The sequence below is a fragment of the Coptis chinensis genome, chromosome 6 (genome assembly GCF_015680905.1).
Source record: "Coptis chinensis isolate HL-2020 chromosome 6, ASM1568090v1, whole genome shotgun sequence".
NCBI classification, from domain to species: Eukaryota; Viridiplantae; Streptophyta; class Magnoliopsida; order Ranunculales; family Ranunculaceae; genus Coptis; species Coptis chinensis.
In genome coordinates, this window is record NC_141461.1 from 84775253 (window position 1) to 84919431 (window position 144179).

Sequence of the window (144179 nt, forward strand, 5' to 3'; positions counted from 1 at the left end):
CACCCGTTCGTAAGACGGGTTCGAAAACTAGTAATATATTTATATTGATAGAACGGGGTGATGTGGCTTCTTGGGAGCATTCTCAACTACTCAGTATTAACCCGGACTTGCTACATAGATAGATAGTTAATGACTCGTAAGCCTAAAGTCCACTTGAATAAATAATATATGTATATTGATAACTAATAATTCACATTGCATACTTTTTGTTTGAAGGGTTTATGTTTTTCTAATTTTTTTAAGGGTTTTATTTATATTTTTGGGTTATTATTGTCCTAAATAACAATTCTTATCACTTACCTATATAAACTATATCAAAATATAACGCAACAATCAAGGAATATAACACATACTCAAAACATACCATATGTTTAAGCGATAACCGAATTATATTTATTGTGCACAATGGTCTCTTCATCTACGTAACACACAACCTCTATTATCTAGCTAATTCATTGCGTCGAATCACAATAAGATCATTAAATAATGAGAGTTCATACGCCAAGATATTAATAGTTGTAGATGGACATGAACTTTCAAATGCTAATACAATGCAAGAAGGAACTTATTCTTGCTACCTTTTGAAAGTAGTCTTACTTTTACAATTGGTTTTAATTTTTTTAGACTAATTAATTCCTATGATTTATTATTGTGTTGAATCACCAAAGAAATATATTCAGATGCACAAATGGAATCTCCGATAAACAGAAAGACATATCATTCATTAACTAAATTGAGTAAATAGGTGAAGGAGGTTGTCGTCTTGGTAATGGTGTCAACCGCGACTTAAGAGAAAATATTTTAAGATTAGTGACCCCAAACCTGTTTTAACGAAAAAAAATTCGTGTTCCTTAATATTCTTAAGAAGAATATAATTTGTTGAGTTAATGAAAAAAAATATGCATAATTCATAAACATGTATATAAATGCGTATCTAGATTAAATCGATTGGTTACTCAGCTAGACATAGATTGTAAGTCCTAAAGCAATGCATTAAAAACACTTAAGCAACCGACACGCATAAGGTTTTCGTGTTATGTATTAGACATTTTTCACCAGCAGTGTTACACAAGTATGGTATTCTAACTCAAAACTCCTTACTAATTACAACAAAAGTAATGATTAGAAGTTGATATTTACAAAATTACAATGGGTTTGAGACTTGAGAAGCTAGAGTATTTTTATAGAATTACGATTGGTTTGAGACTTGAGAAGTTGAGAGAGGGTACGTGAAACTTCTAAATGAGAAACAAACATCCACGTGGGCTTCACTCTCTCCTAAGATAGTGCCACCTAGGAGAGGACTATCCACTTCAGATGTACTCTATTTTAATATAGAGAGAGGTGATGGTAGATTAATTTATATCATTTAGAGCAAATGATTTTTTTTTTAAACATGAAGACCGAATTATTTATAATGATTAAAAGAGTCACACAAAAAAAAAAATTAACTTGGGTTAACCGTTTTTTTTTTTGTGTATTTTGGGGAGGAGACCCTAATTTCCCATCTAGTGTGTGTGTGTGTGTGTGTGTGTGGGGGGGATCCTAATTGGCTCATCTAGTGGGGGGTAATATTCGTTAACCCTATATACTAACAACACAGGCAAAGCGAATAAGCAAAGTAGAAGATTAACACATCTAAATCTGACATGTTTGTCAATCTTTATGTATATATATCGATAAACCCAATCATACATGACCCAAAACCATGAGTACTTAAAAAAGAATAATTACAATGGGGTATCTCCTTACAATGTAATATATTGAAAGATAAAGCATAATTACAAAAAGTAAGCCCTGACAGAGACAAACGTTAAAGCTCCTAACAAATTGGTGGGTATCTTATATGTGAAGTATGATATTCTTTTATCATTGACATGAGTGCTTGGCATTGGCTATGAAGTAGTCAATCGACCTCTTTAGTTACAGCTCTAACACTTGAGCTTCCAAACAATGGGTTCTTGCATGTTGTGCATTCCTGTGATTCTTTCAACATCCTCGTGGAATCTATTACTCACCTAAACAAAATACAAAAGAAATAGAAAATTTAATTATGCAACAATAAGAACCAAAATGTATTTATATTTCTAACACTTATAAGCATAAGCAATTTGCATTCGGTAACATGTTTATATGCTTGCATGCAAAAAAGGATCAAACTCACCCCTGCACCCTTATTAAGGAGAGTGGTCGATTTCTTGTTTTCCTATAGAGCAATGGTGTAGATAATGGTATTTATAATGATCGATTTCCTAGTTTTTCATGACAAAAGAAAGAAGAGGAAAGAGAAAAAATTCGATCTGATTACAATAGGAAATTTGCTATTGTTATTATTGTTACAATTAGTAAGTACACAATATATATATGGGAGGGGTTCTAGGGACATATTTTATCTTGATACGTAAACAAACTCAAAATCGTTAGGGCATTTATGAGTTTCGGATTAGGCTAATATTTTGTAGATATGATCTCCTAACTATTCTAAATATTGTCACAAATAATAAAAAAAATCAAAATTTTGTAAACTTGCCAAATATAATATCAAAAATGGTGAAAATGAACGGTCTACAATTAGCCAAATTTTGTAAATTGTTAACTACATTTGACAAGTTTGGAGTATTTTGATTTTTTTGATTATTTGTGACAATGTTTAGAATAGTTAGGAGGTCATATCTACAAAATATTAGCCTAATCCGAAACTTATAAATGCCCTAATGATTTTGAGTTTGTTTACGTGTCAAGATAAAATATGTCCCTAGAACCCCTCCCTATATATATATATATATAGTGGGTCGGCGAGACCGTGTGTTTGCAATTTGGTAAAATTCTCATGAACGGTTTTCACGCCTAAGCGTGTTTATGTATAACTGGTAAACCTGATCAATTTGCTTGAGAAGTATGTTCGTCCTCGCCTTTTTTGTCCCTCTTCTGCTTTTACGATTTTCCTTCATTGAATCTTGGATATCTACTTGTTCATTTGATTAGGTTCTCCAGTTAACTCTTAATAGTATTAAATTGCAAAAATGCACGGGTGGGATGGAGTTTCAGGCTTTCTCAGCTACTGATTTTTGTTATGAACAGTTTGAGAATATATATTGCGCTTTGAATGCAGCAACCAAGTTCCAACAGTTCCATGGTGCTTCCTCCTTCATAAGGATTTGAATTACTCTTTTAGAGTCTAAAATTGTTCCCTGCTGCAACATTTCACAACCCAAAAGACCTTCATATATAACTTTCAGTTCTTGAAACAACACCGACCTGATACCTCCGCTACTTGTGAAAGGAAGCAATACATTACCATGACAGTCTCTAATGGTTCCACCAAATAACAATAGTTAGAATCAATACTCGATTGATACCCAAGACACTAATCATCACTTTGCTTCTTGGTGGACCATTTAAAAGGTAACTGAGAGTTTTTATTTTATTTTTTCGCTCGGTAACAGAGAAAAATGTTCACTCTTGCTTAGTTGCTAATGTTATATTCTTAAACTTCTAGGGTACTCTTAAAGTGTAAGTAGCAAAGAATACATCAAATAAATTTGGTCGCGTAAAATTTTTATTAATCGTTCATCATAACCAAAAATCAATTACTACAAAATAAATTTGATTAGGTAAAGATCATACCAAAGAAACAATGAGTTGATTTGTTACCTCAACCAAGAGCATGCACTTAGTTTTTCACTGCTAATTATGTGCTCTATATTGAGAAACATAAAATGTACATAGAAATTGATCAGAAAAGTTATTTACGCAGGTGAGACTGGTTTTCTAGCAGCTTTCCCGTTCCAAGATCGCTCTTAATCATAATATTGCATGCACATCAACTCCAGTCCAGATTAGTAATTTGGTATACACACTTCATGCCAAACTGATTTGTCGACTAAATTTCCAGATCAATATGTATATCATTGCAATAACAGGAAATGACCATAGCAGTGGTAACGACAAAAAAAAGGATATAACACAAACACAGAATGAAAGTATAAACTTGAGTGCATTTGTATTATCTCTGAAAACGACAATGTAGTAACATTCAGTAAAATATAGAGCATAGTATGGATAGGGAATTACCTCTAAATTAAGCCCACACCAGATACTTTCAAAGCATGCCTTAGTGTCTTAAAATAATAACATACTAAATAGAGTATATATCGTATTTCAACACTCCCCCCCCCCCCCGATCCGAAGCGGTGATGCAACCATAGTTGATAATAAAAAAAGGGTCCTGTTACTGCCAGACTCCAATTTGTGTTGGGCAGACTCCGAGTTGGGCCGGGGTCTGCCCATTGTGTTGGGCACAATTTGGACTCGTACACCCCCCAACCAAATATCCAAGAAACCGGAAAACCGGCTACCACCTTTATCCTTCAAACCCTCTTCGCGATTTCTCTCACCAAAATCAAACCCACGATCTCGATAAAGCTCGATCTCGATCAACTAGATTTTTTTTTTTTTTTATCGGTAAGTTTCAACTAGATTCCTTTGAGCTCAAACATTTTAGATTTATTTGGGCTACCGATTCCTTCGAGTTCTTACACCATCCACCGTGTATATGGGGTTCGGACCATAGTCTTGATCATAATTATACCATTTTATATGTCACACAACACATTTAAAACATTTTAGCACTAACCATCCTCGATTTCATCCCAATAGGAAAGTATCTCAGATTAGATTATGTAAACGCGTTATCTTGGTAAAACCATGTCGAATTCGGCCGAGATATTAGCAACAACTAAACAAATTGATTGTGGTAAGTGTGAGTTCATACCTTCCTCTGTTTCCTAGTAGAATGCATATTCTAGATATAATTCGAAGGATGCATCCTACATGTGCATGTCCTTGCACAAGTATGGTGAATATGTGCATGTTGTGTGTAGATGCTTTAGAATTAGTCAGTGGTTGGCCATTTATGTGTCTGCTTTGTTATAGAGGTGTGTGTGTTTGTGTTGTTTTTGGGGGCACTTGGGTTGTATCTGCAGAGGTTCTTGGATATGAGTACGCATGTATGTGGTTGTAGATGTGCCTATCCGCACTGCGGCATGCATGTGTTTGTGACTTTGTGGGTATGCTAGCATGCTTTTTCATGCGAGTGAGTGTAAGGTACTTGGGTTCATGGGTGTATAATAGTTTTAAAATCTGTATGCTTATAAAACGTTATAAGCCATACCATTGTATTTGGCAAAATAATAATGATAAAATAAATTGTTAGTTCTTTCAATCTTCAGTCAATCATTGGTCAGGTCTATGCCTTCAAGTATGTTATCTCTTGCCATCTTTTATTATTTCTAACGGAAGGTGTTTGAATTAGAAAATTGAATGTTATTTTGTCAAGAATTATGTCCTGGGCAGGGTAGCTCATTGTAGTGGAGTTTATCCCCCCCAGTGGTTGCTCGTGAACAGTCATTTACTAACTAAGGTATCTGATTGTGTTTTTCTTGTAGTCCTGTGCAACAAGTTGATGATTTTCTTTGCATAATCTGTAGGTCAGATAGAACTCTTTTCGCATGTTCCTGTTCTTCGTAACTTTGTGGATCATTTGAAGCGCAAGAACTTCAATGTCTGTGTTGTTTACTTGCTCGACTCACAGGTACATCTCATTCTTGAGAAAAGTTTAATTACCTCTATTTCCAAATATGCCTTTACAATTCCGTCATTTTAACCTTTTGATTTTCATATGCGTTAGTAAAAGGGCGATAACCAACTGTTTTAGCTACCTCCATCTCGCGTAACTTCTGGTTGGAATGATCTTTCGTAGGTTGATGATTATAACATGGTGAGCTTTGTGCCACTCGACTTGAGGAAGGAAAGTAGGTAATCTGTCTCTGTCCGTCTCTCTACACAGCTTTCTTGTCTGGATAACTTGCATCTAAATATCTCTGTGCATTAGTGCATTTGAATCTCTTTGACCTATGCCTTTATTTTGGGAAGCAAACTAAACGATGACATTGTTGTTTTCCTTTACAGCATACAATATGTTTTGTCCCAAATCGACTATTGCATTGATTCAAGACGGAGAAGATGCGGATGTGAAGGTCAAGGATTTCGATCTAGGAGATGATTCTGACGACGATGAAATGATTAGTATTTAACCGTAATATGCTTGTTACTTGAAACGGATAACATATATCTACTATAGAGTCTAGACTCATATCTTGAGGTTTTAGTTGGGGATGTTTGCTATGTGGTTTTATGTTAAAGGCCCACTTGTTTGGAGTTTGAACCTTGAAAGTTCAATTAATCACCCAAGATTAAGTATTACGAAATTGTAGAAAGACGAAAAGAAGCTTTGTTTCTCTACTTTTGGCGATGCACATAATTTGCTGCTTAATATTCTGCATGTTTTTTCTTTTCTTTTCCCTATCACGTTAATGCACGCATTGTATATCGGATTTTGTAAACTTTCAGTACATTCCTTTGGCTACTGCCCTTTTGTTTCCTGCCTTGTCTTTTCAGTGTTTGAGGCATATCATTCTGCTTGTCTGTCAATCATTCTTCCAATTTGAGAAGCGGAGTAGGTAGCTCCATGCATCAGGGTCAGGACAATCTAGTGTGTTAGCGTGTACATCACTAAGATTTAGCAAAAAAAACAACATATTAGCAGGTCTTTTAATCTATATAAAACGAGTTCCAATCATATTATCACTGTCTTTCAATTAAAAAAACAAGTTCCAATATTTGCTCCCGATTTTAATCCTTGAGCCTAACGCTCAATGTGCAAGTCTATGAGAAAATAAAATAAAATCTTAATCAATTCAAACAAGACACATCTTGAGAGGTCCTTGGATGCTAAGCATTTATCTTTTTCCCTGTTTTCGTGGATAATGGGTGAAGCATTTCACTGGAGAAACCGAACTCATTCCACTAAAATTCTGAATGTGCGAGAAGGCTATAAGTCGTGAAGTTGTCTTTTAGCTGGTTCCATTGCACCAAGAACCGCAAGGCTTTCCCACTCAAAGTTTTGACTTTTGGATTGTTTTAGAGCCATCTGCAAAAGGTTTAGAGCACTCATTAGCGAAAGCCCGAAAATCAAGTTTCATCTACATCCAAAATTAGAAAGCGAAGGTTGAGCATCATCATCCTTTGGTTCATTCTGACGCCTCTCATAGAGGTTAAATCATGTAGTCAAGGAGAAGATATTGGTGCTCCCATTGTGGGATTTGTGGCACAAACATGCTATTTGAGATATCACTTTGGACTATACACTTATACAGTGAGTCAGTGGAAGCTTATGAAATAAATAAAACAATGGTTCTGTGGTCTCAAAGGAAGGAAATGGGACTTTCTTTGTGATCAAACCTCTCTCAACAACATGACCCCAAAAAAGACGAGTATGTCACCATCATTGGCAAAATAAGCATTCAAGGACACGTAAATCTTAATCAGAATCATCAAGTACCTCTTGGTCATGTCATCAAGCATCTCTCAAGCCAAGGTTAGCTTCCCAAACTTTGAAGTAGGCATATGCTAAATTAGTGTACACAAATGTAATCACCCAATATACCTTTTCCTTGCATAAGAGTGAATACTTTTTGAGCATAAACAATGTTTTCGCCTTTGCAAAACCTTCATTATCGGTACCAAAATGGAAATATCGACAAGAAGGAGCTCATCGTGGAGTCTTAGAATTGCATCTTCATTGCCTTGATTGGTAACCATCCGAATCCACGGTAGACACTATAATTTGGAGAAAATCCTGTACATAAGTGACTAGTTTCGAAAGCAATATCGATGAACAAGTGGTTAAATATTTCATTCTATAGCATTGTGTATTGACTAAATGTAAACTATAATGAAAATATTTGGCATTTCTGTAATATTAAAATTTCGACTTTCCAAAATCAAAGTAGCAATAAATGAGTTATTTCTTGAGATAATGTAGAAACACTTTCATCAATTACAAATGATATGTCGATAAAACATTCGAGGTACTTTATATCCTTACCATTCAAAAGATATATCTTCAGATTATCAATTCACTAAATAAATTTCTAATGCTTAAATTTAAAAGAGTTAAGATATGGTTACCGCATCAAGCATATCGAATGAGCTCTTTAGCTTTGTCCATTTCCCTCGTTTTACAAAACCCATGAATGAGAGCCTTGTAAGTAAACTGGTCTTGGACCAATCCACCTTCCAACATCTTATTTCTAAATTTCCAAGCAGATTCCATATCTCCTATCTTACAATACGCATTTATCAAGGTATTGCAGGTGACATTATCCGGCTCAATCTTCTTATCACTCATTTCATTCAACAGATTGTTTGCATCCTTCATTTGGCCTGCTTCACATAATTTACGAAGAAGGGAATTATAAGTAACAATGCTCGGAAGCAAGCCCTTCATTTCCATTTCTTGACGCAATCTCAAAGCTTGGTCGAGGTCATTCACTCTGCAGTATCCATCATTCACTTGTCTGTTTTTTTGCCACTTGAACGGTGTGGCCACACCGTTCGGACTTAGTCTTGAACGGTGTGGCCATGTCGTTTGAGACTAAGTCCAAACGGTGTGGCCACACCGTTCAAGTGCAAAAAACGGACAAAGTCTTTTTTTCAAAGTTCAAATCTCAAACCGCGGGAAAAACGTGTGGCCATGTCGCGTTTTAGACTAACTTCAAACGGTGTGGCCACACCGTTCAAGTCGCAAAAAAATAGACAAATCGTTTTTTCCAAATTCAAATCCCAAAACGACATGGCCACATCGTTTTGGACACAGTCCAGACGGTGTGACGAGACCGTTTGGTGTGAAATACAAACGACCTAGCCGCGTCGTTTAATTACTACATGCATAATTATTACATGTATAATCACTATACACATCAATAATTCCTACATGCATAATTATTACATGTATAATCACTGTACACATCAATAATTCCTACATGCATAATTACTACATGCATAATTATTACATGTATAATCACTGTACACATCAATAATTCCTACATGCATAATTACTACATTCATAATTACATTTAATTTAGATTTACCTTATTCTTATTAAATGCATCATCATCCATTCCTCTATTTTCTTCACTTTGAACTTGTTCTACATTTTCTTCTTGAATGGGGTCACTTGGAACTTGTTCTATATTTTCTTCTTGAATGGGGTCATGATGCATTACATTTTCTTCATCATCTTCATGTTCTAAAATGGGGTTGGGCTCTTCCATTAGTGTTTAGTGTTAGGGTTTAAGGGTTTAAGGGTTTATGGTTTTTTATGGTGGAAGAGAAGAGAATAGAAGAGAAGGGCTGAAAAGGTTGCAACAAGTCAAATTTACTTTGGTTTGGGGTCTGCCTAACACAAAACAACTTTTAGGACCAATGACACATTTGTAATAAGTGTTTTAGTTTTTGGGGTCTGCCCAACACAATATGGGGTCCGGCAATAACAAGTACCTAAAAAAAATGACATAATTTCATGCAATTTACATTTTATGAAGTCAAACAAAACCATGGTAAGAATAATGAAAAAAAAAAGACCTATATAAATGTTTTCTCAAACACTTCAGACGCAATGGACAACTCATAAGAGTCTCAAATTTTGGCAAAAAAGTCACAAAATTGTGTATGATATTAAAAAAAGAATTTGAAGATTGCCAAATCATATTGTCTAATTTGGTTAATTGAACGGTATCAAGTATCCCATCAAAAGAAACAGTTGCTTTAGTCTTAAAACAATACCTGAAACCATTAAAGGAAAGATTTCCCGCTAACACAAAAAACAAAGGGGTAGGGAAGGAGTGCACAATTCAAGAGGAGTTGAAAATAAATAGAATTGAATTCATAAATTGTAAAGCTATGAAAAAATACCCGTTCGAGAGTGGTTTCCCTTATTTGTAGAATAACTATTTTTTGTATTAACTTTCTACTTTCTATCACTGCTCCTTTTCTATACGATTTCATAGAATTAACTACTTTGGTGACTTGGAGCCCTGAGAATAGTTTTCTACTTTTCTATACTAATCTTTATTTGTCGATTGAATTGTTTTCAAAAGGTGGGATACGTAGAGATTAATCCTTAGGCCACATGATCAATATTAGAGCTATATAAAATCCTTATATGACCTACTTGGCGACTCAATAAAAAAATAAAAATAAAAATACTGACCTTGGATTCTGTTGATATCATAAGGATTGATAGGTGCAGCTAACATTTTGACACACACTTGGTTTTCTTTAATTTCCACACCTGGAAGATTTACTATTCTATTTCAAATGAACGAACTCTTATTAGTAACACAACACACTTCAAACAAAGAAAGAAAGAAAGAAAGAAGAGAGATATTCGAAGCTACCTAGAGACGTGATCAGGCGGTCCGTGTTGCTCGTAAACCACCGCTTACGATGGTGGAGACATCATGTTTGTTGAAAATAAGTTCGAACACTCACCAACATCTTTCTCAATCCTCCCTGGAGTGGTAGACTCGCTTTCATCATTGTCTCTACTATTTTCTTTGGTCACTCATTTGTTTTTGAGTTACTACCCTTATGTTGCTAGATACTAATGTCATACTAAAACATTACAATACTCAATAGTGGTTCCATAATCCAATTTGAGAATGCAACGTATAAGTTGCCAAATACTAATGTCATGCTAAAACATTTACCTAAATCAAGTCAATCGCTCCTCAGATATTGTGCGATACTTTTTAATCAGAAAACAGATTTGTGCTTCAAGTGATGACTATAGTTTCTTCCTGAGACCACCTTCAGATTTACTTAATGGGCGGTATAACATAACAACAAAGCTCGACCCTTTTATTTGCAAACTGGACCTAGGTAAGTCGATTATATTAGATGATTGGTTCATTGATATAGTTTATGCAGAATCCTCTATGTTGGAGCCAGAGTTTGTAGTATCCGAAAAGTTGTAAATAAAAACAAAAAGAATAGGTGTGCACTGCCCTGGAAACAATGATGAATGGAATCCGAACCCGACATCAGTGAAATAGCTGAAGAATGGCGACTTGTGACACCATTACCACTAAGTCTACCAGGAGACGAATTCTTAAAGGAGGTTAGTACAATAGATGGTTGTGTCAAGGATGAAGAAGACGACGACTTGGAGATCTGTGATGGTTTAATTTGGGCTTGGACAAATGGAACCATAGCATTCTTTGCATCCTGTAGTAATCGAAACTTTTTTAATACTTGCGTGTCAAAGTGACTCCCCCCCTGAAGAAATATGATTACATGGCAAACCTGCAATGCAACTATGTATTTTTAGATTAAATATAAGCATTGTGTCACGGGAAAAAAAACACCTACAAGTCTCAAAAGACGTAAATTATCCAAACTAAGAATCCATAAATGTACCTATTTCTTAGTGCACATGATGACCTTAGCTATTAATCCTTCCTTTTAGAATGCCAATACTGACACCACTAATGAATCTCATCTTAGAAAATATTTACTCCAAAATTTTGAAGTAATTAGCAAGGGCTCATTATCTACTTTATAGAATATAAATAATCACGTATGAATCGTCTAGACTCCAAAGTGCCTATAAACCCTCATACTTCAACTATAAACTTTGCATAACTTCGTCTAGGCATCTATCAATCTCATCATACACCACAAAAAATCATATATAAGCAGTAACAAACAACGACCTCTAACTGCGAAGGATTCAACTGTTTTACTCATACTCTCACTCTCTCGATCCTAGGCGTACTCCCACTCTCTCAATCATCATATTAATTGTACAATATATTTTTCCAAGCCTACTTATTTCAATGTATTGCATCAAAACCAAATTGACAAACATTTCCAATTATATTCCATGTATAAAAAACTAAAGAACATAATTAATTAATTAAATAAATAAATAAATAACTTAAAGAGAACATAAAAAACATGCCTTGTAAATCCCCACACTCATATTCATCCACAACTAAATCCAACTTCTCCTCCTCCTCATCCATACACAAATTCCACGTAGGCACAAATAGTAAAAAGACTAATCCTTTTTCTTCTTCATAAAAATAACTAAATTTCCTAAACTTAAACCAATCCTTCACCCCATCTCCTTCCTCAATACTAAACCATTTATCTAATTCCCATGACCCAAATACATTATCATCAAGGACTCTGTTCGTTAATTGAGTTACTTCTTCTTCGTTTTTTCCTATAAAGCCTATAACTACTACACCTTCTGAAAAATGAGGTGGTGTAGATGAAGAAGGAAGTGTTGTTATTGATGGAGAAGGAGGGCGTGTTAGAACTCGAAGAGAAAGCGGAGGAGTGTTTAGGGAGTCCATTGAAGAAGATGATAAAGATTAAAAGAGAGTATGGAAAGAGGGGTTTTGTTTTTTTATCTATTTTGGGTTACGAACAATTGAAATCGGAAAAAAGGGCGTAGAATTCCTTTTTTTTTTTTTTTATGCCGAATTATTGTAAAATATAATGTGTCAATCTCAGAGAAAAAAGGGGGACTGACGTGGGTCACTGGGAGCATTCTCAACTACTCCGTATTCATGGTCTTTGACTAGCCATTTGGCTCGGCCTATGGCCGGACTTGCTATATAGATAGCTAATGACTCAAAAACCTAAAATCCACTTGAATAAATAATATATGTATATTGATAGCTAATGATTCACTACTTATAAATATATATATACTTTGTTTGATGGGTTTATGTTTTTCTAATTTTTTTTGAAGTATTATTGTCCTAAATAACACAATGAAATGAAGAAAATAAGGGCCACATTTTGACATATACTTTATAGGGAATTGAAGAGATGAAGAAAACCTAGGAATTTGATTCCATAATAAGAACAAATTAAACCAAATAACAGGAGCTATACTAATTGGAAATTGACCTCGTGAGTCATGACAGAGACATAAACCTTTGGCAACAAATCTTTAACAATTCTGATATACTTGGAAAATGTTATATAACCACCCAACAAAGTGATTATCTTTAAAGCACAGATCTTAAGAGTTGTAAAAACGTATAATAATATATCTCTGAAGCAAAGTGATTATCTTACCTTGAGGAAGAACTTACCATGGGGAAGAACTTTATTTGGTGGGTGGTGAGGTTGAAGATCGAATGACACTGATCGAATAGGCATTGAGAGAGTGGGTAAGGCTAAGTTCAAATTAAACAGGTGGAACGTCAACGTGACATGAAACAATAATCGTACTGTTGGAATAGTTGTATTTTTCAGAAATTATAAGCTGCTCAAAATTTTCATGGAAATTCATTTGGAAATAGAAGATTACATTTTGTCGGATAGGAGTTGCATACATCACTAAATGAAATGAAAAACACAATCTAAGGAGGAACCTTGAATCCTGTCTGACATGAAAATATCCAAGTTCAAACTTAGTCGGGGTGCCATCCACAAGACCTGAAACAGTAATTTATGTTAGAATAGCTATATTTGCCTTGGAAATGAGAAGTCGTCTGAAAATTTTACTTCAAATTCACTTGAAAATAGAAAATTAAATAATGTTGGACAGGGGTTCCATACATTTCTAAATGAGATGAAAAGCGCAATCTAAGGAGGAACCTTGAACCCCTTTATATCCTGAAATTATTTTTAAAAAAATGGGCATCATAATTTTGGTCATTGACCACTCCAAATCATCTATTTAGGCATTTAGCCACTTGGTAGGAAGATGACATTGTCTACTGAAGTGCGCTAGGACTCTTTTCAATATGTTGTTTTCTATATATAAGCTTCATCTTATATATATCACTGTACATTAACATAGAATTATGTCTCTTTTGTTCTACCAATCCACAATTCAAAAAAAAAAAAAATTATATATATATATATATATATATATATATATATATTCTCCAAATTTATCTTCATCTTCAAAACTATCAATATATATTATCAATATAGATAAATCTCTCCACTGATATATTTATAGCTATCATATTTTATGATCTCAAGCAATACCGTGTACTATTGATATAGGGAGTTGTAGTCTATCCTTTTAAGATGCTAATAAATCAGTTTCACTTAAAGGATAAAAATGTCATTCTTACATCAATATGTTCATACCTTATGAGGCTTGAGAATCATATGGTAATGGGAATACTAATTAGTAACATCCAGTAGATGGCGCTCTAATTTATAATTACAAAGAACCTGATTATCAGCAATGTTCAATACTCCCTCAATCCAATTAAACTAACCATCAGCTGAGTATATCTCATCGTGGTTCCAGCTACATGGCTGCCATAGTTGTTTCCAGCTCTCTTTCTAAGGATTTAGGCATGGTTGAGAAGAGTAGCACTTGGTAGCGATCCATTATAAAAAAAACTGAATAAAACAATCAATCTAAATGCACCGTTATATACCCCATTTGAAGCCTCATAATATATTACAACACTAATTGCTTATTATGTAATTTTTTTACTTTTTGAAAGCCATGCTAATAATGTGGCCTATGAGTGTCAAAGAAATTAAACAATCTACTAAAACTTGAGTCCAAATACCAAAGTTTAACTATAAAAAAAAAAAACAATTAAAACCAAAAAGCAAAGACCCAACTTTTTAAATTGCATAGAAATAAAATTCTAAAAAGCTTCTAAGCAATAAGAACAATATGCTAAAACGCATAAATACCTTCTATCTAATCAACTAATCCAACTAGAAGATTAACAATTATCTTTATCTAACACCCACATAGATGAAGAACCAAATGAATTGTGGCGTCTTCCTTAATATTGTAGTAGTCCAAATCACTTGGCCCAAGTCGCATCACAATCCGTAGATGAGCCTTTGCGACCTTATATGTATTCCCTCATGCTCTTCAATCATTTCTTGCACATTTTGAACAGTATAAGATCCATCCACTCTACAATTAATCAATTTACTTGAAGGCACCCTAATGAATATTTGCATGCTGTCACTCCTCAAATTTAATGTAAAGTCATATCATTCTCCAGTTCCACCTTGTCAAGCCAGAGTTTCTGTTTGCCAATTGGGATCCCCACCATGCTTTCAATCAGGAACTTGACATTCAGAACCGTAAACCATCTTTTCACTTTAAGACTAAAAGTTCTATTTTTTTCCAAGAGTAACCGATATTAGCATTGTATCTCCCAAACGAAAGACTGCATAAATTATTGACCCTCCCTTAATGTTATAACTTGCAATCGTTCGACCATCATCCAATTCTTCTCCTAAGTAGAAAAGCTCTTGTTGGCCAACAAAGATACCCTCCTTGTTCTGTATCCTGCGCTTGATAGTAAGGACTGTGTCCCTCATATCCACATCAAGTGTTATTGGCTTCCCAGTCTGCAACATCTTTACATATATTTTTGTTCTGAATCCTGAATCCATAAAGACACTGATGATTGAGCCATTCTTTATGTCATAATCAACAACCTTTTGCTCATTCTGAAGTCAATCTCCCGCAAAAGACAGACTCTTCAGATTTACCATAGATATACCTTCTAGTTTTGAAAATTTAGTTCTCACATTTTGGATTGTGTCAAACTTCTTCACCTCTCTCTATACAATTTTAACCACAATACCTTTAATAACCATGCCAAAAATCAAAATACAATAAAATCAGTACTTTGCCTAAAAAGTCGTCCACACAAAATTTATAGAGTTGATCAAAGTTGAGGCTTGCGAAGATGGGGCCGAAAAGAAGAGTAGTTACTAAGCTACTCCTGTGCGGTATCTTAAAGATGTCTGGTGTATCTTGTGATTCCCACTCTCAGCCTCATTAACGCCCTCTTTTATTTAATTTTACCCTGATCAACAACATTGTTATGTTTTGCTAATAAATTCAGGAAGGACAACCCATAAACCAAAGAGAGATCCTCCATTCAAAAAACGGAAAGTTGAGCCAACTCAAGGTATGGGCATATGTCAGATTTTAATCTCTTGTAGAAAGTTGATATTATTGTCATGAAAGTAGATCTTCGATATATAGCTTAAATAGTTGATAATGATGTTGTTACTTACTTGATGTCTTTGCTTTCTCCCTTCTCCACCCATTGCTACCCCCATCATTTTGGCTTAACTCCTATCGCGAGTCTACCTAAGTCCGTGTTTAAGTCGTCATGATGTCTTCAACACATACCTTGGCAAGGGTAGATTCTCGCCTCACCGGTACCATCTCCACCAGAGAAGTCAAGGCCTTCAGAATCTCCCTTTCGCAATTCTTCAAACGGTTAGATAAGCATGGAAGATGGTAATACTCCTCAAGTAAAAATACATGAATAGGAATAGGAATAGGGTTTACATGAAAGGTTATTGCTGGTTCTTGAGTTTCTCCTCTTCTTGCGTTGAATATATACTTACGAATTTGAATGCTTTTATAGGACCTGGATAAAGCTATTGGGAATGCAGTTCCTAACTCGGCAAGGAAGATTGAGCCAATAGTCAAAAAGGTATTTAGTGGAAATATTTTGGTTCATTTTCAAATACAGGTGAATTGGAAGAAGATAAGAATAAGAGAGAGGGTTTGAAGAGATGAGTTTTTGTTTTGGAGAGTTGGGAGTGTTTTGTAGAATTGAAAAAAGAGTATAGAAAAAGGTTTTTCTCTATTTTAGGTTATGAACAATTGAAATCGGCAAAAAAAGGCGTAGAATTCCCTTTTTTATGAAAAATCTGATGTGTCAGTCTTAGAGAAAAAAGGGGATTGACGTGGGTCACTGGGAACATTGTCCACTACTCAGTATTAATGGTCTTTGATGAGTACTCGTTATATACGTTATTAAGTATTTATACGTATTTGATGATTTGGCTAACAGAATGCTGATTAGGCATATATACATAGTCAACAGAACGCATACACGTTATAGTAAGTCAGTGTGAGAAAACACATGCACAAAGCACATGAGTCTCAACCTAAATAATGCACACATGCATGCTCTCACGTGTGAGAAAACAAACGCTCCACTCACATGAGAAGTCACGTGGCCAAAATCTCCAATTTAGATCTCTCTCTAAATTCCCTAATTTCACAAATCCTCATCTAACAAAATTCACGTGTTCTTGAAGAAATTCATGTTGAAAGAAACTTATTTTAACTATCTAAACAAGTAAATTATATTATTGTTACTTTACATTGTGTTTCATTTAGATATTTGTTCTCTCTCAATTTTGATACGAGCTCGGTTAAGGTTTCAAGTTACAGTTTGTATAGAATATTGTTGTTGTTGGATCTTGTTATATAGCGTTTTAATATAGCATATTGTTTCATTTAGATATTTGTAAAGAATATTGTAATGCTATAATATTGTTGGTTCTTATTTATTTGTATAGAATATTGTAATGATATAATAATGTTTGTTATTTATTTCATTTGAAATTATGTTTATTTCGTTTTCAGTGGAAACTGATCATGACAGTGTAGAGGTACAACAGCTTTGACCTTACAATCTCGGAGAATAGGATTCGTATAAGATGTTTGACTGAACTTAGGTCGGTGTTCTGAGTTGCCTACGTATCCAATTCTCTGATGAACTGGAATTAAGTAAGATGTAATTCATTTTGAGTGATTGAGTTGGAGATGGAGAGAATGTTAGCCTCTCTTGAGAATGGAGAAGATGCCTCATTTTATAGGCGTAGATCCCCCTTTTGTGCTGTCTTGATGATTGTATTACTCCTTCCGTTACGAAGTAATGATTTGTCATTAATGATGTTGTTGGCTAGCTTACAGCAGTTACGTTTCCTAGGTCGTTTGGACGACCTGACCTTAGGTCGTATGCACGACCTGCTTGTAGTCTAGACACGTGGTCTGCCACGAGTGGTTGAGAGTGGAGGGTATTGACAGACAGTATGATGATAGAATTCCACTATTCTAGGAGATTTAAAACTTCACCAATGCTAAATTATAGTGGCATAATAGAGTATGTAAAAGAGCCGAACTTTGATAGGATTTCTTATTTTGAACTTTTGGGGATGGTGAATGATGATTTGAATATACATAATATGTCTAACATGTATTGGACACCTCAAGGTAGAGTTTTGCAGAATAATATTTGTCAAATTCTTAGTGACAAAGAGACAATTGAGATGGTTGAATGTGCTAGAAAAACAGGTGTAGTTGAGGTGTATATTGAACACAATGAAGATGTGTTCCAATGCACTGTTGTAGAAGAGGAATTGAGTAGTGATGAATCTGATAGTGTAGTAGAAATGGATAATGGATCTGATCATTCTGATGATGCTAGTTTAGATCATTTAAATGATGTGGATGAAGAATTGATTGAAGTAAGAACACAAAAGTTGGTTAGTATGAAGAAAAAGAAGAAGTCAAAAGTTATTGAGGATGTCAATGACAATTTGGACGACAATGTGAATGTTGATGATGTTCCAACTGATGGAGGTGGTCCAAGCATTGAGAAATTTGCACCAGTTGGAGGTGGTCCAAGTATTGAAGGATTTGCACCAATTTAATGGTGGATGGAAATGAAATTGATTATGCTAGTAGTGATGATCATGATAGTCCTAAGGATAATAGTGAAGGGGATGAGATCAGGCCTAGGATGACAGTTATAAATAGGAACAAGTTCCCTATATTTAATACCAAGACTAAGATAATGAATGTTCACTTTGAAGTTGGGATGAGGTTTGGTCATAGAAATGAACTAAAAGGTGTTTTGAAAGATTATGTTGTTGTGCTAGTGGGTGCCCAGTTAAGTGGTATATCAACAAAGCAAGTAGGATGCAAGCAAGATGCTACCCTGAAGGTGGTGAATGTCTTTGGAGATTGTGGGCTAGCCCTATGCAAAATGAATAAAGTTTCCATATCAAGATAGACATTTGTTAATGTGCATAAATGTTCAAGAAACTTGAACAGTAGGCTTGCAAACTCTCAGTGGTTGGCTAAAACGCATCATTATAAGGTCATTAGTAGTCCAGGTTGAAAGTTAAGTGATTTCAAGTTTGAAGTGTTGCAAACTTATAAGTTTAATATATTATAAACAATGTGCTTCAGGGCTAAAAGAAAGTTTATGGGAGACATTGAAAATAATTTGGTTGAGATATATTCCAAAATTAGAAACTATGGTTTTGAAATATTAAAGAGGAATCTAGGGAGTACATTAAGAATAGATGTAGATGAAGTTGTAGGATTAGGTCAACCTGTGTTTTAAGAGAATGCATGTACATTTGTTTTGATGCATGTGAGAAGGGTTGGGTGGACGGTTGCAGACCTATCATAAGTCTAGATGGTTGCTTTTTAAAGGGGTATTACAAAGGGCAACTTCTTACTGCAGTTGGGAGGGATGACAATGATCAAATGTTTCTCATTGGTTGGGTTGTTGTTGAAGCTGAGAATGCAAGCAGTTGGAGATGGTTTCTTGATTTGTTGATGGATGACCTTGGAATTGCCGATAGTGTTGGTTTGACTCTAATCACTGACCAACAAAAAGGTTTGCTTCAAGTCATTAATGAGATGTTACCATTTGCAGACCATAAATGCATGTTGTGCAAGGCATATCTATGCAAACCTGAGGAAGAGACAAGCAGATAAATATGTGTTAGATGTTGTATAATTACTGTTTTAATGTGCAATTTTAAATTTTAAATGTTTCCAATTACAAGGTGCAATTTACAAGAGTTTGTTTTGGCAAGTTGCCAAGACAAGCATTCCCGAGGAGTTTAATCTTACCATGGAAGAGATAGCAAAGATGTCTGATGAAGCAAACAAATATTTGACTGAGCAACAAGATCTAAGATGGTGGTATAGAGCTTTCTTCTCTTTTGTGCTCTGTTGTAATGCAGTTGAGAATAACATGTGTGAGACATATAATGGTGTAATCTGAGAAGCAAGAGGTAAGAATATAATTGCAATGCTAGAGGATTTAAGATTGAAATGTATGGAAATGATGCAGAAAAAGAGAATTAAATACAACAAATGGCATGATGTTTTGTGTTCAAGAGCTAGGAAAAAACTGGAAAAGAACAAGGATGATGCTAGAAATTGGGTAACCATTTACAGTGGGGCCACAACTTTTGAGATTAGAAAACCTCAAAGCTATTCCCAATCACAATCTCTTGATATGGAAGATAGAACTTCCACTTGTAGGATGTGGGGATTAAATGGCATTCCCTGTCAGCATGCCATTTCAGCCATATATTACATGAAGTTAAATCCATAAGATTTTATGGCTCATTGGTACAAAGTGGAGTATTATATGAAGGCATACCAACACTATATGCAACCTTTAACTGGTGAAATGCAATGGCCAAAGAGCACTTGTTCTATTTGTTTGCCACTTATTGATAGAAGGATGCCAGGAAAGCCTAAAAAGAATAGGAGGAAGGAAGAAAGTGAGCTAGGTGGAAATGGAACAAAGGTTATTATAAAGGGGAGGCAAATTGTATGCCAAAGGTGTTTTCAAGCTGGCCATAATATGAGAAATTGTTGCAACTTAGTGCCACCAGCTAAACATGTAAGTAAATATTTTTTCACTTACTGCCTGTGAGCTTAAGTTTTCCCTTTTGGTTAACTTGTGTCTCTAATTTACATCTCAGATAACCATGCCGCCAATTGTGTAACCATCTCAGGTTAGTAGTTTAGTTTATTAGTTTATAATATTGGTATCTTGTTAGTTTATTAGTTTAAATTTGGGCATTGTAGGAAATTGTTAGTACAAGTGTTAGAAGGGGAAAAAGAAAGAGTAATAAGAATATTACATCAGAGCCAGAGTCCACTCCTCAGCCAACCATGTCACCACCCAGTGTGCAACCATCTTAGGCTAGTTTATTAGTTTGAATTTTGTATTTGTAGGAAACTGTTAGTAAAAGTGTTACAAGGGGGAAGAGAAAGAGTAAAAACATAACATCAGAGCCAGAGTCCACTCTTCAGCCAACCAATGTCACCACCCAGTGTGCAACTATCTTAGGTTACCAATTATCCAACTTGTATTTATACTACTCATGTTTAAATGTATTAGTTTATATTAATGATTGTTCTTACATTGTTTATATTTTTCAATATATATTGTAGGACCAAAACAAGAAGAGAAAGAATTTTGGGAGAAAAAAAGTGTCACCACAAGGTTATGGCCTATATATATCATGACACATTGACAATCATTTCATTTGTTCGTCAGGAAACAATGCACCACCAATCAAAGCTTATAATGGTTTAGGTTCAAGACATAGTGCACAATTTTGTCATCTAATGGGTTCAAGGAAATCAGTTTCAAAGACTGGAACTACTTCATCTTATGCAACTAAAAATATTAGTGTTCATATACCAAAAACATCTGGAACTAAGACTACAAGTGTAACAGCTGGAACTCAAGAAAGTCAAGCTGGAGCTCAAGGAACTCAAGCAAGGCCAATTCAAGCTGGAGCTCAAGATGGAAATAAGACTAAGGCAGTTAGTAAATCAACAACAACTGAATGTAAGTCCAAGACAGCCAGTAAACTAACAACAACTAAAAAGGTATAGTAAGTTCCATTATATTTAACATATGTTTAATTTTTATTAAAATTTGTTGATTATTAATTTTGAATGTTCCACTATACATATGGGACCAAATGTATAGTGGGCTTGAGTTGGAGCATGAGTTGTTGTTGGAAATGTGAATGAATTTGTGTCCTCATGGGTTTGAACCCATGACCTTTTAATCTACTACACTTTAATGTGGGGGCTTTAGTCCCACATTGGTTACTAAACTTAAGACTCTTAAGTTTATATTGGTTGTTCCTTATGGAGGGATAGTGTAGAGATATAAGGAGGTGCTCGTCATTCCTTGGTTTGGGGGCTCTCGGAGGTGGGGAGCTCCAGAAAAAACCTTAGTCTTGGCGTGTGCCCACACACGTTGAGAGGTGCAAATCCACCCAACTTCAGCGTGGAGTGCGAAGAACTTTTTTGCGTTTTTGGTCTTCTTTCCAAAACCGTAACAGTTACAAAATCTTTCCTTGATTCAAGTCAAACCAAAAGGCAATGAGGAGTCTAGCACGTTTCGCGTTTTTCAGATCTATAAAACAAGTCTCTCCCCGTTTTGAAAATAAAGACGAAAAACACAACATTATTTTTTTCCCTCTGTTTAAAAACCTTGTCCGAGTATGCCGGTGGGTTCTTGCAGAGTGGTCATTGGTCGGTGACACGCTTGTTGGCCAGATCCCGGGAGGCGTGCGGCAAATTTAACCATACGTTTTTAAGAAAGGTAGTCAAACTTATCAAATCTTAAAGGCGAAAAAACGATTGTGAATGATCATTCTAGTATTGTGCTTTCGTTGTTGTTATATTAAGATGGAAAAACCTAGTGGTAAGTCATCAAACTGAAATTTTTGATGGCAAAATTTTAAAGCAATGAAAATGAGATTTTATCGACTACTCGAAATTGGTTGAATGGATTTCGATTGAGAAACCCATGTACAATGAAAATGAAGATGAACACAACGGATGGGAAAAGAAAGACTATTTATGTAGAAATTATATACTTGATTGTCTTTCCCTTGATTTGTATGATGTTTATCTTTGTGTGTCACGATCTTTTGAATTGTGGAGTTTACTTGATAAGAAGTATGCTCTTGACTAAGAAGTTTCTTGTAGGAAAGTTTAAAATTCAAGATGGAAGATGGGAAATCTGTTGTTTCTCAAGTGGAGGAGCTGCAAATAATTATTCATGAGATTTTGCGGGAAGGTTATAAAATCTGCAAAGGCTTCGGGTTGCTTCCATCATTGAGAAACTCCCTTCCTCGTGGAAGGAGTACAAAAAAACCATCTCAAACATAAGAAGAAAGAGATGACACTAGAAGATCGATCGTCAACCTTCTCGATCGAGGAGGATAACAGGAAGGCTGAAATCAATGTGGAGACTTCCGAAATGAAGGCTAAGGCTAACAAGGCACTGCTAGTTCTTCTAAGTCTAAATCAACTAAATTCCCGTCAAAAAAAGAAACCATATCATTCCAACCTCAAAAAAAGAAACCTTACAATCCTGAAATTCATTGCTATGTGTGCGGATCTCGAGGTCATATAGCCCCGGATCAAATTCAAAAAGGTCCGAATGATGGGAAGAAAGACAAGGCACAAGCAAATGTAGTTCGGATGGTAACTTTTCTGCTGTGGTTACCGAGGTTAACTTGGTGAGTAACATGATTTTTTGGTGGGTAGACAGGGGCTACCAAACACATCCTGTGGCACTAAAAGTGCATTTCGCGTCCTTCACTCCTCTGGGAGAAGGAGAAAGTCTTCATGGGTAACTCATCCGCTTCTAGAGTTGAAGGAAAAGGGACATTAATTTGAAGTTCACTTCGAAATGTTCTTAATTTGAAGGATGTTCTTTATGTTCATATTAGGAAAAATCTGGTTTCGGTTCCCTTTTAAGTTTCAAACTTGTCTTTGAGTCGGACAAATTTGTTCCGACTAAAGTGGGTAAAGGTTATTTAGATGAAGGCTTGTTTAAGCTCAATGTAACTGATTTTGAATTTAATAAAGCATCTACTTCTTCTTATATGGTTGAGTCATTTGATCTGTGGCATAGTAGACTTGGACACGTTAATAATGTTTCAATTAAAAAACTGATGCATCTAGGTAACATATCCAAGAATACTATTTCTGAAAATAAGAGATGTGAAGTATGTGTAGAATCTAAATATGCTAGGAAACCTTTCAAAAAGGTAGAAAGAAACACTGAGTTGTTGGCATTGATTCACACTGACTTATGTGATCTTAAAGGTTACATGACTAGAGGAGGTAATAAATATTTTGTTACATTCATTGATGATGCTTCACGTTTCTGTCATATTTATCTTCTTAAGAGTAAGGATGATAGCTTAGCTAAATTTATTTCCTTTAAAACTGAAGTTGAGAACCAGTTAGACAAGAAAATAAAAATAGTTAGGTCTGATAGAGGAGGTGAATATTCTGGTCCTTTCAATAAATTTTGTGAAAATAATGGTATTGTACATGAGACCATTGCCCCTTATGCTCCCCAATCCAATGGGATAGCAGAGAGGAAAAATAGGACTCTCAAAGATATGATCAATTCAATGATCAATAGCTCTGGGGCTTCTATGAACCTATGGGGGGAGGCTTTGCTAACGGCCTGTTATATTCTGAATAAGATACCTTTTAAAGATACTAGATTCATACAGTTGTATCAATGTTTCCCATTGGCTTTAGGAAAGCTTTGTAGGGAGTTAGCAGCCATGAACTACATTCAAAGATTTTGGGGAACATGTATTTTTTTTTTAAAACACAATACATTTCATTAGCTTATTGAGAAAAGTAAAAATAAAATTTGAATTTTAGACTTTAGTGAGTTTTAGCTTATTGAGAAAATTAAAAATTAAATTCAAACACAATACACAATGTGAAAATCATTATGTTTTTAGAGTTTTAGCTTAAAAGTGTGTTTTTTTCAACATTAAGTATGTTCTTGAGCTAAAGCATGACAAATCATATTAAGTATGTTCTTGAGCTATTGATGTTCCTTGTTGGCAAATTATTGCGATACACGATACAATGCAATGAGAACTTCTCTTGCCTTGGTTTTTTTGATTGGTGTAGTTCCATACCTGGATAAAAGTTTGAAAGTACTTGAAAATATTTATTTTTGGATATGGAGAGGCATTGAGATACATAGATGGTAATAATGTGTATTATCGTTGATTATTTGTAGGAAAACCATTTACTGTTTTTGGGGCCCCAAGCAACATGAAAATATGATAATTCAATTTAGCAATCTGATGGCTATAGCTGATTCAAGATGCAATGTTTTTTATTTATAAATGATGACTGTTTTTGGAAAAATCGATAACAAAAATCTAAGTTATAGGATTTTTTATCATGTGCCGCCGAATAACATTGTGGATGAAGTGTTGAAGAACAAAAACAAATAGGGCAACCTTCTTAACCATCATGATGGTAAATCTCTCTCCGTCTACCGGCTTATGAAGAACACGTATTCACATGGTCGGATTGATAAAAATGTAAGTTCCATTATATTTAATATATGTGTTAATTTTTTTGTTTCATTTTTATTAAAATTTGTTGATTATTAATTTTGAATGTTCCACTATACATTTGGGACCAAATGTATAGTAGGCTTGAGTTAGAGCATGAGCTGTATGAATGTTTCCCATTAGCTTTAGGAAAGCTTTGTAGGGAGTTAGCTGCCTTGATCGAACTACATTCAAAGGTTTTGGGGAGCATGTATTTATTTTTTTAAAAACACAAACATTTCATTAGCTTATTGAGAAAAATAAAAATACAATTTGAGTTTTAGACTTTGGTGAGTTTTAGCTTATTGAGAAAAATAAAAATAAAATCAAAACACAATACACAATATGGAAATTATTATGTTATTAGAGTTTTAGCTTAAAAGTGTGTCTTTTTCAACATTAAGTATGTTATTGAGTTAAATGACAAATCATATTACAAAAAACATAACAAAACAAAACAAGGTAATTTTTTACTTTCAATGTTAATATTTTATAGTTTTCTCCACATTATAGTAGGGTTATACAGAAAAATAAGAATATTCCTAATGTTTAGCAAAATTGGTATCCAACTCCAATATGATAAATCACTAGGGTGGTTCAGAGCTTCCAACTCTATATTGTTATTGTTTGTTGGTGGTTGTTAATTCCATAGTTTAGATTTGTGATTGTTGATTAAATAGCTTAGATTTGTGGTTGTTGGTTATGCAAAATTTTAACCTATGGACATGACGGGCTTGTCGACAAGCTCGCACCATAAGAAAATAACTTATGCAGCTAATCTAGTGACAATTAAACAAAAAAAAACATTGATAAAAGTGAAAAAAAAATTAAGATATGGTGCACAATAAGGTTGCGTGACCTCGTCTACAATTCAAACAAGTTATTATGTTTTTTTTCGAGAATAAAAAAATTTGGACCATTTTTCGATTCAAACAAGTTATTGAATCACAACAAAACCTCACTAGTGGTTTTTTCTCGAAAGCAAAAAAATATCCTGTATCTAAAGTCTAACATCTAGTTCATTATCTACAAGGTAAATGTAGGGGAGTGATATTCTCTATCCAGCACGCGCATAACATGGTGGAAATGACACATCGACTCTGTGGATCCAGGTCGCATCCATGAGCTAATAGAACGATATAGACAGGTCGCAGTATCATGCGAACTACGCTAGGAAAGTGACTCAGATACCCCTTCCAGAAGCAATCATGACTAAAGGTGTACTTGCACATATCTTGGCGTCGACTCATCGGTCACGGGCCGCAAGCTACTTATCTGGTGACACTCCACATCATTACAGCAGACCTATGAGGACAGTTCTCACATGTTACCCTGATCTCCACCCCTCATTTGGGATACCCTTTACACGTGGTGGGAAAGGATACACTCTCAATATCTATAAATACCTCTCCTATAAACTACGCCAGACCTGATTCTGCTCTCCCCCACAAAAAACCAAGAGCAAGATACGTAGGCAGTTCTCTCTCAAGACGAACTCGGTCCATCCAATAACCTATTCCAGTCCCCCATCGACTGTTTGTAAGGGAAAGCTAAATCACACCTTTACATTGGCATCGTCTGTGGTCTCGATTACTTGAGAAACCAAACCACTTCCAAACAAATCAGTAACCAAAACTCTCAAGCCCACGAAGCATGGCAAGCTTTGAAGCTCAACTCCACATGCTAGCAGGACAATTAGGCACAGTAAATGAGCAAATAGCTCAGCTCAGGCAGGAAAATGTCACACTACGTGCACAAGTGGATACACAGAACCCACTAGGTGCCACGGAGGACGGCCATCAACGTCGGTCCAACCGGATCACGACGAGTGAGCCAAAGGCTCGACAAAAATGCGGTAAAGAAAGACTCCACCCAGATAGTGCAAAAGATGCTGAAAACCTACCGCGGATCTCCATTTGCTGCTGAGCTACTCCGCAAGATTTCTCCTCCAGATTTCGTCCAACCATGGTTCCCAATGTACGATGGCCGTACATGCCCAGGCCAGCATATAGCTCGATATGTTCAAAGTCTAGCACTCTACAGTGCACCAGAGTTCGACCACCTTCATTGCAGACTATTTCCCGCTAGTCTAAAAGATGGCCCACTCAACTGGTTCTTCTCCCTCGAGGCCGACTCGATAAAGAACTTCGAACAGCTCATCGACCTGTTCGCAAGCCAATACATCCATAACAGATGTAAGAAGGGCGATCTCAATTCACTCTTTCAGCTTGCACTCGGCAAGGAGGAAATCTTCCGCTCCTTCTTAAGTCGGTTCAAAACTGAACTATTAGACATGGAGAGTGGCCTTAAAGAGTCATTCGCCGCGGTGGCTTTCACAAACGCGCCGCACCGCAAACATCTAAGCACGCGGATCGCTCTGAAAGAAACGGCCGAAATGTTGGCGAAGCATGCGCTTTCGAGTTGATAGGTACATCAAGTTACAAGAAGGTTTGAAAAATCAGAACCAAGATGATGAAGAAGTAGAAGAAGGAGAAGTTTACGAGGTAACATCATCCTCTAAAAAACGACCCTGACAACAAGGGCGCCCTTCAAGTTCAAAGCGAGCAATGACCGAGAATTCGCCGTACTCACCAGATCTCATAGTTACATACTAGAGAAGATCAAACGAGCTGCCTACTACCGACTTGAGATCAAACAACCAGCAGATCGCCCCGACCAGCCCTACTGCACTTTCCACCAAGCTAAGTGCCATGAAACCAATGTATGCTGGGGGCTCAAGAATTACTTGCAGGATCTCATAGAAGCCGGACACATCAAGCAATACACCAACATACCCGACGGCGACTTGCACCACAAGCTCATGGCCCACAGAGTACGAAGTAGATCCCCACCTCGACGTAACGATCAGAGGTCCCAAGGTCGCTCTCACAGCAGATGACGTCCTCGAGACCGCTCTAGTCAAGATCGTCGCCAACCATCAACAGGTCGGGAACACGACAGAACCATTCACATGATCACACTTCAGGATGATTCCATTTCCACATCTAGAGAAAAGAGAAGGCGCGTTGGCGCCTTCATGAAGTTTACAATTTTTCTTCACAGGCCGCACCCGCACCACGCAGTTTAGGACGCAGATCAGGAGATATCACCTTCTCGGAGGCCGACCTCAACAAGGTTTGCCTCCCGCACAACGACGCACTCGTGGTCCACGTCAAAATCAGCGACTGGACCGTCAAGCGAGTTTTGATAGATCCTGGCAGCTCGTGCGATATTTTGTTCTACCATACCATCCAAGAGATGAACCTGCCAAAATTGGTCTTCATAGACCCGATCGCGCCTCTCTTTGGATTCAATGGCTCCAGGGCCGACCCAATGGGAGACATCATACTACCAGTCTCAGTGGGCTCCCGGGAAGACAAGGTAAGCTTCAACACGCGTTTTAGCGTCCTCGATACCAAGTCATCCTACAACGCTATTTTAGGACGACAATTGATCCATCAAATGCGGTGATTACCTTCCACATTGCATCGGTGATCCGTTTTTCGGCCCGAGGAAATGATGCGGCTTGAACCAACCATTTCGAGGCCTATCATTGTAACGAGATCATCGCGAGAACAAGACCACGAATCTCCCATCAAATAATAAAAGCGAACCCGCCACCACTATCTGATGGCCAAAGACTTAGTGGCGAGGTCGAACCAACGCCCCAAAGCGAGCGGCGGGGGCTCCAACAAGAACTTCCTCTTACCAGCCCGGAACCCGAAGCTACACTAAAGCGCAGGTGTCCCCGCATTCTGGATCCTAGAGGTAAGCCCCATGAGAGCATCCCGCACAAAACAGAGCCAAGAGATCTCCCCGCCACTCTCATCTGACCCCTTTCTTTGCTGCGGCAAACCATTCCAGCTTTCAATTGTCACGGCCCCGTCAGTCACCGACTCTGTTGTTGTCATAACCACGAGGAAGGCGCTCCAGCTCCTACAAATACTACAGACCACTCACCGCACCCGCCCTGACATCTACAAAGTGCAATCCTCCAGAGAGCACTCAAACAGCACAAGTCTCAGCACCGACCAAAGAAAGGCAGCAAGTGAATCTGGGAACAGAAGATGACCCTAAACTCGTCTATGTCGGGGCTAATCTCGACCCCACACTTAAAGCTCATCTTGTAAACTTTTTGTCCATGAATAAAGATGTGTTTGCTTGGTCGTATATCGATGTACCTGGTATATATCCTAGCGTTGCATGCCATAGGTTAAACATCAACCCTGGTGCCAAACCAGTTCGACAGCGACCTAGAAGATTGTCATTACATTTTCAAAAAGCAGTGAACGATGAGGTCGATAAACTCAAGCAAGTCGGTTTCATCCGGAAGGTCGATTACCCGTTGGGTAGCAAACATCGTGGCGCCCGAAAGAAGAGCGATGCTGATCCGCTTTCGCGTCGACTTCACCAACGTCAACCAAGAAACACCTAAAGACAGCTTCCCATTACCTAGAATCGACCGACTAGTCGACCAGACTTGTGGGCACGAGCTATTATCATTCATGGATGCATACAGTGGGTACAACCAAATACCACTCGCTGAGGAAGATCAGGAGAAGACCTCATTCATCACTGAGCAAGGAATTTATTGCTACAACGTTCTCTTGTTCGGACTCAAGAACGCCGGGGCGACTTATCAACGACTGGTAACTGACATGTTCCAGGACATGTTAGGCGACACCATGGAAGTCTACATAGACGACATGGTTAAAAGTAAAAAAGCAGGCGACCACCTTACCCACTTTGAGCAAGCGTTCTCCAGATTACGCCAAACTGGAATGAAGCTGAACCCAGAGAAATGCCTCTTTGGAGCGTCATCCGGAAAATTCTTAGGATATCAGGTCTCACAGCGAGGTATCGAAGCAAATCCAGACCAAATTCGGGTGTTCTTAGACATGCCCGACCCACAAACAAAGAAACAGATACAAAAACTGTCAGGCATGGTCGCTGCACTCAACCGATTCATATCGAGAGCGTCAGACAAGTGCCGACCGTTCCTACGATCCCCGAAAAAGGCGAAAGCGGTTCTTATGGAATGATCAATGTCACCAAGCATTCTCCACTCTCAAGGAATACCTCCTGGCGCCTCTCGCCTCTGTCCAATAGAACCAATAGAAACAACAGGCTCTATCCGGCGATGTCGGACTTAGCCATCGGTTCGGTTCTCTTCAAAGAGGAAAACAATTCAGAAAAGCCGATCTACTTCACAAGTAAGACGCTTACTCCAAATCGAAAGAATTATTCCCACGTTGAAAGAGCGATTAGCGCTTTATTATACTTTCGGCAAGAAAATTCAGACCTTACTTCCAAGCTCATCCAATCGAGTACTTAGCGACCTTCCATTGAAGCGGATCCTTCACAAAGAGAATAAGACTACTAGGATGGCGATATGGGCGAAAAGAGTCGGCGAAGCACCATATGGACTTCGTCCCCGCGACGTCATGAAGGGCCGTGTCGTCGCAGATTTCCTAGCAGATTTTCGGTCGGCGACCCCAATTGGGAGTCGGCGAGGGTCGCACCCACAAAAGCAAACATAAAAATAGTTTGGTCCCTCCACGTTGATGGTTCCAGTAACCCAGGAGGCAGTGGTATCGAAATCGTTTTAGTATCCCCCGAGGGAGCTATGATAGAAAAGGTAGTTCGCATGGACTTCGCAACCTCCAATAACAAAGTGGAGTACGAGGCATTAATAATGGGGTTGCGTGTGGCAATCCAACTCGATGTAAAGGAGCTCCAAATCTTTAGTGACTTGCAACTGGTTGTTCGCCATATCGTAAAAAAGTACACTACCAACGAAGGTAACCTTTCCAAATACCTTCAAGTTGTTAATGATTTACTCCCTTCTTTCAGTAGAGTTACGGTACACCATTTTTTGCGTGACGAGAACCGTCACATAGATAACTTAGCGTGCATTCGCCACTCGGACAATCGAATCGCCCCCCCTAGACAACCGACCATTGAAGTGGTCGACCGACCCGGCTTTACAAAGCGGACCATGTCTTAGAAATCAGCGACCTGTGCCCACTCTCTGGAGATCAGATGAGTCAAACATGGATGCAGCCTATTATACAGTACATCCAGCACGGTACACTCCCAGATGAGCGTACCAAGGCCAGGAAGGTTCCGCACCAGGCATGTAGCTATTGTTTGGTAAATGACAGGTTATTTCGCAAATCCGCTGGGGGACCTCATCTGAGATGCATTAGTCCAGAACAAGGTCAGTTAATTTTTGCTGAGATTCGTGAAGGAGAGTGTGGAAACCATACTGGAGGTCACTTATTGGCCCATAAAGCGATCTCCCAAGGATACTTCTGGCCCCGTATGCAGATCGATGCCAAAACATATGTCCTCAAGTGTATCAAATGTCAAACATTTGGGCACAACATCATTCAGCTAGCCCGCGAACTGATCAACATCGCGAGCCCTTGGCCGTTCCACATGTGGGGCATGGACATTATGGGACCATTCATCCCTCAGAAGAGCACCGGCTTCCGCTTTGTCTTGGCTGCCACAGATTATTTCACTAAGTGGGTCGAAGCAGTTCCGTTGGCACACGTCAAAGAGTCACATGTCAGGAATTTCATTTGGACTCATATCATCACCAGATTTGGCTTACCACACACACTGGTGATGGACAATGGTTCCCAGTTCAAGGGCAAAACAGTCAGAGAGTTCCTAGCCAAGTGGAAGATCGTTCATGCATTCTCCACTCCCCAGTACGCTCAAAGCAATGGACAGGCGGAGGCCAGCAATAAAGCCATTTTAGAGAATTTGAAGAAAAAGATTGAAAAGAACAAAAGCCAATGGCCAAACCAGCTCGAGAACATCCTATGGGCTCACCGCATCACAGCTCGCTCCAACACAGGTGAATTACCATTCTCCTTATGTTATGGCACAGAAGCTGTCATCCCCACCGAGCTGACAATCACGACAACTCGATCTGAACTTGTCGAATCAGGGCATAATGACTCAATACTAGCTCGGGAGGTCGATCTGCTGGAAGAACGGCGTGACCTAGCAGCTATCAGAGTAGCATCTTACCAACAGATCCTAAAGCGGTCCTACAACAAACGAGTACATCCTCGATCTTTTCAACCTGGGGATCTAGTCTTGAAAAAAACTCAAGATGACTCTAAACTAGCACCAACGTGGGAAGACCCTTACATAGTGGAACGCGTCGTTGGCAATGGAGCGTACTGGATTAAAACACACGAGGGGAAGTTATTGCCACGACCTTGGAACACATACTTGTTAAAGAAGTTTTATCGTTAGTATCATTATGTTGTGTAAGTCATGTTTCCATTTGCTAAAAATTCAAGTATAGGTTACTTAAGTTTGTTATTATAAGATACGACATTTACTCTCATCTCCAAGCCAAGCCACTCGCACCGCAAGCACCATCAGTACACATGCACTGACAACATCTCTAGTAGCCTCTCCGACTCCCGCTAGTTAAGGACCTATACTCCTAGGATCAACTACGCGAGAACGCTCTCAGGAGCATAACGCCCTCAGGGGCTACATACGCTCTCAAGAGCTTACAGGCTCATCGCCTCTCCGAGTCCCGCTAGTTGAGGACCTATACTCCTAGGATCAACTACGCGAGAACGCTCTCAGGAGCATAACGCCCTCAGGGGCTACATCGCTCGCTCTCGAGAGCTTACGGGCTCATAGCCTCCGAAGTCTCGCTAGTTGAGGACCTATACTCCTAGGATCAACTACGGCGAGAACGCCTCGTGAGCATAACGCCTCGGGGGTACATACACTCTCGGTGCGTAACGCTCGGGGAGCTTACAGGCTCATCGCCTTTCCGAGTCTCACTAAGTTGAGGACCTATACCCCTAGGATCAACTCCGCGAGAACGCTCTCAACGAGCAACACGCCCTCAGAAGTTTGTAAGGTCATGAACCCCCTAAGTCTAAACTAATCGGACACTTACATCTCCCAGATCGCTCTCCCGAGCAATACTACACAAACATAACGCTTTACGAGAGTACATCTCATAAACAAGCCCAATAAATAGAGTAATAGCTACAAGCAGTCAAGCAAAAGATAACATTAATTAAGCATACATTTACCACGAAGCTACACGACCTGTTTCAGATAATCAGTTCTAACCCACCGATCTGCTGGGTTTACCTAGAAAATCCAGATCGGACCGGTGAACAAAAGGAGAAAAATTAACGAACTGCCACTTTCGTGGACACCAGTTCTCTATATCAACAAAGGTGAACTGCTCAGGCAAGCCTGAAAACACAGCTCTAATGTTTAACCCTCATAGGGGCAAAGAACAGACATAATAACTACCAGATGAACCCAGTTTCTTACCAAGACAAAGAAGAGAAATCACCATCACGGAGCCGCGACCACATGTTTGTCCTGAGGAGCAGTGCTGGTCGAAGGAACGTGCCTCGCAGCCCGCAGAACAATGCGCATACCCGTCCCTTGATCCCCATCTGCCTTTTTTAGCTGACAATACTTCGTCCGCAGCATACTCTCGCACTGCCGTGGTATACGCACTTTGAGCTTTGCGAGCAACCCCCTGACATCGCTTAGCATACTCAGTGACTTCCGCTACCTCCATTTGCAGCTCAGCCATTGCAGTGACCAGTTTACCATTCTCATCAGCAGCAGCACGGTACTTCTCCGTCATCGCATCCAGCTTCCTCTTGTCAGCCCCCCATGCAGCTCGCAAACATCCCAAAATTTCGACTTCGGGAGTTGACGTCGATATCGACCGTTACCGCGCGTTCTTTTCAACTTATCATACCCAGCCAGAAACTACGAGTACAAAATCATAATCAGAATCACTTAAGAAACAAAGCGGCAACGCTGACGGATAAACACTCACCAAACAACTAGCTATGTCCATGGTCCCCAACAAATAATATCCCATATCTTCATCCTCGACTTCACTTTGTCCCCGTCTAACACAATCCCCTTCAGAAGACTAGTCACTATGGGTGCCGAGTGGAAGCTGCAATCAGAACGCTTTACAGCACGCTTCTTCCCCGTTTTCCCCACGTAGTAGAATTCGCTCCCCACGTCCCCGACACGAGGGAGCGAACTCTCACCAAGAATGTGGCGACCTTTGCTCCGTGTCGTTAAGCTTCCATCGGCCACCCGATGAGTACCTTCTGCCCGCTGAGGCAACCTGAATACAATGCCGCCAGTCGAGCGACCTGATCTCCGAGATCGCTTGCTCTTCTTGACCCCCGACGCCACAGCTTTTCTTTTGCCACGGTCCCCATGCACATGAGGACGAAACTTCATCTCCTCCATAAGCAGAGGGGAACTCTCTCTTAAACTTCCTTCTCCCCTAACGTACGGAAAGCACCGAGCCATAAGAGAAGCTGAACACAGAAAACAAAAGAAAGCTGGTTAGAGCGGCCAGTAACCGTCTTCATGATCTAAAAGAAGAAAAGAGAAACGTACCTGAGTAAACGGGAAAGGAAGGCGAAACAAAAGCAAGAGGGAAGAGAAGCAGCCGCAGCAGGAAGAACAAGAAGAGCAAATATCGTTGCTCTCCCAGGACCAGTCATATTTATACCCACGAAACGTCTCTTCCCAAGGCACACCATTATGGCATCGAGACACCAAACGCCAGCCAACCTGGCAGCCATCATTTCATATCTCCCGACCGCCCACATTCGACACCGCGTACCGCGACGACTATAGCTCGGCCGCTTCTAGAGTACGAGAATGCCACCAAGGTCCTCATAGAGACGAGCGACCTGCACCGTTTAGATCGCGACAACATGCATATGCTTACAAATGCAAACATCCATATCATACACAAGACTAAGTATATAAAGCAAAGGCAACAAGATTCACATTCATAAAAGAAGCGACCTGACGACATCAGGGACGCCCCAGTTCACAGACTAACCATGCTGCTGAGAATACTCAGGAAATCCAGCACAGTTAGTCACTAGTTATCATAGTTGATGGAAAAGCAGAAAAACGAGCGGCCCAGGTCAACCCAGGAAACCAACTCTATTGTTTACGGCCAGAGGCCCATTACAAACATAAACAACAAAACTTCCTAGACAATATCATCAAGATCTTCTCCAAGAGCGACATTCAACATGGAGGCAAAGTTCGAATCACCAGAAGACGCCACAACTGCCTCAACAGCAACCACGTTGAGCTCGCCGGACCCCTGAAGCTACTCACTCACCACACCAGTGAGGGGGGAAGGCACAACTGTAGGAACAGTGCCAGCATCTTCGGGTAGTTCGCCTTCGAGTTCTCCCAAAGTTCGACGTTCCCGCTCCTCCTGCAGGTCGTCCAGCTTCTTCTCCAGTTTCTCCACCTCAGCACGGATGGTGAGATAAGCCTCTTTCGCTTGCAGGGTGGAAGTCTTACATCGTTCAGCATAGGTGTTCGCCGCGACTAGCTGGCCCCTCAACGCCTCCACCTCATGCTTCAGCCCGATCGACTCATTCACTGCAGAGGTCTTCTCCAGAGTCAGGGTAGTGAGCTGGGGCCTCAACAAGATCCATTCGGCTTTCGGGCTTTTGCCAGCGGCCAGCGAGATTTCGACACGTCCCTCAGCGACTCAACCTCCGCCTTCTCCAGGTCAGCGATCTGCGCGGCCGTCTTCAGCTTCTGGTACCCAGCGATTAACTGCGACAACTCGCACAACATATCACAATATTATCAAACAATAGCATGTAATGCGATAACACAGTCAAGTTAAGCGCAAAGGTGACTTACCAGACACATCGCCTTATCCATCCCCCTCAGATTCGACTCCAGTTCCTTGGCATCTAAGTCCTTCCTATCACCGTCCAGGGTCATACCCTCCAGCAAACAAGCAGCTATGGGTGCGGACTTGTAGGTGCAGTCCGACCTCCTTACATAGCGCTTCTTCCCAGTCACCTCATCTATGTACATCAGGTTGCGCCGGCTTCGTCTTTTCCATCTTGGAGTGCCCCTTACCAGTCTCTCTCGCACCAACCTTTCCCTTCATCTTGCCAGAGGGATCTCCAACAACCCTGGGTTGAGCGACCTCCAGGGCAACCTCCGGGGCGTCCTCACCTAGGACGCTGAAGTCGGGCATCGGTCTCGCCCTCGAGTTGCGAGCCGCCCTTCCCCCAGTTCGCACTTCACCACCCAGTGCGCTCTCAGCCACCCTCGCAACCTTCGCAGGTCGAGACTCTGGGACTTCGAAGAGAACGTCATCCACATCGAATGGAGCGTCCTCTCGGCCCTTCCCCCCTCCGGACCCAGAGGCCCCATCACCTCCAGCAGGTCGCTTCACCACGGCACGGCCTCGATGCCTGTCTTCCCTCGTAACCAGATCACTCCTACGCTTCTCCATCATAGGTTTCTTCGACGTCTTCCCGCTCACCTTATCCTGCGCTCTGGCCTTTTGCACTTGCCTTTTCTCCCTAATTGCGGGTCCTCCACGCTCTTCAAAGAAATGAGCAACTTCCGGTAGCTTTGCTTGTTTCTCAGCTTGCGTCAGCCTAGCGAACTTCTCGATCACCTGTCGGCTCGACCCCCTTTCCAAGTGGATATCTGCATAGACAACAAGACAACAGTTTCAGTATAAGTTCAACCAAAGCAAATTTCATATCATCAGACAACGCACTGGTACCCACCAGTAAAGTTGCATATTTTATTGTCCACACTGAACCCGCTAGCACAGTAGCTTCCTACAAGGAGCAGCGGTCGTTTGTCCCACGACTCGTTACTCTTTACCATCCGCGGCACGCCGACAACAGAGCTTCGAGTTTACAAGCTAAAGTTCAAATAACCTAGATCGCTTTTACGAGGTAGTGCTTTCGATAACATCAGTGACCTCAATTCGATACTCACCGCTGGCGTTCAATAGGTCAAAAACCTTGAACAATCGCCACGTGTTACCCACAAACTGAACATGCGCCTTGCCACAGCAGTTCAGGAACTCACAAACCAGCTTGGAGAACGGTATCGTCATGAACGCCCTCAGCTGGCCCCTCACAGATGATCACCCCATAATTTGGTGGGGTGTACCTATCGCTATAAACCAGATCGTTCTGGTCAGGCTCATGGATCTCCAGGCCGCTTACAGTTATCCCATATTTCTCTCTCAGATATGGGAATGCCCTCAAAGCATGTCTGTCCACGTTCCCAAACGGCGGCCATTTCGAAGACCTCTCCCGCGACACGAAATGACTAAGCTGCGGCTTCAAAGCAGCCTTTCTGACGCGAGATCGAGCCGCATCTTCCTCACTACTAGCCCCCTCAACCGCCTCATCTTCATCATCACCCTCAACCACCCCACACATAGACTCATCTTTCTCATCATCTTCGTTATCCCAGCCAAGAGAAACTTCACGGACCTCATTAGATCGAGTGTCATCGGAGTCAGACATTTTTCTTCTAACCCTAACAGGTCTAGCTACTAGTAACTAACAGGGTATCCTAACAACTCTAGAATAGAGGCTAAGCACGAAACAAGAAGCAGAGGTTCAACAATGGCAGAGAACTAACCTGAAGGATGATGCGGTAATGAAGTAGTGTCTACCAGACGAAGCAGCCAAATGAAGTTTCAAAAGAGCCAGCGAAATTTTTGAGCAACCACCCCTCCAGTTTCCAAGGCATCATGGTTACACCCCAGCCCTAGCTGCCCACGACTTCCAACCAACTGTCCTGTCTTTTCACATCCCGAAAAAATGGGGCGACACATTTTTTCTATGCAACAATTCGCCAGATCCGTCCGCGTCTTTAACACGCGTCAAACGTTTGCACCCACCAGCTCACATGGTTAACACGAGCCGCTCCTCACATATCGTTGGAAATTTCCACCTCTAGCATGCTCCACGCGCGCGACCGATCTCTCTCCAGGTCGCTTTTCACAACCTACCGGTAGGGGCCGTATAGGAGTGATATTCTCTATCCAAAGACGCCGCGATAACATGGTGGAAATGACACATCGACCTATGGATCCAGGTCGCATCCATGAGCTAATAGAACGATACTGATTGTGTCGCAGATCCGCCAACTACGCTAGGAAAGTGACTCAGATACCCCTTCCAGAAGCAATCATGACTAAAGGTGTACTTGCACATATCTTGGCCGTCGGCCATCGGTCACGGCCGCAAGCTACTTATCTGATGACACCCACATCATTACAGCCGGACTGAGGAGAAGTTCTCACATGTTATCCCGATCTCCACCCCTCGTTTGGGATACCTTTTACACGTGGGCAAGGATACACTCTCAATATCTATAAATACCTCTCCTGAACTTACTGATTCCCTCTCTCCCACAAAACCAAGAGCAAGATCGTGGGTAGTTAAGCTCTCAAGACGAACTCGGTCCATCCAATAACCTATTCCAGTCCCCCATCGAATGTTTGTAAGGGAAAGCTAAATCACACCTTTACAGTAAATCCAAAACGGTATAAAATAGAGATATAGAGATATAGTTAAATCTTGGTTACCCACGTATGTACATGCTCAACAATGTGTTTGGAGTGGGCGGCAGTAAAAATACGGGCAGCCAAAAAACAAACATCTCCCATCTATTTGGCTATTCCTAGCTCATTTTCAATTTTCATTAACTAATAGCAAAATAAAATATATATTCTAACCCGAGTCCAACCCCATGGCCCACAAAAATACAAGTCCAGACTCGCAACCATGATATATTTGATAAGTGATTGAAAGTTGAACATCAATCAAAGAGAGTTACTGATCTCAAAAATGGACGAAGAAGAAAAGAGTAGAAGATTCTTTGTAGCAGTTCATGTCGGTGCCGGTTTTCACTCTCCTTCAAATGAGAAAGCTCTTAAATCTGTGATGAATCGTGCGTGCCTGGCTGCTGCTTCTCTTCTTGAAAAGGTATATTATATATTTTTATGTATCTGTTATAAAGAGTTATAATAAGCAAATATTATTATATGACAGGGACAGGGATCATCATGTCTTGATGCTGTTTCAGCTGCCATTCAAGTTTTAGAGGTACACTATAACAAGTTAACTTGAGTATGAGTATGTCAAAGTTTTCCTACTAAATTGATCGCCCATTTAGGATGACCCATGCACAAACGCTGGTCGTGGTTCAAATCTGACTGAAGAGGGACGTGTAGAATGTGATGCAAGTATTATGGATGCCGATTCTGGAGCATTTGGAGCTGTTGGAGCTGTTCCAGGTTTTTTCTCCTTCACCTTTTTATTTCTGTATGCACTCAGTCAGTATTCATTCATTTCATTTCATTATTTGTAGACCAGATGTGCGAAATGCTATCCAGATTGCTACTTGCTTGGCTAAGGAACAAATGATGGCTTCTTCTTTGCTGGGTCGAATACCTCCTATGTAATCACAATGCCAATTTTCCTCTATTTAACTTAATAGATAACCTAGTGCCGTGTTAACTTCTATAGCCTGTGCATAATTGCTTGTACAAGGATTCTAGAGATATTTCCATACTGGTACCTAAAAGGGGCCATTTGAATTGTAGTTAGTAGGGAGTTTGTAATTAAAGGAGTTCTTTAGAACGGGCATTACACCTTGGGGAGGGTTTGGTCCTCCAGTGTATTACTGGTTGCACCCTGTAACTGAGATTCTCTCTCACATTTGCATCCCACTTACATCCTAATCAATAGATTTTACTTATAAAAAAAGTATGATCTTTCCATACTGATACCTACATTTTATTTTTGCTTCAAGTTATTGGCATCCTATTTTGGCATTGATTAGCTTCAATACTCTTCTTATACTTTATCCTTTCCTCTGTCACACACTAGTAAATATTTTCTTCTAGATGTATTTTTTCCAGTCACTGTTCTGCTGTGTTTGTTTATTATTTGTAATGATCGTTTTTCTTTTATTTCTTTTCCAGTTTCCTTGTTGGTGAAAGTGCGCGTGAGTGGGCAAAATCTAAATGCATCGGTATACCTGAATCAGAGGAGGAAAATAGTGATGTAATTCTTCTCATCCTTATCTATACTTCTTTTGAATTAATATTGATTAATTCGATAAACTAAAACCGTTGGTACACTATACTATGTATTTTGATAACTTAGCTAGTTTTTGTTTTATTGTGTTTTGGGTGAGATTTGTTTACTTCTTATGTTTTTTTCTTTTCACGCGTATATCAAGAAGTGGCTGGTAACAGAGAAAGCAAAAATACAATGGCTTAAGTACAAGAAAATGCTTGACGATGCAAAAGCAAGTAGCAACTCTTCTATGGAACTCCCTTCAAGTCCTGAAAATACCACTTTGTTGGAAGCAGTAACAGGTATTATTTATTATTTTAATCGTCTTTGGTCCTTTTTTAGCCTTTTGGCTATCTGGTCCTTTATTTTAACCGATTTATTAGATGAAAAGGTGCTTATAGAAATTGTAATGACTTGGTTAAAGAGGTGATTATAGATTTTCATGAACAGTGAGCTTATAGATTTCACATTTACTCCGATCGGTAATTTTAAGATAGATTTCACATTATGTATCAAAGGTTCATGAATTAATAAAGGTTGGGGCATCCTTAATCCCTAGTTTTTTCAAAAAAGAAGAAGATAGATTTCACATTCTAAAATTTCTTTCTGACTTTGTCAAATTGTCGTCAGTTTTTTTTTTTTTTTTTCTAGCCAAAACTAATGATTTAAAGGTAGGCAGGTCGCTGAGTGAGCATTAAGAAAGATTGGCAAAAAAAAGAGGCCATTCTTACACAGTTACACCTATCTCCTTATCAGGGTTGATTTATAACTTCATGAAATAACATGGCTAATTCCTTTTCCAGTCATTCACCTGTTTTTGCTAGAGAAACCTCTTCTAATATCTTGCCTCATTCAAGCCGCATAATTCGAAATAAAGGGAAATCAAGGTATGAATAGCCTGGGAGAAAATTCTTTAGGGATAATCCCACTCATTTACTTTCCCTTAGTATTGAATTACTGATTCTGGGATTGGCGCCCTTATAATGATTACCTATGCTTTAGTACAATTTTATCATCAGGAATCTCTTGATAGTAGATAAACCACCTGCACTACAAAGAGTCATAGATTTAGTCAAAATAGTGGACCACTTTTGGTATCATAGTTCCTTTCATATCATATTTTGATAGAAGAGACACATTCATGGGTTTGATATTTTTGTCTAGACAGAACATAACAGAAGATTGTTTTTTTCTTCGAAGCTATAAGTTCATGGATAAACGATTATTGAAAGTGCTCTTAATGCTTATCTCATCCATTAAAGTTCAGCAGTACATAGTATCTTATCTGCTGTTGACCATGCGCATAGAACCAGCAGTATCTTCTGTTGACCATGTGCATAGAACCTTCTGTCTTCTTTCATAGAATTTTCATAAAAATAGAATATAGTATAATCTATTCTAAATTACATTTGCGTATATTTTCCAGGAGTAGAATCTCAACAACGTAATTCTGCCAAGAAAACTTGCCCCAGTTCACAATTTCTGTTTGATGCTGCTGAAGAGGATTACATAATGGACACCGTCGGAGTCATTTGTGTAGACTCGAAAGGACATATTGCATCAGGGTCTTCAAGTGGTGGTATTGCATTGAAGGTGATAAAATGGTTCTCTTTACATACATCCTCATAAAATGTACAGTGAATAAAAGATCTTCTTCCACTTTCTTTGGATATCTCATGCTGCTTGTGTGCCCAACCTATGTTCTTTCCCGGGCCTTCTCTTGGTATTCATTTGTGGAGCATTTACGCCCCATCTGCCAACTTAATCCTTTAGAGTAATCAGGCGATTTGGTATCCGAGCTTTATAAGAGGTTGCCAGTTCGAGTCTCTCCCTATGTAGTCAAAGGCTTGCCTAAGCCCATTGCCTAGGCTCTATTTTCACCCCAAGCGCTTTGCTCGTAAGGCCTCTTAGGCTTGCGTCTAGTGTCCCTTAGGCCCATATCCCAGCCCCTAGGCTCCTGCTCCTAGTTAGTGCCTGCGCCATTAACTGCATAGGTCTCCCCAGTGCATTTTTCTGAGGAGTATGGGTTTTGTTATGACACTCAGGCAACTTGACTACTAACTATAAGAGCTGCTGATATTTCCTTATTTTACTACAGTTTATTGCCACTTCATCTCTTTTTTGTCTTTTGGTTTCTCAGATGTGTCAAATTATTATTGTGAAGTTGCAAGGTTGATTCTGGTGCTCAACATATATCTTGACCATCATATCAGCTTTAACATTTTTTTTGTTATAAATCTGCTTGGAGGATTTAACATATTTGTGCAGTTTCATAGTCTTTTTTGGGGCGTGTTTTTCCTGCTCAATAACTCCTGCTATCTGTTTAGTTGTTTCTTCTTTCATGCCTTTATCTACATTCTGTTGAATGAAAAAATTTAGGTATAACATTAATGAGCTTGGGAATCAAAATACATAGTTATACCAGTATTTGCGCATGCCTACTACACTCCCCACCATATTCACCCATGAAAACATATTTTCGCACATGCTAACCAGCCGTCGTTATGTTCCATGTTCCTGATAAGTATTTGCTAGTACTGTTTGTATGCCTTTGATACGTGTTTATGCGGAACGTGTTGGTGTGCCTTTGGCATATGTTTACGGAGCAAGTTAATACGACTCCATGCTTTATGCTTCTTTCTGTGTGCCCCCAACATGCCTCTGTCATGTAGCTTTACAAATGAAAATATATTATATTCTCTTGTCACTTTAGACAATAGTAGTTCTTCTAAAAAGACTCAATATACTTTTTCTCTTGCCGGTTAGAGAGCTTATATGTTTTGATTTGTGGCGCCTCTGATTGAGGCCCGTTCTTCTCAGATGCCCAGATCAACTGGAACCGGCTAGTCTGGTGTCAATTAATAAGAATAGCGTCTTTTCATGAGTGGCTAGGCCGCTAGGGAGAGATTCTTTTTATTGGCTCACTGGGCCCATGGTTGAATTATCGATAAAATTTGTAGTTTATTTGTATATTTCTACATCTTAAATTGGTATTGATATCTAGTTTCATTTGAGAGATTTTGTTAAGGGATTTTATATTTACTGTTCTTATCAATAACTGAATTGTGGATCACAATTTAGTGTGTTTAAATATTTTGAAAGCTATAAAATGAAATATGTTTTCCAATAAGAAAGCCCAAGATTCATTCTTCAAATGGAGAATTATGTTATTTGGAATCTCTAAATGGGAAAATATAATTTCCGATTGAAATTAGAGAGTATGAAATTGTCAGCCTCAAAAAGTAAAATATTGAAAACCCTTCTGTTTATTAATTATGTTTATTTCAGGTTAGTGGTCGTGTTGGATTAGCAGCGACATATGGTTCAGGATCTTGGGCTTCCTCCAAAGGTCCTTTTGGGGCTCCATTTATAGTTGGCTGCTGTGTTAGCGGTGCAGGAGAATACCTGATGAAAGGATTTGCAGCTCGTGAGTGCTGCATCTCATCATCTATGTATGTGATCCTTTAAAAATACTTCTTCCTTCTTTTAAAGCATCTTTCTGTTGGTAAAATAGGTTGGGGCATATGTTTAGGTTGGGGCATATGTTAAAGAGCATGCACTCATGCACCCAGTAATTCATGGATTCTTGTACCGTTCTTTTTTTTTTGCTCCTCTTCTTGTAATAAACTTTCATATTGTGCAGTGAAGGGGTATTTTCCTTCCCCCCCTCTTTTTTTGCAAGAATGCAAGCTAGTGAAATTATTATTGATAGAACAAGTGCAATATGATTGTGGACGTCAACCTTGACCTCCTATAGCTAATAACATGGTTTACATATAACATCATTGGACACATCATCATGTCACATCTGACACACGTTATTGTGGACCTTTCATGGTCAACAAGTTGCATAGGTTGATAGGATAGAGGATGAATGAAGTAATTACGCCTCTCAGGAGTCAGGACCCTTCAAGCTTTGAAGGAGGCCAAGTGATCAGCAACCCTGCTGGTTTCCTTGTAAACATAGCAGGTATTTACCCCAGTCATTCCCTGTTAACACGGTAGGCATCACTCTTTAGAGGGGTATCATTAGTGGGTAGGGCAGTTTTTTGCTAAAGGGATAGCTTTTCTTCCGGTATTGGAGAGTCCGTATCTTTTTGGAATGACATATGGGGGGAAACCACACTTAGAGAACAATTTGGTGGAATCTACATCCTTGCTACTAACAGAACGGCACACGATTCAGATTACATGGAGAGGGGTGCACATGGTGTGGATGGAATGTGATACTTAGTCGGGACCTCAATGATTTGGAGTTTGGAAGATATGAAGATCTATTGAATGCAATTTACCAAGTGGGTAGAAATTTTGGAGAAGTGGATTCAAGACCATGTATATGGGATATGATAAGGATGTCTTCACAGTGAAATATTTTTATATTTTACCAAGTTTTGGCTAAGGAGTACGCATCGGTAGTGCTTGAGGAGAATGAAAGGATCTCTAATTTTTTTTTGTCTCTCATATAACTGGAATTGGAAGAACTCTATCCTATTTAGAGTTTCTTTCTTTTGTCGGGGTGCTTATATGGGTTGGATTCAAAGTTTCAAACTATTGATAATTTGACAAGGGGTATGGATATTGATTATGTGTGCTCACTTTGCAAGGTTGCGGCTGAAGATTTGGATCACCTTCTCCTTAATTGCCCCTTCTCATTTTCTGGACCATTGCTTGTAAATTGGCTTTGTTTTTTGACTGTAGTCCCATTATCACTTGACTAGCAGAGCTCACCTTTCTTTTAGTTTCTAGCTATACCTCACCCACCAGATCAAATACAGTGTTGCAGCAAACACAGCCCTGTGCTTTTTTACTTGAGGACATTATGGGCTGTTTCCTACTCCTCAGTAGCTGGTAGTGCATTCTTATTAATCACCGTCAAAGTATTTCTGACCTCACCTTTTTAGAGAATGAGCAGTCAATTAAGTGGGATATCTTTTATTATGTAAAAGTTGGCAATGTTAGATGTACTGTTAGAATTAATATGACAGGACAGAACAGAACTGGAAGTAAAATGGTTCTTAAGGGAGCATTTTCTTTACTACATTGGAAAGTTGTATAATGTGTCAATTGCAACTTCTGAGTTTAAACTAACATTTTTCCTGTAATGAGTTTAAACTAACCCTTTTCTCAGCTAGATGTTGGTTTCTTGCCTTACCTTTATGGCCCTATAAACTGCTAGTCGCTTAATGCCTTCAATGACTATACTTCTTTTGGATGACTTTACATTTTACAGATTTGTGTGCTCAAGCTGCAAGACACAGCTTTTGGATGTAAATTTTAACACTTGTCTTTTGTTTCTGCAGATCACAAGCAGGTCCAGCTTCTGCTTGCTTGAAAGTCCTACGCTCTGTTCAGGCCAGTAGTCAAGGATGTGGAGATAGAAGTGCTGGAATTTTGCTAGTTCAGGCAGATGCTTCTGATATGGTTGGCTTTCTGCACAATGTGTTTTATGTTGTTCTTTAGTTAGAGGCTTTGCATGCTAAAATTAATTGTTGCAGGTTTTAGAGAATTCATCACAGCTAAAAGCAGTAGAGATTGTTGCTGTGTACTCTTCCTTGTCCTTTGGAATAGGCTATTTTGGAAGCTCAATGGATCGACCTAAGGTATAAGACACAATTGAGTTTATTCTGTTCACTGCTTACTTTAGTCCATGAGAATGTCTTTCCATGATAGAGGTACCAACGTTTCTTTAATAAATGAACCTGAGCAGACCTAAAATCTGGGCTCACTACTATTTTTTTCAGTGGTTTCAGTTACATTGCTGTACTGATTAAACGTTTTCTTTGTTTAACCTGTCTACCTGATAGAATGTTAGATAGTGATGCAAATATATTGATGAGACCATCGAGTTTTCAGAAAACTTTCTCTGATGGAATATGTTCAGGATAATTTTCCAATATGGAAATTGATGACAGAAGCTAGTTCTGTAGCCTACAGTATACACGTATCTTACATCCATAAAAACGTGCAACATTTTACTACTGTTTGGTATACAAAAACCAAGTAAAACTGTTAGTGTGGATAGGCAAGCAGTCTAGTGTGAAAGAATATGCTCTTGGCTAAAATAAAAAGGACATATATAGTCTTGTAAGCTAGAAAAACATTTAGTGCATACTTTTCTTCAATGTTACTTGTCAATCCTCAAGGGCTCTTTTACTGTAAAATTAGGCTCAAAGAACCCTCTCACGACAATTTTACTTGTTCTAGCATGAGCAGTACATCTAAATCAAGAGTGACAATTTTGCTTAGATAGCCATCTGGTATAAGTTCTCACTTAATTGAGACGAGCCTTTTGTTTTACCGAAAGCTCATTTAGTGATATAGATACCAAATATACGTATCTTGAAATTGATTTTGGTTTGGAGTCACAGTAGTAATGTTTTCATTTGCTAATTTGGTGTTTGGGGGCCTATTAGTATGTGGTGTCACAATAGATTACCTTCAAATTCATATTGCTTATTGAGTGATGGCATAGCATTTAGGAAATGTCAGAACCTAAATAGTTTACCCAGTTCTTTTATATCTTGCAGGTTTCAGTTCTAAGAACCAGGAAACAACAAAGTTCCACCAGTATTGATCAATTTGGAGCACGAATCGATCTTACTGCTGGCAAACTATGAGAAGTTGATATATGTCAGTCTTGTCCACTTAAAGCCCCAGGAGACTTCTGTTGACAAGATAAACTGCACGTCATTTTATTTAATCGGGAGATCCCATCTTTGTATTTTATTTATCTTGCACTGAATGATGTACCATTCTTTTGACCTGTCACCAAGGAAATTGTCATGAACTAAAAGGGAAAGAGAAGTATATAACATTCTTAGCTCATATGATGCGAGTATTACTCATATTTAAATGCATACATAATGGATCTTGAGTTCTTGATTTGATCCAGCATAGTGTCTTACTCAATACTCATATCGGATGGGGCTACACTTTATTCTAATGTGCATGCTTATTGTGCGAGTATACTCTCGGTCTTCAGTGTCACGATGTTGCTCAGTCCTCTCATGAAGGTGAGGAGTGAGGACTCCGGGGTTGTACGGTTGTACATATGAGGGGATGCATGACTTGGCAGCTTGTTCAAACAGGAAAGATTGATGTTTAACTCGTAGTAGCAAGCATAGTTCAATGTATCAGTGCTGACTTAAATGTTGTTTAATCAAAATTTTGGCTAGATATGCCGAGTGACACTAGCAAGTACCATTCTGTGCTATGGTAGTAGCAAGTTCTTATTGAGCATACTCTGAAGGTTGTTCTCGGCTTGGGCAAGATCCCTGGACTGTGTTTTGTCTTCTAATTTACCCTCTACATTGCTCTCAGGATCATTCTCTTTGGGGTCACGACCTATTTATCTTTTGTTTTTGTTGGAGAAACCATTGCTTTGACAGCAATTGATCTCCCTCAAATATCTTAAGGGAATTTCGTGCAAAACTCTAGGTCTCGGGAGATTTTTTTTTTGGTAGATAAAAAAAATGTGTGGGCAAGCCTGTTTTTAAAGAGATCAGTAACTCAATTGTGTGTAGCGAGGCCTAGATTGGTTCCTCAGAACTCGAAAATGTATAATGCCAAGATGAGGCTTGCAAGGTACAGTGTTTCGGTTCGGCTGTCACGATTCACGAGACCCTAGTTGCCTAACTAACATTAAATGAGGTCGGGCATGTTGTGTTACTTGTGTATCAACTTTCAACAAAACAGTAGGTCGGGGCTGCGTCAGATTCACCTAACAGTGGTTATGCATCCGTGGCAAGTATGTAGCGGTTCTTGTAGTATTGGCCAAACACCCAACAGTCTTGAAATCTGAATCAATCTAGTATCAAAATGCCGATGTTGCTGGTTTACTTGAACCGTTTTGTCATTGTGATTCGAATTGTTAGGATGGCATTGCATTTGGTACAGCGCAAACAGAGTTCTGCTGTTCTGATGATTAATGGAAAATGTCCAGCTAGGAGGGTAGCTCTGAACCTAAAAATTAGTAGCACCTTAGCAAGTGCTATGTAACTGTGAGACCTGTGTTTTTCAGAACCATCAGGTCACCTGCAATTGTGGGAGGCGTAGGTGATAGATAGGTAAAGAAAAGTGAGGGAGAAAAGAATAAAAAAATGTATGTAGTGCGCAACAAGGCATTAGTAACTAGTTCACATACACTATCCATGCTATATAACAACAAGGTTAATAACTTCTACAACTGTAATCCATTGTACTCTGGATAAATAATGAAAACAACGATAAAGCCTTCAGTTAAAGCTCATATTTTCAAAGAATGCAATTGGTTTTACTTCTTCTGAAAGACTTTCAGATTGAGAACATCATTTCACCTTCTTGGCGTCTCTCTCATTTCCACTTCTTGCAGTGTCTACTAGTCTCGTGGATGAACTCCAATTTTCCAACAAAGTATAGTCTTCTCAGACAGTGAAGTCACCTCCGAACTTTGGATGAATGATCTCTAGTAGCATTCTTCCGCGCACAGCATCCCACAAAGTAGATAAATGACTGAAATAGACGAGTTCACGTTAGTGAAAGTAAAAATAACATAATTCAACAATAAATGAGAAACAGTTTCATATTCGCTTTCCAAATACAAGTCACATGCCAACTGATCTACATGCATGAGATGCCATTATCTACGTGAGTTGTGGATTGTTTCACTATATCTAAAAATTGGTCCTTTAGCTCAGAGTTTAATCACTGTGATTAGCGTTCAAATTGGTCACTCAAATATGTGTATGATGCAAAAGCACAGGCCTTCAACAGATGCAGCTATAAGTTGGTTTCTTAGAGTTATGGGGTTGTTCGACTCCATACATAAAAGTTGGATCTCTAGATTAGAACCTAGTCTCTATAACAAGTCCAGGGATACTATAGTAGTCAATTTTACTGATGATGCAAAAGGGAGGCTTCATCAGATGCACTTTCTTGTGGATGCAGGACAGGATAATTTAAAATAATCATACCGATAGTTTGGTATTTGGTTAGTCTCAGCAATGAGTCAGTGACAAATAGGTGTTAGAGAAAAGTTGTCTGCAGTCTTGGTCTATATGCCTGTTGTTTTCTTCCTGTCCTAGTACTCTTTATCCTTTTCTTCTTGGTGGATTTCTAAATAGTTTTATGGTTTACTGCTTGGAAAAAAAAATTGCTTTAGTCTTCTGAAAAATTTTAAACTAGAAAACAAGATCACAGTTATGACAAAAGGAAGCCTATTCTAGTCTGTTAAAGTATTAAACGACATCTATCAATAAGTCATTTGGTTTGAGATCAAAGTATTGAATTCCTAAAACAAGATATTAGTGGAGATGGTCATCTTACCAAAACAACAAACAGAGCCACATTAAAGATCGCTACCACTCTCCATTCAGTTTTCATATACTGTGCAACCCCAGCCCTGAAAAGAAGATAAGATAAATGTTAGAACGAAATATATTTTCAAGGAAGAGAACATGGGCAAAGGACATCCTTACTTGCAAGAATCGCAGTTGTAGCACTTGATGGCTCGGGAGTTACGGTAAAGCTTGCAGTCATTGTTAGTACTGACTGGTCGAAAGCTCAAGTCATAGTATGAAGCATTAATGGCAGGATAGCCACACCTGAGATAATAGAAAGTAAAGCTTTAATGGATGAAATTCCTGTTGCTTGTATTTTTCATAAAGTTACCATTCTTGAACTGGTATACTTAGGCTAATGCAACCTACTAAATCAATGATATAAAATGGATATATGTTCAAGTACCACTCCAGATACACAAGTAGATGTTAATAATATTACCTCCGGTTTGTATAAAGAAGCAAGAAAGAATTGAATTTGATATTGGAATATAAATTTGAGAGAGACATACTCAGATGGAGGTCGACAACAACCAGCCTCCACAGGTGTCAGGTTTCCCTTTTTGTACTGCTTAAGTGTCTGCAGAAACCTTTGAACTGTCAAAGGAAACTCAAAAAACAACTTAAAAAAATAAGAATATGAAGAAAATTTGACCTTATATTTCTTGGGCAGGTTATTGCAGTCTTCCGATTTCACCAGACAACTTTTCAAGTGCTTCCAGTTTTCTGTGTTGTTCAGCTAGGAGAACACAAAAAGGAGATTAAAAAACTTGGTAATCCGGTTTAACAACTTGCATTCTTAATTTGAAAATAGAATGCCTTACTTGTTTCCGGAACCAAGAACTGTAATCTCGAAGCTGATACTCTTTGTACCTGCAAAGGTGGTGAGCAACAGGGGAAGACATCATATCTAAAATAATAAATTTACACTATCCTGGTTCTACATTTTTACTGCAGGTAAATGTGGAAGGCTTGAAAAGTTTCCTCACGCCCTTTTCTATTACTATAACTTCATGGAACACACTAATTTTCATATATTTTACACGGAAGAAATAAATCATAAACAAAAGTTTGGCAACTAAGTTGCAAGCTAGGTTACATGGACACGCTATATTTTGAAAAAAATCTGTGTCGGATACGTATCCACGTGTCCGTGTCGGACACATATTGCATGTAATTTATCTCGAATTTTGATATTTTGCCATGTCTGACAATTCTTATCCGTGTCCGATACGGAGTGTCAATGTAACCTAGGTTGCAAGCGTCATACCTAAGTCCAGCTACACTATGACCAGATCCATTATTTGTTATGATGAACCTGCAAGCATGAGAAAGAATTTCAAGTTATAATTTATGACGAGGAAAAGAAGCATACTAATAATATACCATGCTCCTAAACTAGAGTACGTGTAACTCATCATATGTGAGTTGTGACACACTGCTGGAACGTAGCTGTTGGTTTAGTATCACATCGGTAAGGAAGCTGCTCTGGATATATAGTGATCTACACGCTTACTCTGTGTCAACGATATTTGGAACACCGTTTACCCTTGATGGCCTATGGGCCTTGGGTGGCCAAGAGGGGACAATCTCAGTATATCACCTAATACAGGGCCGGGTGTTTACAATTTTGCTATCTGAGCAGAGGATGCTTCGTCCCTAAGGGGGTGGAAAGTTTGCTCCTACAGATGATTGCATGTTACTTTCAGAAGATAGGCCTTGTTTGAGGTTCATGGGAGGTCCTGACAATAAAATGTCAGACCTGATACAAACCATGCAATTCTCTACTCCAGTGAACTTCCCTCGACCTCTTGAAAGAGAATTTGGGAGTTACAAGCCAAGAATGAGCACATCCATAGATATCAAGTCAATAACCCAAACTTAATCTTTTGCACCAGAGACATACATCATGAATACTAATTCTAATGAGTCTGGTTTCAGATTGTTACCACATTGTTATCCAACCAGAATGATGGATAGAGTGATAGACATTAACACGTAACACGCAAAAGTACAACAGACCCGAGGCCAGTATTCTATGGCTGCATATACCTTGTTATCATATATTCTTTCTTTCTTCTTCGTTTTAGTATGGTTTATTTTGTTCATTATTATTGATATTCTTATTCTTACTATTACTATATTATATATTTTATTGCGTATTCTTTAGTTGTTACTCTCGCATCCTCAGAATTAATGGAAAGAGCTACTGTGTATGACAATGATAAAAATGATGCCAAAGTAATGCATTGGTGTCAAATGAACAATGTAATTAGACAAACATTGGCTTTCACACAAGAAATACTTACGCCAACACTGTGAAGACCAGAATCGCAATCAAGATCAGGCATAACAGCACGAGATACTTCAATTCTGTGTTAAGGTCATCATGTATTTTTATCATAGCGGTACATTGCAACAGAGAATAGCAGTAACAGAAAACCCAGAAACTTGAGAATCATTGGAAAAGGATACAATCCACAACAGTATAGAGATGTTCTTATACGCGCCCATAAACCCAATTAGAGAGCTGTAAGTAAACGATATCCAAAATCAATGTTCTTTGCTTGTCATGCATAGAAGAAGTTAAGAATGAGTATTAAAAATGAGATGAATGCATATTTGGAGAATTAACGAAATAAAAAACGCTTACACTAGAAGAATGAAGCCGCCGAGGCCTAGAACAGGGAGGGTGAGGGTCTTTCGACAGCTGTCATGGTGGGTGTTCAACCAAACACCAAAGCCTATCACTGCTAATGCCAATAGCTGAAGCATGGAAAACGCACACCAGAATGTGTATTTATATTAAGTAATGGACAGGCAAATGAAGCATGGATAAACTAGTAGATGCATGGAAGTAATAGATAAAGCTAGTAGAGAAGAAAGAGAAAAGGAAGAGTTGGTCACCATTGTGAGAACGTTTATCCATCTGATCACAAAGTTACTGGTTCCAGCACTAGTCATCTTCTACTTCTCTCTTAAAGCTTGTGCACAAAGAAAGAAGGAGAGTGTATTAAGAAAGAAAGAGAAAGAGAGATGTAGATCTAATAATGCAGGAGTGTTGGATATTCTGACACACTACGTAAATTTTCTTGGTTTTTCAACTTTAAAAAGTAGTAAACATTTGTACCTACCAAAAACACTTAACGAAATTCCATATTTAAAATTTTAAATTCTCAACTGGCACTAGAACAGTAGAACTAGCACTGCATGAAAAAGTAAAATCTCACTATAGTTGTATGCGTGTGTTGGGACACAAATTCACGATATTTTGCACTTTGGGTGGGGACTTATCCTGAATTAAAGGTGCTGAAATAATAAGCACATGGGCGTTGTTCTTTCAAGCTTTGAAGCAAGCCAACCCATACTCTATCCATAGACCATCAGTCAACCTAGCTTAAACACTAAACTTTTTTTTAATAGATTCCTTTGCTTGTCTCAAAGGTTCACTGTTAGAGAAATAGAGAATAGACAACAGGATTCGTACATGCTGTTGTTAGTGAACAACAAATCCATAACGTTGAATATTAAAGTTTGATTAGTTAATGAAATGTTAGGAATCAATGACTATCAAGAGTATACTAGATTGCAAACTCATCTAGTCTTGTACTTGCGTTTTGTTTACTCTTTCTTCCTGCTATCCATACGGGGCCTTCCAGTTGAGCATACTTATATGTATGTGTTATCTACGCAGCACATATTCCCTCCAAACAGTTTCAGTAAGCTAAGTTGTATATTGTACTGCATGGTGAGAGCCTGGGGTAAACGTATATTTCTACAATTATACTAAACATAGAAAGGGGACTGCGGGTCTCTTCTACTAGAATTTCATAGCTCTGCTGGGCGTTCACTGTTCACTGAAAGAATTTGTACTACCTTTTATTTTTTATGTTTCAATAATCAATACAAATTCATATTCCTGTAAACGAAACATGGCAATGCATAGTGATGCGGGTACTACAGTTTTCTCCTATCACGATCACTGTTAAGATCATCTGTACTGCCTCTTGTCACCTATGCTTTTGAGACGATTATACAAAATTGACTCATACATAAGAACAACAAAAAGTATGCATATGCCCAAAAAATAAAAAATATCAACATTGGTATCAAACTCGGTAGTAAAACATTTATTCGACCCTATTTGTACATGCTAGAATGGCAGCTTTCATCTCTTCTTTATCGAGTGACGCTTGCACTATGACCTGCAAAAGATGAAGGTACTTTTTTCAAAAGCAGAAATGGAACACCAAATTAATTGTGTAATAATAATATAAATGCCCAAAACCAGGATCACTAGAATGCGTTTCTATAGTTGACTATCATATCTCTTTTCTGATCTCGTATTCTTCTGAAAGTATAGCTACACATACTGAACATATAGCCAGCAACCCCTTTTTTGCTAGTTAGCTTATACTAAAGCTAATCTCTTTAAACCACAAAAAATTCTGTGAATTGCATTTGATGTTCATATTAGTAAAAGTATTATGTACAACCCTAGGACTTGTTCCTACACAAGAATCACATCGATGAACCAATAATAGTGGCTCATCTTTAGCATATTCAGTGGACTTGCAGAATCAAGGGAATGACATTATCGTTACAATCCCCTCAGTCCCACTGCTTATGACGAAGTCAAGGGGTGATATGAGTTCCATGAAGTGAACAGCACAAGGGCAGAAAATCCAGATAGACTGATATATCGGAGCCCTGATTTTCGGATACATAGAGCCAATATGTCAAAATATATGGAGGCCAAGGCAAGAAATGAAAAGAAATAAAAGTTGGAAAATCAGAAATATTGGCGAATAAATATCAGAAATACCAACATCACAGCACTACCAGACCACTGATATTGTAATATATATCTCCAATATATTCAAAATTTTCGGCCTTGACTAGCACCAATAAGATGAACATCACATCCTTGAGCTTTATTTATCCCAAGAGGGGAGGGCATATTTTTGTTCATAAGCACTTAAAACTTAAATGTACGTAAGCAAATCTAAGCTAGGTTCTGCTGCAAATCGTACGTAAGCAAATCTAAGCTAGGTTCTGCTGCAAATCTGTTTCTGCTGGGACCGTGTCAGGAAGCAAGGAGCCTTGTCAACCTAAACCAAAGCTTACACACCATAGCGGTCTAAAGGGAACTAATAATCTAATAGGTGAGATGGTACTGCCTTCTGCTTGTAAAATTACTTATCTGGCACTATGCACACAAGTGTGTATATACTCAAACTGTGTTAGTATAAAATTACGGGTTAATTTACTTAAACATCAAATTGGTTAAGTGTACACGACTTTATAAGGTGCTAGGATCTCACCTACAGCTACAGTAAGTTACGTCTTACACATGGTAAGGTACTTGTTAGTCTGTCATCCAGATCCCCACACTTGTCATCCCGAAAGGTACGCCAAAAGTGTAACGTACCATCAATCTAATATAGGACTCCCAAGATCAATGTTAAATATATGAAAAGGTTCTGCAAAGCAACTTACACCTGTAGAGGTGATGTAACCTACTCTTTCACTAGAGTCGAATGGGTATTTTCGGAACACTGAATTTTGAGCAGAGATCTTTGCATCACTGGAATTTGATTGTATATTGGATAACAATATTATTTGACTACTTGGCCTTGGAAGAAGAATAAAAGTAATGTGGAGTTGAAACACAGTAGCCGCATTATAGAGTAGCATATATTTGTCTGTTACTAATAAATTACACATTTGGCCCTAACTCCTACTGGATCTGCTTTCCTACTGGATTTTGAATCTGGTTTGACGATTGCAATAAAGTCAGTTTCAGTTAATAAGTATTTTTAACAGCTTTTGATATTCATACCTCCTGGACTTTGTTTCCCGATCGAGCAAGAAGCTTGTACTGGTTTTGAAACATGGAAGCCATATAAACCTGTTACAAAAAATTCCAAATTTTGGTTTGACGATGATGAATAGAAACATAAATAAAGCTTTATAGATGGTTACAGGGGTGAAGGAAACCTTTATAATCTTCATTTCAATAATTCACACATGGTATTACTGTACTGAACCACATCATACTACCATGTGGGTGCGCGTGTTGGATACACCTTGTAGGGATACTACCATGTGTTAATCTACTCACTGTCCACATGGAAATTGTGTGAGTGAAGGATTGAGCGTGATCTCTCTCCTCACATGCTTTGCCGGGGACTAGACATGGGGAGTTTCTATTACCCAGTAATTCTACATCCATACTTTAATTAAGATCCAGGGCACAAAACTTAGGCCAAGGAAATTATAATATATTTGAGCTAGCACTTTAGAGTCAAGTCGGTGGTGCTACCAAAGAAGCAGCCTAGGCTCGTTCGTAAGGAGAGGGAACTATGATACCTCGTGGGAGGTCATTTCTTAGGCTCATTCGTAAGGAGGTCATGACCCAATCCTCTTTAGTCTTTTTCAATAAATCTTTTTTAACAAATTTGCCACTGAATTCCACACACCTGAAAAGTAGGAGCTAGACCAGGGCTCAAGAAAAAGCGGCCTTTTGATACAGATTGCACACCTTCAATATCCTCCAGTTCCTTAATAAGTGATTCCACGTCAGCCCACTGCCCAATTTCATGTTATGACAGTGATATATGCCAAGTTAGCCAAAACACAAAGAAAACTGGAAGTTCATATCCATTGCATATACACTAGGGGTCAACGAGAATCTCGGTTGGAAGAGAATGGCATTGAATATCATGAACTAGTCTTTCAAAGTTACTATAACACCTTCAGATGCACATTTCCCTCAAATCAAATCAAAGTACGATAAAGTTTGACAAGATAAAACTGTATAGGAGCAAGGACCAATCATGTGTTGTGTCAACAGGAGATTTAAATTTATAAAATTTCTAAGAACGTGCGGAATATTGGCAACAATTAGATGTTTGCAACTAACTTCAGCATGCACAATTGGCTAGCTTGGGTAGTTTCCTGGATCAGCTCTAGCTTTAGTCTGCAAATTAAATAAAATTTATGCAGTTAAAGGTGCAGGGGCACTGGAGGTGAGTCAAGGGGCTAGGTGACACAAGGCGTGAGATGCTTGGGGTGAGCCTAGGTGGGTCATTGACTGCATATAACTTCATACCTGAGCAACCTAATTTGTCAATATAGGTCAAGGACCACGCACTAAATCCGCAGTTTAGCGCTTCCCAGGCAAAAACGTGGGCAATCCTTTTTCTGTAACGTGGGTAATTCACACACTGCTTAGGATCAGTTCTACGCTTTGGCTACTTAGCTTCATACTGGTTTAATCTTTTCAACTTCTTCTAGTAATCTCTCTAAACAAGGATTACCATGATAAATACACTGTTCCTATTAAAAGCACAGAGTCAAGAACCTCAATATCTGCCTGTGCTGCTTCAAGTCTCCTATCCAACGAATTACTGTCGCCAACAACAGATTCCAAGGCTTCAATCAATGGATCTGGCTGCCAAGAAAATACTCTTATCATTAACAACAACAGGTGAACAGAACACACTCTTGATGTGGGATGAAAATCAGGAAATAAGGAAAACGAGAATCCAACTTTATATATACCCTACCATTATCTCCTTCAATGACAGCATAATGCGGTCGAGTGCAAAATCCAATTGGTGAACTTTTGCCTCAACTATCTGAAACCAAAGTGATTTTCTCAAGATTAGAAATGCTTGGGAAGAGAATAATGAGATGTGAGATAATCCTATCAAGAAAGACACAAAAATAAAACCAAAAGGCACAACCAGCAGCAACATGCATGCGCTACAGTGTATAGTTAATTATCAACAAACCTAGTTCAATAGAATTCTAAATACATACAGATGTTAAAGCACCGCACAGTTAAGCAGACAAAAAAAAAAATCAAATAAAATTACCTCTGGTTATCAAACATTCACCAAATAGGTAAGAAAGTTTTTATACCTGACCAATTTTGAAAAATGATGAAGGATCCAAAGTAGCATCCCATGAGACTTCTGACTGATGAATCAGAGCAGGAACACCTTCGACCTTCATATATTATTTGGGTTAAAATTTGATTAAGGGATATGGTTTGAACAAAAGAAAAAAACGACAAAACAGTATTATGAGACATATAAACAGAATTGAAGTACCTCAACAAATATACCAAAGTATGTGATTTTCTTGATGCAACATTTCATTACATCCCCAACATTAAGCTTAGCCTGCACCATTAGTTAGGAGCTCATGAACAATAGTACATAAGAAGCTGATGACAACCAATGTGGCATTGAGAGTTGTTGTTTATGACGTAACATTACTGGTGGAAGCACACAAAAACAATTTCGAAATGAGACTTCTGACTAATGATTTTTCTATTATTAGGAATTGGGGATCAATTACAGGCGATTTGCCAGCACATTCAGAAACTCAGAAGCCTTTGTAAGGGACTGACCTTAGTAATCACAAATGCCCAGCAAAGTCTGGGGCAAAGGGTACCGCTACCCAACTGTCCTCCCACAGTTCGGGAGCATATCATCCTTAGACCTACACTTCATGATTTTGTACTCACTCCTCAATTATCATCCCCACAATCTGTTATGCCGCATGATGTTTGTATCAGTTCACATTATTTTAGTTTCTAGCAAATTTAATGTTATACGATGTTCATCTGGAAACCCACAATTCTATCAAGAACTATAAAAAGCCTAGTTGGAGTTTCCTTCCAATAGACATTAAGGCTTTCCCTATCTTACCAATCTGCCGTGAGATGTTGTCCAGCTCAAGATATCTACATACTACATCAACCGGTATCAATACCAAAAAGAAAATAGAAAAATCTAAAACACAAGGTCCCATTATGAAACCAAGATGGTTACCGCTGCAATAGGATCCAACTTTTTCGTGAGCCCACCCCTTTCTTTGTCTACAAATTTTCCTTGGATAGCCAGACTCAAATAGGAAAATTTCCTTGGATAGCCAGACTCAATAGGAAAATTACAAACCAACTAAAATTTCCGGTTCATCTCAATGTAATCTAATTTATTTGATCCAAAATATGGTAATTAGGGAAATTATAGATCCAGTAGGTGTTACCGCATAAACGAAAATGTGCATATAGCCACTAGGTGTTACTGTGGTCTGAGGATTCAGTAGGCATATGATTTCTGCCTTTTACTAGTAAAATTACAAATAGTTCCAAAACTATGTTTGTATTTTGTAAATTGATAATCACATATGTTCCCTAGCATCCTACTGAAATCATCAATCATATAGCACCCACTTACATCGATTTACTTTACTGTAGAGTTGAATCATAACTTAACCATATTCTTGTTAAATCACATACTTGCGGCCGTAGATATCCTGGAATCATCAATCATATCGTACCCACTTACATAGTTACATCAACTTGCTTTATTATAAAGTTGAATAATAGTTTAACTACATTCATGTACTCATCCAACACATTATTTCCAAATGACAGAGTCCAATCAACTGAACAATACAATTGTCAATTGACAACCTTAAAAGAAAATATGTCCTGCTAAAACAATGTTATCCCATTTTTCTGTATTTATTTATTACTTCAAAATTTTCCTTGGAAACAATGACACTGGCACGTGTCATTGCTTAAAACAACGGTGAGAAGTTTCCAACACACAGACCTAACAAAACTGATACACAACAGACCAAATAAAACTGATACGCAAAGTCTCTTGAAGGGTGTAGAAATCAGACTAAAACATGGGGCACAAAACTCTCTAAAAGCAAAATTCCTAGACGAATGGAGTGTTCATGTTATATAGTAAATCCTAGTCCACCCAAGAAAAGTGATAGTAATGCTATTCACTATCAGTGTCATCCCAAAGACCAATTTTATACTGAACTGCAATGAACCCAAAAAAAAAAAACTGATAACATTGTAGACACCATTAATTCTATCCTTGTCAACTGGAAGGCTCAATTCTCACGTTAATTTATCCTATTCACTAAAATCATCTTGTAGTGATCGTAGGCTAAAAATAATCCCTCAAACAATGAGGGACGGTCACCTTCTCTAATCTTAAATCCACAAGGCATTCACATATACAAGCACATAAATACTCGACAATAACGGGACATTAGAAAAATCAAAAATTCAATATGGCCGATGTGTCTTTAAGGTAGCTTCTACTCTAATATCATACATTCAATAATGCATAGTAAGAAGCCTATCTTACAATGTACAGCAAAGCTGCAACCCCAAATGCCTTCCAAAACAAAAGTTAATGTTAAAAAAAAACATTTAGCTTTCAAGTGGAGTTGCAGCTTTGGATTACTAGAACAACATTTTTTTACTCTGCCAAAAAAAAATTTACAGCTGCACAGCAGATTGGTAAAAAAAAAATTTACTCGTTTTACTTTTTAAGTATTTATTTTCTTGTACACATGCAAACAACTTTAAACAGTAGCTGCTTATTTACTCTGCCAAAACTTATTAAGAAAACAAATCGCTATTTTATGGATAAGACAGTGCAGACACAACAGGAGCCAGCAGGCGTTCACTCACCATTAGACTTCTTTTCTTTTGAACCAATTCTTCTTTTTCTTTTGGCTTTCCAGAGAACATCAGCTTCCTAGATTTTCTATCAGCTAATACAATATTCACTTTGATTCTCTGCAAGATGGAAAAATATCAGACTAAGACAGTGATTCTAACAAAATTGAAGAGATTCTGAAATAAGATCATGTCTGTGTACCAGACCAACAAAGGATGACAAGAACTTTATCTTCTCTTGGTCGTATATCTCAAGAAGATCCTCTAAGTTCATGTTTGGAGACAGCTTTCCCTCAACTTTTTCTGCTGTAAGATTTGCATCCAGAGGACGATTTTTGTCTAGAGATTCATAAGCTCCAACAATGCCTAAATTTTGCCGGTACATCGATGGGTCTAAGCCTTTCTTTCTCAGCCATGACTCAAAAGCTAAGAATTTCCACTTAGCTCCAAGATTTCGGTAAGGTAAAAACCCAATCAAAGAGCCAAAAGATGCCTAGAACACACAAAATGAAAACTCTCATAAATGACATGCATGACAGTTTTTGAATGACTGACATTTGACCAAATCGACCAAATCAAAAGAAGGATACATACAACAAAACCTCTGGTGCTACAGCTGATCAACTCCACTTCTTCCCTTCCTCCAGTATTAGAGATATATTCTGCCCTTGACCAATCAGCATCTTCACGTTCCTACAGAATTCCCAATGTACTTAGACTCTAACTGTACAAATGCAACCTGATGAGAGTAAGCTAATTATCCTACACAGTGAAGTCTTAATCACAATGCATCAAGAATACTGTAGAATACATGGTTTTTAAAATCCTGCACAGAGATTAAATATAGTGCATCTCACTTGGGTAATATAAAAGTCAATAAGAGATGCAGAAGCTGGGACGCACCTGGAGAGGTACTGCTGAGATAAAATCCTCTATCTCAGCATGAACATTGCCCAAGTTAGTTGCTTCTTCTTTGACAGGACTAGATGTATCTTTTAAGGACTGGTCCAATCTGAGAAAACATAAACATCAGCAACGGATCACAAACAAGAATGAAGAAAGCAATTAAAAAATATGAAAAAAAAGAGACTATAATACCGTGGCGGTTTTCCTTGCAGTTCAACTTCTGGTTGAGTGACAGAAGCTTCTTTTTCATCAAGTTCGAATTCACTAATCAAGTTAGTTGCTTCTTCTTTGACAGGACTGGAATTGTCTTTTAAAGACAGGTCCAATCTGTAACAAGAAAACATCATCAAATGGTCACAAACAAAAATGAAGAAAGCAATTAAAAAGCATAAAACAGAACTATAATACCTTGGCGGTTTGCCCAGAAGTTCCACTTCTGATTGAGTTATGGAAGCTTCCTTTCCATCAAGTTCGAAGTCACTCTGCTCAAGTGGCTGCAATTCTTGAAAAATTAGTCTCCATATCACTGAGTACAGAATGAACTAATCAAATTGGATTCATTACCTACAGTGGATTTGACTTCTATTTTAGACCCTTCCGAAAACGATTTGTTGCTAGTTCCCAGAGGTTCAAGAGAATCATTTCTAGCCATGTTGCTCAAATCAAAACTTGAAACTTCAGAATCGTCAAGATTCACCTTATCTTGATCAGCATCAATCACTAGTCTCGATGGTTCAGGTTTTTTTAACAATGTGATGTCACTGAAATTGTCCTTGGTTTCTCCCTTGCTCATTCTCAATGACAAATTCGGTTTAATTGTCAGCCTTGAAGATTTCTTCACCTTAATGTCATCTTCTGGAAATGCAGCAGAAGGTTTCCGCAGAATAACATTTGGAATGCTGCTTCCTTTTGTAATACCGTCCATTGCATGTCCTGCTGAGGATGGTCTGGCCTTGTTCTTCTGAGACTCATATGGCTTGTTATCATTATCATCCACTTCAAACTTGACTCCTTTCTTTGGAACTGGCCGCACCAAATTCAAGCCACTTTTAGAAGACGGTCTTCCTTGAAATTCTTCTACGAATTCACCAATTTGAAAGTTTTTCTTGTTAAACGCCTTCTCGATTTCTAGATAGGAGACATCAGGGTTTGCTTTTCTACCCGCTATCTAGTGATAAGTCCACAAACAAAAATGATGTGAGGACACATGATGATTAGCATGTGCAACACACATGCTTACATATTTCTATTATTTAGATTAGTTGTTTCTTTTTAGCTTGGTTTCTATTTCAATTATTAGTAGCTTCTAATTAGGATTTAGGAATAGAGTTTGGTTTCTATTTAGGTTTCATTGATTGTTTATAAATACCATTGTAAACAAGAGATGATCAGACTTGATTTATTATTAGATTAAATTTATGAAATTCGTTTTTATTCATTAAACCCTAGTTTTGGGTACATTGTATCTATTGTTTTTGCTTCCGTGACAAAGATACATCAAATTGGTATCAGAGTTCAGCAACTTTCTTGGTTATTTTGCTATGGCAAATCAAGAACGAGGTCGTGGGAGTTAATACAAGGTTGAATCGAGTAGAAGACGCAATCTTGGATATGCAACAGATGATGCAGAATCAGAAAGGAAAAGGAACAGCAATTGACGTTAAGCAGGCTGCCCAAGAATCCAATCCTGATGCTGACTCAGAAAATTTGTCAAGTTCCTAACTTCCTCAACTCTCACGTCGTCGCCATCATGCACCCACGCGCAATAACTCTTAAGCTTCCACTTCGTAGTCTAACAACACAGAGTTGGGTGCTACTCAAAACCCCAAACAGCAGCAAGTGGACACTCATAGTAGAGAGGAATCAAATTCGATCCCATCATCTCCTATTCGGAAAGATCGGCGTCATCTTCCTCCCATTAATCCTTTTCAAGGCAAGGCCTTGGAAACTCAGATCTACTATCAACAAAGAGGTGGTGATAAACTTCCTCATTCACCACTTCGAGTTCGTCAACAACAACAAAGAGACGAGGAAGACAGCAAGCAGAAGAGAAACTAGGAAGAGATGTTCGACGGGAAAAAGATGAACTCCTTCCTGGTCGCATTGTCACCAAGTTCGGCATTTTATTAAAAAAAAATGCGTTTAAAACCCGTTAAATTGGTAAGACGTCTTGCATCAGTTTAAAACCCGAGTTTTTCAAAATATCGCATTTTAAACTTAAAAAACGTATTTATTGCAAGATTTTGAAAATCTCCCATTTAAAACTTTATTTATTTTATTTTTTTATATATATTTTTTTTCTAAAAGAAAACGCGAGTATAAAAAGGGGTTTTGGAGTTTACCTTTTTGAAGAGTGGGTGTTAGACTGGCTTATTGAGACAATTCTATTTTGTTTTGGACTATTAATACTTCTATTTGTCGTACTTGATTATGCCATTATGGTTGGTAATTAGTAGTATCTTATTTAGGGTCGTGTTTTAGTACTGAATCTAAAACTTCTAGTATTAGGATGAATAATTAATACGCATTTGAATTTTCATTCATTTGTATTATTATTATTTGTATTTGTTGTGCTTATTCTCTTTTCCACTTTTATAAAAAATCAAACTCCTTATCTATCGTATTCTTTATCATCAATTTTTACCGTTTTTTTTACGTATTATACGTATTAAACCCGTTTTTTATGCCCCACGTTTTTTTACGCCTTTTTTTCCATTTTTTTTCCGAGACGTTCCATTTAAAACACGAACTAAATTTTTTTCAAGTACAACGTTTTAAACCCGTACCGTACTTGGTGACAATGCTTGGTCATGCACTTCCCCATCAGGCCTAAAAACAAAATACTTATGGGCCAGCAGGCAGTGTTATCAAAGTCGTATGATTCTCGACTTGAATCGTATGACTCGAGTCGTAACTCAATAAATCATAAAAGTACTAGTAAATCGTTGATGACAGGAATCAGTAAAAAATGGGGATTCAAATCGCAAATTCGTAGGAATCGGAAATAATAACGATTCCTTCGATTCAAAAAAACAACAACAGGTAATCAGGAACAGATCAAGAAAGGAAGAAAAAATAAAAGGGAAGATAGAAAGAAATCAGAGAACTTAATATGTAAGGTTTCGTACATTTCTAATTCTTCTCTTTCTTTTATTCTCCTTTCTTTTCTTTTTTTTTGATTACGTCTGAACTCTCCTCCTCAAATTTTTTTTTTTTCTTTTGTTGACGAAGGGTTATATAGGTTATATGGACCTGTGTTAGGTCCAACCCAACCTAATAAGACTTGGGTCAGGTCCATATATAACTTAGGCTCATATTCAATTCGAAAATTAGGGTTTAGGGTTTTCAATCAAATTCAGTGTTGTAGAAACCGGTCAAAACCGTGAGTTGATTCGAACCGTATAGAAATCGAGTTAAATCATTGGCAAAACTGGAAATTATGCAAACCGGCATAAATCTCATGCGATTTGTCTAAAACTCGCAAATCGCGAGTTAAATCTTAAATCTTCCGGTCTATATACAAAAAATTTATTTGGAACTTCAACAAAAAAATTAAGGAGAAAAAATCCAAGTAGAGAATAAGAGATGCAAGAGATCTAATTTGTCGTTACTTACATAACTTTACTTTAATTTATAACTATGATTTCATTTTTTCTTTAGGTTTTCCATTGATGGGGGCGGTGCAAGTTTTGAATCTGAAGAACCTGATGGAGAAAAAAGGAAATCATGTTTAGGAAATTATTTTCTGTGGGTAGATGGGACATCAATTTTTGATGTCTTAAGTTAGGGTGGGTCTTATAGAAAAAAGAGAAGAAAGTTAGGGTGGGTCAAACACATTGACTATAGTGGATTTTTTTTGCTGTTTACTTTTGACTTTTGACTATAGAAAGTTATGGGTTGTGGGGCAAACTCAGACACGTCTTGATGCTTTTTTTTTGTTTGTTTTTGTGGGCAAAGTGGCAAACCAACTAGCCACATTTTGGAGGCCACATTTTTTATTTTTTATTTTTTATTTTTGCTTATTGAGTTAGAATAAATTTAGCTTTTTAGAATAAACGTGGAAGTATCAAAATTTGTTGCAAAGTTTATATATAGAAATATTTTCGTTAACGAAATTTGTTGTAATTATAAAAAATTTTTACATAAATTATATCATTGTATGGAATGTATATATTCTTGATGCAAATTTGACGTAACTATAAAATTTTAATCGGAAATTAATACAATTCTATTCCACTATCCGAGATACTTAGCGAATTGAAATTCAAGTCAAGATCAATAATTCAATATAATAATCTGGAATTTTTATTTTACCAATTGTAAACCTTATGCAATGATTGATGGAGTCATGTGGTCTAGTATGTTCTTGGATTTAAATTTGGATTTGGAGTCATTTTGTGTTATTTACTTTAAGTAAATTTGGAAATCATTGAAACATTCACATAAACTTCATTCATATATAGGTTTATAATCATACATATATTTTTTGAAGTCTAAAATGCTTGGGGAAAAAAATCTTACGATTTACGATACGGTTTAAGATTTAATCTGACTCTTAACCTCTACGGTTTAAGATACGAGTTACGATTCTACAACATTGACCAAATTTCAATCTTTTTTCAGAAATTTCGACCATTATGTCTCCATTCCACACATATATAATACTTTTTAGAGTATTATAAGTGTGGAATGGAGATTTGGGGATTTCTCTTAGGGTTTCTACTTTCTTATACTCCAAAGCTTTCAACATTTATCTTAAGGTGAAGTTCAAAATTTCTTTTCCTACTATCTTTCTTTACTACTTTAGTTTTCTATTTGAACATGGCTAAGAAAAAGAAAGAAATCCAAGATGATGTTACATGGAAACATTGCACTAAGGTGGGTGATGGGAAAAAGGCAAAACTTAAGTGCAACTATTGTGGGAAAGAGTACTCTAGAGGTGTTTTTAGAATTAAACATCATTTAGCTTCTACTCATGAAAATGTTGTTGCATGTGCTAAAGTTGAAAGTGGTGTAAAAGAGTTTTTCTTTAAGTTGTTAAGAGGAAAATAAGAGGAAAAAGCAATTGTTAGGTGATGAGTATGATGGTGGAGATGAAGAAGGGGGTGCGGAACTTGTAGGTGAGAAAAGGAAACTTGCTTTAGATGCTTTTGCTCAAAGGTTTCAACCATCAAGAAAGAAATCAAGTGGTACTATAACTACCTTGAATTCTATTTGGAAGAAGCAAGATAGAGATGATCTTTGTGTGGATGTAGCTAGGATGTTGTATGCTAATGCTCTTCCATTCCATTTGGTCAAGAAACACTATTTTATCAAAATGTTGCAAAATGTTGCTAAGTTTGGGAATGGATTTAAGCCACCTAGTTACCATGATTACCATGAGGTGAGGACAACATTCTTACTGAGAGAAGTGAAAAGAAATAAAGTGGACTTGATGGGAAAGTACAAGAAGGAATGAAATCTAAAAGGGTGTACCATTATGTCGGATGGGTGGACCGATGGAAAGAATCGATCAATCACAAACTTTCTTGTCAATAGTCCCAAAGGGACTTTCTTTCTTAAGTTCATTGACACCTCGGATGAGACTCATAGTGGGGATTATCTTTTTGAGCTTTTAGATGGTGTTATTGAAGAAATTGGAGAAGAGAATGTTTTACAAGTGGTAACCGATGGTGTTTCGGCTTATGTTAGTGCGGGTGCAATGTTGATGGAAAAGAGGAAGACAATATTTTGGAACCCATGTGCCGCCCATCGCTTGAACTTAATGCTTCAAGATATTGGTGAGTTGCCTACACATGTTAATACTATCTCAAAAGCAAGGAAAATAACGGTGTTCATATATAGGCATGGATGGGTTCTAAACAAGATGAGGAAGTGTACAAAAGGAAGAGAGTTGCTTAGACCCGGAGTTACAAGGTTTACAACTAATTACTTGACTTTGAGAAGCATCCATACTTGCAAGAAGGGATTAAAACAATTGTTTACATGTCAAGAATGGCAAGATAGTCTTCTTTCCAAGAAAGGTTCTCTTGGTTGTGATGTCCAACAAATAGTTCTAGCGGCTGCTCGTTTTTGGGATGCCATCAAGTATTGCCTCAAATGTGTGCTTCCCTTAGTGAAAATATTGAGACTAGTTGATGGGGATGCCAAGCCGGCCATGGGTTACATTTATGAGGCAATGGACAAAGCAAGAGAAAAGATTTTGAGCAACTTCAAGGGAGTAGCAAGTAAATGTTATGATGTTTTGGAAATTGTTCTAAAGAGGTGGAACTATCAATTGCATAGGCCTCTCCATGCGGCGGCATATTATCTTAATCCAACGTAAGTTAACTACTTAACTTATAATTGTTTTAATGCACAAGGTAATGTTTTTTCTTATGTTAACACTTATTTGGATTTTGTTGCATACTTTTTTTTTTAGATTTCATTATTCACCTACCTTTCTAACCGACCATGAAGTTAAAAAAGGTCTCATCTAATGCACTGAAATTATGTGCCCAACACCTCAAATGAGATTGAAGGTAGATAGACAACTTGAGAAGTTTCACAATGCAGAAGGCTTGTTTGGTAGTGCCATGGCTATTCAATTGAGGGATAAGAAGCAACCGGCATTGTGGTGGGACACTTATGGAGGGAGTTGCTCGGAACTTCAAACTTTAGCCATTCACATTTTGAGTTGTACTTGTAGTGCCACCGGTTGTGAAAGAAATTGGAGTGTCTTTAATCATGTAAGTCAGAGCCAAACTTATTAAGTGTTTCAATAGGCATTTAGCTATCTTTTAGTCTCTATGTCTCATAATGGTTTTGTACATTTTTAGGTTCATTCGAAGAAGAGAAATCGATTGGAGCAACAAAGACTTAGTAACTTGGTGTATGTAAAGTACAATCTTCAATTGGAAGCTAGGCAAGAGACGAGTTGAGAATGGAGACTTTTATGATCCAATCTCTTTGGAGGATATGGAATCGGATGATGAATGGATCACAGAAAAGGAAACACCATGTCTTCCTACCGATAATTCATGGATGGATGTGCATGAATGCTTTGAGGTTGGGGAAAGTTCAAAGAAGAAAAAGAGAGGTAAAAAAGTGTAAAATTTCCTATTTATGTTTTTCTTATAATGTTCTTTTAAGTAATTAAACATTTCCAATCTTTTTATAGGGCCGAGAGATTTAAGGTTGAAAAATAAAGGAAAGGGGAAAGTCCAAGAAGTTGAAAAGGAGAAAGAAGACGCAAGTGAAGATTATGATGGAGTCGAAAGCAAGGAGGATGTGTCTAGCATGGATGATGATTGAAGAATATATAAATTGGGAATTGATGATTAGTGTCTTTTAGAATTTTGAGTGTGTTATGACTTGTAGTTATTTAAGTCTAACTTAGTAGTATATTTTTGTGGTTTTAAAAAGAAAATACTCTATGTCTATGGTAGAGATTGTCTTCTCAAACTCTTGTTTTGTTGTCTTTTGTGAGACTTGGTGATAAAAGTTTGCTATATCATTGAGAAGAAGTAATTGAAAAGATCTTTGGAGAATCTAATTTCATTACAACGATATATTCTTTTGGCTTCAATAGCATTACAACACTAGTTTCAATAACACATAAATTCTCTTTGTTGAAATAAACTATCTTTGTTGTTGATGATTTGATGGAATGGTCTCTATGTGCCTATATCCATTGTGAATGATGGAAGAACTATTCTCTAACTCTTAAAGTGCTGTGCAAATAAGAAAAAATAAGTGATTAGTAGTTTTTTTATGGTATATTCATATATGTAAAAAATTTACAACCCCTATATATAATATGGCTTGAATCTTACGATTTACGACTCGATACGATTTACGATTTGGTAAAAATGGAAAACGATTCCCGTTTCGATTAAAGAGTTGACAACATTGCCAGCAGGTCAAGCCCATGTTTTTAATAACAATCCATACCACTAGCACCACGTCCCAACCATAGTCCAGCACAAGGCCATGATTCATCTGATTCTCTACTAAGTACACTGCAAAGAAATCGCGGCCAACCAAGCCGTAACGCCCCTAATTTTGATCCGCAAGATCCTCCGGATTCTTCATCTAGTCCTTCTCCACCGCGTCACGGTAACTGCAATAATCAAAACCAAAGGTGCGGGCAACACCACATTTGGCAAAATAATGCAGGTAATTTTGATATTAATCGTCTTTTGCGAATTTTGGAGAAGACTCAAATGGGTAATATACGTTTAGATGTGCCTGAATTTGATGGCAAATTAAAGCCCGATGGTTTTGTGGATTGGTTGAATAAGATTGAGAAAGTCTTTGATTATAAGAACATGACGGATCCCAAGTGTGTTAAATTGGTGGCTACTAAAGTAACGGGTTATTTTGTTTGGTGGGATGAATTACAATTAACTCGTGAACAAGCAGGCCGTCACAAAATTACTACATGGAACAAGATGCACCGTGAGTTAAAGAAATAATTTATTTCTTATGACTATTTTGAAAGGGATTTGTTCATGCGTCTTCAGAACTTAAAACAAAGACTTCAGACTGTGACTGCATATACTGAGGAGTTTCTTTTGTTGTGTACACGAGCTGACTTATCTCATGGATCAAAAAGTTGGGAGATATTTGAATGGTTTACGAAACTCTATTCGAGAGGAATTAGCTTTCAAGGATATTTATGATATGTCTGACGCCATTAAATATGCTCTTAAAGCTAAAGAATTGCTCCACTCTTCTCATTCCGCTACTGCTAGTGCCACTCTTGTTGCCTCTTCTTCCAAACCACCCCCTCCTAGCTACATGCTATGAGTGCAAGGAGATTGGACATGTTCGCAGCGACTGCCCTAAACGCAAGCGTGTTGGTTTAACACAGGATGAGGAGCATCTCACTCTTCTTGAGGCAGAACCCACTGAGATTAACTCCCGCAGATTCCAGTTGTCCCATGTTGATTGTTCGCCGTTCTTTAATCACTCAAGTTGTTAAGCAGGATCCTATGTTATGGCTTCATCATAATATTTTCCGTACACGTTGCACATCAAATGGCAAGTTGTGTAATGTTATCATTGATAGTGGTTCTGGTGACAATATTCTCTACAGATATGGTGGACAAATTGAAACTCAAGGATGAACCACACCTTGAACCTTATACCCTTTCTTGCTTACAGGATGGTGCTACAGTCAAAGTTACTCGCCGATGCTTGGTTCCTTTCTCTATCGGTCCTACATACACAGATGAAGTATAGTGTTCAGTTGCGCCTATGGATGCTTGCCATTTGCTACTTGGTCGACCATGACAATATGATCTCATTGCCCTTCATAATGGGCGCGATAACACTTATACATTCACTTCTCATGGTGAGATGATTGTTTTAACACCATTGGCTTCAGTGTGGCCTATCTCTTATCCACACCCACCAGTGAAGCCAAATTTTCTAGCAGCAGGGCTTGACTGTGGTATGTTTGTTGCAATTATTAAATCATTTGTTTCATGTCTTACTACTATCCCACATGTGTTACAACCATTATTAGACTCCTTTTCTAATGTCTGTAATGAGCCTACTGAGGGAGGATTGTCTCCATTGCGTGACATCTAGCATGGGGCAATTGATTTAATTCCTGGGGCACCTCTTCCTAATTTGCCCCATTACCCCATGGCTCTTTTTGAGCATGCCGAATTACAGAGGCAAGTTTATGAGTTATTGGCTAAGTGATTCGTTCGCAGAGTATGTCCCCTTGTGTTGTGCCAGCTTTACTCACTCCTAAGAAAGATGGGAGTTGGAGGATGTGTGTTGATAACAGGGCTATTAACAAGATTACTGTGAAATATCGTTCTCCTATTCCACGCCTTGAGGATATGCTAGATTCCTTACATGGTGCTAAGGTGTTTTCCAAGCTTGATTTGAGATCTGGATTTCATCATATTCGGATCCTCCTTGGAGATGAATGGAAAACTGCCTTTAAAATGAAGGATGGTTTATATGAGTGGTTGGTCATGTCTTTCGGTCTTTCTAATGCTCCTTTTACTTTCATGCGTCTTATGACTCAAGTTTTGAGTCCTTATTTGAACAAGTTTTGTGTTGTCTACTTTGATGATATTATGATATACAATTCTTCTGAGTCTGAACATCTACAACATATTGAGCTTCTTTTGGGTGTTTTTTTGCGTACTGAAAAACTTTATTTGCAGCTTAAGAAATGTTCTTTCATGGTTGACTCTGTGGTCTTCTTGGGTTTTGTAGTTTCGGCTAATGGTATTCATGTAGACGACTCCAAAGTCCAAGCTATTATTGAGTGGCCTATTCCTACTACAGTGACTTAGGTACGTAGTTTTCATGGGCTAACTTCTTTCTCTAGGAGGTTCATTCATAATTTCAGCAGTATTATGACTCCTCTTACTGCTTTGACAAGTGAGAAAGTTTTCAAATGGACTACTGAAGCTAATGTCACATTTGACTAAATTTAGAAGAAGATGACTTCTACTCCTGTTTTAGCCTTGCCAGATTTAACCCAACTCTTTGAGGTGACATGTGATGCTTGTAAGCATGGCATTGGTGCTGTTTTACACCAAAATGGTATGCCAATTGCTTTCTATAGTGAGAAACTTACTGGTGCTAAATTGAATTATTCTACATGACTTGGAGTACTATGCAGTTGTATAAGCTGCACGACATTGACATTATTATCTTATTCATCATGAGTTTATCATCAAGTCTGACCATGAAGCTCTTCACCATCCTAACACCCAAAAAGGTGTCAGTGCTAGACATATTAAGTGGAACTCCTTTTTACAGAAGTATACTTTCCACTTACAGTTTCAGGCTGGAAAGGATAATCGAGTTGCTGATGCTTTGAGTCATCGTTCTCATCTCTTGGTTACTCTCCGTACATCTTTGTTTGGCTTTGATGAGTTACGTGACTTATATTCCCAGGATGCCTATTTTGGTCCGATCCATGCCGATTGTTTGATACATCATGGTATATCTGGTGAGTTTTTCCTCCATGATGGTTTCATATTTCGGGGTTCACAACTTTGCATTCCTATTTCTTCCCTCCGTGATCAGATTATGACTGAAATGCATGATGGGGGGTGAGTGGTCACTTTGGGATCATAAAGACCATTGCCTCTATCAGAGAGTACTTTTGGCCTACTATGCATAGAGATATTAACAGGCTTATTGAGCGTTGTTATGTGTGCCAGACAGCGAAAGGTAAGCACACTAATGCTGGTTTGTATACTCCAATTCCTTATGAACCTTGGGTTGATGTGTCCATGGACTTTGTGTTGGGCTTACCTCGTTCTACGCATGGCAAGGATTCCATTTTTGTGGTTGTGGATCGTATCTCCAAGATGGCTCATTTCATTCCTTGCACACGTACTACAGATGCTACACAAGTTGCTCATTTATACTTTCGTGAGATAGTGTGTTTGCATAGTTTACTTCGCACTTATCACTTCTGACAGAGATGTCAAGTTTACTAGCTACTTTTGGAAAACATTATGGAAGCTTTTTAAAAGTAAGCTCCAATTTTCTACAGCTTTTTACCCACAAACTGATGGGCAAACCGAGGTTGTTAATCATAGTTTGGGAGATCTACTAAAGTATTTGATTGATGAGGACACATGATGATTAGCATGTGCAATACACATGCTTACATATTTCTATTATTTAGACTAGTTGTTTCTTTTTAGCTTAGTTTCTATTTTGATTATTAGTAGCTTCTAATTAGGATTTAGGAATAGAGTTTGGTTTCTATTGAGGTTTCATTGATTGTTTATAAATACCATTGTAAACAAGAGATGATTAGACTTGATTTATTATTAGATTGAATTTATGAAATTCGTTTTAATTCATTAAACCCTAGTTTTGGGTATTTTTATACATTGTATCTATTGTTTTTGCTTCCGCGACAAAGATGCATCAAATTGGTATCAGAGTTCAGCAACTTTCTTGGTTATTTTGCTATGGCAAATCAAGAATGAGGTCGTGGGAGTTAATACAAGGTTGAATCGAGTAGAAGACGCAATCTTGGATATGCAAAAGATGATGCAGAAGACAAATTACCTGCCCAAGAATCCAATCCCGATGCTAACTCAGAAAATTCGTCAAGTTTCTCACTTCTTCAACTTTGAGAGGAATCAAATTCGACCCCATCATCTCCTTTTCGGAAAGATCGGCGTCATCTTCCTCCCATTAATCCTTTTCAAGGCAAGGCCTTGGAAACTCAAATCTACTATCAACAAAGAGGTGGTGATAAACTTCCTCACTCACCACTTCAAGTTCGTCAACAACAACAAAGTGATGATTCCGAACCACAAAATAATCATCTACCTCACCGTCAAGCAGTAAGGGAGACGAGGAAGACAGCAAGCAAAAGAGAAACTAGGAATAGATGTTTGACGGGAAAAAGATGAACTCCTTTCTGGTCGCATTGTCACCAAGTTCGGCATTTTATTCAAAAAAACGCGTTTAAAACTCGTTAAATTGGTAAGACGTCTTGTATCAGTTTAAAACCTGAGTTTTTCTAAATATCGCGTTTTAAACTTAAAAAACGTATTTATCGCGAGATTTTGAAAATCTCCCGTTTAAAACTTTATTAAAACTTTTTTTTTTTTAAAGAAAACTCGAGAAGAAAAAGGGGTTTTGGAGTTTACCTTTTTGAAGAGTGAGCGTTAGATTGGCTTATTGAGACGGTATTGAGACGGTTCTATTTCTAGCTTCTAATTAGGATTTATGAATAGAGTTTGGTTTCTATTTAGGTTTCATTGATTGTTTACAACTACCATTGTAAACAAGAGATGATTAGACTTGATTTATTATTAGATTGAATTTATGAAATTCGTTTTTATTCATTAAACCCTACTTTTGGGTATTTTTATACATAGTATATCTATTGTTCTTGCTTCCACGACAAAAAATAAAATAAAATAAAATAAAACTTGGAATACAATATCAATTTTTTCTTCCTATAATCTATCAACTTCGAGAAACAAAACATTAGGATCTGATTATTTTCTATTACCTTTTACACATTACCTGATATAACACAAACCACAAAATACATTCAAAATCAAAATCCTACCTATCGCGAATAAGGCAGACTCAATACAACACCCATTATGACTTTTTCATCATATAACACACAGTTATAAGAGGGTCTTATAAGATGTCTTATAAAATTGGTTTGCTTTTCATCTTAAGCATCTCTTATAAGCACTTGAAAAAAAAGAAAAACCTAATACACAACTTCTTATAGATTGGTTATTACAAACACTATCATTCTTGTTCGTTATAAATTTCTCAATTCTTCTTGTTCACATTGATTACGATACATAAAAATGTGCATGCAAATTCTTCATATTGCTCATAACGCATATAAATGTACATACTTTCAAATAAATATGCAGTATTACAATCAATTTATATATAATTAGTGGAAAAACATTTATGTCATTAGGAAAAGATGGGGTTGCTAGGAGTGATTTGGGGAAGAAGAGTGGTGTCAACACGGTGGTGGAGCAATAGGGAGGAAGGATGGTTGCTAGGGTTGAGCGATTGGGGGAAGAAGAGTGGAGAAAGAAGAAGAGATAAATGAGGGTTAGGAATGGGTTGGGGTGTTTGTGTCATTTTATAATCTATAAAACTTATAAAAATGAAGTAGATGCAATTTTGGGTTTTATAAAAATTAGAGTCTCTTATAAGATATTTATAGTAGAATGTTTCTTATAAGAAGCAAAAAACAAACAAAAAAAATGCCCAAAATCAGTGGTCCACCTCTTATAAGAGGTTATAAGAGTTTTATGTCTTATAAAAGGGAAAAACAAATGGCCCCAAAATTCTACTAGAAATATCTTGTAAGACCCAAAATTGCATCTATTTCAATTCTATAAGTCTTATAGATTGTAAAATGACAACCTAAAAGCCCCCACCCTTATACCCTGAACCCTCATTTCTCTCTACTTCTTTCTCCACTTTCTTCTTCTCCAAATCAATCAACCTTAGCAATCTCATTCTTCCCCAAATGACATAAATGTTTTTCTATTAATATAAACATTGATTTTAATAATGCACATAGGTTTGAAAGCATGCAAATTCATATGCATTGTGATTTGTATCCACATTTATATCTATTGTGATCAATGTCAATAACAAAGAATTGAGAAATTTTAGTGTATTATTTGTAAAATTCCAATCTATAAGAAGTATTTGGTATTTATTTTTGTATAACAGTACTATCAAATGCAAAACACCCATATACAAATTTGCCCTCTACACACTAAAAACAACCTCGACCCACAAATTTTCCATCCTCATTTCACTCATTCAAGCCTTAAGAACTCATACACTCGAATTGCAACCAAATGTAAATTTAACAGTACCAAACTAGCAATAAAAAGTGAAACTGGGACATATATTACCTTAGCTAGAGTTAACTTAGGATCTTCACCAAGCATACGACCAAACTTGAGTTCCATTTGGTCCCATTTGTCAAGTTTTGGTTCATCTTTTGAAGCAAGGACTAAAAAACTAGTACTGGGCCTTGATGAAATGAAAGAAAAGTTTGGTTTTTTAAGTGGGAAAAAACGGGTATAAGTTGTAGTGAGTGTGAAAGAATCCATCTTTAATATTATAATGAGAATTTCAAAAAGTTGGAAATCATCAAGTCTAAAATGAGGGGAAGAAGTTTTGAGTGTCTTTTTTTGTTGCAGAGAAAATGAGAAATGAAGATAAAATTTTTAAGACTGTCAGGATATATTGACTGGTCTAATTCGTCTTGACTGAGTCAATTCACTGAGTTTGGTAGAAAAAAAAACTGAGTTCGGCTAATATGAAATTATGATGGCATGAAACTCAGTAAAAATCTTCTTTAGTTTACGATAGCTGCTCTTTGCAAAAAATTGACCTCAGTCTATGGATGGTGTGAATTGATGGAATGGCTGTAGCGATGGATAAATGCCACTGATGTCAATGGTGGAAAGTGAAAACCTGTTTGATCAAAATCTAATTGGCCCGGAATACTGTATATCTGTAATAGTAGAGTAAATGATGAATCGATCCACAAATGGGTTAAGGGCTTAAAAACGAAGTTTAGAAATTGGACTATGGATTAACTAGATCTAAAAAAAAAGAAACTGATAGAAAAACAGATCAATAAGAGAGACGTTTTTCGTACAGTTAGTGTTCTGATGTCTGAACGATACTTTTCATCTATAAAAGGTTTAACTGAAACCAACCTAGTATAACACATTCTTTTTAAGAACAAAATGATAAAAAGCAGAGAGAAAAGAAGAAGAAGATGCTGAATTGCAGCAAGTTTCTCAGGCAAGTAGAAGAATTTTTATTTTTATTTTGTTCTTGTATCCTTTTCTTTACCTCCTATATATTTCTGTACAGTTACAAGAATTGAAACAAATAACCAGCTATACAAAGTCGCCATGTTCTCTGTTGCTCTGCTTAGTCTGTATTGGGTGACTATTCATATTGCCAGTGTCCCTTCAGTAACTTGATTCTCATCTGAAGAATCTGAGCCTGAAGTCTTGGGCTTAGACATGACCCTTGAAAATCCATAACCAAGGGAGCTCCCACTTGCTTCACATAACTGCATAGATGAACAGTAACGATAAGCCTTCTGATACATAGACATAGCCAATTCTAGTTTCCCTCTGCCTTACAATCAGGAAAACAGGACCCAAAAAAGAAGGTTCGCTTGACTAACAGCAAATACAAGTGCATGGCTTTGCTAGTTGTATACCTCAGTTAGCTCAGAGAGGTGGCGGGTTCTGAACTCGTTGATCGTTGCTGCAATTTCCGATGTAGGCAACTTAGCCTGAAAGTGAAACATAAGTTGAAGGAAGATGCTCGTTAGTACGGAGGTATGGATAACCTACGGGCACTACCTGAAATATCAACATATTGGCCACGGATAGTTGATATTTTCTGGTTCTCCCAACACCGATATAATACTCTTTACCACATTTTCCAAATAACCGTTTACAATAGTAAAACAGACATACAGCCATTATAGTCTCCTTTCACTCCCCTTCTAAAGCAAGTAGAATCTCTTACCATAACCATACAGTATGGCAAATTTTATTTTCTTGTCCGAGTACTACTACTAAGAACAACATCACCACCAAAAACAATAACAAAATGACTACAACATCGCTAGTTATAACGATTTGAAAACAACCCAACCACATGCAATTTCGAGTTCTTTTCTCATTCAGAACTTGGAAAAAACATTTTATAATGTATCGTAGCTGTTCACCTGTGCAAGAACAGCTGCTGCTAACTGTAGACTCGGTTCCAAGGTCTCTGGAACAACCTGAAATTTATGTTAGACCAGAAATGATCAGTTTAGTTTGGCTTAGTCAAGCCACTAGGTTTACTAAGTATAAGATCAACATGCATAAAGAAAGAACATGTTTAGAGTTCATAGAACTCTGTAAATCCCTATTTTTTATTGCAGAGGCCAGGATAAATACCGCTGTTGCACCCGCCTTCTCCAAATTGACACCATGATCAACATCGTGGGCACGAACAAATGTCTTCACATTTGGGAAATACTTGCTCAAAGCCCAAACAGTTCTATAATTTGCACCAGGAGTATCTAACGTTATTGCAGCAGCACAAGCTCGTTCGGCGCCGATTTTATGAAGGACCTAGTTAAGGAAATACAGCAGGAGCAAGAACAATAAGTCGAAGATATCACCGAACCAGAAGAGTATATCAAACTTTAAACTTAGTTTTACCTCTCGACTCCCGGCATCACCAAAATACACAGGAAGATCAAGGGCACGCCCCACCGCCACCCGCTCACTGAAAGAACAAATTCATTAGTGTATCCCTTTGTATGCAATGGTACACACTCAAGAATCAAACTGAGGAAATAAAGAAAAAGATAATGAACATTATTTACATTGAAAAACAGTACAACTTGTATGTACAGTATTAATTACTGACAAATTTTTTAAGAGAAACTAGAGTGTTCTGATGTAAATAGCACTTGCTATTTGCTACAGTTCTTGCCAAGTAAATTGCTTAATTCTATTTGACCTTGGACATGTGGGATTCAAGGTGAAAAATCACATAGTATAACTTCTCGGTGAAATCTAGGGATGAAAATTAAATAATGCGTCTAGAACTTAGCTAGTAGGGTTGAATCGATATTTTAATGTTTCCTTGCTCAAAAGGGATATTGTTAGGTTATTTAAAGTTTCTAAAAGCTGGTTCATATCAAAGTGGTAATGCAACTCCACGAAAGGTTACTGGGACCTGTTTATTGTTTATACATAGCAACTTCCTTCCAGTACAGGTTATAGTATAGTTTTTACAATTGATTACTTGATCATCGCATGCATTGCGCCAACATAATGAATCTAACCAATAACCAAGGGTCTTTGTTCTGGAGCTCATCGATCACTATTTCTACTTGTCCAGAAAATTTCAAAAAATATAATGATTTATCCCCTATGCCAACTGAAAATCAAGCAAAGAAAATTTGTAGGTCATCCTTGGAAACCCCAAGTGGGTTGTAAGGGTCAAAGTTGGCAATCTTACCTTCTGACGTCAAGTGCAACAAACGGAATCAAACGTTCAGAGAGAAGCTGTGCAATGATCTGAGGAGAAAATACTTTTACCACATTAAAGAAAGTGTATATTTAAACAAACTAACAGGACAAAAGAGACAGCTCCAGAGATAACTACACACCTGTCCAACACGTCCAAATCCGCAAATGATAATGTGGTCTTGCAAATCATCTGTCTGAACAAAATCATGTCACACTAGATCAATATTTTAACTAATTGTTGGCCAACAAATATTAAATAAACAAATTAAGAAATTGAAGATGAGCAAATGGAATATGACTGACTGACAGACTGACACACGACTTTCAAGGTTGAGCAAACCAACAATCAACACTACACTACTTGATCAAGACAATAAAGGTAAACGTATGAAAAAATAAAAAGAAGGCTGACTTTCAAACTGAAGACAGGCATAGCCTGCCTATTGAGACAATGAAATACTAGAGTAGTATGTTTGACTGCGAAGCATTTAGATCGCAACAAGCCGTTGAGAAGATCATGAATAGTTTCAGGCTTTCTTGGTCGGAAAAAGTAACCCTCATGGCATTTCAATGATTGTGAGATTTTTCAGGTCTAACTTAAACATTGCTTCGTTCTTCAGCGTCCCAATACCAATTAGGTAAATGTGGAGAAAAAGTCGTTCATCTGCATGACTTTTACATTTGCCTCCTCAAGTCTTACTACAACATCACTTCATATCTTTCCCACGAAACAAATTTTCAAATCTGAAAATCACTTCAAAAACGCATTTGTTTTCTCTTGAATGCTATCTAAGCCTCACAAACAATAATTCGAGAATCCACATAGAAATGATTTCGTAAAATGCTCTTTAAGTCGTACAAAAGGAGAGCTTGTGTGTTTTTGCCTACTATAGCAGCTATCACTTATCAGGTTTTCCTAGCTTAATGGAGGGCCTGTTAACAAGAGGAAAGTCCAGACTCCTTCCAAAGAGAGGTAATGACCATTAGAAACAGCCTGCTGTTACATTGGGATTTTGTCTGGTAGTCCACTCCCCGTGGAAAGACTTAGAATTTGAAAGCCCACCTCAACATAAATTCGAATTTTTTCTTGGTAAATCATCATATTACACCTTAAAAAGGTTGAATAAATGTTTGGTGGAACTTTAGCTGTCCTTAAGTATCTTTCTCCTAAATTGTATATGCAATGGGTTGATATCTTAACTCCAAAGGGTTCCTCCAACATTTCCTTTTATGCTTTAGCACATTCCCCTTTACCAATGAAAAATGCAAAAAGAAAGGAAAAAAAAAGGAACTCCTGCTAGCAATGCTGGAGTGATAGGTATCTTTGCAACCAGATGTGAAATGTTAACTCTCAAGCAATCATTTCATAAATAGTTATGGTTCTATAGATGAACTACCACAACTTTGCATTGTACCTCACTCTCCACAGGCAATAAGCTTCGCACGTCATGCTGTTCAAATCGTGAAGCAATTGACTGGCCTCCAGCAGCTAACCATGGCGTAAGAGCCATAGAAATCCCAACCACCAAAAAGAGCAAAGACGAAAGCTGAGGAGACATGATACCCTGAAATGAAAAGGCATGGCGTCAAAGTAGTTACACAATGCTCCTTTGTATTAGTCAATACTTGACACTTAAAGAACATGTTAGCTTTGTCCAGGAACAACATAGAGGAATCATGCTTATACTCTAACTACTCACAAATGTTGTAAGAGCAGATATTCTAAGACTCTAAGAAGAAATACCCACTCATAAATAATAAATGTTGCAGTCAAAAGAAGACCATATAGAAAAGTTTGCCCAACTAGATCTCGCAAGTCCTCTGTTGAGTTCACTCCTTGAAAGCATGAGAATGAGACCCCAAGGGAAACCTCTGCAAAAAAGCCTAGCCCAAGAGTTGTAAAGGCCAAGCCAGGATTTTTGTCCCACGTTGTAGACAGGAAGGTACTTAGCCTAAGAGTGGTGAAGGTTTCTCCAGGACTAAGTTACACGAGTTTCTCCAAGAGACGATTGATCTCTAGCAGTCTAGCACCGAGGCCTTTTGAAGTAAACCCACACCTCTACTAAGAGAAGAGGTGGTTGAATGGGGACAGTATCCGCAATAGCGTTCGGTTGTCACAATGAGCATGTCATTCTTAACTGGAAAATTTATACGGATAAAAATACATTTCCACATGCCAAAGAATATTCACACATAAGAACTTCAATATGGTCAAATGTATAACAAGAAAATGAGATATTAAATTGCATATTGATCTTTAGCCAATTCTATGTGTTGCATGAACTAGTTAAGTTGTAAATCCCACTTTTGAGACATATGAGGAAAGTGGGCCTATCTGGTCTCCCACATTTCCTTGTGCCATATAGTTCTCCCATTTATCATCAAAGTCCATTCTACTTCAAGAAAGTGTACTAACTCAGCAAGTTTTCCTTTTGCGTGGATGCCAAAATATATATTTAAAGTGACATCAAAAATTGAAATTTTAGTATTAGATCTTGGCTTCTCCTGTCTGCGTTCGATACTAGAACGAATTTCGCATCATAGAAATTATCCATAAAGAGCAAATGAACATTTACATTTCTTTTCAGACTGTAAGAAATAATATTTACAAGAAATGTACCTAAGGCATGAAAGACAAACCTGATTAACAGCCTCTCCAAAAGCTACAAATGCGAATTCCCCGCCAGGTGCAAGCAGAAGGCCTACTCTTATTGCTGCTATCATTGAAACACCGAAAAGTCTTCCAATTGATGCAACTAAAATGCCCTTCCCACCTATCAAGAGTCCCAATGTCCCCAATATGACCGGAAAGTTGGAAACAAGAAGCTTTGGATCAATAGACATTCCAACCTGAAAATTCAACAAAAATAAAGAATATTAAACACGCCATTTCAAATAAGTTTTCTTGTTTGTTATTAACATCTCAGTAAATTGGCTATGAAGTTCTAAAGTTTAAAAATATGCGCAGACCAGGAATCATTAAATGGAGATGGGACAATTTCGCAATGGTTGACTAAGGCAAAAGGTAAATGAAAGAAGCAGGTGCAGACACCTGGATATGTAAAATTAAACTTGAAAACAATTCCTGGATATGTTACAGACCGTCATAAAAAAGAGGCCCAAGAGAAGGCCACGGTATGGAGCAATATCAGATTCGACTTGTAAGGAAAATTCTGTTTCTGCAAGAAGCAAACCAGCCAAGAAAGCTCCTAGTGCCATAGAAAGGCCAGCCTGTCCAAGGAACAATCATCAATTTATAGTTTGAAAAATATGTCGACTAAAACCAATTAAGTCCACATACCCTTGCAGTAAGAAGACTTGTCCCAAGAATAACGAGAAGAGTGCATGCAGAAAATATCTCAGCATTTTGATTCTCTGCGATTTGCCTATATATTGGGCGAAGCAACTGCAAGTTTGCAAGGTATGAAAAGAGATTATTACCGTGTAACCCTACTAAAACAAAAAAGACAAAAACCAAAAATGAAAAACAAAACCAAAAACCAAAAACGAAAACAGTACAAAAAACAAAACAAAAACTACAGCAAGTTTAAAAAATACAACAAGATATCTAATTCTGTAAGAAGTGAAGGATCCCTTTCCCAAAAATGGTTGTTCCCAAAGACATGTTTTAGAGTAAGCATGGCAGTCAACTCGTTGTACTAAAAATATGCAAAAAGCTAAAGCAATATTGGATATTGAAGTCTTAAACCTTAAAGCCAACTAGAAATTGATGTATTTGACATACAATATAAATATAAATATAAATACAAAATGAAATGAGTACACTACCAAGCGACCCCCGGCAATTATAGCTGAAATTGCAACCAGTGCTTTCAAAGCAGCCAACCCAAGAGCCTCAGCTATTGCTTGAAAACCAATCTGCATTGAAGAAGAGTTACCCACATGCAGAAAACATACTGAGCTTTTAATAATAGCAAAAGTATAACTTGCTTCAAAATGAAAGATGCTTAAACTGTTCTTTAGTGCTAAGAATGCCTTGAATGAGCAAATAAAGGAGAATGATTTTAGTATTTTCATTCATCGGCATGGATAGCATACTCAACAAGCTTCCAGTATATGCAGCACACTACCATCACATGCAATGAATATTCAACAATCCTTAAAAGTTTTCATAATGTATTGTCTTTATTTCCTTCACATACCATATCCATTGGGTGGGTATCTTTTTCTAGAGTGGAGTTGAATCGAGTCCACTATGAATATAATGAATTTGCTGCGTTATTTTGTCATAGCTTACAGGGTCATGGTTCTGAAGGGGGGGTAACTTCCATTAGACCTCTGCTAGCAATATTTCCGCTACCTTGATAGTGTGTTGTGCGCGTTTAAAAACCCACTCACTTAGTCTAATGCTTTGAGACCCTAAGTCAACGGATCTTCTTTACAAAATCATGCTAAAACTTCACTCTGCAATATAAGCTTCTACCTGCATTGTTTCCGTTGTTTTACTGAGGGTTCAATAAAGGAGTTGAAGCAATTCTTTGATGGAGCTTAGCCACAGGGAAAGGTGTCACGGTCGAGCATTTTGTTTCATGGCTTACATATTCTTTGAGGGTTCTGTTTCACAACTACAACGTATCCATAGGGAAATGTGTCGTAGGCATTTATTCATCATAGGTTTCTCTTGAAGATTCTATGAAGTATATTAATAGTGCCGAATTATATTGTAGACCAAAGGCACATCAAAATTCATATAATTTTATTCAGGTAGAGTGTTGTAGGCACGGGTCATTGCTAGTCACATACCAAACATGCTATGTCTATTGGACAATATTTGAAAATGAATGACAAAAATATGTTACACAATAAGAAAAGTGGAGTCTGTGAGGAAAAACAATTCCAGTTCACTAGTTGCAAATTTGTTACTCATATGTTTACACACTAACATATTCCAAAAGCATGAAAACCCTTCTTGTAATAGATACTCAGAATATAATTACGACCACAAATACACGCATATAACATGTGGTAAGTACTTCAAAACGATTTTTTTTTTGCATCAAAAGAGACTAACTCCGAGTCAACACATGATATTGTTTCAATATAGTTGTAGCAATCATTTTTTTTTTCTTTTCCTTTTTTTTGGGTATATTATTGTATATAAATATTACGCTTAAGAAAGTAGTCAACCTTAAAACGGTTAACATCCAGGAAAATAATTTAAGAAAAAAGTGGGAAAGGAAATACCCCTCCTTTGGATGAATTTGGTGAAATCAAAGGTATTAGTATCAGCAAAACCACAACTGCCAAGTCCTGGAAGAAATATATATAAAGAAGAAAAGGGAAAAAAGAAAGCATTAGTTATGCCGTTTAAGTTACTACCACAAAATAAACCATCCACCATAAAACTTCACAAGATTCGTGTTCCTCATAGCCACTTCTACAATAACTAAGGCACAATTGAAAATTCCCAAAACATGCATTCCAAGAAAGTAAAATTCTATGACAACTAACCAAGTGTATGTAATTAATGTTTACAATGTGCATATATAAAAATAGCACAAAATGCAGATCAAAGTTGCTACACAAACTTTTCAGAAACAAAGGACGAGCTTTTGACTATTTAATTTGAGTATTTGACTCTGCGTCCCAAGTCACAATTTTGGTATGTTGTGTATTATTGACAAATATGGGGACCTGTCAACACCATTTCCCACCAAATCTACTAGTAGAAATGTAGAATGGATCTTTGACATTTATGGGCGCGCCTCACGCGTCTGCCTCCTCTTTATGTGTTTTTGTAGAAGTCGACGTTATTTCCCCCACAAACTTTGTTCATACACAGCCACCTGTAAACACCATTTCTCATAAAACGTTCCTCTAGAGTCTAGATGTCCTTAGTGTATTTAACATGTTGCTCGCTTTTGTCCTTCAACACTATTTGTGCCTCACTCAAAATAATGGTGTGCCTCAGTCTTTTTTTAAGCTAATAATTATTCATATAGAAAATAGTACCTGAAAAAGCAAAACAGAAAATGTAGCACGCCCATGTCGTGATGTACTTTCGCCTCGTTCTTGCAATACCTGCACAAAATTGCCAGATACATCAATTAACCGTAACTAACTGCTTCTTTACTGATAATAAAGGAATCCTCAAAAGTCGAACATAATTGTGAAACCAAAGTTCCTAGTGATACCGATAGACAAGGAAAGTCTTATATAGACATAACTTTCAATATTCTGGCTAAAATAAATAAACTTTCAGTCAAAGTAAGTTTGGGAAGAACTTCCAAGTAACAAAATGCTATCTTCTCCAATTTAAAAATGCTCGGAAACAGACTACAGCAAAAGAACTCGGACAAGAAAAGAACAACTATCATCTCTGTTCGCCATGTTATTCTATGGTCCATACTCAACACGTGTCCATGACTGATAATACACTAACACGCATGGTTTTACTCTTGGTATGTACAATGCTATCTTAACAGTGCTACCTGTAGGACAACAGCAGTTGAGGATAATGCTAGGCCATTCCCAATGACAATTGCAGCAGGACCAGGTTGACCACAGACATAATGAGTAATTAAGCCAACCACAACCGCAGTAACTAGAACCTGTAGCGCATCCAGCACGTTAGACAAAAATCACGTAAAGCAAACAGTAGCGAGAAAAGTACTGACATAGAAAGTTTTCCCATCACCTGAGCAGAGCCTAATCCAAAAACATATTTCTTCATGGAGCTTAATCTTTCCACAGAAAGCTGCAAAGTGTAGATAGCAGGTCAACTCAACTCAATGGGGAAGAAGGCAGTGAGAACAAAAAGCCACACAAGATCAAGGAATATCTTAGATAGAAAGGAAAGACTATAAAGACTCTACCTCAAGACCTATATTGAATAACAAGAAAACAACTCCAAATTCAGCAATCGCCTTTGTTCCATGTACATGACGGATGATTGAAAAACCATAGGGACCGATCAAGATACCGGCAGCCAGGTAACCAAGGACAGGACTTCCTAAACATGCATCAACTCAAAGAGTGTAAATATACAAATAAATCAAATGGGAGTTAAGAAGTTTAGACAGAATCAAGCCCCATCCAGGCAATTGCCCCAGCACAAATAATATATGAAAGAAAAAAAATCTATCGTTGCCAAAACCAGGAACAATATCAGTAGCAATATCTTTGCCTCTTTGGCAAAACCAGGAATGGAAAATTGGAGCAGCAAATAAGACAAAGCTGAACATGATATATTATCGGAATGGGTGCTACTGATTGTTTCAACAAAAATCATGTTCCAATCGACCCCTAGGGAGAACTAACACAGATAGGAAAAGAAACTATAGTGAAGTAACATCCATCTTTATCTCAGGATATAGGTATAACTTGCTTATGTTGTCTACTACTGAAACTGGCTTTCAACGAAAATAAGTGGAAAAATGGGAAAGCAAACAAAACTTTCAAATCTAACCACTACCTTGGAGCAAGCATCTTCATCTCAACATATGGTTAATTTGACATGTTAGAGGAGTTTAGACTTTTGATGTTGGCAAAAGAATCTAGACTTTAAATAGATATCAATAAAAAAAATATATACAAATGTTCGAGGAGTTAAGTGAGAAAGAGAAAAAATTTGTTTGACGTTTGACACAATGGCAGGACAAATGGATTATGTAGTTACTCTAGAAGGAATGTCTCTCCTGCGTCCTGCTACATTCTATTATCACATCGAGTATAGCATATTGACAGAGAAACTTCCATGTAGTAAGATGGCATAATAGATGAGAATATAGTATGAGATAAAGCTAAAAACAGCGCATTACGTTTCTAGTATAAAAAATCCAGCAGTTGATAGACTATCTAATCAAATTACATCAAAAATGAAAAATGTGAAAAGGATAAATAAGACAGAAGTAGCAGAGGAAAAGGAATAGTGAAAGTAGTCGCCTAACCTCCAGGTATTTTTTGGAATAAAGGCACAAAAATGACACTTGCAAGCAATAACCACAGCATATCAAACAGGGAAGCTTCCTCTTCATTTATCTAACACAAAGAAAGTCAACAGCAAGATTAGAGCTGACTCAATCAAAAGACTACAGAGAAACGCAGATAAAGGCTGTCAACTAAGAAAAGGACCAACATAAAAGAGGGTTACTGGAAAGGAAGTACGAAGGATAGGTCAAGACAAAGTAAATAACCTCTTGATGAGGAATTCTTGCAATAAGTTTTTTCAATCTCCTAGGGAATCTCTGTAGTTCTCGGACCAAAGGCTTTGCATTCGAGGATACTTCTTCAAAACTGGCAGTGATTACATCTGGCTGCTGAAGCAATTGAGAACTCCTTTCTAGCCGATTCATGAGAAAGGTGAGCCTACAATAATTTGCAGCTCTTGTAATCAGAAGTAGTTATTTTTCAACCAAGCAATACAGTGGTAAATCTGAATAAGATTAATCAAATAGAAGCTTGATCGAAGAAACAAGCATTTGACATATATTAAAAAAAGTAAAGGATGTTTCAGCAGCAGAGTCAAATAAGATAAGGATGTTTCTTCTGTATAAAAAGAACTTTCTTTTCACTCAGAGTTAGCCGTTCAGTAGAAGTTAAAATACAAACAAACATGCAGCAAAAATTAATGGTAGTTTCATAAATAAAGGCACATTTGAAGTGAAGCGTCAAAAATGCTGTCCACATATATGGATAAGCACATCATCCCATTCAGAAAATGTCAGTTACGAGGACTTTGGTAGGAAGAGATTCTTCAGTCTTCTTACATATTTGCCATTACCTTGTGTAATTTCATACACCAGAAATGCATAGAATGGCAGTGCATACATTAAGAAGTTTATTTTCTTAATTATTATTTGCTAAATAAGCATTCATGTGGTAATAATAAGAACCTTACCCTGTAAGCATCATTATTGAATAAGAAAATCCACTTATAAAGTGCAACAAATTTATTTCCTAACTAAATCGTGCAACAATCATAACTAAACCTGTCCCAATCTATTTTACACTACCTATATAACACAATATTGTACTTGGAGAAAATCTAGATGATGCTTGAAATTTGGAACTACCTTAACTCAGTTTGTAGTTCAGATTGCTTCAAATAAATTCCTACTTTTGATGTAGTTAAAACTCATTCTCTCATTCAATGGCATGCTAAATTACTGAACAAAATTTTTCCAAAGGCATGTGATGTGGGAAGCACGAGCAACCACTGACAGGAATATACAATAACTGCCTAGTGCCAAGTTAATTTCAGAAAGCGTAATTGACAGGAAAGATTTTAAGCATGCATCAGCAATCAGTATTTTATAAGCAACAGTTATAGTAAAAATCTAGGTTACGTTGACACAGGTAGGTGTGTCTGTATTGGACACGGCAAAATATCAAAATTCGAGGTAAATTACATACAATATGTGTCCGATATGTGTCCGACACGGACACATGGATATGTACCGACACAGATTTTTTTCAAAATATGGCATGTCCACGTAACCTAGGTAAAAATTAAGATAACAGGAATAATTTCTTCAACTACCAAGACGAATTACAACCATGTTACCTAGGAGGTGGCTGAAACAGTCATTTAGACATATCCTTATACTATTAGGAAATGAAGAAAAAAAATAATAAATAAATCATATTATCCTTTCCTAGGAGCTTATGCTGCACTGTGTGTGTTAGACTGTAGTCTCTCATTTCACGGAATAATTAAAAGATCCAAAGTGGCAAACAGCAGATATATTCTCCCACCAATTGTAGACCCCAAGTTCTAAATCATTGGACTTGGACCCGACACAGAAACGGATTGTCTGACACAGTAACCTATATGGAAAAGGTCTGGCTACTTTTTTGGGCTTATCCTTTCCTAGGAGCTTATTCTGCACTCTAAAAGCTCAAACCTGTGGAATAATCTCAGTCTACAGATGACATCAGCCGACTATGTCTTACATGCCATTCTTTTGACACTGAAGTGCCTTGTCTCAGGAGTCAGGCCTCAACTCTAGTTTTGAGTCCTGGTGCTGGGCATCCTAGACATTATGTAACATGGCATAGGTTGATATCAGATAAACAGGAGTCAATCTCAGACGATAAGAAACATACAAAAATCAATGACACAAATGATTCACTTTTAGGATTTCTTTCTATCCCCTTTATACTTTTAGCCGATTATTAGATTTTAAATTGAATTACCAACACATGATTTAGCAGCCTTATTGAAGGAAAATGTACATTATGTTGAAGTCTACTGGTAGCACTGGAGAAGTTATATCTAATCACCCAAAAAAGACAAGATAGAATTTAACTAATTGTAATCTTACCCGCCTCCGAAAAGTAATACGCCAAGAATTAGCTTGGGCAGTTGCATCCTTGCGGTGGTAATGAGACTATGAAGAACTGAAGCCACTGTGAACTCAGTCCCATCTCCTGAAGAAGAGAAGAAGGATGCAGAAAAGAAACGGGATGATTTATTCAGCAATGCCTTGGGGGCACTTAGCGGCGAACTATCTTTAGTACGATCCTTCTGTATTTCTTGCTTCTTTGTCTGAAAAGTATTCTTTGACTTATCCACTTCAGCTTCAGCTTCTTTAAACGATGCAATGCTCAACTTCCCATTCTCTCGAACTAGTGAATCATCCAACAGATTCGGTTCCCCTATACCAAGGTAACTTACATCAGATTGGCTCTCTAACGAAAGCTCAATAGGTACAGAATCAATACCAGCTGCTATTTCTCCCTCTACCTCATTGCTAACAGTGCCAGGAATTTCTTGGCTCCCCTCTTCCTCAATCAAAGACTCGTCTTTTACTATATATCCTTGGGTAGATGGTACCTGCGAGCTTTTCAGAGCATCAGATTTATCATGATTGGAAGTGGAAAGAAGTTTCTCTGCTCTCTCCAAAGCAATCTCTGCGTCATTGACACGTTTAGTAGCCTCAACTTCAAATGCGACTGCCTGTTCTGCTAGGTGCATTATATTTGCCACATCCTCCTCTGCTTTCAAAGCATTCATTTGTGCTCTCTCTGCGACCTCACTAAGTCTGTCTACTTCCTTCTGCATCTCCTCTTTTTTACTTTGTAACCGACTCAACTCTGACTGACATTTTTCCAAATTATTTCTACAGTTGACTATCTCATCCTGAGCAACCAAAAGTACCTCTTCTTCCACTGAAACCGACGCCCCATTTATTTTCCCATTCTCTGTATCACCCTCTACTGAATCATCAACAGAGATACCTGTTTCTTTGGCAGCTTCTAAAGACTCTACCGCGAATTGAAGTCTAGCTTCTGCCATAGAAAACGCCATGGTTGCTTTCTGCACAGATTCTTTCGCAACACCCTCCTCATTAATAACATCTTGAATATTACCCAAAACAAAATTAACATCAACCCAAGCATTCGTCGCCGCATCTTGCATAGCAATAGCAGCTTCCGATATCTTTTGTGCCTTATCCTCAAACATAGTACTATTAATGTGAGCCACTTCCAATTCCTTCAAAGCACTAGATAACAATCCTTTCAAATTCTCCAAACTAGAACTATCTAATTCTACCAAACCACTGGACTCATTATCACTATTCGACCCTGACCTACCATCCGATACCGCCCCCTCATCCAAATTCTCCCTAAATTGACTATTCCTACCATTCCCTTCATCAATATACGCTAACGAATCATTACCTTGACAACATAACCGCCTAGAAAAGCCTAATTTCCTATTACTCAAAGCTCTCCAAACCAAACTAGTAGATTTTGATTCTTTACGAAAACTATAACCAAGTATTCTACCACTAAATCTTAACTGCGAATTCAAGTAATTAGATCTTCCGTAATTAAACAAATTTGGTTGTTGTAAACAACATGATATATCCATTTTTGAAATCGAAATTCAATTCAAATTAAACATTTGAAGAAATGAATCATATACCTTTGAATAATGAGTTTTAAGGGGTGCCCTAGAAATGAAGAGTGAGGAGTGACAGTTGTGGAGAGAGAAATGAAATGAAATGAGAGAGGGGTATTTATATTTATATATTTATAGTGGTGGACTAATTAAGGACAGTTTGAGAGGGACCAATCAGGATGGAGAAAAAAATTAAGACAGTTGAGTTACTATTTTTTTTGTCTGTTTTGACGTGTCCTTGTTTTTGAAGTAGGAGAATCAAATAAAGAATCATTCCATGTGTCGACTATGGAGACGTGGAGTAGTTTACTAGTGCAACCGGACAAGTGGATGCTGAGCTGGCAAGGCATTTCCTTGGAATATGACTAGGGGTGGCAATGGGTCGTGTTGAGTCGGGTTCGTGTCGTGTCATATTTGGGTCATGTGTTAGGAGAGCAAATTCAAACCCAACCTATTTACTAATCGTGTCGAGTTTGTCAAACCCAAACCCAATCCGCCTATATAACGGGTTACCCAACGGGTGATCTGCTAAACTAGCGGGTCAATTTCATATAATTTTCGGATCGGATTCACAGACAACTTATATGCAAAATATTTAGTATTTCACGATTTTATTTATCAAAAAAACATATATAAAAAAATATATATGTTTTAATTATAAAAAACAATCCATAATCCAATTACATATCAATGAAAATTGAATAACAAAACATATATTTATCGAATGAATCAATATGATGGCTAATCCTTCTCCTTTTAGTCGTTTATTTTAGGTTGTTATGATAATGAGATTTTAAAAAATAATGAAACTTATCTTAAAATAGGTTATACCGGTCACAGGTTGATGACCCGACCCATTAGACCTGAGAACTAATCAGGTCTACTAACGGGTTATTTGGGTTAACATATATGACCCTAACCCAACCCATTTATTTGACGGGTTCAGCAGGTCAACCCTTAATAGACCCAAAAGCCTTTTTTCCCAACCCAAACCCGCTAATTTAGTGTCGGATTCGTGTTGGGTTAGCGAGTCGTGTACAAAACTGCCACCCCTAAATAGGATTGATACAGGTTTGATGTCCAAGTATAGCAATTGATGAGAATTTGAGATCATTTTTCCAATGTCATTATTTCTTTGTCGACTGTAAAGGTCTTAATCTGTTTGACCTTACAGATGTAGGCTGATTTGGGGAGAAGGTTTATATAGATTGGATTGACCGAGTTCGTATGGACGAACTGCCTACGTATCAAGCTCTCTCTCTGGGGGAACTTGAATCAAGTCAGAACTCAGACGTAGTTCCTCATCCTTTTTATGTAAGGAAAATGCTCGCGCCTCCTACTCTCCTGCGTCAGGTTAGGTTCAGGTCTCCTTATTAGCGAACCATGATGGCTAGTTATGAAGAATCAATGAGATGCGTGCCTGAAACTTCGGTCTTGAAAGTTATAATAAAGACATACGTTACAAGCCGTTATGAGGTGGGGGTGAGTGAGCTTTATGGAGGTCATCTTTAGGTGAGATCATCTTATCGACTCGAGTCACTTAGAAGCAAGCTCTTAGGTCGAACAGTTGAGATCGGTTGGAAATTGTTTTGACTAAATAGATCGCTTTGCCTGAATTGAGTCACTATGAAGCGAGCTCTAAGGACGAAGATACGAGGTCAGTTGGTAGTTCTATATATGTTGGACACGTGTTTGATATTCATTGGATGTGAATATTACTCCCTTACATCCTATATCTCGATGGAGTCGCTTTGTGTAGAGGAGCCACCCAATAACTTTAGTTTTGAGAATTTGACGACAACACGCGAAGAAGAGGTGTTTAGCACATGTAAAAACTAGAAGCTCGAGGTTGATACGTAGGGTTGATCTGAGCATACCCGACCTTGACAATTTTGACAAGGGGATGGCTATGACTGTTGATGTGGGGGGTAAAGGGAAGGGGAAGGTCGTTGCCACGGTAGCAGGCAAGACGACCTCCCAGAAGGGTAACGATCTGGATCATAACCTTGTTTATGTGAACCCGAAGTCTGGGAAGCAGCACATGGTGAAGAGGTTAGATTGTAGTTATAAATCTGCACCTATTGCTGCATGTCTACTGGATGGGGTCGTTCTGGATGGTGCTAGGAAAGATCTTGATGCCAAGGAGTTGGATGAGAACCTGAGAGCGATGTGTCACACCCCGAATTTCAACAAAATTCGAAAAAACATTATTTGTTCCCGACTCTTCGATTTTCGAGGTGTGATACACTTTCAACTCCCAAAAAACCCATAATCAGTTTAAACATGCGGATAATTAAAAACCAATAAAAATTTCAAATTAAACAAAAGTCCTTATTCATTACAAAAATTCACAAATAAGATTAGGTTACAAATCTCCTTTCAATAACTCTTTAATTAAAATTACAAATGAAAATACAAAAACATTGTCTCAACTGAAATTCTATTTCACCTCAAGGGAAAACAAAACATTATCCTGAAATGCAACGCTAACGCACACCACAAGCAGCAACCAACCTTCTTCAACACTAAACCTGTCAAGACTTATCAACTATGTTCATTTAATGAATACGCCTGATAAGCAAACATGCAAATCGGGTTAGCATTATAAACAATGCTGGTGTGAGTAGTCCTAAAATACAAATCATACTTATACAAATATATACACAATCCATAAGGCAGTTAGTTCCTCCACCGAGGCGCCTTCACATCCAACGAATAATGCAACATCCTTAAGTACAATAATTAAGGCAGATAGTTCCTCCACTGAGGCGCCTCAGCTTCCCAACAATAATACAAAGGCATTTAGTTCCTCCACCGAGGCGCCTTATGTTCTAACTAAACTAATAACCAGCCAAGCATATTCTATACTTACCGCATTTCATGCTCAATTCTGAGAGTGGGTCGTCTCACAAGTAATTAGTTTGACCCACCCTTCAAAGAAAACCATATACAATCATATATTTAAAGATATATCATTAATCAACATATTACTATAATTATATTATTTAAGGCTTTCTTTGTGTGTCCCTAAAATCACGTCGTATCTATGTCTTACCTAGTTTCCCTGGCTACCACAATCGCTTTCCAACGCCGAACATGTACATCCACATGCCTCCCCTCACATAATGCACCACTCCGTACGCAATTACCCTGAGCGGGATGCCGCACACCAGGTAACCCTCACACGAACGCCATTATGTGAGTACTGCCACTATTTGGCATAAAAATATCGCACGTCTCATTCTAATTTTGCGAACGGAATAATCAAGCCACTATTCGGCTACGCCAGAAAGGCCAATCAAATTACTTATGCTAGAAGGGCCATTCAGATTCACTGAAACGCCAGAAGGGCCAATCATATCACATACGCCTATCACTAGGGCCAAATCACATGAGTTGTGGCAGCTAGGTTCTAGGATTTTTGTTACGTAATTTATTCAGGTGTCATACCTTAGTATCTCATAACCATTTCACTCTATCACATGCCAAATAAATTATTGCACTAAGCCACCATATTTGGAAAATCTCAATAATAATTATTGTTCTATCTCATGCCACTATACTTAATTATACTGAAGCTCAACGTTTCTCATTATAATAAAAATCCACATTATCATGTGCCAATACTATTCATTGCATGAGAACCAAACATCTCTATATCAAATCTCAAAACTTATTATTTCACGTGCCAATCATATATTGCACTACACCATATGGAATATATCAAGCCTTCATAAATACTACAATTCATTTAAGTAGCAACTCATAATAGTAATCCAATCATGTAATGTATTCGTTCAATATATTTATGCGAACTCAATTCACCATCAGAGGCACACATTATTTCCATTTGTGCATAATATAAATAGTATATAAATAATCAAAATATATGTCCATTCCACCAAATATCAAAATGAAACGACTTTAAGAAGAAAGAACAACTCAAGTCCAAATATCACGCATAATTATTCGAGTCCAAATCACAAGTCAAGTAAAACTGATCAACCGTCAAAAGCCCAAAACTAAGTCCATGAATCTAAGTCCGTATGTAGTTTAATTATCATAAAAATGTATATATCTAAGTCTTATAAGAATTCCCCTTTTGTTACGTGCCAAATTTATATGCTTTACACTCTACTCACGTCAAATCTTAATTAAATAATGACAACCAAATTTATACAGGCTTCCGCACCATTTTAGCATTTGCTTTGTTTATACAATTTACAACGTAAAACGTAGCACAATTATATAGTCAAAAGTCCACAATCAAAGCCCGAAACCAAAACCCAAAAGTCTAAATATTTAAAGACCCCATTGGATCTATTTTAATTTATATGGACCGCCCAAAAAACAAACTTGAAACTAACCCAAAGAAAGCTAATTGGTTTCGGCCCAAGCCAACAAAAAATGAAACTTAAACTGGCCCAAAACTTTAATTGGTTCGGCCCACAAACCCCTAAAATGAAATTGGCCCCAAAACAAACTAAACTAATCCAAAACTTAAGATTAATCCGGCCCAACCACTAACTAGTGTTTAGGCCCAAAAACGGAAATCAGAACCGGCCCAACCAAAACAAAATTAGAACTAGCCCTAACAAGAAATAGAACCAACCCAACATAAAAATAGAGTTTTGGCCCAACCAAACAAAGGTTTAGGCCCAAGGCCCACGAACCAAACAATCGTCTTCTCCAGCTTCTTCTCCACCACCAGCCTAAATTTTTCCGGCCACCAACTCTCCTCCTCCCCCCTTTTCAACCCAGCGGTTGGACTCCTAATGAAAACCCCCAAGACTTTAATACATGTAAAACTTGATTTCCTCTCCCCCTCACCAGTGCACCAGCGCGAATTTCGGCCAAATCGCGCCGCCATTAACGCCTCATTCAAGCTCCCAACAGCCCTCGTACACCCCACTATCACCAAACCTAAATTAACCACCACATAACACAAAATAACAGCTTCAAACTACGTATCGACACCACCACAGTATCACACTCGCGCCCCTATTAACGCTCCTTCAAGCTTCCATAGCCCCATTCAATCGACTAATAGCCAACAATACAAACCATACAAATAAGAGTTCAAACAAAACATGCAAGATGACTTCTTTATTTTAGTTTTAGCCGCCATTAACTATCTTCGGAGTTCGAGCAGTCCAACAATTCCAATGAATCCTACTCCCAAAGTTTTAGTAATTAAACGAAACAACACCTAACGTTTAACGAGTTAACAATTTAACGGGATGAGAGAAAAACATCCTAGAAAAACAGTACAAAAACTAATCGGAAGAAAAAATAGATAAAAACATATATAACTTCCTTTTTTTTTCCGATGAAAACAAAAAATGTAACTACTCACCTGTATTAAAAAGCACCACGAATCCCTCGTAGTCTGAATCGTTGGCTCCAACTCCCTAGCAAGCGAGCCGCCTCCATTTTTATTTTATTTTTATCTAAAAACCCTATTCTCTAAAAAAAAAATATGAATATATACCTGAGTTTGAAACCTAAGCCCAACCCAGACTCGGGCCCAGAAATCAGGCCCACCTATCCCAAATCCAATCCAACAAATTTTAAATAAAAAATTTAATTAATTAATTAATAAATAAATGCAGATTATAAATATGGGCGTTACACGATGAATCTAGCTCATTGCTTGGTACACCTTTTCTTATAGTGACTTAACCATGTAAGTGGTTATCAGAAACTGAAACTGTTCTTTTTGTGTTTTATTTTGTGTAGCTTCTAGCTTGTTACCAGAAGCTGAAACAGATAGCTTAAATAAGTGAGTATGAGAAAGGAGAACTGGAAAAAGTAAAAGAGGAACTGGCAAATATGCGTGACGTTCAGGTTGCAGAGAAAAGAGAACTGGAGGAGGTGAATAAGATGTATAATAATGCCATACTGGAGAGATCGGTGATGGGCAACTCTGTGGAAGAGCTGAAAGGGAAGTTGGCTACTATGATAGAGTATGCCAAGACATGCAAAGGAGTTGCCCAGAAAGCTCAGCAGGCGTATAACGCCTTGTGCATAGAATATGACAAGCTGGAATTGATGTACTTTCAACTGAAGGAAGAGCATGAGCATGGGGCTCTAGGTGCAACTGAGTTCGATGTACCTGGAGATGCAAGTACTGCTCCGTCTACCAGTGTTGTCTTTGCTAAGCGAACTGAAGAGCCTACCGGCGTTCTGGAACCTCTTGTTGCCGACGCTAAAGATGTTGTTCCTAAGAACTTAAAGCTGTTGCAGACTGAAGCTTTGAACCATGTTGCCTGATTTATTTTTTCTTGAGAGTTGTGAGGTTGCTTGTTTTGATCGAACGGGTAGTGTTTGAAAGTTGTGATACAATAAAGCTGGTTTGCTGGGTTTGCCTGGGCAGTTCGCTTTAATATGGTTGTGGCATAGGCTAGATACATTAAGAGCTGATAACCTGGGATAACCTAGGGCAGTTCGCTTTATTTATCGCTTTTATTTTTTAAGATTTGAACGAACTGGTTTCTGGAATGTTCTGGGCAGCTCGTGGTGGTGATGTTTGCGTTCTAACTTAGTTGGTTTTCTGGGATGTCCCGGTAGCTCGGTTAGTAAATGAACTGGGTTCTTGAGTCTGTTCAGGCAGTTCATTTTTTACATTTATGAAATGCATGTGTATTTGCTTTATTCCTTTTTCTTATGTCTTGAATGCAATTGCCTGCTGTTTTGATATCCATTTGATTTGAACTTAGAAGTGTGTGTTTTGCAAAATCAATAAGATTGTGGCTCTAGAGAGCTTTGGGCTTGAGAGAACGAGGTGTTGTGTAATTCGTAGAGCAGGAGTGCGTGTTTTACTCTAGTGAGCGTTTTAGCATGTGTAAGTGTGTTTCTTTTGATAAGGTTATATACTAAAAGATTACTTTTGTATTAACTCTAATTCTTTATATTTTGAATGAGAATCATATGGGCAAATGTTATATATATTATATATGTTATTAGTTATATGTATGTGTCTAATACTTTATGTTGTAGATGATATGGTGTGAACACACAGAAGATCATATCATCAATACCTTATGAAGTATAAGTAATCATTCACAACCTAGATGGATTTAGACAAATCATTAGTACGGTTGTAGTATAATCTGGTATTAGTCTATCTTGACTATAGGATTACACTAGTACACTTTGTGTGTATTGAACATGACCAAGTGAGGTTGTTTCTCCTTATACTGACTATATAAGAGAACAAACACCTCTGTTATTATGGATGCTTGTCCTCCTAATCCGGATATAATAATGGGCACTTACATGCATTGTACATTGCTTTAAATCATCAATGAGTGAGATTCATTTGTGAATCAACAAACTCGATGGATTGGGTAATGACATTGTATGTAAGGTGTGCTGTTGATTATAGAAAGAATCCGTGTCCCGCAAGAAGTTGGGTTGATGATGTCCCCTTGAGGAGCTCAAAAAGATTGTCATGTAAACCCTGCAGGTGGATTTATTCCGACATGACAATGAGGTTGAGTGGTACTACTCAAGGACATAAGAAGTTGATTAATGTAGTTGTCAGTAACTTGACTTAATCAACGGACATTCGATATCTTAAACACGGGGAGATCAACGAGCATATAATATGGAGCCCATAAACGCTGACACATAATTTGGGATTAGGGCGGTAGTGTAACAATGGCTTTTAGTGGAATAAGCCATTTGTTGACGGACTTGGGCCGTGTGTTCGGGGCGAACATGGGAAGCCCAAGCCCGTCAGGAAGCCCAACCCTAATTTCTCCTCATGGTCCCTGTTGTAGCCTATAAATAGAATACTTTCTCTCTGGTCGAAATTCACTATTCATTGTTATGAAAAAGAGGCAAGAAAAGTAGATCTGAATTCGGTTATGATCTTGAGAGAAAGAAGGGGATTGGTAGATCGTTGCCCACACAACGTCCAATCTGTTCTAAAGGAATACAACAGAAGATCAAGAGGTTGATTGTTGATTCGGATTCATAAAGCTTGGATTCTTAGAGTTATCAAAACCGGATCTAAAAGGTATGTTCTCAATCACAAATCGTGAGAACCCATTGATTCCGCTGCGCGTGGTTCTCGCGGTTTGTAGAAATATTGATTCTGAAAATAACAGTTCCTACATCTTTTAGTGAACGTTCTACACGGAGTTGACCCTAGAAGTGTAGGTTTCCAACAAGTGAGAAGTGTTTGGGCTATGTAGCATGTGAGCTCGAGTGAGCGTTTTAGCTTGAGTAAGTGTATTGGTCGCTCTAGAGAGCGTTCTGCACTAAGTTGATCCTAGAATTGTAGGTCCTCAACTAGTGAGAAGTGTTGGAGCTATAAAGCCCTTGAGCTCGAGTGAGCATTTTAGCTTGAGTAAGCGTGTTGCTCTTAGAGAGCGTTCTGCACTGAGTTGACCCTAGAAGTGTAGGTCTCCAACTAGTGAGAAATATTAAGGCTATGTAACCTATGAGCTTGAGTGATCGTTTTGTCATAGAGAACGTTTTAGCTCTGGAAAGCGTTTTAGTTCAAGTAAGCATTTTGCTCTTAGAGAGCAAGCTGTGTGTCTGTTTGTTAATATTGAGAGACTGTTATGCATTGATGCAAACAAAAACTATGTGTATAATGTTAAGAGTAAGAACTCATGCAAATGGAATCTTTTATTGATAAAATTTCTTTAACAAGAAAGTATTCCAAAGACGTGGTAATGTCTGTCCTTCTTGAGTTTTGATCCATTATGCTCTATTGCCAACGAATCGTTCCACTATGTAAGGGTCTTCCCATGTTGGTGCCAGTTTTAATTCATCCTTAGTCTTTTTCAAGATTGCTAGGTCGCCAGGTTGGAAACTTCGAGGGTTTACTTGCTTGTTGTATGTTGATAAGAGTCCAAAACCATAGTTTCAACCCCTTAATAGTATTATATTTAGGCCAATTATGTTTATAATAAATAAGAGTTAGTAATGTTTAAGTGTTTTTGTGTATTTCAGGTCTTGAAATCAATTATGTGAAGATATACGTCATTTTTGCAAGAGAAAGAAGTCAAATTGTTTGCTAGAAAAATTATATGATTAAAGCCCAAGTTTCAAGGAGAAAAAGTCTTTTTAAAGCCTAGTAAAAGCTGAAAAGTCAAAGGCAACGCAGGTAGAAAAAAGCATAAAAGTCAACAGAACTTCCACAGGCCTTATCTTTGGACTAAGACCTCGGAAAGAGCTTAATTTCTAATGGTCCAAGCCTTGACCCAATCAAAGTAGTAAAGATGGATGAAAAGGGTGTTGTAGTAAATTTCCCAGAGAAACCTTTTTGAACTTAAGTAATTAGGTTTTGAGCTTGATTTAGTGGCCCAAAACACAGCTCCAAAGCCCAATGTACGAAATTATAAACCTTTCCCTCTCCTATATAAAGAGGGTTAAGGCTAAACAAAACTTTGCTACTCCCCTATTTAGTTTAGTTGTAAATTAGGGTTCTCTCTCTCTCTCTCTCTCTCTCCCTTTCTTTAGTTTAGTATAGTTTAAGTAATTAGGGTTTATAATTGTAGCCTCCATAAAACTTCTATTAAAATACCTTCAAGTTATTATTATTATTCAATTCAATTGTTTCTCTTTCTATTATGTCTTCATTTCATTCTTTTGTTCATGATAGTTCCAGAAATCAAAGTTAAACTCCCATTAGAGGGAGTTTGAATGAAGCTTTGAGAGGACTTGATTTGTTAGTATAGATTTGTTATTTAGGGTTTCAATTTTAGGTTTTTTTAACTTAGAGATAAGAATAGTTAAACCTAAACTAGATAATAGTGAGTTTGCCATGAGAATGGGAACAAACTTTCTCTTATGCTAATTAGGTCGGGATCATTAAAGGTATAGTCTTTATATTTTAACATTGTGTGAGAATATCTAGACTAGGGTTTTCTATACAAATCTATGCTAGCATGTTAAGAAATTAAAAAGTTGATTTCAATCTCTCTCTATTCTTCTCTATATTTTATTCAAGTCATATTCAATTACTTTAATTAAATTAGTATAAGTTAAATTCATATATTTAGTTTCGTAGTATAAATTCACATCCATAAATATTGCCCTCACTATTGTTTCCTTATGTTTGATTAGTTGAATTCGTTTAAGTCTAGAGAGTTAAGAGTGGAACGATTTTGTACTCTATATATTGATGAATATATATGTGAGAGTAGGAAATAAATAATTGATAAACGTAAGAATAAAGTTAGAGAAATCTAGTTGCGTTTTTAAGGTTTATCAAATGACGCCGCTACCATCTTAAACTCATTTAGGACAAGAATTCAATTGGTTGAATCCAAGGGGCAACCCCCCATTCTCTACCCACCCACCATTTTAATTTTTCATTCTTGTTTCTCATATTTTCGTTACTGTTCAATCATGATATTCACTTTTTAATTCTTCATCCCTTTTGCCTTGCCTTGCAGAGTGCTCCAGCTCCCTTAAGATTGCGGAATCACAGTGAAGAATACTACGTAAAGGTATTTCTAAATTTTCAAAAATTTTAAAAAATTTCAGGCATAATATATAAGGTGTTTTTTATTTACTGGAATTTTTGTATATTTTTCCTAGTTGTTTTACCTAGTGAACTATTACCATCTTTACACTGCTGTATTTCAGCTTTCACACCATAAATTTCTGGAAAAACAGATGAGTAGGATTACGTAGGCAGTTTCAAAAATTCTAAATTTTTATAGGAGTATCTATCATAAGTCAGGAGTTTGCAGTAAATATTTGAAGAGTTTTGATTTGTTTTGACCACCTAACTAGTGGATTGTTCCAGTGTGTTTCTATAGTTTTGCAACACTTAATTTATGGAACAACAGCCGATAAGGAGTCTCCAGTAAAATTTTGCGATTTTTGGCTTTGTTTTGATTGGTTAACCATTCGGTTGTTTGTATTGTGTCCGAAAACAGTTTCACAAACTTTACTGGGCAGTAGAAGGACTCTCATAACTCCAATAGTTCTGAAATTTTACAGGCTACTTACTAGACATCTTAGCAAACTACTGAAAAATTTTCAAATTTTTTGGATCGCGCACACACCCTATTATACCTATATTTGAGCGCGCCCTGACCTCTAGTAACCTAAGTTTGCGCTTTTTTTTTACAGCGCGCACACGCCCTAGTTACCTTATATTTGAGCTCACCCGCGAATAAGCCTTTACGGTTAGTTACGAGGTCATATTTTAGTTCAAAATATTTGTTGGTTCAGTGTTCCACGCTTTTACAGGACACTGAGATTCGTATTGAAGACGTTATTCATAAGCGTAGCAAGGAGGCATTCAGGTTCTCCTTCTTTCACTCCTCGTTTCTTTTGTCAGAGGAGTTTAATTCTAGTATAATCAGGCTCTTGTTTGACTGCTATTCTTGTTCATTCATATTAGACTTAGCCTTGCATGAGATTAAGGTCAGGTAAGAAAAAACCATCTAACGTTATATATCATAAACGTTAACGCACACGCCTATCTAGAATATCACACACCACAACTGCAACAATGGCCAAAGAACGAAAGACTCCTCTCTTTGATTTTTACAAAGCCCTGATCAATGGACCTAAGTCGTGCATCCTTTTTGCAGACCCAGTGGGGATTTTCGAATTCCCCCGAATATATTTAACATGTTACCAGTTTTCCATGGTTTAGACCACGAGAAACCTTATCAACACATGCGTAAGATAGAACAAGTTCTCACTCCATCATCCTAGTGTAAGTCCGGATCAAGTTAACCTTAAGGTGTTTCCATTCACCCTAACCGACAAGGCGGCGTCTTGGTTAACTGCCCAAACGCCAAACTCCGTGGACTCATGGGCTAAACTTGCTCAATTGTTCATGGAACATTTTAACCTACCACTGAAGACAGTTGAAATGCTTCAAAAGATTCATTTCTTCCGCTAGAATCCTCATGAATCCTTTTCAGAGGCCTGAATCATTTCACTGATCTTCTTATTGAATGCCCGCATCATAATCTTACGGAAAACACGCTTATTCGTGCCTTCTTCAAGGGGCTTTCACATCATCACAAGGAGGTTCTAGATATCATGAATGAGGGTAGTTTTCTTAGTAAAGGAGCCTTGGAGGCTTATAAATTCTTAGAAGATCAATCTAAGAGAAACAACAATTAGGGAGCTAATGATGTTCCCCGCTCCACTCCTTCTTCTTTTGAGGTTAAACCTGATCCCGAGCTTAGAACTCTTATCGATGCCCTTACTAAAAAGGTAGATGCCATCTCTGTTCAATAACAACCCACTTCTGTCATGAACATAAATTTTACTCGTTGTAATATCTGTTTTAGTCTTGAGCATTCCGTTATCCTCTTGTCTATGAACAACCACCACCACAGCCAGAAAATGTCTACACTTTTAATAACAACCCCAACACATAATGGAGGCAAAACACTAATTATAATCCACAACAACAAGTTACACCTCCAGATTTTAATAATCAAAACATTAGGCCCACTACAAACTTCAACCAGTTTTTCCGCATCAATGACAAGGAAACTTAGGCGACCAAAATAGAGGTTAAGTGCCCATGACCCAGAACTATCAACATCAAGACATAACCACGCAACAAGCCTTAGTTCCAGTGACTCCTCCTATGGCCACTCAACCCGTCAATCCATCTACAGACGAAGTAGTAGTAACCTTGCTGCAAAATCAGAATCAAATTATGCAACAAACATTTCAAATGATGGAGTCTTTGTGCTAAAAGGTTATTGACATGTCTCCTAACCAAAATAATAACCAAACAGACGTGCTTCCAGGTTAAGCAGTGCCTAATCCTACATCAACAAACACCGCCTTCGAAGTGAACATTATTCACTATAATGGTGATATAAACTAAGGGGACCTACAGGCAGTCACTACCCTTCGTTCAAGTAGAGTAGTTGATAACAAAGTGACTATGCTTACAGATCACTAGAAAACGGAAGCTGAAAATGAAACCATACCAAATACTGTCATAGAAACTGAAGACCTTACAACTGTAGAAGTTCCAGTCTAACCACAACTAAAAGGTACAACCTTACTAAATGCCACCATAGAAATTGATGATCCTATCCCTGTAGAGGTTCCAATATGGACACCTAGATAGAAAACGGCTAAAGATAAAGCAAAGACTAATAATACTTTTGACCCTTATGCTAAATATAGAGATAAACCACCGTATCCTCAGAGACTAGTTGTGTCTAAAAAGGATGAGAATTTTGATGAGATTAGGGAAGTGTTTAAAAATCTGACTATAAACCTACCTTTTCTAGATGTTATAAAAAGTTTACCTGGACACACTAAGTTTCTAAAAGAGTTGTGCACCAAGAAGAGGAAAATCAACATACCCAACGAAGCCTTCTTAACTGAACAATATCTCTCTTTGTACATAACAAAATTATTAAGTACAAGGACCCTGGTTGTCCTACTTAATAATGCACCTTGGGAGATTACTTCATAACAACTGCTCTATTAGACCTGGGGGCGAGTGTTAACTTACTCCCTTTTTATTTATATAAACAACTAGGTCTAACAAAACTTCAACCAACTAAAATGACTTTGCAATTAGCCGATTGTTCTATTAAGTACCCCCAGGGTGTAGTTGAAAACATTCTCATTAAAGTTCAAGACTTTTACTATCCAGCCGACTTCGTTATTCTCGACACAGAAGTTGCTCATGATTCCATTCCCATCATCTTAGGGCGTCCTTTCTTGGCAACCGCCAATGCACAAATCAATTGTCGGGATGGCTTAATGACTCTTTCTTTTGGAAATCTTTTTATAGAAGTTAACATGTTTAGGCAAAAGCAGGGACAACTAGGTTTGCCTGTAGAAGGAGAAGTGAAGTCCATTGAGAGTTTTGTATATCACATTAGTGCTTCCAACGATCTCGTCCCCATACTAGTAGATACCCCTCTTATGGAAGAAGACAAAGATCACAATTTTGACTCCTTAAACATAACTAAAATAGAGAAATAATTTTCCACCCTACCTTCCGACCTTATGAGAGATGGAGTCAATCTCACAATAGATGAGATAGACGAATTCCTTAAAGATGGAGATGAATACCATAATTATGTGGATGCGAACAACCTAGATGAAGAATTTGACGAGTTTCTAAGAGCCTGTGATGATCCACCCTCTCAAGAACTACCTAAAGAGCCACTTGATACTTTCATTTTCAGATGTGTGATAATACTAACCCATGCCACCAATAAGTTTTATGCTAAACCCATGCTCCCATTTTTTCCATTCCTTCCATCTAAAACTTATCCATATCCCACATATTTTCCACAACCACCCATTTTCTCACGATCATTTACTTGGACACCCTTTCGTTCAAAGAAGAAGAAGAGAGTATATGATCTATTAGGTTATGGGTCCATCAGATCTCGCTCTCATTCCGCTAAGCCACGTCGTAAGAAATCTTGGTGCTTGATTCTGTTTGGGGGTGCATTTCGTGTTAATTATTTATGGAAAGACCCCAACTTTTTTGGTTGTTAATATATGGTAAGAGCATTGTACATATATATTAGATAAAGTCTCAAGTATTTTACTTTAAAATACCCAAGTTTTTATAAAATACCACCTTTCTAGTAGTATAGGCCACAAAAATTTTCAAACTTAAAAAAAAGTTTTCAAATTTTGTTTGGGGTAGCATATTTTGGTATTTCATTTCAAATCTTTTTGCCACCCTTTGCCTGTCATGTTTACTCTAGTAGAGTCCATGTTAGTTAGTACATAACAGTTTAATTGTGTTTCATGTTATCATATCATCTTTATAATATTTATGTTACAGGTACTGCCAATTTTTGCCACGTTTTTATGGTGAATTCTTTCTTTATCTCTTTACACTTTGAGGACAAAGCGTTCAATTGTTTGGGGGTGAGATAGAAACATTTGCAAAAATTATGCACTTTTAGGATGTAAATTACGCACTTTTCTTTATAAAATATTAAAAATCATAAAAATTAGTTAGTTACATAATTTAATTGTGCTATTGAATTATTTCATGAACCCCCTTCTCCCAAATTGTTTGGGGGTGGTATATTTAATTTTAGCACATTGTACGTTCACGTATTAAAATTGCATATATAAATATTGAAATATAGAATCTATAGGCCTTGTTGATTTTATTAGGATTCATAATGTAATTAGGTACTTTAATTTCATGAAATTCACTATTTCACGGAATTTCGGAAGCTAATCCGATAGGAGCCACGATAGGCGCATGCTTGATTTGTGAACGTATGGTATTATTTTATTTTTATTAGAGTCCGCTTATGTCCCAAGCGCTATTTATTATTTTATATTATCCCCATAACGGTTGGAACTCATATAGGAGTTGCGCCTGTTTTTCTTTACCTATATTAGTATGTTCTAAATTTGTTTTGCAGATGCTCTAAAACTTTCACGCGTTTCCATGGTATTTTCTATCCTTCTTATTTCTATACTTTGAGGACAAAACATGTTTTTGTTTGGGGGTAACATAGAAACACACATAATTTAAGGCACCTATTAGGATATATATATGCACTTGCTTTTTAGTAAAAAAATAAAAAAATATAAATAAAAAGTATTTATATTATGCACTTAGGAATATTGGTATTGTTTCTTTTTCTGTGATGATAGTAGTCTAGAAGTTTCACGTTAGCTCTTCAATTAGAATAGTTTTTAGAAACTTAGGTTAATATGTAGGTAATAATCATTGCATCTTTCTATAAATATATTGCATGAGCATCTATGTTTGTATTGGCAGTAAGTTTATGAAATCTAGACTAGTATTTTTATTCTACAAAACCTGTGAGAATATAGCCTAAAAGCCTTATATGAGTGAAATATTTGAGTAATGACACAAAGGAGAAGTAAATTCCGAATAGAGAAATCATACGTCAACTTGCTTGATCACTATACCATATCATAAACGAGAATTTAGGCCATTTTTGGATTGATATAGCAAGAAATTCAAACCTATATAAAATTATTTTCCGTTAGTCGCCCCTCTAAGCCTTGCTTTAGCCTTTTCATAAACCATAAATCGTTTACATTTTTATAAAAACAAAATAAAAAGAAAATCAGCCTACCCATTTTTGAATGAGTCTGAGAAGTAGGATGAAATGGAGAAAAGAAAATAGAAAGACCTGTGGAAAACCAAGAATTTGTTAGTTGTTTCAAATAAGAAAAAAAAAGAAAGTTTCCATCCAAAGAAAAAAAAGAAAAGAAAAGAAAAGAAAAAATAAATAAATAAATAAAATAAAAGTTAGAACTCCAAAACCATAATCAAAGGAGTCAAAAGCCAAAGAAAAAAAAAAAAATGACTAAGAATGGAAACAAAGTGTAGAAGCAAGTTAAAAACAATGTTTTTTCTAGTTACATATATATATGAAGACCCTATTTTCTCAGATTTGTCCTTTTGAATATCTATTTTCTTCCTTCTTAAATCATCATCTAATCCCTGCAATACCTAATAAAGACCTCTAGCTCAATTAGGAATAGGTTGATGTGATAGTAAGTGGCATGCTTGTTTGATCGACTTCAACTCCCTTGTACGTTGATAAGAGCCCAAAACTGTAGTCAAACCCTTTAATAGTATTTCTATTTAGCCAATTATATTATTAATAATATAGGTTTATCACCAATTACGTACTTTTGAGTATTTCAAGCTTTGGAGTTGAATAAATGTCAATTCGTTACTAATTACGTGCTAAAAGGAGCTAAAGTGATTGCTAGAGAAATTCCATGAAGAAAGCCCAAGTTTAATGGAGAAAAAGCCCTTAAAAAGCCCAAGTCAACACTGTTAAGTGAAAATCAAACCGGATTAGAGAGCTAAAGAAAAGTCAATAGAACTTCAAAAAGCTATATCTTTAGACTCATGCCTCGGATTTGGGCCCATTATATATCAAAATGACTGGCTCAGAAAGCTCTTTCCAATAGTCTAGGCCTTGACTCGATTAGAGTAGTATAAGTCAGTAAAAATATGCGCTACAATAACATGACCAGAATTAGAAGTCTTGGATTCAACCAATTTGGTTATGGACTTGAGTGTAACACTTGACAAACATCAAATTTTAATAAACAAACAAGTACCCCATGAAGATAAGATGCAACAATAGAATGTAATAAATCAAATGGTAAAATACCCAACATCGATAATCAGAGGGAAAGCAGCGGACGAGACAATTAAGCTTCTGCGTCTACAACTGATCATGCAGCTTCAGCTTCGACACCAGTGGCTACTTAAGCTGAAGCTCTTGTTCAAGGGAAGAGTTCCAAACCATCTTTAGAACCAACCTTAGACCGGACCCAGAAGCAACCAGAAGAGAAAGCCCCCAACTCAACTCCCCGAGACAGCTATTGGCATCAGGGGGCAAAGATGACCAGGAATGTACGTGCTGCTACATAATTATTGTTTTCAAAAGAAAAATGCGTATCTTCATTGTTGAAAAAGAAAAGGAAAACGAAAAAGGAGAGCATTAAAGAAATAAAATTAAAAACTCCAGAATATACTGAGAACAAAGTCCCGAAGAAAATGCTTATGAAATTGATTATGTACGGAAAGAAATCGGTAATTGTCCTCAATCTTCATATTGACCTCTTCGATTGCTCAACACCGGAAGAATGCGGAAACATAGTTCAGAAAACAGACAGTAAGTTATTTTTTGATTGCTTTTGTTTATAATAGATCCTCCCATCTGATTATGGCAGGATTCGGAAAGTACAAGGAGAGATTCCAATCACACGTCTGTGGTTTCACAACATGGTTACACAGACCATACCATCTTACTAGGGTTTGAATTCTATTTCAGGTTTTATATCAGTCCGTGTGTAACAGAAAGACTTAACCATGTAAGAAATGCATTAAGGTTACTATAACTATCATAATACCATAAGAATTTAAAGATTCTGATAAGGCTACCCAGAAAAAAAAAACAGGTAACGAAGCACTATTCCATTTAGTAATGACTATAGGGGTTTGCTGCTCTATGGTAATATGCTGGCACCACCAAAGTTAGACTCAGCATATAAGAAGTCGGTAAGAAGTAAGAATAAACACTACAGTTCATTTCTCCTTTTAAGAAATAGAATTTCAAGAAATACATGAATGACGGAAAAAGTCGTGAAAGTGAAACTAATTGTGGTGTAGTAATACATAACAATTAACAACTGAATTTTAATTTTTAATGTAATACAAACAAGTATCACAAAGGACAATAGGTCTTGCCATATAAATCCATTTTAAATTTAAATTACCAAATCAATGATTCTACCTTGAATAGCTAACTTGAAACTTAATTCATTTAATTCCATAGTTACATTTTTTTTCATCGATTATCTAACACCAATCATTCTGCAGTGACTATTTCAACTTCACCAGTCGAGTAAAAACAAACTCGTGCTCTTATAAAATATATATCATTCCATGTCCCCATATTCCAATAATTTATTGCAGTAGACACCATGTCAAAACTAGGAACTACTATCAGGCTTATGAGGACAGCATAAGTGACAAACTTTTCAACTAGGCAAAAACTTGAACAAAAATTCTTTCCTCCTTCCTCCTCTTTTCTTCTTCCATTTCCTCTTCTCCCCAGCAGCTCTTATCTACCTCCCGCTAAGATATTCTTCTCTTGTTCCTCCCCTTCTCTTCTTACTTAATCTTCACAAAGCAGCACCTCTCCTCTGATCAGAAGCCGCCTTATAGAAGAACCGAAGGAAGGCAAGATAGAAATGTGAGGAACAAGAATACTAATAGCAGCGCTGGAGTTATAACGAGAGAAAACTGGGCATTCGAGAAGAGATTTTGAAGGAAAATGGAAGATTTTTGTGAGGGAGAAAGGGATGATGTATAGACCCAATTTGTGATTGCTGAAATCCCATGGGCTTACCGTTAGAAAAGGGATTTGAAGAAACATAAGGTAATTCTTCTTTTAACCACTAGATAGACAAGAATCTAAACATGACTTGAATTCAAAAGAAGGGAATGATCAAAAGGGCTAATTCCCCAGAACCAAGAAGTGTTAGCTCCCCTCATAAAGCCTTCCCCTCGTTTAAAGAAAGCCCTCTCTGTGAGCTAGATAGCGAGTCAGCATTCGCCCTCCTATTCAACGGGGCTATTAGAGAAGCAGCTTCATTCCTTGCTCATTAGCATAGTATTGGTATTCACAATTCAATTAGAAAACAAAGTTTAAAATTGAAAAAACTTACTTGTTCGATCCAAAAACCTTTCAATGTTGTAATCGATTAATATCAAACTCGTTTGCACATGGCAATCAATCTCCGATTTCAGTTTAATAAAAGACTGTAGGGTTTTAGAAAATAAAATACTGAAGATCATCCCTAAAATCCCCGAAATTTAGAAGTGAGGGCGAGTTCCATTCTTAATTTTCTTCTTCGTATGTCTTAGGTATTATAAATTTATGTTGCCGGACCTTGCTTATGGGGTGTAAGCCTTTTGGGTATTGGTCGCGGTTTTTTATTTTATATTTTTCATTTAAGGGCGGCTAGTCTAGCAAACCAGTGTGCACCCTGTTTCATTTCTATTTAACCTAACTTTTTAGATGATCTTTTTCTAACTAATTTACTTAATTTAAAAGGTATATTAATAATAATACTTTTGGAAATCACATTATAAGTGATTTCGAAAACTTGGCAAATTCACTTTTAAAGTGATGTTGAATATATAGATATTACATCACTTTATAAGTGACACGGTGAGTGGGGGTGACAATGGGTCGTGTTGGGTCGGGTTCGTGTCGTGTCATACTCGAGTCACGTGTTAGGAGAGCAAACCCAAACCCGACCCAATTACTAATTGTGTCAAGTTTGTCAAACCCAAACCCAACCCGCATATGTAACGGGTTATCCAACGGGTCAATTTCGGATCGGGTTAACAGATAACCCGTAAGTTCTATTTTTTTTTGGATAAAGAATATTTATTAATCTAAATAATAAAAGAACTTGCAAAAGTGCGCAGAGTTGTTGAAGTACATACATCTACTGAACGCCTGAACCAAACAAGTGAAACAACCTGTTAGCCAAACAAAAAACATAACCAAACTAGAAACAACAACCATGCATGTCCAATTTGTCCACTTTGCTACCTCGTAGGGAAACTTATTATTAAATAAATGCAAATATTATTGTGACTTTGACGGTTTTATTGTTCTCTTTATATAATTAAGACTAGGGTAAGGGTTCAATGTTAATGTACGTGATCATATATTTTATTGAATGAATCTATAATATTCTATATGCTGGATTGCCGGCTGATCCTTCTAAATCTAGTTGATCATTTTCTGTTTAGTATTTTCTTTTAGGTAATTGAGATTATGAGATTTAATAAAATTCGGAAACATATATGTTTAAGGACTTAAAATAGGTCATACAAGTCATGGGTTGATGACCCGACCCATTGGACCCGGGAACTAATCGGGTATACTAACGGGTTACCCGGGTTAACATGTATGACCCTAACCCAACCCATTTATTTGACGTGTTTGGCGGGTCAACCCTTAAATGACCCAAAAGCCTTTTTTTCCAACCCAAACCCGTTAATTTGGTGTCGGATTCGTGTCGGGTTAGCGGGTCGTGTACAAAACTGCCACCCCTAACGGTGAGTGACAGCGCATTTAAAGTGATGTTGAATACATAGATATTACATCACTTTATAAGTGACACAGCGAGTGACGTAAAAAAGTGTTACTACATCACTATCTCGACATCACTAATTAAAATGATGTTGTCAACTCTATTACATCAGCTTCTGAAATAAGTGATGTTAAAAAATATTGTGATAATTATTACATCACATGCTAAGAAAAGTTATGTCATAGTTTTCTTATGACATCACTCGCCGAAAGTGATCTAAAATTAGTGATATCATATGTCATATTTGTTGTAGTGTGAGCTAAATACAAAGAGATATGCAGGAAATGTGGCACTCAAGATAGACATTGCTCAAGCTTATGATACTATGAGCTGGCAGTATTTGGAAAGAGTTCTATTGCGATTTTGTTTTGGAACAAGATGGATTGCTTGGGTTATGAAGATCATTATATCGGCCAAACTTTCAATTCTTATCAATGGTGGCCCATGTGGGTTTTTTAGTGTGGGTAAAGGACTTTGTCAAGGTGACCCTCTTGCTCCACTCCTTTTTGCTCTTGCTGAGGATCCTCTTAGTAGAGCACTAAGTTGGTGTAGGACTAATGGCCTCATAAAGCCTATGGTTGCTGTTAGAGGATGTCCTGGACCAAGCCATTTGCTCTTTGCAGATGACATTTTCATTTTCTCAAAGGGTGACATGAGGAGCCTAAGATGCATTAATGATTTGCTCCATAGATATGCCATGATTTCAGGGCAATTTGTGAACAAAGACAAGTGTAAGCTGTTTATGGGGGGCATACCTTCTGGGAGACAGGAACTCATTCAAGAAGAGCTGGGAATTGGTATTGGCTACCTACCTGAACGATATCTAGGTGTACCTCTCATCAAGGGGAGAGTAATATGACTACTGGCAGGATCAACCAGGTAGCATTCCTTTTGCGACACCGGCAACACAAAGATGGAAGAACAGTCAGTGCGGAGATGGGTTGTCTATTTCTGGGGCCACGAATGCATTGGCCAGGAAAAACCCAGCCAAAAATCATTTTCCGCATCCTAGAGCACGTGGATTGCTTGTTGGCCATACTAACAGGGCAACCCATCAGTTGGAGTCACAAGCAACACGAGCGAGTTGCGACCCACCATTTCGAAAAACGGTGGGAAAGCAATGACATACGTAACGAGAACGTTTACCACGACCGGTATGCAACACGGGAACCAACCTATTTCAACGAAGAACTCTGAACTCCATTGTTTCAGAAAATGAAGAGGAATGACAACACATAGTTCGCTGCTAGTGGCAGGAAGCCTACGCACACACACGTACCATTTACCACTTACACGCCAACACGAACACATCCCGATACTACACCCACCCGTCCCATTGCATCAATCCATCGCTAGAGCGAGGTGTGTTTTGTAGGTTGGGAAGAAGTTAATACACATCCGGAGAGGGGATCCAATATCGAGAGGCAACCAATATCTATTCGAGGCCGAATCCCCCAGACGGCCACACATACAGACGGCTCGTGTGAAACCCACACGAACACTATACCATAATAGGCTATTACTAACAGTCCAAAACCGTTACAAAAAATATTTGTAACGCTTTTTATCAGTAACAGTTTGGGCGTGGGTAATCTGTTACAAATATTTGTAATGGTTTAAAAGTGTTACAAAACATTATTTTGTTAACGATTTTTTCCGTAACTGAAAATATTTGCTAATGGTTTTCTTTGCTCAATTGTATTACTCTTCAGTAACGATTTTATAAAGTTAGTAACACTTTTTTTGTGTTACTCTTTTCTAACATTAGTAACGGTTTTATAAAATTAGTAACGCTTTTTTGTGTTACTCTTTTCTAACATCAATAACGGTTTTATAAAGTTAGTAACACTTTTTTGTGTTACTGATTTATAAAATTTGTAACGGTTAATTTTATTTTGGTAACGGTTTTGCTACTTCATAAGTGTTACTCGTTGCAAAACTTAGTAACGGTTTTCCACCATTACAAAACTATTTCATATATAAAAAAAATAATTTCCCCCAAAACCACCCTTTTTGGGAGACTACTGAACCTACATAAAGATGCCCCTACTTATTGGGTATTCTACAATCGTCCATAACATAAACAAAAAATTAATCTCACAAGTACATCCAATCATAGAATCTTTTATTAAAATAACATCACCAAAATATCTTTCATAAATAGGACGTGCCACGAATGAAATACACACTGTTTTCCAAATCAATGGGACTTTTCCTGAAACTCAAACTCTCACGTCATTTGTATAGAACTAGCACCTTCAGTAGTTGCAAGCATCAGGAGATGATTTTGGGATGGTATCATCAGAAAAGTCCCTTTCATCCTATACACCAATAGAAATATATAAAAATGAGTCAGGCAGTCAAAAACAAATATGTATAGATATATACTTATATCCTATTCTTAAGTAGTAGCTCTTTATACTCAAACTACGGAATTCATAGGCTAGTAGCAATAGAAGCATAGTATAGACATGAAAGGGACCTTGAAACCAACCCTATAACCATGTCCTTGAAAAAAGACATAAAATTTCGACGAGTTTCTTCTATATTTTCAACATTTCATATACATAAATCCTGTCATAACTTGCAAATCAAATAATATATTGATTCGTAGAACTAGCTACTCAAATATATATTGATTCGTAGAACCAACTATTTAACCATCTCGACCAATGCCAGTTAAGTCAAATAACTAATCCTCGAATCAAAAGGACACTATAAATTATATACCAAAATTAAAATGAAAAACAACATATACATCACTTCCACTTATATCAGGTGTTATACACCTCTATTAGTTCCAACCGAGATACCACGCTTGAATATATATACACCATACATTCACACTACTCACATATAAGAACCCATCTTCCAAAACAAAACTCATGAATAGACAACATGAAGGAATTTAGACAACTTTTAGAACGGAATAGACTACAAATTGAGGGTTTACACAAAAAAAAGTTTTGTTAATTAAGTTTCAATATATATACACCCCCACAAAAAAAACGAAAAAGTTTTGTTAATAAAGTTAGAGTGTACCTGGAGATCCTCAACACTTCCGGCATGCCCAACAAAAGGAGTAAATTCTACTTTCCATGTTCCACTAGACAAAGGCTCCCACAAATGAATAACCTTCTTGCAATCCCCTTAAGACATGAAAAAATAAGAAAGAAAATAGTAGTAGTGTTAGTTTTAAGTAGATTGTTTTGCGGCATCGTAATTCTACACTAGTATACTACATTGCAATGGGGGCATGAGCGGAGTGGGGAAGATTTATATGGATGTCACAAAAATGGATTTTGGCTTATGTTTTTTTTTAATAACCTGTTGGCTAATAGTAAAGTCATCCCATGACCACTTTTGGTTATGTGAGTGAACTTGTTCACCAGTTCCAGCGTCACGTAAATGGGTGCATTCTTTTATAAGATAAACATACACATCATGTTGTATAGATAGTTTTAGGACGTCCATAAAGCGTAAAATGTCTGTGGTAGAAGTCGTCGCCGTGTGGTGGATACTATAATAGAGCATACCCATTACATGTCTGATTAAAACAACAAACTAAAACAGAGAACTAACAACTCCCAAAAACAATTAATTTTGATGCCTGATTGTTATGTAAAAGTAAAAATCATAAGCCCTAAAATCATATCCCTTGCAGAGAAGAACAATCAGACTGCAAGATAGTAGTTTCGCTCAAAGAACACGCACAAATGAAAATAAAAAATCGTACCTTTTGCAACAACTCAAACCGAACTTGGACTGAAACAAACCGAAAATCCTTCAATCAAGAATTAATCCAACCGAGAGAGAGAAGAGAGAGAGAGAAGAGAGAGAGAGAGAGAGAGAGAGAGAGAGAGAGAGAGAGAGAGAGAGAGAGAGAGAGGTTAATTAATCCAATTGAAAAATTACTAAACCCTACGTAATTAAAAGGAAGAGGAAGGGGAAGGCATACTTACAAGCGGCGGTATATCTTATATACTTACAAGATATATAAAATTCTAAGACTACATCTTGGTTCATTCAAAATTTGACATATATCATACCAAACTATTCAAGGATTTTATCCTTAGTGTATTCAACATTCTAACAGGTCTACAATTAATAAACCATGTATATGAATATATTAGAGTGACTACTTACCTTCCCCTTTGTACACCGTTCCAAGCAAGTAACTTGCTCAACATAAGTGAAGATTGTGCGTTATAACACTTGTTCACTTGTACATTCTTACCTTTAGCTCGGTTCCTTGTTGTCTTACCTTCGAACAAGTTCAAGTATTTAACTTAGATCCTACCTTCTCTTATATAACCTAAGGAAAAACCATTTTTCTGTGTTCTCCTAAGAGAAATGACTTGAACCCATTTCAACTAAGGCACCACCAATGCCTCTTTTTGTCAATTACACAACAAGGCCTACCAAATCAATCAACAAAAGCCCTTAAGAAGAAAAAGGAGGACGAGAAGATCAAACTCTAGAACCCGATTTCCCCCAATCAGAACCCAATGAAGAAGAAAAGAGAGAAGGTAGGAAACAAAATGTGTGAGTTACAAATATCCAGTTTTGGTGTAGTAAATGCTAATTTCAAGTATTTCCAGCCAAGTGTTTTTTTGTAAAGGCAGAACCTAGATAAGTGCATAATGCCATAACCATAGTATTTATTACATGAACATGTCGGAGAAGACATGAGCTTCGTAGTAAAAAAAAAAAGTCAAAAGAAAAGAAAAAGCTAGTTCCTCAGGTATAGGTAATTCTAAGTTCTAAGACATCTAGTTATTAAGAACACTTCGCTCGTTTACCTATTTCTTTTCTTGTTCTCTTTTTTTCTTCCCAGCCGTTTCTTTTCTCCAGGAATACTGCTAGAACTGACGGGTTGTTTTCTTTAATTGTAAAGGTCCAGACAAAATTATATGAAAGCAATCAACTAGTGTATAAGTTTATGATAAATTTTTTACATAGATATCAATCACAAATAAAACTAGAAAATGGGCAGAATCATGTATTTGCATAACTATATTTACCTTCATCTGAAAATGCCGCCAAAGAAGCCAATTGACCACAAGCAAAGGCCTTTGCACTTGATGTGTGAGTATCTGCATCTCTGAGCACTTGAACTCCCGGAGAAATACCTTAATAAGTATTGAGTTAGAATAGATATCAAATAAAACACCAAACAGGTAGTAATTGGCTGCAGTAAAATGAATGAACAAACAAACTATACCTTATTTGAGTTGGAAGTTTTAACTACATACCAGGAAGAAGATTGGGTGATAAGGGTTTTGATCCAAATGAAATTCCATTTCCAGAATGAGCAGGAAACACCTCTTTGCTTCCATTTAGAGTAGAAGACAACAATTGCAAGTTATCACAAGCATTGTGATTGCTTATTGCATTTTAAACTAAAGAACATGCTGACAATTTGTATCACATGACTTACTTGTCGTGCCCTAACACCAAGATGTGACAAATGAGGCAGTTCTTGCAGAAGAGCCACGACAATGTCATGCCCTTACACCAAGAGATGACAAGTGAGGGGGTTCTTGCGTACCACGACAACTACGACATTATTCCCAGAATTTGTGACCTATGTTTTACAACGCACGAGGTTATTATGCTATTAGCCAGTTGCCACACAAGCTTATAACAAGGGCAAGGACACATGCTTGATGTAGGGTCCTCGAGCTTGCAATATGACACATACACATACACCTATTTACTAACCTTCATTATAAGAAATATTTACATACGCCTTCCACAGTTATTAAACTAGGTCTAAATATTTAACCATCAAAATTAAAAAATTAAAAAATTAAAAAGGAAAAAAAAAAAAAAATACACTTTAGTGTGAAATATTATTGAACAAAAACGATTACATCTTTTCTAGGTCATCCAGATTTAGTGTGAAATAAGCATGCATAATTTGTGGTATATATTACTCGACTTTGTTTGAAAATACTAAACATGTATGATGCCCAATCAATTAGTACCTTTAAACCAAGTTGTGAACTTACCCAACCAAGAACATTTCCAAGACACATGGTGCATAACGTTATATCTGATAAAACAAAGCACTTTCTTGTATGGTGTAGAAATTAATTTATGAAATTAGGGAGTTCCTTCGAATATGCAGGTCTAGTGGGCATCACACAGTAGCAAATCACAAAGGAATACTGTCAAAGTGCAAAGACTTCATATATAAGTCATAACAGTGAAGCATTGTTCATGCATGTTCAAAACCTATGCAAACTGATGGTCATATTATCAAAGTATGCCTTCAATAATACCCTCCCCCTATGCAGCCATGGCAGCACAACACTCGACCATTGACCACACCAATCACATGGGTGGTGAGATCTTGTATGATAGCATCATCATTATAAGCAGGGTTGTTTTTTTTTCTAGGGTTGGTGGCCTAAAATACTATCAATCAGGTAATAAAAATACAAAAGAACAAAATAAGAAACTAGTACTTCCAGTTAAGCAACACAACATCCAATGTGTATACAATATTTCAATCCAGCCACCATAACAAACTTGACAACAAGGAAACAAAAAAAAAAAAAGACAAACATTATAGTTCACTCATAACAATGATGACATATATTTAATTTGTTCAAATGAAGACCAAGTCAGAAGAAATTTTCACAAAAGTAACTGTAGTGAAACTTGCACACTGCCACATAATTGCAATGCTAAGAAAATAATCAAGCAACTGAATATAGCCAGGGAACTTCAAACTATAATTAACCGACAAAGTTTAAAGGGTACCTCAAAAGCATTAGGGACTTGTATCGTTGATTCTTAGCATTATTGGCTATTGAGTCATAATAAGTATAGTAGTTTATACATAAAGATTCTCAAAAGTCTCAATTGCAAGACAATACTACTTAATAGATGTACTATTAGTTGATCGATAGACCTTAGTCTCCAGAACGTGAAACGGGAGCGAAAAAGCGGTTAACTTGGGAAGCTCTCTAATCCAAAGCACGTATACACATAGGATATTTTGAATAATTTTACAATAAATTCAATAATACATACTATATTACTATGGTACATATTTACTTTTTATTGAATAACAAATTTCATATGCAACTCAATTTAAGGAGGCACCCAATTTTAAATACACAAATGTTATTAAATTGGCAAAAACGCCTACCACCCAAAATTCCAAAGCCCATCATTGATGCATGGTACCACTAGCTTGGCACAAAAATCAGTAAGTCAAAGTGTCAAACAGGAAGAAAGAATAGTCTCTTTTAGTTCTTTGAAATATCTGTAGAGTATTTTATTCATTGTCTCACTTCTCCTCTTCATTCCCAACTCAGAGTTACAATGTATAGAAAAGTTGATAACAAGAAGCGCATCCAAAAAATTAAATCCCAAACTTAGAAGCTTAAAATCAGCTACAAGAACAAATCATGTAAAGGACACTTCATGGCAGTTTGGTCTGATGAACATTCTGAACGTGTTGTTTTCCGACAAATGAGAAAGGCTATTGCACCAATCTCATTGATTAACAAGTCTGACTAACTGTAACATGTAAAGATTCAAGGGAATCTAAAACTGGTTTCAATGTTGGGGTTGTGTGGTTCAAAGAATTAATTTTTCATTAGTTTAGAATTAAGGCGTGACTATGACTGAATATTGATAGTTAATTAATTAAAAGCATGTGCAAACAAGAACACAATTATAAGTCATTAAGCTTTTAATGAAAAAACAAAGTTTTCAGAGAAGCATGTTGAGAATTTCAGACATGAACACATGTATCATTAATCAATAAAAAAACATGTACAAACAAGAACAATAATCGCATTCATAAGATGGTAGCTTCGAAGAACACACAAACCAAAAGTAAAATCGTACCTTTTGCAGCAACTCAACCAAACTTGGACTAAATCGGACCAAGCAAACCCTACATAATAGTGGAGTAAAATCATGCGAGAGAAGTAAGTGTGGATCCCAATTAGAAAACCCTAGGTAATTGAACGGAAGAGGAAGGCGACTTTACGATTGGCAACAAACATCGATGAGAGATTGAAAGAGATTTGAGAGGTGTTTGATGGAGATTTGAGAGAGATTTATTCGAGAGAGAATCAATGAAAGAGAGTTTCTTTCCTTAAGCAAAGTTGTGAATTAGCGAAAAACTTCAATAGAGCGAGTTTTTTCCTGTTTCCTAAATTCCCAAATTTCTCTTCTTTTTTTAAAAAAAAAAAAAATCGTTCACACTTTAGCAGCGCATATATTTGGTAAGAAAATAACTGAAGACCGTTACAAATTAATTCAATTTTAATAAAAAATTATTGTAACAGTTTATCATCATTCCTCACGGTAATAAAGTGTGAGGAACTCTCTCATGGTAAAAAACTGTTACTAATTAAAAAAAAGTAAGCGTTATTGATTTCTAGTTTTGGTGTAGTGGAAGACATTTCGTAACACCCGCTCTATGCTAGTTGCTACTCCGTCTATCGATTACCCATATGTGACCCGGCTGGACCCCAGATTGTGTAGCTTACAACTTCGCCCATGGAATTGGATTTCAGGATTCCAGAGGAAGTGTGGAGTGGGAAGGATGTGAACCTTTCCCATTTGAGAGTGTTTGGGTGTGAGTCCTATGTGCACACTAGTGACCAAGCTAGGTGTAAGCTTGATGTCAAGTGTACCTTCATTAGATATGGTGATGTTGATCTTGGTTATTGTTTTTGGGATGACCAAAACCAGAAAATTATTTGAAGCAGAGATGCCTTATTCAGTGAGATGGTTTTGTACAAGGACATAAAAAAGCACAGCCCGTGGAGCTGGTTATAAATAGTGAGCCTTGTTCAGTGAGATGGTTTTGTACAAGGAAAAAAAGAAGCACAACCCGTGGAGCCGGTTACAGATAGTGACACTGAGTATGTTAAGTTGGAAGGCTTTGATATGAGTCGTAGTGTTGTGAAAGTTCCACAGTCAGATGATGATAGTAGTGACTCGGGTGAAAAGACTACGCCACCAAGTCCATCTCCACCTCGTGCACTAAGGAGGTTATCCAGGCAAACTATACCGAGCATGAAGTATCCTCCCTCCACCTATTTATTTACTGATGATGGTGAACCTTATTGCTATGATGCGGCATTGGAGGTTGGTGATGCTAACAAGTGGGAGTTTATTATGCATGATGAGACGAAGTCCCTCGTCTTTAGTGTCACTTGGGAGTTGGCCAAAGTACCCAAAGACATGACTCTACAAAGAAAATGGGTGTATCGAGTCAAGAAGGAACATGATGGTTCCAAGAAATATTTGGTAATGATATTCTCCCCAAGTACTTTTCAGTCAGTGTTTAGTATTGTTGTAGCGGAAGGTTTAAATCTTAAGCAGTTAGATGTGAAAACTGCTCACCTCCATTGTGACCATGTTGAGGAGATTTACACGCGATAACTATTGAGTTTCTTACGGAAGGATAGATAGAATATGGTGCACAAGCTGAGAAAGAGCTTGCATGGTTTCCAACAAGCCCCTAGGCGATGGTACATGGTTTGGAAGCACCCGGATATATCCCATGCAGTGGGAGTTGCTTGGAGGTTTATGGCTAACCTTGGCAAACATCATTGGGAAGCGGTGAAATGGATATTGTGTTATTCATGGAGTACCATGGAGACATGTCTATATCATGGTAGGGGTGTTGTGAAGATGAAGTTGAAGTGTTCAACTTTGTCGGGTCTTCTTGCTTGAAGACCATGATGGATGAGCCGAGTGTTTTGATAAGACCCCAAAACTGTAATTTTAGCCCCTTAATAATATTACTTTTAGACCAATTATGCGAGTAATAAATAAGAGTTAATGCTAATTACGTGCTTTTATGTATTTCAGGCATGGAACTCAATTATGTGCAGAAATGTGCCACTTTGGTGATATAAAGGAGCAAAGGGTTGGTTGCTAAGAGGTTCTGTGATAAAGGCCAAGATTCAAGGAGACAAAGCCTTTATAAAGCCCGGTCAAAAGCTGAAAAGTCAACACGGGTAGAAACAATGCACAAGTCAGCCGAACTTTCGAAGACCATATCTTTGGACTCAGGTCTCGGATTTGGGCCTACCTTACGTTAAAACGACCGGCTCAGAAAGAGCTTTCCAATGGTCTAAGCCTTGACCCAATCAGAGGAGCAAAAGTGGACGAAAAGTTTGTTGAAGTCAAAGCTAGCTGAAACGGGCTCTGTGGACTGAAGAAATTGGGCTTTGGGCTCGATTTTCCGGCCCAAAATATGGCTCCTCAGCCCATGCACGAAATTGGGGATCTCTTTCTCCTTTTCAAGGGAAGAAAGGAGAAAACTCATTAGTTAGACCTAGGGTAGAAAATAAATTAGGTTAGCCTCCATTAAATATAGTTTAGAACTTAGTTTTTTAGTTAGTAAATTAGTTTTTAGTTATTTCTTAATTAATTTAGATTGAAATCACATTGTTTTATATAATTAGATAGCTTAGAATAAAAAAAGTAGCCATTAAAATAGCTTATAGATCTAGATTTGAGTTTTTGAATTAGTTAATTAATTAGTTTTTATTCCATTAATTAGTTTCATTCCTTGTTTTAGATTAGTTATTGGAATCATTGTTTAACATTCATTAGATAAATAAAATAGTTAGTTCTTGATAATTTTGATTTTTGTTATTTAAAATTGCTTAGATCAAATTTCAATTCTTGTTATTTCATGATTTCTTAGTTGTTAATTTAGATTTCAATTATTGTTTAGTTAAATTTAATAAAGTTATAATCTTTATATTACGTCTAGTTTTAATTCACATCGTAGTATAATTCCCACCATTGCTCTCATTAGACTTTTAATAGATTAGTAAATCTAGGAAACTTGAATGTTAAAGAACTAAGAGTGGAACGAACTTTTTACTCCACTCTATTTTGATAGAATTGAGAGTATAGAAATCTTTGATAACAACGCGTAATTAAGTTTAGTTTCACTTACATTTTGAGTTTCATCGTTCATTTCGTAGGAAATTAAGCAATTTTACGTATATCAAATGGCGTCGCTGCTATCTTAGTACTCTTTAATATTGTTTTCTTTAGAATTGATAGTTTTTCAAAGTCCCATAACCCACCCACCCTTGTTTGATTCTCAATGTGGTTGTTTGTTTCAGCACTTAAATTTTCCTCGAAAATACTTGGAGCGCACCTGCGCCTTGCCAAGGCAAAAAACGAGCGCACCTGGGCTCACACGCCTGGAATTCCAACTTTTGCCTCGAAAGCCACCTCGCCGTCTACCAAGGCCAACTTGGCGGCGCAACTAAGCCACACGCCTGAATTCCAACGCTTTGCCCGAGTGCCACCTCACAGGCCCTACCAAAGGCCAACTTGGGCACTCAAGGCCACACGCTTTGAATTCCAACTTTTGCCTCGAAACTGCGCCCTGCCTCTAGGCATATATTCTCGAGCTCACCAGCCCTCTGCTGAAACGCCCAATTTCCACAGTTTGTTTCAACTTCCATTTCTTCAAAGTTTTCAAAGATGTTAACTTGTTATATATACATCGAGCACGCCAGAAACAAGACGCTATTCATAAGCGAAGCAAGGAGGCTTTCAGGTACTCTTTTCTTCCACACCTCGCATCTTTTGTTAGAGGTTCATCCTAGCATATCAGGATTGTTTGGAGTGTTGTTGTGTTTCATTAAGATTGGTCTTAGCCTTGCATGAGATTAAGGTTAGGCGGAAGAAAAATGCCTAACGTAATTAACCAACAACGGCAACAAACAAGTCTTTCTAGTATACCATTCACTACACCTCTAGCTAGCATACCACACACACCACCTGAAGTAATGGTTGAAGAAAGAGAGTCTCCTCTCTCTCACTTTTACAAAGCCCTGAACGATAGCCCAAAATCTTGCATCGTTCTATCGGGACCGATTGGGGATTTCCGAATCCCCAAATATTTTAATTTGTTACCCGCTTTTCATGGGTTAGACCATGAAAAGCCCTCAAAGACATATCGTAGGATTGACCAAGTCCTTACTACATTCCACCATCCTATGGTAGGTGATGAACAAATTAAACCGGAGGGTATTTCCTTCACTTTAGCCGATAAGGCGCCTTGGTTAACGCCCAAAGCGCCTAATTCTCGTGAACTCGTGGGCTAAATTTGTTCAACTGTTTATGGAACATTTTACCCACCCATCGAAGACCAGATGAAATGCTTTCCAAGATTCATTTCTTTTGACAGAATCCTCATGAATCATTTTCGGAGGTTTGGAATCATTTCACCGATCTACTTATAGAGTGTCCACACCATAACCTCGCGAAAGACACGCTTAGTTTCGCGGCCTTTTCAAGGGGATCTGTTACACCACCACAAGGAGGTGCTTGACATAATGAATGGGGGTAGTTTCCTAAGTAAAGGAGCCTCAGAGGCTTATAAATTTTTAAAAGATCAAACTAAGTGTAATAATAACTAGGGGGGGGGGGGGCGGGGTAGTGACGATTTCTTCCGTTAGTTCTTCTACAACAGTTAAAGCCGCCGGAATGTTTGAGATGAAACCCGATCCGGAACTTAAAAATTTAATTGAATCCCTCACTAAAAAGGTAGAAGCTATTTCTGTTCATCAAAAGCCTACCCCTGTCATGAATGTCAACTCTATTCCCTGTAATTTTTGTTTGAGTACTGAGTATCCCGACTCCTATTGTCCTCTCGTCTATGAACAACAATGTTCACAACAATACAATATTTGTTCCATTAATAGTGAACCTAACGCACCTTGGAGACAAAATCCCAACTTCCGTTGGCGAAATAATCAACAAGTTATACCTCCAAGGTTGTTTAACCCAAATGTTAGGCAAACAAACAATTATAACCAAGCTCAGCCACGACAAGGACAAGGTTAGGGTAATTATAATTATAACAACCAAGCTCAACCACGACAAGGACAAAGTCAGGGTAATTATAATAATTATAACAATAATAATTATAATGCTAATAGAGGTATCATTCCGGTTAATAATAACTATCACAACCCACCTGTAAATAATCAACATGAGATAGTTCCAGTCACACCACCTACACAACCGGATCGTCTTGACGCCTTCATACAGATTAGCCAACAACTTTTCCAATCAATGGCTCAATCTAACCAACAGGTTTTACAATCTATTAATCATTTAAACCAACAGTTAGCCCAAGAAAAAGCCCAACCAAAAGGCGTGTTTCCAGGTCAAACGTTACCTAATCCTAAAACACCAAACACAGCCTTTGAGGTAATCGGTAATACTAGTAATGCAAATGGAAACGTAGATGAGCTAAATGCCATCACCACTCTTCGTTCTGGTAGAGTGGTTGATAACCAAGTAACTATGCCTATAGTTACCCCACCAGTAGTACCTACACCAGATATTAAACTAGATACCGAACTAGAAACTGAAGATCCTACCCCTGTAGAGGTACTAATTAAATCACAACCTAAGAAACACAAAACAAAGGATAGACATCCAGTTGATTCATACGCTAAATATAGAGAGAAACCATCGTTTTCTCAGAAATTAGCTATGTTAAACAAGGATACAAATTTTGACGAGATTAGAAAAGTTTTTAAAAATCTAACGATAAACTTACCTTTCCTTGAAGCGATTAAAAAGTTACCTCACCATGCTAAGTTTCTAAAAGAGTTGTGCACTACTAGGCGAAGACAAAGATTCCTAAAGACGCCTTTTTAACGGAACGGTTTCCAACTTTAACAGAACACAATGGAATAGTTAAGTACAAGGACCCTGGTCGTCCTACTGTACAATGCACCTTAGGAGATTCCCACATGACGACCGCTTTATTAGACCTAGGGGCAAGTGTTAATTTACTCCCGTATTATTTGTACAAACAAATAGGTCTACAAGAGATGCAACCTACTAAAATGACGTTGCAATTAGCGGATCGGTCTATTAAGCATCCTAAGGGTGTGGTTGAAAATGTGCTGAGTTAAAGTTCAAAATTTTACTACCCAAAATTCCTTTCTTCAAGTATCCTAGACACCTAAAACGCTTAACGACTCTATTCTATTCCTATCATTTTAGGGTGTCATTTCTTGGCAACTGCCAACGCACTAATAAATTGCCGCGATGGTTCGCTGTCCTTGTCCTTTGGACATCTTTCTGTTGAGGTAAATGTTTTTAAATCAATTCAACAGCATCTTAATTCACAATCATTTATATAGATGGGAAGTTAACATGATCGAGAGCTTAGCTCAAGATTATTTCAAAACCACATTTCACGAGAATCATATGCACAAATTCCTTTCCTTCGAAATTATCGACCTAACAATGACTCCACGGTAGAGACGAAATCGAGGAAGATTTCCTTAGCATCTTTTGCAACTCCTTCTTCACCACCCTTTAGAGTCCCTCCCATTCATCCATTCATCCCTTTTGGCTATGGAGGGAAGATGAATTTTTCACCCTCTATCCCATGATTCTTTTGACCCACCTATTGAGGAATGTCTTGCATATCTAAAGGCTTCGATGATCTAGACACGAGAGCTCTTGAAATGAGAAATTAATACCTAGTCCGACAAGCCCCTTTCATCCACCTCTTGTCATCCCGATAATTTTCCATTTCCATGCAAACTTTCTAATGACATCACTCATTCATCTTCCATCACCAATATTCCCCACCTTCCACCTTTTCAAAGGAACCTGAGTTTGCACTTGACCCTTTAAATCTTGTTCTTTCGTTTTTTAATGAATTTCTAAATCACCCAATAATGGAAATAATTCTCGAGAAAAGGCACATGACACCTTCATTTTCAAAATTGAGACTAAAGCTTTCTACCTACACCATGAATGAGTTTTGTGCTAAACCCACATTCTCAATTCTTCCATTTCTTACTTCTACAATTCATCCATATCCACCATATCTTTTGCATAACCACCTATTTTCTCACAATCATTCACTTGACACCCTTTCGCTCAAAGATGAAGAAGAAGGTGCATGCTTAATCGAGTTACGCGTTCTAGATCTATCGGACTTAAGCTTTCATTCCACTAAGTTGCGTTGTAGAAAATCTTGGTGCTTGATTCTGTTTGAGGGTGCATTCCATGTTATTTATTTATGGAAAGACCCACAACTCTTTAGGTTATTGATATATGGTAAACTGCATGTTCATTATATACATATGAGTTAGATAAAGTCTCGAGTATCTGACTATAAAAGACTCATTTTATTCTTCGGTGTACTCCATTCCAATCTTATAATTTGGTAAGTGCACCATTAAGGTAACCGGGCCCTCCCTATGAAGTGTGTGGCTGTAAGTACCGGATCCTAAGTCCACGGTTAACATAATTCACATTTTCCACTCTTGCATGTTTTCTCGATTTTTGAGTCATGTTTATCTATGGTGTGAATTATGTCTTTATTGCTTTATTGTGTTCCCTTATATTAATCCGTATTCATAAAAACATATATTAAAACCATAAAAATAGTAATTTAGGAAGTCTAGGGGAATCTAACTTTAAAAGACCCACGTTTTAAAACAAATTTTCAAAAACCTGTTTTCAAAAATTTGTTTGGGGGTGCGGTGTTTGGTTTTCCATTCTTGATCACTAAACTTCCTATTCTTATTCCTTCCCCATCTCGTAGCTAGATTTCTTGTTTTGATGTTGTTTTTATTGTTTTTAGTAGTTTGGATATTAAATTGTTAAATTCAGTAGTTAAATTTGAATTCGTTAGTTAATTGTAATAGAAGTTCATTTTTTTAAGTTAAGTGGTTCTTTTCAAATTGTGCGTTGTTTTTATCGTTAATCCCACCTTCCCGAATTGTTTGGGGGTGGTATTATTTAGCTTAACATAATTCGTTATATGATCATCCATTTTAGATGTTGTTTTGGAGTGAGGGTTGAGAATATGACCGATATGGCCATCACTATGAATAGATTTTGTGGTAGGAAGAAATCTCGATGAGTTAGGCAGTTTCTATCCTAAATTCAACCTAAAAGATATTAGGGTTGTTTTAGAATCAAGAATATGAGTTATTTTCGTTTTCGGGTTTGGAAATTTTATTATTTCCGGCAATTGCCTTAAAGCTTTTAGCAACTTCCCGATTCATTTTAGCAATTTAAAACCTATAAAAACTGCATTCATTCTACACTCACAACCCCAACTACATCTCATATTCATCTCTCACATTTCACTCCCACTTTACCTTATTTTTCCTTCGCACTTCGGCCTATCAGCTCCCCGAAAGACCCTCATGGAAGCGCCACCGCCCTTCATCATTGTCGAGAAAATTCTACCTTGTAGCGACTGCACCCTCTCCGAAAACAAAACCGCGCCACTTTCGCCCAAACACTGGAATTCCAGTTTTCATCCCGAGCACCCCCGCCCATCCATCCCAGGCTAAAAGTGAGCACACCGCGCTCAAGTGCACGAATTCAAACTCAAACAAAGCGCGCCCACGCCACCCATCCTGGCATACCTTGAAGCGCTTGCCTTTGACCTTTGTGGGCACAAAAAATTTCAAGTTTTCCAAGGGTTGTTCGGGATAGTTCAGGTGTTCTAGAGAGTAGTTTTGTGATGACTTCTCCTATAGTAATACCGGAGTAGTCTTTTCAACACTTGTTGGGGAGCGAGTCTTATGGACATTGGTTCCGCGAGAGGATCATGCGATTAGGATGGAGGCATCTTCTCGTAAGTGAAGGCGACTCATTCACCTAAGCTTTCTGAATTTTTATCTACAATAATGTTAAGTTCTATTGTAACCGGGATGGAGAACAAGAGTTCTCCGTCCGCGATTGATGACACACCTAGAATTCAATAAGTATGTGGTAGCATTAGTTTCGGGAATACCAATACCGATCTTATTCACACGTGGGGATATATGACCGATAATTCATACCTCTATGACTATACATATTTCCATGAGTATTATGGGGGAGGGGTATTTCGTATAATGGACCAAAGGCATTACAACATAGCCCTTGGTAGCCTGTCCCTAAATGTAGCTAGGCACCACCATGTTATTAATCCTGATGAATATTCTAGGGGAGTGGCAGTTTACTTCTGCAAATAGTACTGCTGGTGACGTTTTTCTTACTTTAGCTGAGGGATGTCACCGATATGACATTCCCCAGGTATTAGTGGCTAGTCTTAAGAGAGCCCAAAGCATGCGACATAAGTATCTTTTTATGCCTGTTTTGGTTTGCCGCATCATGCTCAGTTGTCTACCAGAATTATGTACCCAGTTCACAGATTGGAAAAAGGTTGAAGTCATGAGACCCACCAATTGGGTGGTTCGCTCATTTCGAGTAATGACTTGGCCGGGATGGCAGGTGCAACCTCATTTGGTTGCTCTTTACACCCCATCAGACATAGTAACATTAGACATGTTAGCACAAGTTGACGACACACGGCGACAGGCTTGGCAAGTTATCATGGCATGGCAAGATGCGAAGGAACCTCAACTCTTTGAAGAGGGAAATGAGGAGGACAATGTTTAAAAGGAGTGGTAAGTTTTATTTCAATTTAGTGTCTGCTTATGTCCCAAGCAAATTTGTTTCTCATTTACTCCATTCGGGTGGAACTCTTATAGAGTTCGCGTCGGTTTTCTTTTCTATATTAGTATGTTATAACCTTGTTTTGCGGAGGGTTCCGAATTTCCACGCATTTCAATGGTATTTTTTCTACCCTCTTTATTTAAAATACTTTGAGACAAAATTTGCTTCTTGTTTGGGGGCATAGAAAGAAACGTGTAATTAAGGCATATGTTAGGATATAGATATGTATAATATGCTTGTTTTTCTAGCTAAAAATTCAAAAAATTTTAAAAATATAAATAAAAAGTATGCTATACACTTAGGAATATTGGTATTGTTTTCTTTCTATGCTTCAATAATCTAGAAGTCTCCGTAGCTTTTGCATTATAATAGTTTTTAGAAACTTAGGCTAATATATAGGTAATAATCCTTGCATCTATCTATAAATATGTTATATGAGTATCTATGATTGTTGGCAGATAAGTTTAAAGAAATCTAGGCTAGAGTACATATTCTACAAATCCTGTGAGAATATAGCCTAAAGCCTTATATGAGTGAACATTTGAGAAATGACACAAGGGAGAAGTAAAATCCGGATAGAGAAATTATACATCCACTTGCTTGATAACTATACCATATTCTAAGCGAGAATTTTGGCCTCTTTGGATTGATATAGCCAGAAATTCCAACCTATGAATTATTTTCCGCTATTTGCCCCTCTGAGCCTTTCTTTAGCCTTACATAAACCACAAATCCTTTACCCTGTTACAAAACAAAACAAAATAAAAAATCAACCTACCCAATTCTTTGAATAAGTTTGAGAATAGAGATGAAGAACAGAAAAGAGAATAACCTTTGAAATCAAGAATTCGTTAGTCTCTTCAGAAGAGAAAAGTAAGTTTCCATCCAAATAATAAAATAAAAAAATAAATAAAGAGTTAAAACTCCAAAAATAGAATCAAGGAGTCAAAAGCCAAAGAAAAAGAAAAAAAATATATGGCTAAGGATGGAAACAAAGTGTAGAAGCAAAAATAAAGAATAAGGTTTTCTCTAGTTACATAATATGAAGACTCTATTATCTCAGACTTGTTCTCTTTGAATATCTATTTCCTTCCTTTTTAAACCATCTCCTAATCCCCGCAACACCTAATAAAGACCTCTAGCTCAATTAGGAATATGTTAGTGTGATAGTAAGTGGTAGATGTGTTTGATCGACTCCGGCTTTCTTGTGTGTCATTGAGTTTGTAAGATAAAGTGTGCCCACCGCATTAATGGAGTAGCAAAACTTGAAATGAAAAAAATCGAGTAGTTTTTGTCTTGACATTTATGTGAGGACCTACTTAAAGACGTTATTCCGAGTTTTCATAAACAGACCTGCTAGTTCATCTCATAGTATTACTCATTATATATATGTTTATTCATAGATGATATATTATTATGCATATATTAGCTTAGGTTTGGACTTGATTATTCTGTATTCATTGCTAGTAAGATGTATAGATAATTGAGACATAGATAAGGAAACAATAGTTATTTCTGAGTCATTGTAGTATAGATGAAGTTTGTGAGTACCTTCACTTGGAAAACTCTCACGAGGCTATAACTTCGGCCCACTTAGGAATTCCAAGTGGTTTAAGGCCTTTGTCAGATGTGGTCAATGCAATCGTCGACTTTCGGGAAACGAGATTAGTTAGAACTCCATTTTTGGTCACTTAAGCTAATTTCTCATATTTGCTTGAAGACAAGCAAAATGCTGTTTGGGGGTGGTTTGATAAGAGCCCAAAACTATAGTTTTATCCCCTTAATAATACTACTTTTAGACCAATTATGCGAGTAATAAATAAGAGTTAATGCTAATTACGTGCTTTTATGTATTTCAGGCATAAAACTTAATTATGTGTAGAAATGTGCCACTTTGGCGATATAAAGGAGCAAAGGGTTGGTTGCTAAGAAGTTCTGTGATAAAGGCCAAGATTCAAGGAGACAAAGCCTTTATAAAGCCCGGTTAAAAGCTGAAAAGTCAACACGAGTAGAAACAATGCACAAGTTAGCCAAACTTCCGTAGACCATATCTTTGAACTCAGGCCTTGGATTTGGGCCTACCTTACGTCAAAACAATCGGCTCGGAAAGAGCTTTCCAATGGTCCAAGTCTTCACCCAATCAGAGGAGCAGAAGTGGATGAAAAGTCTGTTGAAGTCAAAACTAGCTAAAACAGGCTCTGTAGACTGAAGAAATTGGGCTTTGGGCTCGATTTTCCGGCCCAAAATATGGCTCCTCAGCCCATGCACGAAATTGGGGATCTCTTTCTCCTTTTCAAGGGAAAAAAGGAGAAAACTCATTAGTTAGACCTAGGGTAGGAAATAAATTAGGTTAGCCTCCATTAAATATAGTTTAGAACTTAGTTTTTTAGTTAGTAAATTAGTTTTTAGTTAGTTCTTAATTAATTTAGATTGAAATCACATTGTTTTATATAATTAATAGCTTAGAATAAAAAAAGTAGCCATTAAAATAGCTTCTAGATCTAGATTTGAGTTTTTGAATTAGTTAATTAATTAGTTTTCATTCCATTAATTAGTTTTCATTTCTTGTTTTAGATTAGTTATTGGAATCATTGTTTAATATTCATTAGATAAATAAAATAGTTAGTTCTTGATAATTTTGATTTTTGTCATTTAAAATTGCTTAGATCAAATTTCAATTCTTGTTATTTCATGATTTCTTAGTTGTTAATTTAGTTTTCAATTATTGTTTAGTTAAATTTAATAAAGTTATAATATTTATATTACGTCTAGTTTTAATTCACATCGTAGTATAATTCCTACCATTGCTCTCATTAGACTTTGAATAGATTAGTCAATCTAGGAAACTTGAATGCTAAAGAACTAAGAGTGGAACGAACTTTTTACTCCACTCTATTTCGATAGAATTGAGAGTATAGAAATCTTTGATAGCAACGCGTAATTAAGTTTAGTTTCACTTATGTTTTGAGTTTCATCGTTCATTTCATAGGAAATTAAGCAATTTTACGTATATCATGTTTCATTAGTAGATTGGATTTAGATTGAGTTGTCACAATTGAGATGTGATGTGCATGTAGAATCTCGAAGGTTCCAAATGGGAGATTGTTGGGTTGTGGAACCGTCGAGCTTTGCTCTGGTGTCCGACTATGCCGTTTTTCTGTTTGGAGAAGAAGGCGCACCCTGCACTCCACTTGGTCTTGTCTAAGGCGCACCCCGAGCTCATACTGTGAGAAAGTTGCTGGAAGCTAGCAATGAGGGGGGCACGACCTGCGCTCGACCACGCCTTGTCCAAGGCACACCCTGCGCTCATGCCTTCCGAAATTTTCACTGGTTTTTGATATTTCGGCCCAAAGCCCATTTTCTCACATTTTTCTATGTGTACCTATATAAAGGAAATAGAATAGGGTTTTGAGACAACTTTGAGAGATTCATTTCATGGGAATTATGGGAGCTCTATTGAGCTAGGGTTTGAGGAAGGCCTCTTGTTCTTGATTCTAGATGCCTCTTGTAAACTCTCCAATCTTTAGTATAAAGGAAACTTGGCTTTTGTGTGGACATCAGTAATATTTACCGAACCACCTTAAATCTTTGTGTCTCTTTGCATTTACTTCCTTATTTATTATTTACTTATTATGTGTGATGATAAATATAGTGGTTTTGCTTTGTTGAGTTTGTTGTGATAACTACCAAAGTCTTGGATAGGTGATTTCCTTGGTGTGATCTTGAGCTCCAAGTTGAAATCATTTGGGATAAAAGTAACTAGATTGAGGTATGACTTTCTAGTGAAATCTCCCAACACATGCATCTTGCGACATGTCATCAACTATTTTCGAGATGGTCTTCGTAATGGCTAAAAAGAGATGACTTCCCATAGATAGAGGATACAACAAGAACCTTCAACAACAACAACTCTCACGTTAGGGCATTCATCTAGAAGTAATTTCTCCAACAAAAAAAACTGTTTGTCCAGCAAGGCATCTTTGACTTCTTTTGTAGCATCTGGATCTTCAAGAGGGAACATGTCTAAGAGCAAATGCAATGCGTTTTCTCTAACATTAGAATTAGCCACCTGGAATTAGAATAAACCAAGTTACATTTTTATGTTTCAAAGTTGCTATGCTGGTCAATAGGCCTAGTTTGTGTCTCCAACTGAACTATCAATAATGGATATCTATCGTTTTAATTGTATATGAACTATATAAATTAACATCCGCATGATTTTGGCAAAAGAAAAGACACTAACTTGTATGAAGAAGTATCTAAGAGTAGATATATCTAAGAGCAGATAACTATGTATACATAAGCAAGATATTACTAAATGCAAGAGTCCAACCAGTAATACAATCTCAGGTTTCATGCACTACATGACTTTCATTTTGTGGTTTTCAACTACAAAGTCCATTACTAAAATGTGATGCATGAATTTGGTTCTTTCATTCCTCTCTCTGCACTACATGATAACAAAGTTCCTTTAAAACAGACAGAATATCAAATATCTAGTACATTCTCTTAACAACATTGATGACATGGTAGCCAACTAAGTAAACTATGTGAACTGAATGATGCAATACACTGACAAAAGTTGCAATCACTTTAATCATAAGTGTCAATCCATGGATGCATAGCGCAAGCTCTACTCGCCATATTGATTCAAATCACCCAAGTCAACATATCCATTCTGTAACTTGTTACTGCCAAAGACTTGGTTGAAGTTAGGATGCATGTTATGGCAAAACATGGTTCTTGATGGAAATACATAAACATGTTGAAACTACATTATAGAAATAAAGTACATCTCAAGTTCATAGAACAAAGACAAATACCGAGTGACCTAAAGATCATAGGTTCACCGAGGCTTAAATAGAAGCTTCTCAACACCATCAAGAGTTCAACGATTCACAAACCAGCCTAAAATTCTCCTTATAGAAGCGGGGCCAAGGTTTTAGACCTTGCATAAAATGCCCCTCAACCATACCACAAGAAACCCATTCTCAATCTCCTCCCCGACAACCCTTCCCCAACTTTCCAAGCCCTCAAAAAGAATATCGATATAGGCCTCCAACATCGACTTCCTCTCGAAAGGAATCTGTGATGAATCAAAGCCACGCAACCCTTGCAGTAGCAAACCAAGGTGTATTTAAAGAAGATGAGGGAAGATCATTACCTTTGTTTTAGCTAGCTTCAAACTTGAGTATGTTACTGATAAACACACGCCCTTATCATTTTCGATTATTTCTTTTTTCACTTTGAAGATTGAGAGAGAGGAAAAGAATTGATCAATGGTGTACCGGCGTGGGGAGGGGGGTTTTTTTTTTCTTGTTTTGCTTTTGATTTTTTTTCGTTAGGTTTGAGGAAGAGTTTTTCATATCATTCTATTTTTTAGTTGTTAATTACTTACTTACCCCTGGTGTACATTCAAATAAAGGCATATGTTTGGTTTTTGTTTTTCATAAGAACTAAAAAGACCGAATAGACTTCTATAAAATTACAAAATAGACCAATTTTAGGGGTATTTAAGTAAAAAAGAAAGTAAATATTTTCAAAACATGGGTTCTTTTAAATTTTTTGTTGTCGTGGCTCCCTATGAGCATCCTGGGAGAAAATGATATTAATATAGGTATTTTTTAGTTGTTAATTACTTACTTACCCCTGACGTACATTCAAATAAAAGCGTATGGTTTTTGTTTTTCATAAGAACTGAAAAAACCGAATAGACTTCTATAAAATTACAAAATAGACCAATTTTAGGGATATTTAAGTAAAAAATAAATAAATATTTTCAAAACATGGGTTCTTTTAAATTTTTTACTGATGTGGCTCCCTATGAGCATCCTGGGAGAAAGGGATATTAATATAGGTAGGATATACTTTTCCAGTGTGGCAGGGAATGAGTTCGGAATTTATTTACTTTTCCAGTGTGGCAGGGAATGAGTTTGGAATTTTAGAAGCTAATGCCAATATTCAGCTGCTTCATGTGGAACATCTTTCTCAATGTTGAAATGACAACATCGAACTTGTGGATATACATTTAGCAAATTAGAGCAAATTTGAAAAGCATCGGTTTTCGTTTTGCATCAACATGTAAAAGGTAGTAGTGTAGCATGCAATAAAGGTCGAAAACCTGAGGCATACTGGAAAATAATGCCATAGCATGGATTACTAGGAATATAAAAAATAGCGTCTACTTTGATCCAAGCTTTTGGATCGAAGCAGTGGCGGACTTACAATTTTAGTCGAGAACCCTTGCCAAACTAGTCGTATGTATACTCGTTCACAGTGAGTCAATGACAGAAATAAGGAAAATGTTCTCAATCATGTTGCATAAAACACGTATAAAAGATGGAAAGACATGGACGATAGCAGACCTTGTCTGTGTTCATGTAAAATTATTATAACAAACAATAGGGGTCCAAAGCTTCCTTTTACTGCGAGCGGGGAACATCTTTGGACAAAAAGAGAGTGTAGTATTAGGCGATAGCGGTATGCTAAATGTTCGTCTCCATAGAGATAATTGAATGGCATAATTTGAGGGTGGAAATGTTTAGCCGCCAATGGTACTGATGGTAGATCAGTACTCAATAGAATATAATCAAGTTGCGCTGAGACTAGTGTACTCTGTATTGTCTGTTCGTTTGTCCTGCCTCTTCTATAATCTACTCAAACCTCAAGAAAACAGAACAAATCCTTGATTGTAATTAGCAAGCTTTTTCAATCACTGTCCATATTCCTCAAACTAGAAAAGAAACTTGTATGGGTCATATTTATGACCTAGGAGGTTAGTGGTGACAATGGGACCGGATGCGGTATAGTATGGGGAAACAGGTTGCATATGATCAGATCCGCGGTATCCTAACCGCTCTGGAACTGCTGCGAGACGTGGAGAGAGGGAGAGCAGAATCATAATTGCAAGATAACTGCCGCGATACGCGGAGAGAGAAGAGACAATGGATGAAAGAGGATCGAGGGACAGGAGGAGAAAGGGGGAAGAGGAGAGGGATAAAAAGGGTGAAGAGAGAGAAATAAGAAGGGAGAAAGGAAAAGACAGAGAGAGAGAAGAGCAAGAAGAGGACAAATAATCTCAGAGGTTGTAATAAAGGAGCATACATTTAGCGCCGTCTGTGGGGACTCGAGAGAAAATGGCTACGGTAGTGAAGAAAGAAGTAGGGAGACCTAAGAAAGCAACGGTGAGAGAAACTATCGAGGAAACCGAGAGAACTGAAGAGGAAAGGATAGGAGAGGAAGAAAGGGTAGGAGAGGAAGAAGTATCTAACGTGGCGGCAGATGCTACCAGACTTTTTCAGGAAGAGATAGTTAGGTTACGGACGGAGAATGACGAGTTAAGGAAGGAGAGAGAGGTTAATTACGCAGGGGGAAAGGGGTCGGGATGATCATCGGAGCAGCGAAGTAGAGGGAGAGAATGAGGAATACCCGCCATAGGAAGCTGAACCAATGGTGGGTATCACCTTGGAGGTAGTACATGCTATGATTGAGAAAAATAGGGAGAGGAATCACACTGCAGAAAAAGCGAACCAGAGCGCTACGCAGAAGGAGGTTGCAAGCCTCAACAAAAATCCACCGCGGATAAAGATATGGAATTGGAAGTGCCTAAGAGATTCTCCCAAGTTTGAGAAGTATGATGGAAGGGGAGACCGACGGATCACCCGCACCATTTCCGGCAAATGCGTGATGCCGCTATGGCGGAGAGAATAAATATGATGGGCTTTGTTGCATGATGTTCCCCGCTAGTCTAAAGGGGGGAGCCTCAGATTAGTATTACAGTTGGCTTCTCGAGCATCACAAGATTTGAAGAACTGAGCTGCGTTTGTTGACCACTTCATACACCGGAAAAGAAGGGTGGTTGACATCGCAGCTCACATTCAACATAAAACAAAGATCAGTGAGTCCTTTGAGAGAGTTTTGTGTAGGTTCAAGGAGGAGACATTGAGGGTGGAGAATTTGGAGGAACATGCCGCGGTCATAGCTTTCCAGCACGGCTTGAGGGCGGGAACTAGAGTTCATGAGTCGGTTTCCAAAATCGAAATCACTTCTTTACACGCTCTGTATCCCAAAGTAGAAAAATACATACGCTACGAGAATATAATGCAGAGAAATGCAAAGGAGCATAAGAGAGCAGGGAAGGCAATGCAGGCCGTTGACCGCGATGACCGCAAGGGAAAAAGTAGAGTAGAGGAAAGAGAGAAAGGAGCGTACAGAGGAGAGAGCCGAGGTCCGGATAGAGACGAAGATCTAGGGTCGAAGAGAGATCCGAGAGAGGAAGCCGTACAGGGAAATCGAGCAGACTCCGCTCAACCGGCCCCTAGAGGAAATCTTGCCATTGATTAAAGGACAACAGTACTTTGAGGGTCCTCAGAGTACGCCAGTGGAGATAGAAGGGAAGCCATTCTGTGCCTATCATAAAATCAGGAATCACGCCACTAATGAATGTTACGCCTTGAAATGGTTGGTGGAGAGAATGATTGAAAAAGGGATGCTCGGGGGAGTTTGTCGTAGAGGTTCACCAAGCCGAGAGTGCCACTCCGCTAGAATTTTAGGTACCATCAATGTCATCTTTAGTGGGGAAACCACGGGAAGAAATGCACACCGGAAAAAGATGAAAAGACAAATAACAAGTGAATGAGGTGGTAAGCATGCAGGCTAGTCTTGTCGCGAATCATGGCGGTGAGGAAAGCATAAGGTTCACCCCGAAAGACTTAGAGTCAGTAATTTCTCCACATGAGGATGCATTGGTGATCACTATAGCGATGGGCAATTATCTGGTAAAAAGGGTGTTGATAGACTGCGGCAGTTCAGTGGACTTGTTGTTTAAAGGGGCGATGGAGGAGATGAATATTGGAAAAGATCACCTACAAGCGCCGCAAACTAATCTTTATAGGTTCAACGGCGACAAAAGAGAGCCCATGGGGAATTGATGCTACCGTTCTTTTCACCGATTTATGGTGGTGGATTCAAGTTCGAGATAATGCCATCCCGGGAGAAAATGGATCCACAAAATGAAGGCCATTCCATCGACATTTTACCAAGTGATCCGCTTTCCTACTAATGGGGGACATATGAAATAAAGGGGATCAAGTAAAGAAGCAGAGTATCCATCAAGTGATTGTAAAAAGTCTGGTCCGCGGAACAAAGGGAGAGTGGTCATCACACGAAACAGGTTCAACATAGCAATTACAGGAGACAACGGAAACAGAGGGGTACGAGCCTCCACCGGGACCGAAAACGTTGGATGAGTTGGAGGTAGTGAACCTTGGTGTGGGAGATGAGGAAAAGCTTACCTCAGTTGGAGCGGACTTGCTGGAAGAATGGAAATGTAAGTTGGTACAGTTTCTAATAGTTAACACTGATATATTTGCATGGGTAATCGAGGATATCACAGGTTTGGATCCAGATTATGTTTGTCATCATTTGCATATGAATGAAGATGCTAAGCCAGTGCGACAAAAGATGAGAAGTATAAGTCCTAAATACGCTGAAGGGATCCGCGAAGAGGTTATACGGCTGAAAGGGGTAGGAGTAATAAAGGAAGTGGAATTTACAGAGTGGTTATCTAATGTGGTCGCGGTACCAAAAAAGAACGGCAAGGTTAGAATGTGTGTCGACTTCACAGACGTAAACAAAGAATGCCCGAAAGACTGTTACCCTATGCCCTGGGTGGATGAGTTAGTTGATAGAACGGCAGGATACAAGGTGTTCTCATTCATGGATGCATCGATGGGATACAATCAGGTCGCGATGTTCGGGCCAGATCAGGAGAAAACCACCTTTGTGGTGGAGGGTGGTACTTATTGTTACACCAGGATGCCTTTTGGCTTAAAGAATCGCGGTGCTACCTTTCAAATTGGTTGGGAGAAAAGATGTTCGAAGGCAAGATTCGAAAGGGGATAGAAATATATATTGACGACATGGTGGAAAAAAGCATGTCGGAAAAGGAACACTTAGAAGGCCTTCATGAAACTTTTGGCATACTGCGCAAGCATAATCTGAAACTCAATCCCGAGAAATGCACATTCAGGGCAACTTCAGGAAAGTTTCTGGGCTATATAGTCACCCACCGCAAAATAGAAGCAAATCCAGATTAGATTCGTTCGTTGATTGAGATGCCATCTCCGCAGAATGTGAAGGAAGTACAAAGACTGGCGGGGAGAGTCGCCGCACTTAACAGATTCATTTCCAAATCGTCGGACAAATGCTGGCCTATATACCGCTTGTTAAGAAAAACTCATGATTTCCATTAGACCCCGGAATGCGAAGTAGCCTTTCAAGAGTTGAAAAGGTACCTGGGGCAGGCACCCTTGCTATCACGGCCGGAACAGGGAGAAACGTTGCATTTGTATCTGGGTGTTAGCGAGTATGCGATAAGTTCAGTTCTGGTGAGGGTGATCGACAAGATAGAAAAGCCAGTTTACTTTCAAAGAAAAACCCTACTGGAGGCGCAGGACCGTGCAAAGGGGATTGAGAAGTATGCTTTGGCGTTGATATTTTCAGCCCTTAAATTGAAGCCTTACTTCGAAGCTCATTCTGTGGTGGTAGTAACAAATTTGCCTCTCAGACAAGCGTTGAAGGCCGAGCAATCAGGTAGAATGCTTAAGTGGGCGGTATTACTCAGTTCTTATGAGATTACATATCAAGTCGGAATAGCGTAAAAAGCACGCCGCCATGGCGGAGTTTAGGCGAATTTCTATGAGAGGAACCCCACTTGGGGAGACGAAATGGTAATGGAATCTGAAGGGAGGTCGGCTGCGATCCGTTAGATCCTTAGGATATGCGAAATGGTGGAGAGTTTTCGCGGATGGCTCTGCTACGGATACAGGAAATGGCATAGGGGTCGTGTTAGTGACTCCAGAGAACAATCGCCTTGAGCTATCCATGAAACTTGGGTTTGCCGCATCAAATAATGAGTCTGAATATGAAGCGGTGATAGCTGGGTTAGATTTGGCCAGAGATCTAGGGGTGAATGAGTTGTCTGTTTTCTCAGATTCCAACTTGGTAGTGAGTCAGGTGAATGGAGGGTTTGCGGCTCGTTGTCCCCGGATGGCAAGATACCTCGGGGTCCTACAGCGAAAGGCAAGTACGTTCGACAAAATACAGTTTTCCCATCTGGGCCCTTTGAGAAATAGACACGCCCGATGCTTTGGCGTATGTAGCTCTGATTTCCCTGGATCAGAGGGTCGGTCTATCGAAGTAAGAGTGTTAAGCAAGCCAAGTACATCAGATGAGGATGGTATTTGGCTCACTACCGAAGGGGATCAGGGTTGGATGGAACCAATAAAGCCTTTCTTGAAGGGAGTAGAGGTAGAGAATAAACAGGACAGGCGAAGGATGGAATAGCTGAGTCAGCGGTACAAATTGCTGGACGGTGACCTATACAGGAGAAACTTCTGCGGCCCATTGCTTAAATGTATAGGTCTGCGACAGGCTCATGAAGTTCTTGCTGAGGTTCATGAAAGAGATTGCTGGAGTCATTCCGCGGGGCGAACTACAACTCATAGATTGATATCACAAGGGTATTTTTGGCCCCATATGAAGAGAGACGCCATAGAGTATGCCAAGAAATGTGAGAAATGCCAACGATTTGCTTCATTCATACACTCACCAGCTGAGCCATTGCATAATGTGTTCAGCCCGTGGCCGTTCGCCATGTGGGGACTGGATATTGTAGGACCTCTACCCATGGCGAACGGAAAAAGGAGATTTATGTTAGCCGCTACTGACTATTTTACCAAATGGGTGGAAGGTGTAGCTTTGCAACAAGTTAAAGAAGAGAACGTGAAGAAGTTTTTGTCGGAGAATATCATATGCAGGTTCGGGCTGCCGCGATAATCGCCATCGCATTGGAACTTCAGTTTCTGAGGGGAAAAGTGCAAAAGTTTCTTCAGGCATTTAAGGTAAAGCAAGGGTTTTCAGCCCCATACAACCCTGAAGGAAATGGACAGGCAGAAGCATCTAACAAAATAATAATGGATAATTTAAAGCGAAAGTTGGAAGAGAGGAAGGGTGGATGGGCAGACGAGTTAAGTCATGTGTTGTGGGCATATCGAACCACACCGAGAACATCCACCAATGAATCACCGTTAATGGCGATGGCGTCTGGAGTAGGGCACGCCATTCTGTAGAAATGATAGAATCCACGCACCGTAACGCCTTGCCGTGGAAAGTGGACTGAATGAGAGAATATTAGCCGCGGATTTGAATCTTGTTGAAGAGAAAAGAGATAGCCCGTGATTCGGTTGGAGAATACCATCGGACTCTACGAGAGACATATGATAAACGAGTGAAGCAAACGGAGTTTCAAAGTGGGTGACTATGTCTTTGCGACGAAGTTACTCCCCGCCACCAAGAAAGAAAACGACGGAAGTTGGGGCCAAACCGAAGGTCCATATGTCATCGATAAGAAGGGTACATCCGAACTTATGGATTCTGATTCTTTTCGAGAAAAGATAGGAGGCCGTGGAATATCGAGAATGTTGAAAAAGTTCCATGTCTAGGATCTTTGTTTAGTCTTTTAAAGTATTTGATAAAGCGCACTCTTTGTATTGTTTATTATTATGACTATGAAATAAACATGCACTTCTTCCAATCAATTAGCATGAGATAATAGAAATCAAATCAGCGTTCAAAGAGAGTGGAGCCAACTTCATGGATGTATGTCGAAATCAAACATAAGCAACCCCGACTAGCTTCACAACTATACTAAGAGAGTGGGGAAGAGCCCTTCATGGATCTATGTCTAAATCAATCGGCAACCCCCGATTAGCTTCCGCAGCTATTCATAAGAGCGGGAAGAGCCATTCGCATGACTTGTATGTCGAATCAAACTGGGGCAACTTCGGCTAGCTTCACAGCAATTATAGTGAAATGGGGGAAGAGCCCCCATTTGATCAGTATGTCCAATCAAACTGGGGCAACCCCGACTAGCTTCACAGCTATATAAGAGCGGGGAAGAGCCCTTCGCGGACTAAATGTCAGAATCAACATGGGGGCAACCCTAGCTAGTGTCACAGCTAACTAAGTCTGCAAATGAAAGGGCTGCAAACAACTTGGTTAAAATCAATGCAAGGTAGCTCCTTCAAAGATGATGAAAAAGTTATTCAAATCAAAGTTCCATATAGATTAATGGCTTCAATGCATAACGAATCAGAAGAAGGCCGAAATTGAAAAGTATGACAGGTAGTAAATTACAGTGCAAATAGAGTACAACGCAAGTTGATTGACACCTACTACGCAAATGTAGTGTGTCGATGAAGCATTTATCCAAACACATACAAAAGATAATTGTTCAACACCGAAATTACAAATCAGAAAGAAATCTGCAAAGAAAGAAATCCGACATGTGTTACTGCTGATGATCAGTGTTCAATTCTTCATGAGAAATATTTTCCTCTTCACCGACAGCGGTGCTGGTGTCTTCGTTCATTTCCACTGGAGAAGGGTCAGCATTAGTAATGGGAGTAGTCACATCAGGGGTAGTGGTCTCGCAGACCCTCAAGATGCACGGTCGATGATACCAAGGATGGTGTATCTCAAGGAGGCGATGGAAGAAGTCGACCTACCCTTTAAATTTGTCGAGTTGTTGTTGCAATTCACGAGCAATCTTCTTCGCAGCGAGACTCCGGAATCGCTCCGCGGCTTCTTTTACGGCCTTGTCTACAACATCTTGAGTGGCAAGTTTCTCCGTCTCTTTGAGGCTTTCTAGTTTAGAATTGACCCCCGCTACTAAGTCACGGTGCTTGTCCTCAGCCACCTGGAGCTCCCTGTGGGCCTTGACTGCCGCGATCCGCAAATCATCCCTATCCTTCTCCAGCTTGGCATACTTTGCTTTCCAGCCATCAGGGCCATGTATCTCCTGCTTCGCTGCCTCCAGATTCTCCACAGTGTTGGTAAGGCCGCGCAGCACATAGCCAATATCTAGACTCAGCTGCAGAGACATATTGGGTATAAAGGGTAGTACAAAGGATAATGAGCAAGTAAAGTTAATAACACACACCTTTTCCCATCCAGTGTAAATAGAGGCCCTATGGGAAGCGACAGTGCCAGAATCTCCATAGGCTTGATCCCGAGGAGAGATGAGAGCTGAAAACAAAGAGGCGCAACACCGGATTTTCCAAAGTCCGAAGTTCTCGTAGTAAGTAACATCGCGATCCCTGGCCTTGAACTTGGGATGCCAAACTTCGACCGGGCCTGATGTTAAGGGACCAGCTGAAAAGGAATCCTGTCTGGGGCGGTGCAAAGATATAGTAGACTGTGAAGGTTCATTGCGGCCACTAGTATGAGGATGAGTAGTAGAAGTAGTTTTGGCCTTTCTGGTGGGAGGACTCTTGTTTGAAACTTCAACAGGCGCATCGCCATCAGAGTTGCTGTCCCAAAGCTTGTACTTGTTTACATCCATAGCGGTAGCAGAAGGGGGAGTGGAAGTATGGGCAAAATCGTCTTCCCAATCGGCCACGATAGACCAAGGAGGAAGGGTGTATTTAGTAGTAGTCTTAGTTTTAGCAGCAGCGGTACGTTGGGTAACAACTCGTGAATGAGAGATTTTGGTGGTATAGTTGAAGGACTTGTGAACCGGACGTTTTCTTTTTTGAGGTGGGGATGGTTTGGGCTTTCTTTCTTTGGGGGGCAGCAGGCGATAGAGGGGGCCTTGGTATTTGCCAATGTCTTTTAGAGAAGGGTCAAGTAAGAGAGGAGTGGCTTTTTTCGGATCAATGCCGAGGACTTCGCACTATGCACTCCCAAGTTTGCGAAGGGATTGGAAAATTTCTGAATAAACACCGTTGTATATCTGGGATCGCGAATCAGGTCTCCAACCTACATCACCAAGAATAAAGACAAATTACAAACAAGTGAGACATAAATATCGCGACTCAAAAACGCTTTTACTTACCACTTGTTAGGAAATAGAGATGCCTCGAGAAACTTCCGAAGGGAGGTCCGCTGGATAAAAACTCCTGACACATACAACGGATAATCGGTGCCACACCTTGTCGAGTGGTGATGTGAAGAATAAAAGACTTCTTTTGTGACGAAGTCGAGAAGGATTGATATCCCACACTCCCAAGTTTAGTGCTTTTCTTTATATAGAAGTGAGCAAGGATATCGCGGAGTTGGATTTTGGGGGAGTGGGACTTATTGTAATAGTTGGCGGCATACATAACACGCTAGAAGTTACCTATGCCTTGGCACGGAGGAATGTTGAAATGGTTACAGACCTTGACGTCATGAAGAGTCGAGGGAAAACGCAAACCAGCCGCTATCCGGTCCCTACAAAGAGTTTAATGCGAGATAATCAGGCGTGTTTACCAAGTGAGGAAAGTGGGTGACGCCAGACACGTGTTCTAGAATAACGTCACTAGGTATGCCATAAGCGGCTTTAATGGCATCTAGGTTGGGTCTGCGGTAGTAGGATGGCGGGGGAGGCAGAGAAGGTTTCCTCCCAGAAGTAGAGGGAACAACGATGGGCTCAGTAGAATCAGAAGCTGGGGATTCAGATTGGTCTGCGGAGTGATGGCTAGATCTAGGGGTAGATGATCTAGATCTATCGGATTTGGTGGCGGAGGATTGGGTGGCAGAGATAGCCTCCGATTCCGATACATACATGATGGAACCAGTGCTAAGAGGGGAGTTTACAAAAAGATAGATATGCAATTCTAGAAAGGAAGAAAGTGAGGAAGCAGTGGCGGAATAAAACAAATAATGAGAGGAAAGGAAAACAAATTAAGGGGAAAACAAACCTGCGAACGGTAGGGAGCCAAGGCAATGGAGGTCGTGAGTAGAACACTAACAGAAAGCCGGAGAGCTACCGGAGGAAAAACGTTCTCAAGTGGGAAAGGGTTGAAGAAAAGGAAGTTGAAAAGATGGTGAGGGTTTGGTGTTTTGGGGGTTTTGAGAGAAGAGAGAGAGAGGTTTGAGCTGGATTTGAAGGGTAGGGGCAAAAGGTATTAACCAACAAAAGAACCAAGGAAAGGGAGACACGTAGAGTCTCAATTTTCAAGAGGCAAAGTAACGAGGCGCTGCGGCGTATTTCCGTGTGGCAATAAAGGAAGC

The 144179-nt window shown here is 37.9% G+C and overlaps 5 protein-coding genes across 12 annotated transcripts; 2 read left to right on the forward strand and 3 right to left on the reverse strand.

The window, feature by feature from the left end:
• The first annotated feature begins 38353 nt into the window (after positions 1–38353).
• Positions 38354–46664, forward strand: LOC147494990 (N-terminal nucleophile aminohydrolases (Ntn hydrolases) superfamily protein). 4 transcript variants are annotated; one of them, XM_086569486.1, is made up of 11 exons: positions 38354–38741; positions 38808–38861; positions 38932–39052; positions 39132–39216; positions 39743–39824; positions 40003–40141; positions 41266–41432; positions 43128–43291; positions 45140–45260; positions 45335–45439; positions 46367–46664. In XM_086569486.1, the coding sequence occupies exons 1-11, from the start codon at positions 38604–38606 to the stop codon at positions 46454–46456; spliced, it is 1266 nt and encodes a 421-aa protein (XP_086425612.1). In that variant the 5' UTR covers positions 38354–38603; the 3' UTR covers positions 46457–46664. The 4 variants fall into 4 exon arrangements, with proteins under 4 accessions (XP_086425612.1, XP_086425613.1, XP_086425615.1 ...); XM_086569487.1 differs by having other exon boundaries at positions 40006–40141; XM_086569489.1 differs by having other exon boundaries at positions 38384–38741; positions 38814–38861; positions 40006–40141.
• A 1259-nt stretch (positions 46665–47923) lies between these two features.
• TET10 (tetraspanin10) lies at positions 47924–52641 on the reverse strand. 2 transcript variants are annotated; one of them, XM_086569490.1, is made up of 11 exons: positions 52064–52641; positions 51810–51922; positions 51632–51686; positions 51466–51521; positions 50427–50474; positions 49981–50029; positions 49812–49895; positions 49669–49736; positions 49295–49420; positions 49143–49218; positions 47924–48329 (listed from the first exon to the last, which is right to left on the reverse strand). In XM_086569490.1, the coding sequence occupies exons 1-11, from the start codon at positions 52118–52120 to the stop codon at positions 48255–48257; spliced, it is 807 nt and encodes a 268-aa protein (XP_086425616.1). In that variant the 5' UTR covers positions 52121–52641; the 3' UTR covers positions 47924–48254. The 2 variants fall into 2 exon arrangements, with proteins under 2 accessions (XP_086425616.1, XP_086425617.1); XM_086569491.1 differs by lacking the exons at positions 47924–48329; positions 49143–49218 and having other exon boundaries at positions 49291–49420.
• Positions 52642–53014: 373 nt separating this feature from the next.
• Positions 53015–75278, reverse strand: LOC147494992 (Nucleic acid-binding, OB-fold-like protein). Of its 4 annotated transcripts, none has more exons than XM_086569483.1 (15): positions 74969–75276; positions 61138–61737; positions 60978–61063; positions 60762–60896; positions 60567–60675; positions 60258–60356; positions 59866–60156; positions 59676–59783; positions 57277–57348; positions 57086–57172; positions 56728–56799; positions 56523–56612; positions 55639–55719; positions 54999–55067; positions 53015–53361 (listed from the first exon to the last, which is right to left on the reverse strand). In XM_086569483.1, exons 1-15 carry the CDS (start codon positions 75167–75169, stop codon positions 53287–53289), a joined length of 2175 nt encoding a protein of 724 aa, XP_086425609.1. In that variant the 5' UTR covers positions 75170–75276; the 3' UTR covers positions 53015–53286. The 4 variants fall into 4 exon arrangements, with proteins under 4 accessions (XP_086425609.1, XP_086425608.1, XP_086425610.1 ...); XM_086569482.1 differs by having other exon boundaries at positions 55639–55746; positions 74969–75275; XM_086569484.1 differs by lacking the exon at positions 55639–55719 and having other exon boundaries at positions 74969–75277.
• Positions 64567–67568, forward strand: LOC147494993 (uncharacterized). The gene is made up of 3 exons (XM_086565296.1): positions 64567–66890; positions 67048–67297; positions 67388–67568. The coding sequence occupies exons 1-3, from the start codon at positions 66049–66051 to the stop codon at positions 67487–67489; spliced, it is 1194 nt and encodes a 397-aa protein (XP_086421422.1). The 5' UTR covers positions 64567–66048; the 3' UTR covers positions 67490–67568.
• Positions 75279–75864: 586 nt separating the features above from the next.
• KEA2 (K+ efflux antiporter 2) lies at positions 75865–90218 on the reverse strand. The gene is made up of 20 exons (XM_086569481.1): positions 88408–90218; positions 86278–86449; positions 86032–86122; positions 84958–85094; positions 84780–84839; positions 84574–84693; positions 84095–84163; positions 83327–83392; positions 81911–82000; positions 81423–81527; positions 81224–81352; positions 80762–80971; positions 79537–79686; positions 78262–78315; positions 78111–78169; positions 77303–77369; positions 77036–77212; positions 76819–76875; positions 76303–76377; positions 75865–76149 (listed from the first exon to the last, which is right to left on the reverse strand). Exons 1-20 carry the CDS (start codon positions 89958–89960, stop codon positions 76027–76029), a joined length of 3564 nt encoding a protein of 1187 aa, XP_086425607.1. The 5' UTR covers positions 89961–90218; the 3' UTR covers positions 75865–76026.
• Positions 90219–144179: the final 53961 nt, after the last annotated feature.

Bases quoted from the DNA above. Each gene is read 5' to 3' on its own strand.
- LOC147494990 (XM_086569486.1), top strand. From the start codon at position 38,604: ATGGACGAAGAAGAAAAGAGTAGAAGATTCTTTGTAGCAGTTCATGTC. The intron at 39,053-39,131 runs GTTTTTTCTCCT...TTTGTAGACCAG, and splicing joins AGCTGTTGGAGCTGTTCCAG to ATGTGCGAAATGCTATCCAG. The intron at 41,433-43,127 runs GTGATAAAATGG...TGTTTATTTCAG, and splicing joins GTGGTGGTATTGCATTGAAG to GTTAGTGGTCGTGTTGGATT.
- TET10 (XM_086569490.1), bottom strand. From the start codon at position 52,120: ATGACTAGTGCTGGAACCAGTAACTTTGTGATCAGATGGATAAACGTT. The intron at 49,737-49,811 runs GTCAAATTTTCT...AGGTTTCTGCAG, and splicing joins ACCTGCCCAAGAAATATAAG to ACACTTAAGCAGTACAAAAA. The intron at 49,219-49,294 runs GTAAGGATGTCC...TCTTCTTTTCAG, and splicing joins TACAACTGCGATTCTTGCAA to GGCTGGGGTTGCACAGTATA.
- LOC147494993 (XM_086565296.1), top strand. From the start codon at position 66,049: ATGTCGGATGGGTGGACCGATGGAAAGAATCGATCAATCACAAACTTT. The intron at 66,891-67,047 runs GTAAGTTAACTA...AGGTCTCATCTA, and splicing joins GCATATTATCTTAATCCAAC to ATGCACTGAAATTATGTGCC. The intron at 67,298-67,387 runs GTAAGTCAGAGC...GTACATTTTTAG, and splicing joins ATTGGAGTGTCTTTAATCAT to GTTCATTCGAAGAAGAGAAA.
- LOC147494992 (XM_086569482.1), bottom strand. From the start codon at position 75,169: ATGGATTCTTTCACACTCACTACAACTTATACCCGTTTTTTCCCACTT. The intron at 61,064-61,137 runs GTAGGTAATGAA...CAAGAATTGCAG, and splicing joins AAATAGAAGTCAAATCCACT to CCACTTGAGCAGAGTGACTT. The intron at 56,613-56,727 runs GTAGGGTATATA...TTTTCTTGGCAG, and splicing joins TGTCATTGAAGGAGATAATG to CCAGATCCATTGATTGAAGC.
- KEA2 (XM_086569481.1), bottom strand. From the start codon at position 89,960: ATGGATATATCATGTTGTTTACAACAACCAAATTTGTTTAATTACGGA. The intron at 80,972-81,223 runs GTCTGTAACATA...TTGAATTTTCAG, and splicing joins TGGGCCTCTTTTTTATGACG to GTTGGAATGTCTATTGATCC. The intron at 76,150-76,302 runs GTATACAACTAG...TCATCTATGCAG, and splicing joins ACCTCTCTGAGCTAACTGAG to TTATGTGAAGCAAGTGGGAG.